The 111053-nt window shown below is 52.6% G+C and overlaps 5 protein-coding genes and 2 pseudogenes across 21 annotated transcripts in view; 4 read left to right on the top strand and 3 right to left on the bottom strand.

Moving 5' to 3' along the window:
• Nucleotides 1-11044, bottom strand: part of KNSTRN (kinetochore localized astrin (SPAG5) binding protein) — a 17335-nt gene extending 6291 nt beyond the window's left edge. For 2 of the 5 annotated variants that reach the window (XM_033190577.1, XM_033190575.1), the window contains exons 1-7: nt 10717-11043; nt 10441-10535; nt 7305-7437; nt 6584-6631; nt 4367-4472; nt 4049-4142; nt 1330-1404 (exon numbers count right to left, since the gene is read on the bottom strand). In XM_033190577.1, the coding sequence (XP_033046468.1) occupies nt 1364-1404; nt 4049-4142; nt 4367-4472; nt 6584-6631; nt 7305-7437; nt 10441-10535; nt 10717-10925 (726 nt within the window). In that variant the 5' untranslated portion in view covers nt 10926-11043 and the 3' untranslated portion in view covers nt 1330-1363. Of the gene's footprint in view, nt 1-1329; nt 1405-2123; nt 2186-4048; nt 4143-4366; nt 4473-6583; nt 6632-7304; nt 7438-10440; nt 10536-10716 lie in introns of all 5 variants that reach the window. The other 3 variants (XM_033190574.1, XM_033190573.1, XM_033190572.1) reach the window with 3 other exon arrangements.
• Nucleotides 11045-13994: 2950 nt separating this feature from the next.
• LOC117069287 lies at nt 13995-14449 on the top strand (annotated as a pseudogene). Its single transcript, XR_004431486.1, has one exon. The product of XR_004431486.1 is annotated as a 60S ribosomal protein L22-like (transcript).
• An 8462-nt stretch (nt 14450-22911) lies between these two features.
• On the bottom strand, nt 22912-36090 carry DISP2 (dispatched RND transporter family member 2). Its single transcript, XM_033190578.1, has 8 exons — nt 35855-36090; nt 30031-30360; nt 29731-29760; nt 29441-29564; nt 29032-29147; nt 28715-28842; nt 28257-28354; nt 22912-26907 (listed from the first exon to the last, which is right to left on the bottom strand). The coding sequence occupies exons 1-8, from the start codon at nt 35968-35970 to the stop codon at nt 23647-23649; spliced, it is 4203 nt and encodes a 1400-aa protein (XP_033046469.1). The 5' UTR covers nt 35971-36090; the 3' UTR covers nt 22912-23646.
• Nucleotides 26332-63530, top strand: CCDC9B (coiled-coil domain containing 9B). 4 transcript variants are annotated; one of them, XM_033190586.1, is made up of 12 exons: nt 26332-26496; nt 28758-28952; nt 54955-55065; nt 55359-55466; nt 56091-56246; nt 56334-56459; nt 57093-57262; nt 57563-57621; nt 58198-58251; nt 58343-58433; nt 59184-59226; nt 59310-63530. In XM_033190586.1, exons 2-12 carry the CDS (start codon nt 28863-28865, stop codon nt 59850-59852), a joined length of 1551 nt encoding a protein of 516 aa, XP_033046477.1. In that variant the 5' UTR covers nt 26332-26496; nt 28758-28862; the 3' UTR covers nt 59853-63530. The 4 variants fall into 4 exon arrangements, with proteins under 4 accessions (XP_033046477.1, XP_033046476.1, XP_033046479.1 ...); XM_033190585.1 differs by lacking the exons at nt 26332-26496; nt 28758-28952 and adding an exon at nt 53994-54159; XM_033190588.1 differs by lacking the exons at nt 26332-26496; nt 28758-28952 and adding an exon at nt 54047-54159 and having other exon boundaries at nt 55289-55466.
• Nucleotides 63531-68280: 4750 nt separating this feature from the next.
• INAFM2 (InaF motif containing 2) lies at nt 68281-71593 on the bottom strand. The gene has a single exon (XM_033190590.1). The coding sequence runs from the start codon at nt 70949-70951 to the stop codon at nt 70484-70486; it is 468 nt and encodes a 155-aa protein (XP_033046481.1). The 5' UTR covers nt 70952-71593; the 3' UTR covers nt 68281-70483.
• A 2393-nt stretch (nt 71594-73986) lies between these two features.
• Nucleotides 73987-82910, top strand: LOC117070873 (annotated as a pseudogene).
• Nucleotides 82911-87044: 4134 nt separating this feature from the next.
• PLCB2 (phospholipase C beta 2) lies at nt 87045-107754 on the top strand. 9 transcript variants are annotated; one of them, XM_033190579.1, is made up of 32 exons: nt 87045-87426; nt 90914-90991; nt 91605-91673; nt 92352-92492; nt 92612-92691; nt 92772-92825; nt 92925-93000; nt 96347-96447; nt 96611-96777; nt 96868-97014; nt 97194-97351; nt 97618-97700; nt 97972-98056; nt 98668-98830; nt 98941-99053; nt 99182-99278; nt 100345-100429; nt 100571-100695; nt 101185-101339; nt 101879-102043; nt 102577-102676; nt 103152-103256; nt 103436-103530; nt 103670-103745; nt 103982-104026; nt 104145-104367; nt 104449-104614; nt 104842-104918; nt 105007-105102; nt 105605-105662; nt 106298-106384; nt 106734-107754. In XM_033190579.1, exons 1-32 carry the CDS (start codon nt 87343-87345, stop codon nt 106935-106937), a joined length of 3558 nt encoding a protein of 1185 aa, XP_033046470.1. In that variant the 5' UTR covers nt 87045-87342; the 3' UTR covers nt 106938-107754. The 9 variants fall into 9 exon arrangements, 6 of the variants coding, with proteins under 6 accessions (XP_033046470.1, XP_033046471.1, XP_033046472.1 ...); XM_033190580.1 differs by having other exon boundaries at nt 103985-104026; XM_033190581.1 differs by having other exon boundaries at nt 98668-98818.
• Nucleotides 107755-111053: the final 3299 nt, after the last annotated feature.

Raw genomic sequence — 111053 nt, forward strand, 5'->3', positions numbered from 1 at the left:
AACATTTCTAAGAGGCCTCGCTAACAGAAAGAAAAAAAAATTGGTGGAAAAAACTGCTAAAAAATCCAAATGAAGACTTGGAATATAGTTAATAGTAATGTACTGATGTTGGTCTCTTTTTTAAAAAAATTTTTTCCTGCCAGGTGCAGTGGCTCACACCTGTAATCCCAGCATTTTGGGAGGCCAAGGCGGGTGGATCATCTGAGGTCAGGAGTTTGAGACCAGCCTGGCCAACACGGTGAAACCCCATCTCTACTAAAAATATAAAAATTAGCCGGGCGTGGTCGCAAACGCCTAAAATCCCAGCTACTCAGGAGGCTGAGGCAAGAGAATCTCTTGAACCCGGGAAGTGGAGGTTGCAGTGAGCCGATTATCATGCCACTGCACTCCAGCCTGGGGGTAAGAGCGAGACTTTATCTCAAAAAAAAAATTTTTTTTCTATTTTTAGAGACATAGTCTCACTGTCACCCAGGCTGGAGTGCAGCGGCATGATCACAGCTCATTGCAGCCTTGCCCTCCTGGGCCCAAGTGGTCTTCTTGCCTCAGCCTCCTGAGCAGCTGGGACTACAGGTATGCACCATCTCTCTCTCTCTCTCAAAAAAAGTATATACTGTGAGTACCTTTGCCAGGCACTGGGTTAGGTACTGGACATAATTCTCTTTTATAACCACCCAGCAAGACAGGTATTATTGGTATGAACTTAGTTTATTCATACTTTTTTTTTTTTGAGACGGAGTCTTGCTGTGTTGCCCAGGCTGGAGTGCAATGGCACCATCTCAACTCACCGCAACCTCTGCCTTCCACCACACCTGGCTATTTTCTAAATTTTATTTTGCAGAGATGGGATCTCGCTATGTTTCCCAGGCTGGTCTCAAACTCCTGGCTTCAAGTAATCCTTCCACCTCAGCCTCCCAAAGTGCTGGGATTATAGGCATGAGCCACCATGCCTGGCTGGTTTCTTAGTTTTGACAAATGTACCAGGATAATGTAAGATGTTACTGTTGGGGGTGGGGGGAGGGAGTGCATCAAGAAGAATAGCTAATGGATGCTGGGCTCAACACCTTGGTGATGGGATGATCTGTGCAGTAAACCACCATGGCACATGTTTACCTGTGTAACAAACCTGCACACCCTGTCCATGTACCCCTGAACTTAAAAGTTGGAAATTAAAAAAAAAAAAAAAAAAATCAGGGTAAATCTTCTGTATTATCTTTGTAACTTTCCTATAAATCTAAAATTATTTAGAAAGTTTATTAAAAAGAAAAGAAAAACAGGAAAGAAATCTACCTATCGTGGTAGGATATGGTCAGGGTGATGTCTGCCTCTCACCTGTAACTCCTCCATCTGCTTTTTGGCTGTTTCATTAAAAAGCTTCAGCTCCTCTTGCAAAGTTTCTAACAGCAACTAAGAGGAAAGTACAATGTAGGAAACAAATCTTCATATAAAACCAGACCTGCATTAGATGATGGCTAACATCCCTTCCACACAGTTCTCAACAAAGGAGTCAGGAGAGAAATTTGATACAGTATAGAACAGAGGAACCAGAAAGCTCTCTCTACAGGTTTACCTATCACGTGTTTTAAATTTTCTTTATTTTTTTATTTTTTTATTTTTTTGAGGCAGAGTCTCGCTCTGTCGCCCGGGCTGGAGTGCAGTGGCCGGATCTCGGCTCACTGCAAGCTCCGCCTCCCGGGTTCACGCCATTCTTCTGCCTCAGCCTCCCGAGTAGCTGGGACTACAGGCGCCCGCCACCTCGCCTGGCTAGTTTTTTGTGTTTTTTAGTAGAGACGGGTTTCACCGTGTTAGCCAGGATGGTCTCGATCTCCTGACCTCGTGATCCACCCGCCTCGGCCTCCCAAAGTGCTGGGATTACAGGCGTGAGCCACCGCGCCCGGCCCCACGTGTTTTAAATTTTCAATTCAGACTTACCTATATTTGTAAGCACAAAGCTACCTTTCAAGTAAAATATGCTATTTTGAGTGCATGTCCCATTTCTCTTTTCTACCATCGCAGATAATCAAAGGTTGTTTCTTGGGGTTTATGGAACACACAGCAGAGACCTTCTTAGATTTACAGAGCCCCAGTCACTCAGCCCTTGTGCCCTTTTGCACCCATTCCCTCACCATAGAGTCCATGTGGTTGGTAGTAGATTCTTGTCGTGATGCCAGGGTCTCACTGCCTAAAGCTGATGGATACAACAAAGTCAACTTCACTTAGGAAACTACACACTTTAAACAAAAGAAAATAAAAACCCTCCATGAACAAGTACAGAAATATTCATGAGGGAAATTTCTCTTAAGTGTCTAATCCTGGACTTTCTCCCAAGTTTTCACCTTGGCAGGGCCACCCACATCTGCCCTGCAGAACTGCATTTTATCTCCTTTCAATCTAGGTTTGGATACGGCCAAAAATTCTGTATACTTTCTCCTTAGGTCAGTGGACAATTTGTCCAAAGGAAATGTATAGGTTGGATTTTTTTGGTTTTGTTCACAATTTAAGAGCCTTTCAGACTTTAAAAATTATTACTTTTGGTAATATCACATGCATGTAACAAATTAAAATCATACAAAATATTTATGGTGTCAGGTGTGGTGGGGCATACCTGTAGTCCCAGCTACTCAGGAGGATTGCTTGAGCCCAGGAGTTGGAGGCCGGCCTAGGCAACACAGCGAGATCCCATTTCAAAAAAAAAAAAATTTTTTTTTAAATTTAAAAACATGTATTTTACAGTGACTATAAAGAATATCCCAGGTCGGGCATGGTGACTCATGTCTGTAATCCCAGTACTCTGGGAGGCTGAGGCAGGCAGATCACTTGAGGTCAGGAGTTTGAGACCAGCCTGGCCAACATGGCGAAACCTTGTCTCTACTAAAAATACAAAAATTAGCTGTGTGTGGTGGTACACGCCTGTAATCCCAGTTACTCATGAGGCTGAGGCAGGAGAATCGTTTGAACTGAGGAGGAGGAGGTTTCAGTGAGCTGAGATCACACCACTGTACTCCAGCCTGGGCAACGGAGTGAGACTCCATCTCAAAAAAAAAAAAAAAAGGCTGGGCGCGGTGGCTCAAGCCTGTAATCCCAGCACTTTGGGAGGCCGAGACGGGTGGATCATGAAGTCAGGAGATCGAGACCATCCTGGCTAACACCGTGAAACCCTGTCTCTACTAAAAAAAAAATACAAAAAACTAGCCGGGCGAGGTGGCAGGCACCTGTAGTCCCAGCTACTCGGGAGGCTGAGGCAGGAGAATGGCGTAAACCTGGGAGGTGGAGCTTGCAGTGAGCTGAGATCCGGCCACTGCACTCCAGCCTGGGCAATAGAGCGAGACTCCATCTCAAAAAAAAAAAAAAAAAAAAAAAAAAAAAGAAAAAAAAAGAATATCCTCACCTGTAACCTAAAGATTAACCAGTAACATTCAAAGTCAGTATTCCTTAATACAAAAAGGCCTGGGCCCCTTTCCTGGGCATTCTCTAGCTCTATGACTCAGTCTGAGGCCCTCTTACAGTCTTTGGACAATTCCTTCTTCTGCTCTCTTTGCTACAGATTCTGCTCTCTGGGGGACAGGGTCAGAACAGTAGTCATTTTTTAGTCACTGATATTCTGCTGATTAGCCAGGTTTAAGAATGCTTGAAGTAGTATTTTCTGTCTCTTCCCATTTGGGAAAGTTACTAGTATGCTTCCAAGGAAGAATATGTTCAAACAAAATGTACCTTTCAAGCACACTAGTAACTTTCCCAAATGAGAAGAGACAAAATATTCTCCCTTGAAAGGAACAAAATATTTCTCATCTACTTGCAAGGTCCTACCTGTTGGCATAAAGTGTTCAGGTAAGAAAGAGATAACCTTCTCTCTATATAATCCTCTGAAATTCTATTGGCCAGGCAAAAATCAACATCACATGAAAACAGAAGCCCTCCAAAATCTTTAGGGCTTTACTGAAGTAACCCCTGCACTTACTGGGCCAGCTGATGCCATGCTGCCAAGATCAACCCAGGAGGGGATACATGCACCGATCCCTTCAGAGGCAGCTAGCTGTGTGCTATCTCTTACCTGGATCGAGGCCCTTGCTCTCCAAAATTGCCAAACAGTTGTCCCGAAACTTCTCCAGCAGCTCTACCTTTTGGGTCAGGTCCTTCAGCTCTCCCTGTTGGAGCACCGCACAGACAGATCAGGAACTGTCCCAGTCCCTAGGAGTGGTCGCCCTTTCTTGCCCTTGCTCTTGGACAGCCATAGCAAAAGCCTGTTTTTTTTTTTCTGCCCTTGGGCATTTGTGCATTAACAAGCTTGCTCACCCAAGGGGCCACCCATCAGGATTCCATGTGCATCACCCAGTGACAGCTGGTAACAGAGCTCTGGTGGGTCTCTTACCTGAGTTTCAGTCAACTTCTGGTGCAACTGCTTGTTGACGGCTTCTAAGAGCTGGTTCTTGTCCTTGAGCTCTTCCTCTGATTTTTGCTTACTCAGTGGTTTGTAGCTGTAATAACAGTTGTACTTACATGAAAAGACAAAAGAGTGAAGAGCATGGCCTACACCAGGCACGGGGGCTCACGCCTGTCATCCCAGCACTTTGGGAGGCCGAGGTGGGCAGATCACCTGAGGTCGAGAGTTCAAGACCAGCCTGACCAACACGGAGAAACCCTGTCTCTACTACAAAGACAAAAATTAGCTGGGCGTGGTGGCGCATGCCTGTAATCCCAGTTATTTGGGAGGTTGAGGCAAGAGAATTGCTTGAACCTAGGAGGTGGAGGCTGTGGTGAGCTGAGATTGCGCCATTGCACTCCAGCCTGGGCAACAAGAACAAAACTCCATCTCAAAAAAAAAAAAAAGGCTGGGCGCGGTGGCTCAAGCCTGTAATCCCAGCACTTTGGGAGGCCGAGACGGGTGGATCACGAGGTCAGGAGATCGAGACCATCCTGGCTTACACGGTGAAACCCCGTCTCTACTAAAAAAAAATACAAAAAAACTAGCCGGGCGAGGTGGCGGGCACCTGTAGTCCCAGCTACTCGGGAGGCTGAGGCAGGAGAATGGCGTGAACCCGGGAGGCGGAGCTTGCAGTGAGCTGAGATCGCGCCACCGCACTCCAGCCCGGGCGACAGAGGGAGACTCTGTCTCAAGAAAAAAAAAAAAAAAAAAAAAAAAAAAAAAAAAAAGGCCTACAGAGTTACCCAAACACATCCCGTTCCTATCCTATTTACATAGTGGTATATGACCTTCAGTGAGTTGCATAACCTCCCTGAGGCCCTGTTTCCTCATTTTGGCAATTAGGACAATACCCACATCTCATAGTATTATTATTAACAATAAGAGAGAAAACACATGTGCATTTCTTAGTCCAGTGGCTGGGCTAATATGTAATAAAATAATCTAATGTTTATCATCTAATAAACTCTAATATCACCAATATTAGAGTTTTTTCTTTTCTCTTTTTCTTTTTTTTTGAGACGGAGTCTCGCTCTGTTGCCCAGGCTGGAGTGCAGTGGCGCTATCTGGGCTCACTGCAAGCTCCGCCTCCCGGGTTGCCATTCTCCTACCTCAGCCTCACAAGTAGCTGGGACTACAGGCAGCCATCACCACACTCGGCTAATTTTTTGTATTTTTAGTAGAGACGGGGTTTCACTATGTTAGCCAGGATGGTCTCAACCTCTTGACCTTGTGCTCCGCCTGCCTCAGCCTCCCAAAGTGCTGGGGTTACAGGCGTGAGCCACTGCGCCGGGCCTAGAGTTTTTTCTTAAAGTTCTCAGTCTTTATTGCTAGTATTTTGTCTTCAAAACTTTCTCATTTTTTTAAGTCAGAGTCTCGCTCTGTCACCTAGGCTGGAGTGCAATGACGTGATTTGGCTCACTGCAACCTCTGCCTCTGGGGATGAAGTGATTCTCCCGCCTCAGCCTCCTGAGTAGCTGGGATTATAGACATGCGCCACCACGCCCGGCTAATGTTTGTATTTTTAGTAGAGATGGGGTCTCATCATGTTTCCCAGGCTGGACTCGAACTCCTAACCTCAGGTTATCCACCAGCCTTGGCCTCCCAAAGTGTTGAGATTATAGGCATGAGCCACTGTGCCCTGCTATCTTCAAAACTCTTAAGATAAGCCCAAATAATAGATCTGGAACTAAAACCTATTTATACAGACTTTTCAGCGTATTATTTCTATTTCTGATAGTGCAAAACTTCGAAGCTAGCCTCAAAGATGAGAGATGAATCTTCTCTCCAGGATTTCACCACCACTACCACCACCAGAATCTTCATCTCGAGATCACTAACTACAGGCAGCCCTTCCTCTCCTGAAGGCTTCACCCTCCTGTTGATGGGCCATAGCTAAGTGTGATTTCCAATCAGCAGTGGTCCTGGCGTGGAGTCCAAAAAGCTCTTGCTTGAGACTTAAGATAGTAGCACCACTGATTCTTGCGCTGACAATGGTTCTTACACCTAGCTGTGCCTCACCCCTGAAAATTCCACTCACGTTCCTGAGGTGGAACCCAGACCCTAACCCAGTAAACAAGTCCCACGAGTGATTCTGATGCAGAACCAAGGATTGAGATCCACTACCCTAGAATAGTGGCCAAGTTGATTTACCCTGATGCTCACCCTTTTCTGACATTCCTTCTGGTGGTGGTATCAGTAGCTTTCATTTGCCTAGGAGGGCAGAAACAAAGAAATGAATCAGAGACTCATAGTACTGTTAAGTGTGCAGTGAACAGGCAGAACAAAGAACTTGAGTTGCTGAGGAAAGAACCAGGGATGACATACAAGGCAAATGGCACAAGCTTGAGAGCTCTGAGGGACTATGCATTATTGTTTCAGCACAGACTATTGAAAAGGCTTATTAGTAGCAAAGGAGCATGACCCCAACCACCCCAACATCCTGACAGAGCTGCTCCTCTCAAGATGGCGTAGATATCTCATGTCAATGTCACTCACCTGGGAACTGAATGCTGGCCGGGGAGACACACACACACCATGCTAGGGCTGGACTGTGGTCAGACCAGCAACCTAGGATAACAACTAGTCCCCACCCCACATGACTACCCCTCAGGGGTGGTGTATGACTACAGTGCTGCCATTTGTATGCTCCGAGCAAGCGATGAAAGAGGAAAGAACACCTCTTATAGCCCTGGCTGTGTCTCTTCAGAAAGATCAACACAGAGGGTTCTGGCAAAGAGCTCAGCAATGCTGCACAGCTCTGGGCCACTGACTGAAGGCCAGTTGTTCAGGAGCCTTGTATTCCCCAAAACCCTGTTTTCTAATTCTTTGTACTGATCAATTTCTAGGAAGATGTTCTAACTGGATACTAATGATCTGTTCTCACCCATTCTCTCGTCTCAGTTTGGTGATTTTTGTAACATCATTCTCTGGACCTCCTGAATGAAGCTGTTTGGAAACATCGACTTCTTTGGACCTAACAGGTAAGAGACTCTTAGAAGTGGCCCGAGTTTGTGTGTCTGCAAAGGAAAACGAGAGGTAAAACTTCTGGCATCATGAGCCAACAGCTGCAACCCTATAACAAACAGAGCCCCATTCTAAGCTGTCATAAATCTTTTTTTTTTTTTTTTGAGACGGAGTCTCGCTCTGCCGCCCAGGCTGGAGTACAGTGGCCGGATCTCAGCTCACTGCAAGCTCCGCCTCCCGGGTTCACGCCATTCTCCTGCCTCGGCCTCCCGAGTAGCTGGGACTACAGGCGCCCACCACGTCGCCCGGCTAGTTTTTTGTATTTTTAGTAGAGACGGGGTTTCACCGTGTTAGCCAGGATGGTCTCGATCTCCTGACCTCGTGATCCGCCCATCTCGGCCTCCCAAAGTGCTGGGATTACAGGCTTGAGCCACCGCGCCCGGCCCAGTTGTCATAAGTCTTTACTTTATTTTTAAAAATATTATTAATTTTTTGAGACAGAGTCTCGCTCTGTGGCCCAGGCTGGAGTACAGTGGTGTGATCTTGGCTCACTGCAACCTCTGCCTCTTGGGTTCAAGCGATTCTCCTACCTCAGCCTCCTGAGTAGTTGGACTACAGGCACCTAAAATACGTTTTAAAATAAAATTAACAAAATAGAGACAGGGTCTCACTATGTTGCCCAGCCTGGCCTCGAGCTCCTGGGTTCAAACAATCCTCCTGCCTTGGCCTCCCAGGCGTGAGCCACCATGCCTGGCCAAATCTTTATTTTCATTCTGGCAAATTTCAACATGTGATATTAATTCAAAAGAATAAAACTTCCAGGCTAATTGGCAATAAAAACCAAAATTCTTTAAATGTGACAGTACAGTGTGTTTGAGGGTAGCCAAAAGTTTCGTTGAACTGAAAGGTGGAGGCTGTAAAAGTGAACATGGAGATGGACACCAGCAGAGCGCAGGGTGGAAGTTAGCAGGTGAATCCTTGTACCATCTCGTTAAGCTCCTCCAAGCACGCTGCACACTTTCCTAAGGCATGACTGAGCTGCTCTGAGTTTTTTTAAATCACGACTTCATTCTTTTTCCCAGAATATCTTCCTAACCACTCTAAGACATCTTTGTGTCCCCATCACCTAGGAGAGTATTTGGCATATGAACAGGGTTCAATAACTGCTTGTTGAATAAATGAAACATTTCACAGTTGCATGAGTTGTTTCACAGACCATCTCTAAACCACCTGTCTGGTTCCTTCCCCTTCCACGCTGACTGCCTCTACCACCAGCTCTTTCGTTTACCCTTCGTTAAGTTTAGAGTTTCCCTATTAGGCATTCTAATCTGATCTTCTTGCCAGATAACCAGAGAAATGGCCCTGCCGTAACACTCTTCTTCTCCAAAGGAGAGAATTTTCCTTCATCCTTGTGCCAGCTCCCCAACCACACAGTCCATCATTCGTGTTCTACAGCAAATTCAAGTAACTTATCTGGAGTTAAGCAGCCCCCCTCCACACGCAGGCTTTTCTGGACTCACTCTCACTTTGTTCACTGTAAAATGGCCCCTTTAAGCTTGACCTAACTTAAGAGCCATTACAATCAAATCAAATTGAAGAAATGCCGTACAAATGAGGTATTAAAAGGGTTCTTTTGGAGGTGTCTGTCTGAAGTAAAAGGTAACCTTGGAGAAATATCATCTTCTCCTCTCTCAAGTATTAGCAAGTTATAAACAACAAATCTACTCCATGTAAAATGGAATTAACAGTCGATTGATCAACATTGACTAGAATTGGTTCCAATAATTCGTATTTGCTAAAACCTAAGGATTGCAATGTAGGAAAAATTTAGTAGGATTTCACAAAGCTGTCTCCCAAAAATGGGAGACACTGGGAGGGGAACTGGATGGCTGGTGTCAAGGAAGGGAAGGAAACTTGTTTATCATTGTATATGGTTTTCCAACTTTTTTTTTACATGTGCATATATTACTTATCCAGCCCATGCTCAAAATCAAAACAAAAAACCTGGGACGCAGCCTAAAAATTGGAAACTGTTCCAGTTACATATGATCATAAAGCTGGGACAGAGATGGAAATCAAAGAGATGAACACTTCTAGCTTGGCTGAGAGAGCTAGTCACTGCCCACTGACTGAGGGGCACTGCATCTAAGGGAAAGACACAGCAAGCAGCTGAGACCTGGCTCCAGTTCTTCTAGCAACTCCTAGTCCCCGCTGGTGCCAGGATTACCATTCAGGTGTTCTGTGGCAACACAAGACAACAAACAACCCAAAAGCCTATTTACTTCAGAGCTCAATCCTGCCAAGGTTTATGTACCAGCTGAGTGGAATCATCTGGGAAGGGATCATAAATAGCTACTCCACAATCTCCCACAACAGTTTTCTGATGTCTGAAGCTTATTCTGTACTATAATCTCTAGATTAGGCAGTTTCCCGACTGCAAACCCCATGAGATGACTTTGAACCACAAACAAAGCAACACAAAGCAGATGGCAAAGCAATTAAAAACTCTATTTTTAATCATGTCTGTCTCTTCGCCCAAGTTTCTCAAATACTTTGCTTAGGTCTAACCCCTCTCTCCCGTTTCACTCAACAAACGTATATTGAGAATGTGGTAATGAGAAACACGGCGCAGATATAAAGGTGACCAAAGAACCCTAAGCATTCCACTCCACTTCTCAAATGACTCTCTCCTTTCCTCCCTGAAAACAAACCCAATCCCTCAAGATGGCCCAAGTCTGGAAATAAGACGGATAACCGGTTAGAAGGGGATTCCTAGCTTAATGGGAATAACATTGTACAATAACCAACAACTTGAATCTAACTGATGAATACAGTACATACGCAGGCAGAAAAATGCAGAGCAGGTCTAAAACCCTACCACATGGCCCTTCCCCTAACTCCCATCATAAACCTACACACCCTGGTTATAGGGCGCTCGCAGGTTTTCAGGGCCGGCGGCACACCCTCCCAGTGCCCACGCCACCCACTGGATCTCCACACTCCCGGGACCATCCCCGGCCAGGCCGCAGTGCCCCGGGCGCGGCGTGGACACTCACCTGCGGGCTGGCCGCCGCTCAGCGCAGAGGCGGGCTGCAGGCTATACACTGTCTTAACCACACTGGTCATCGTAACGAGGCGGCACGGCTGAACTCTGGAAGGTACAGGATGAATGTTACCCAGCGCTGGACTACTGGGCCCGAGAGTGGTGGGCTTGGGGATAGCGCGACCCGACAGGCCCCGGCTCGGGGTTGGAAAAGAGAAAATCCTCCTTTCCCAGCTCTTTCCGTCCTTCCTCCCATCCAGCCCAGTCCCTCGCCCCGGGAGAGCCGAACCCAGGAGCCCGCCGGTCCTGCCCGCAGTCCTCGTCGCTCTCTTTCAAAAGATCCCCTGAAGCAACTGTCTCGCCTCCTGCCAAGTCGGCCGCCTCGGTTTCAAATGGAAACTTCCGGTAGCTGGGCGGAAGTGGGTGGGAATCGCACTCTGTAGAAAGCCATGTTGTACGGAACATTCTGTCCCGGGGCGGGGGTTCGGGAGCCGCCATGCTGTACGGAAGGTTCGCTCGGAGGCCAGAGGCAGACCTAGCGAAAGGTGTTGGAGCCCCCAGGTCTGGGCGGAGAGGGAGGGTGATGCAATTTGTAGGCTTGAATGGAGCTAATGAGCTACCAGCGTCATATTCCGGGATGGAGACGCAAACGTGGCCACATTAAGGATCCATGTCACAATCCTCTTTATTTAGTTTGGGATTGTTAGGGATATTGCCAGGAGCACGGGTTATTTGGAAGAAAACTACATGTTACAGGAGGAGAGTGGCAGGTGATGCTTGAAGAAAAGGACCTATGGGCTGACATACCTGAGGCACCTACCTGAGGTCCTAATTTTAATAGCACTTACCCAGATTTTAAGTAGCGATTCAAAGCTATTCCTAATAAACAGTGTAGTTTGCATCATTAAATGCACTAGTTCATTCATTTCATCCAGCATTTATTGAGCACCTCCTGATTACCCAGCAATGTTCTCAGTGGGTGGGAGGGACTGAGGGAGAGCAAATATCCAGATTGACCTTGGCTCTGCCCTCCTGGAGTTTACAACTTAGGAAACAGACAGTGAACAAATAATCACATGAATAAATATATATTTACAGATTGTGGTGAAATTGTGAAGAAGGCTAGTCGCAGTGGCTCATAGCTGTAATTTCAGCACTTTGGGAGGTGGAGGCGGGTGGACTGCTTGAGTCCAGGAGTTCAAGAACAGCCTGAGCCGGGCGCGGTGGCTCAAGCCTGTAATCCCAGCACTTTGGGAGGCCGAGACGGGCGGATCACGAGGTCAGGAGATCGAGACCCTCCTGGCTAATACAGTGAAACCCCGTCTCTACTAAAAATACAAAAACTAGCCGGCGAGGTGGCGGGCGCCTGTAGTCCCAGCTACTCGGGAGGCTGAGGCAGGAGAATGGCGTAAACCCGGGAGGCGGAGCTTGCAGTGAGCTGAGATCCGGCCACTGCACTCCAGCCTGGGCGACAGAGTGAGACTCCGCCTCAAAAAAAAAAAAAAAAAAAAAAAAAAAAAAAAGAACAGCCTGGGCAACATAGTGAAACCCCATCTCTACAAAAAATACAAAAATTAGCCGGGCGTCGTGGCATGTTCCTGTAGTCCCAGCTACCCTGGAGGCTGAGGTGGCGGGATTGTGTGACCTCCGGGGGGCAGAGGTTGCAGTGAGCCGAGATTGCACCACTGCACTCCACCCTGGGTGACAGAGCATGATCTTAAAAACCAAACCAAAACACACACACACACACACACAATGAAGAAAAAGTACAAAATCCTATAAGATAGAAAAGCAGGGAAACTTAGTTTATATTGGGGGCTCAGGGAAGACCTCTCTGAGATGATGTTTGATTAAGGAAGGAGGAGAGGGAGTTAATCTCATTGGGGAAAGGGGAAAATGCAAAGTCCCAAGGCAGAAACGGGTTCTTCCACAGGCACCGAAAGATAGGAATAGAGTGGTACAGATAAAACTGGAGAAATAAGAAGTCAAGAGACAAATTTTACGGGCTAAGGTATAGAGATTAGATTTTATCTAAAAATAATGGAAAGTCACTGAAGCATTATAGCAGGAGAGTGTCATACAATTTATATTTTATTTTATTTTATTTTTTTGAGACAGGGTCTCACTCTGTTGCCCAGGCTGGAGTGCAATCATAGTTCACTGCAACCTTGAACTCCTGGGTTCAGGAGATCCTCCCACCTCAGCCTCCTGAGTAGCTAACACTAAAGGTTAAAGGTGCATGCCACCAGGCCCAGCTAGTTTTGTACAGATGGGGTCCTGCTATGTTGCCCAGGCTGGTCTTAAACTCCTGGCCTCAAATGATCCTCCCACCTCAGCCTCCCAACAGGCATGAGCCACTGTAACTGGCTCAATTTATATATATATATATATATTCTTTTCTTTCTTTCTTTCTTTCTTTTTTTTTTTTTTGGAGACAAAGTCTCATTCGGTTGCCCAGGCTGGAGTGCAGTGGTGTGATCTCGGCTCGGCTCACTGCAACCTCCGCCTCCTGAGTTCAAGCGATTCTCCTGCCTCAGTCTCCCAAGTAGCTGGGATTACAGGCACTGCTACCATGCTTGGCTAATTTTTTGTATTTTTAGTAGAGACAGCGTTTCAACATGTTGGCCAGGCTGGTCTCAAACTCCTGACCTCAGGTGATCTGCCCGCCTCAGCCTCCCAAAGTGCTGGGGCAGGCGTGAGCCACTGCGCCCAGCCCTTTTTCTTTTCGAATAATTGGGCTTGAATAATTGTGTGGACAGAGTCACTATTTTCTGCTGGGGAAATTGAGAGTTCAGTTTTGAACGCGGAAAACCAGACATATCTTTGAGGCATTCCAGTGGGGTGGTCATGTAGGCAATTGGAATTACAGGCCTTGAGCCCGGAAGAGAGCCTGGATTGGAGATACACTCTTGGGAGTTACTGACATATGAATGTACTTAAAATCTTGATATTTAGGAGTTCGAGACCAGTCTGGCCAACACGATGAAACCCTGTCTCTGCTAAAAATACAAAACAATGGCCGGGCACAGTGACTCACGCTTGTAATCCCAGCACTTTGGGAGGCCGAGGTGGGATCACTTGAGGCCAGAAAATCGAAACCAGAGTGGTCAACATGGTGAAATCCGGTCTCTACTAAAAATAGAAAAATTAGCCAGGCGTGGTGGTGCATGCCTGTAATCCCAGCTACTCGGGAGGCTGAGGCAGGAGAATGACTTGAACCTGGGAGGTGGAGGTTGCAGTGAGCCGAGATGGTGCCACTGTACTCCAGCCTGGGTGACAGAGCGAGACTCTGTCTCAAACAAGATAAAATAAAAAATAAAATAAAACAAAACCTTGATATTTGATAAGATCAAGAGAAGAAGTGTGCAGAGAGCCTTTGGGCCAAGGACAGGACACCAGCATTTTGAAGTTGCAATGGTAATAAGGTGCTTGCCAAGAGACCTGACAAAGAGGTGCCAGAGAGGTGAGAAGAGAACAAAAGAAGGGTGGTGTTCCAAAATCTAAGGAGGAAGTGGCAAGCTGCTGAAGGAGGGAGTGGTGAACTATTGAAAATAGTTGACGTTCTAACTCCGCTGCCGCCATGGCTCCTGTGAAAAAGCTTGTGGCGAAGGGGGGCAAAAAAAAGAAGCAGGTTCTGAAGTTCACTCTTGATTGCATCCACCCTGTAGAAGACGGAATCATGGATGCTGCCAATTTTGAGCAGTTTTTGCAAGAAAGGATCAAAGTGAACGAAAAAGCTGGGAACCTTGGTGGAGGGGTGGTAACCATCGAAAGGAGCAAGAGAGAGATCACCGTGATATCTGTGGTGCCTTTCTCCAAAAGGGATTTGAAATATCTCACCAAAAAATATTTGAAGAAGAATAATCTATGTGACTGGTAGCGCGTAGTTACCAACAGCAAAGAGAGTTATGAATTACGTTACTTCCAGATTAACCAGGACGAGGAAGACGAGGAAAATGAGGATTAAATTTCATTTATCAAGAATATTTTGTATGAATTCTTGAATAAAACTTGGGAACAAACAAACAAACAAAAACACACACACACACACACACACACAAATAGCTGAAAGGGCAAGTAGAATGAGAATGAAAAGCATCCAGTGAATTTAGCAACAGAGAAGTCGTGATGAGTCTAGCAAGAGGAATGCTGGTGGAGCGTTTGGGGTGGCAGTCACATGGGCATGGGTTGAAGAGTACGTGGGAGATGAGGAAGCAGAGATGGCAGGTGTAACTCCAGGAGTCTGTTGCAAAAAAAGCAGAGCAACTGGGCAGTAACTGGAGATGGGTTATGGGGGTCAAAGAAAGCTTTCTCTAAAGCTGTGGACATGTGGGCCCGGCGGGATGGCTCAGCCTGTAATCCCAGCACTTTGGGAGGCTGAGGCGGGCGGATCACAAGGTCAGGAGATGGAGACCATCCTGGCTAACACGGTGAAACCCCGTCTCTACTAAAAATACAGAAAAACTAGCCGAGTGTGGTGACGGGTGCCTGCAGTCCCAAGCTACTCAGGAGGCTGAGGCAGGAGAATGGCGTCAACCTGGGAGGCGGAGCTTGCAGTGAGCCGAGATTGCGCCACTGCACTCCAGCCTGGGTGACACAGAGAGACTCCGTCTCAAAAAGAAAAAAAAAAAAAAAGCTGTGGATATGTGTGCCGATAGGTATGAGCCAGTAGAACGGAGGGAAAGGATGCTCAGGAGCAAGGAAGAAGGAAGATGGGATCCAGAGTAGCATCTTTAAATTCCTTTATTCATATGCCCCTACAAAAAAACAAAAAACAAAAAACAAACAAAACAAAACAAAACAAAAAACCCCAAAAAACCCTCTTGCCTGTTTTTACTTGATACTTAATATTTAAGTTTACTTTGATTTTTATTTTTTTAGAGGCAGGATCTTGCTATGTCATCCATGCTAGAGTGCAGTGGCTATTCATAGGTGTGATCATAGATAGCATACTGCAGCCTTGAACTTCTGGACTCAAGCCATCCTCCCACTTCAGCCTCCTGAGTAGCCAAGACTGTAGGCATGCACCATCTCACCTGGCTTAAATTTTTTTCGTAACTTTAAATAATTGTAAGGGACATACTTTCTGCCTGTTGTATATTGTTTACTTTTTTCTTTTTTTTTTGAGATAAGGTTTCGCTTGGTTGCCCAGGCTGGAGTGCAGTTGTGAGATCATAGTTCATTGCAGCCTTCAACTCCTGGGCTCGAGCGATCCTCCTGCCTCAGCCTCCCAACTAGTTGGGGCTATAGGCACATGCCACCATGCCTGGCTAATTAAAAAAATTTTTTTTTGTGCAAATGAGGTCTTGCTATATTGCCCAGGCTGGTCGGGAGCTCCTGGCCTCAACTGATTCTCCCACCTTGGCCTCCCAAAGTGCAGAGACTACAGGCATGAGCCACCCACCTGGTCATATTGTGTATACTTTGTATTCATTTCTTTTCTTTCTTTCTTTTTTTTTTTTTGAGATGGAGTCTTATTCTGTTGCCCAGGCTGGAGTGCAGTGGTGCCATCTCAGCTCATTGCAACCTGTGTCTCCCGTACTCAAGTGATTCTCCTGCCTCAGCCTCCCGAGTAGCTGGGATGACAGGTGTGCACCACCACGCCAGGTTAATTTTTGTATTTTTACCAGAGACAGGGTTTCACCATGTTAGCCAGGGAGGTCTCGAACTCCTGACCTCAGGTGATCCGCCTGCCTCAGCCTCCCAAAGTGTTGGGATTACAGGCATGAGCCACTGCGCCTAGCCCTTTGTATTCATTTCTAAAATTGTTTCTCATGGTGTTTTTTGGATAATTTATATTGTTATGTCTTCAAGTGCACTACTGTTTATTTTCCTGCAATGTCTAAACTGTTGTTATTCCATTCAGTGATTTTTCATCTCAGACTTTTTTTTTTTTAATTTTAAAAACACTTTTAAATTCTTTATTTTGGAATCGTTATAATTGACAGGAAGTTACAATGATAGTACAGGGAGGTCCTTTGGACTCTTTACCCAGTTTCCCCCAGTGGTTTTGTTTCAGTACAATTTTAAGTTTTATTGAGATATACTTAACATTCCATAAACCACATATTTTAAGTCTACAATTTGATAAGTTTAGAAATTACATATACCTGTGAAACCATCACCACAATTAAAATAATAAACACACCCGTCATACCCAAATCATTCCTCCTTCCCCTTGGTACTTCTTCCCATCCTCTTCTTTCTGCCTACCCCACCCACCCCATCATCTCCGACATTTTAGTTTTCGTCTCTAAAATTCAAAGTGGGTATTTAAAAATATCTTCCTAGTCTCTACTTAGTACGTATGGAATACAATTATAATTATTTTAATGTCCTTGTCCAATTCTCACATAGGTGTCAGCTGTGGTGGTTTCAATTGATTTTTCTCCTTATGATGGTTCATAGTTTGCTTGACTGGTAATTTTTTTTTTTTCGTGATGGAGTCTTGCTTTCTTGCCCAGGCTGGAGTGCAGTGGCACAATCTTGGCTCAGTGCAAGCTCCGCCTCCTGAGTTCACGCCATTCTCCCGCCTCAGCCTCCCGAGTAGCTGGGACTACAAGCGCCCGCCACCATGCCCGGCTAATTTTTTGTATTTTTTAGTAGAGATGGGGTTTCACCGTGTTAGCCAGGATGGTCTTGATCTCCTGACCTTGTGATCCACCCGCCTCGGCGTCCCAAAGTGCTGGGATTACAGGCGTGAGCCACCTCGCCCGACCACATGACTGGTAATTTTTTATTGGAGAATCAGGCACTGTGAATTTTACATTTTTGGGTGCTTGTTAATTTTGGATTTCTGTAAATGTTCTCGGGCTTTGTTCTGGGAGGCAGTTCAGTTACTTAGAAACAGCTTGATTCCTTCAGGTCTCACTTTTGAGATTTGTTAGGTAGGATCTAGCAATGTTTAAACTAGGGCTAATTAATCCCCACTACGAGGGCCCTTCTGAGAGCTCTGACCAATGCTCCATAAATTATGAGGTTTTCCGATCTGGCTGATGGGGACAGGCACTGTCCAGGCTCTGTGTGACTTCTGGCTACTGTTCCAGCCCATTGTTTTGCGTGGTTCTTTCCTTTGTCTCAAGTGGTTTCTTTACACTTATGTGATGAATCACGCTCTGTTGAACACTCAGTGGGGGCCCTTTGCAGATCCCCGGAATTCTCTATGTATCCACCTTTCTCCTCTCCAGTACCCTGTCCTGAGCACTCTAGCCAGTTTGCTGCTCCAAACTCTCAGCTATCCCCTCACCTCAGAGTCACTTGCTTTGCCTAGGTTCTCCCTCCATGAAATATATCCTCTCAAGCAGTAAGCTGGGCAACCGAGGGGTTCACCTTGTTTGTTTCTTGCCTCTGAGAGATCACTGTCTTTTGTTACCTTATGTCCAGTGTCTTGAAACTCATTATTTCATGTGTTTTCTGTTTGGTTGGTTGTTTCAGGCAGGAGGGTAAACTTGGCCCCTGCTCCTCCATCTTGGCTGGAAAGGGAAGTTGTATCTGTACTTTCAGTCTGTTTCTGTTCAAACTGTGGAGCTGCAGATTAAAGTTATTCCATTCTAGGGAAAATGTCCACCATACATCCTACTTGCAAAGACTATCCTCTCTGTCAAACCTGTGAGCCAAATCTGACCTTCTAACAGGAAAAGTCTGATTTTATTTTTCCATTCAAATCAATGTGGTTAATACATATCCTGTGTCAACCATCTCACTTTCAGTTTGATTTCTTCTTTATTTCTTTCTTTTTAGAGTTAAGGTCTCGCTCTGTTGCCAGGCTGGAGTGCCATAATGTGATTATGGCTCACTGTAACCTTGAACTCCAGAGTTTGAGTGATACTCTTGCCTCAGCATCTGGAGTAGCTGGGTCTACAGGCACATATTGCCATGCCCAGCTAATTTTTAAAATTATTTTTTGTAGATATGGAATCTTGCTATGTTGCCCAAGCTGGTCTCAAACTCCTGGCCTCAAGCCATGCTCCCACTTCAGTCTTTCAAAAGCACTGGGATTACAGGCATGACCCACTGTGTCTCACCTCAACTTGAATTATTTAAAAAATTTTTATTGTTTTTTTCTTTTTTAATGTATATATATTTTACAATATAACATGTTCAATGAATTTGAATTCTTTTTTTTTTTTTTTTGAGACGGAGTCTCGCTCCCTCACCCAGGCTGGAGTGCAGTGGCCGGATCTCGGCTCACTGCAAGCTCCGCCTCCCGGGTTTACGCCATTCTCCTGCCTCAGCCTCCCAAGTAGCTGGGACTACAGGCGCCCGCCACCTCGCCCGGCTAGTTTTTTGTATTTTTTAGTACAGACGGGGTTTCACCGTGTTAGCCAGGATGGTCTCGATCTCCTGACCTCGTGATCTGCCTGTCTTGGCCTCCCAAAGTGCTGGGATTACAGGCTTGAGCCACCGCGCCCGGCCGAAGGTGAAATTTCTATTTGAAGGCTTCAATTTTCTTCGTGAAGAATGTATTTTTTTTTTTTTTTTTTTTTGTCCACTGAGGGGTGGGGGAAGTTGAGGGCATCAGATATTTGAGAAGGTGGAGAAAATATAAAATAGTCGATACAAATAATCAAAACTAGTAACTAGAATGAATACTAGCTAGGCAGAGCTGAGGGTCCAGTTAAGATAGGTGGTCATGAATTCAAATCTACATCAATCTGCTCAGCTGTGTGATTTTCTTCAGCAGCATTAAAGCTCTTGTTTGTTTGATGGTTGTGGATTTGGTAAAATGCTGATCTTTCCCCTATATTGAGAGAAATGTGAGTAATCACAAAGAGGCCTGATAATAATTATGAGTAATTTATCAAGGCCCTTCCAGGGTTCCTCTGCATAGGGTGGTTTTGGATGGCTAGACATTTACATAGCACATAGTGGCTTTCTTTTGTTTCCCATCTTCCTGGTGAATTGAGCTACAATTTCTTCTCCTAAGCATAAATACCCATAGACCTTAGTTACAGTCATCCCTGTGAACAACGGTGAGGGTGGAAAGGGTGAGGAATGTCTGTGTTTCCTATCACCAGGTAAATGGGATCTTGATGCTTGGCATGGGGTCCCAAGAGCTTGTCAATACCCATGTGTATTATCAAAAAATGAGATAATGCCACCGTCAAAGAAAAGATCAGGGCCGGGTGTAGTGGCTCACACCTGTAATCCCAGCACTTTGGGAGGCTGAGGCGGGTGGATCACAAGGTCAGGAGATCAAGACCATCCTGGCTAAGATGGTGAAACCCTGCCTTTACTAAAGATACGAAAAATTACCCGAGCGTGGTGGCGGGCGCCTGTAGTCCCAGCTACTCGGGAGGCTGGGACAGGAGAATGGTGTGAACCTGGGAGACGGAGTTTGCAGTGAGCCGAGATTATGCCACTGCACTCCAGCCTGGGTGACAGAGCGAGACACTGTTTAAAAAAAAAAAAAAAGAAAAGAAAAGATCAGAAACTCTCTGGATAATAGGCAAAGGTTGTAAACCAATGTATCCTCTTTCTTAAAATCTGATTTAAAGCCTTTTTCCCTGTCCTGTCATGCATTGGGAGAAGGACGGAATGAGTTGGAGGGGGCTAGGAAAGTTTGGCTTATAACTCTCTTGAGAAATGCCTTTTTAAAAATTGTCTCAAGCTGTAATATTGCCTGAATATCATGGTATGGGATATGCTATATATCAGTAAAATCTAAGATTCAGCCAATAAAATCAATCTGTCTAACATTGTCACTCTAAAAGTCCCCAGATCACCATAGCCATGGAAGCCAAGTTTTCCTATGGTAACAGACTATATCAACTATATATATATATATATATATATATATATATTTTGAGATGGAGTCTTGCTCTGTCATCCAGGCTGGAGTGCAGTGGCATGATCTCGGCTCACTTCAACCTCTGCATCCTGGGTTCAAACGATTTTCCTGCCTCAGCCTCCTGGGTAGCTAGGACTACAGGCATCTCCCACCACACCCAGCTAATTTTTGTAGTTTTAGTAGAGACGGGGTTTCACCATGTTGGCTAGGCTAGTCTCAAACTCCTAACCTCTAGTGATCCACCTGCCTCGGCCTCCCAAAGTACCGGGATTACAGGCATGAGCCACCACGTCCGGCCTCAGGTTATATCTTAATCACATACAGGATACATACTCGTACTCAGAATGTGAGTTTAAGGATCAGTGGCACAAATAGGGGAAATGACCTCAAGTTCCAAATGACTATTAATGTAGTTCTATTAAAGCGTCTGAGTGCGGAGAAATCATTTCTTGAATTTTGCAGGGCAAGCATGACTGCTTTGACTCCTTTTCGTGTGCCTCACAGCATGCTTAATAAGCCATGTCTCCAGGGCCATACATTCATTGTAAAGTGCCCCTAATGATAATAAAGTGAAGGATCTGCTGCAACTCAAAGGAAATTGAAAGTGCTTTAAGTTCCACATTCCAAAGTCAGAGCTAGAGAGGCAGGCTGGATTTTCTGCTGATGTGGATTGCCTGCTGTTGGTTTGGGCCACTCTAGGTATGAGGTAATGTTTTAGATTACTCCTGGGTTCTTCTGGGCCTGGCAACATAAAGAACAAATCTAATCAATGCATCAGCTGCTATGGCTCATTCACCTTCCTGCAGTGTTGTGTGGCCACAGCCTGTAAGAATGTGACCCGGAAATCCCCAAGTAGGGCCCTCGGGTGTGCCCGAATCCCTCATGCCCATCCATCCACCCCTCTGCATTCTAACATTTCAGTGGTTGTGTTCAGGCAAAGTGTCTTCTGCTCATGCTGGGGAGGAAGAGTTCATTTGACCTCCCTGTGGCTCATTGCCCCTGAGGATACCACGGCTGTCTCAGCCTGGCTGCGTGACAACAGAGGGACACCATTATCAGAGAAACCAGGGCTGATGAGCAGCTCTAGGCCAGAGAGGCCAAATGCTACCTGGACACGAAGAAAGAGGTCCCAGCAGACCCCCAGGGGACAGATTTAAATCAGGTTCCAGCCTCCCCGTCCTGGTGTCCGGAGTTACTCATCTTGATTTACTTATCTTGCAAAGGAGCCAAGGTATCCTGCTGTAGCTGCTTACTGTCTTCTGTCTCTTCCACAACTCCCATGTCTCTTTTGGGTTTCTGCTCCACTTCTCATGGGTTACTTGGAGTAGGAAGTAGGTTTCAATAATAAAAAAACTAAATAAAACAAAAACATCATCTAATTTGCCTCCAGCTCTGCCACAGACTATTTGACCCTGGAAAAATCCCTTCCCTTTTCTGACACTCCTCTGTAAAATAGCCTGGATCAGTAGCTTTCATATTGCATTCTGTGAAGCTGCCAGGAGCCCGAGGGGTTCCCCAGGTCCCCGGAGAGGCTGCAGTGGAAAGAGAGGCTGAGCCGACTCCACCCCCAACACCCAGCACCCACCAGAGTAGCTGCTTTTTACCTGTTTTATATATTGTTTTTCCACACAGAGCTTCTTTGAAGAAAGAGTCCTGAGGCTACAAAGTTTGAAAACTGCTGGAATAAGTGATCACCAAGGCCCCTTCCAGTCTGAGATGCTTGCTCTTCTGAAGCCCAGCTCAAATTTTTCCTCCTCCAGAAAGCCTTTCTTGTTACCCAGTCCTGGGTACTTGAGCTCCAACAATAATGATGATGGCAGGCATATGATGCCGTTGGTGAGCCAGCCGATGCCTGTGTGTGCATATAAGCTGTCTCCCCACCTAGAAGGTGAGCTCTTTGAGGGTGGTGTTCAATTTTTCTTCCACACGTCTGTCCCCTTGTAGTTATCATATGCAAAGTAGGTGTTCAATAAACATGTTGATGCCACCTGGTGTCATGAGCTCTCACATGGGATAAAATTTCCCCACCAGACTGCTTTGAGAAGGAGGAGCCAGCCTTTGGTCTGCTTAACGCTCCACAGAGACTTGTCCTTAAAACACTGGGGACCCTGACCTGGGAATCAACTCACACACTCCCCAAAGGGCAGGTCTGAGTTCGTGCCTCGACTGGATTTGGTTTCACCTCTTCTGCTCCTCAGTATCTCTTCTGGTGGGGCCTCTTATACACTGTGGCCGTAGAAGAGGCATGGTCCTGAAGCCTGGGAATCAGGTCAGCCAGCACGCCCCAGGGCCAGCAGACATCTCAGCCAGATTCCAGAGGGAGGCACAGGGGAGATGGAGAGGAACTCCTGGGTTTGTCTGGAATACAGCTCTCTCAGGAAGTGGAGGCCCAAAGAGGGTGGCTGGGTTCAGTCAGAGACACCAGAGAAAGCAGATTGGAAGAGGGTGTTAGAGGTGAAAGATCAAGACAGCCATATGCCAATGTCCACAAGACAGGTAGGTAGCCAAGGGGAGACTGGAGGTTGTAGTGGTGGAATGAAACCGCTCTGCCGTGTAGTGGCTAAGTGACTTTGAGGTCAGTTCATCTTACTTAGCCTCAATGTCTTTACCTATAAATTGGGGGCAAAAGAACCTGACCCATGTCAGGCTACCCTGTAGTGAAGTAGTGAGATAGATTCCAAGGAGACTAAAATGTGCAGAGATGGAAAGGATTATTATCGTTTATTAACACAGGAGAGCACACGAACCTTCTTCCAACGAGGGACTGTCCCATAATTTAGAGATGCTCCGAGGCTGACCATCCTCCTCCTGCTGCATTCCCAGCAGCCATCTATGGCTGGATTTCGAGAATTTCTGGTCAAACCGGTGAGTATGAGGAGAGCAGGGCAGTTGGGGAGAGAGGCCCCAGCCCAATTCTGCCCAGAGAAGCTCCGAAAAGAGAGGGAAGTGTCCTGATGAAGAGCATATGAAAGGGGTGAGACTCAGGAGGCTGCGAAGATTCCTGCCGGCTCCTCTGGTCAGTAAGGAACCCTGACAAGATCCCTAGGATGGGGGTCCCTTAATCTCACTGAAGTTCTTGTAACTTGGGATGGAGGCCAGGTCAGCCTCCTCTGACACCTGAAGCTACGCATCCAGCCTCCCCCACTTCTAGAGGAGGGGTTTTAGATGGTGCTGTGGGGGCAGACAAGCCCTCAGCAGGTCACAAGCAGGTCCCCTCCAAAACCCCTCCTGCTGGAATCCTCCAGATGTGAGGAGTAAGAGCAGACAGATCAAGCCTGGGACATCTGGCAGGGTTTAACATCCACAGCTGGAGGGTGAGACCTCTCCCTGTGGATCTGGAGAAATACCTTCAGGCTCCAGCCTATTGCTGCCCTTGCCTTGTCATCCCTGACAGGGTTCCGTGCTCTGTCTGGCCTCCCCGGGTCCCCCTCAGCTGCTATAGCCTGACGTGTGGGTGCTGGGCCTGCGCAGCCAAACATCTGGCAGGTCTGGCTGGCTATTGGGCAGCACCACAGGGCTGCCATCCCCTGGCCCCCCCCGGCCCTTCCAGGACAAGCTGCTCTGGTGGGAGGCGGGCAATGATGGGTCATACACTGTCTCCCTCAGCGCCAGCCACAGGGTGTCCCGCTTCCCATTGAGCTGGCCCCGCTCAAGGACTGGCTGCCCAGTGTCATCCAGGTCATCTGGGGACACACCCATGGAATCTGGTACCCGAGCACTGGGCTCAGAAGTGCTTAGGCAGGTCTCATCAGAGACGCTGAGCCCCTCCAGGGTGCTGGCTGAGGAACAGAAGCCATCAGGAGGCTCTGCAGCCTTGGCCTTAGGGGAGTGGGCTGGGGCTTCTGGCGAGGCTGGCAGGGGCTCAGCCTCCTCCCCTTGGGAGTCCTGCCTGGCCCGGCTTTTGGGGCTGGAGCCAGCCTGCTTATAGGGGGAGGAGGTCTGCAGGGCAGGGCACTGGCTGAAGACTGCCTGGTGGTCCAGCAGCAGCTCCCTTGGGGAGGCAGGGGCTGGTGGGGGCCGGGAACAGCAGGGACCATCATGGAGCTGCAGATCCTCAGAGAGTACTGAGGGCCGGTGGGACAGCTTGCTGGTGGCTGTGCTGGTGTCAAAGCTGGGGCTCCGACGCCGTGCCAGGGGCTGTAGCTCATATTGCTCTGAGCAGGTCCCGGGCATCCCTCCAACTGATCCTGGTCGTGGGCGGCCTGCCTTCTCCCCACCAGGGTCCCCAGTACCAGCATCCCATGGCAGGTGAGCACAGGGCCAGAGGATCTGCCCACAGTTCTTCTCTGGCCCGAAGAAACAGCAGAGAGATTGGAAGAAGAAGCTGGCAAAGCCACAACTGACGCATTTGACCATCATGAGGATGATGCCCAGCTTGCGATAAAGCAGCACTGTGGCAGGCAGCATGAGCACGCCTGCCGCAAACAGGGCTGCAGCCCCCACTGCTGTGGCGCAGCTGGTCTGGCGCAGAGAGAAGGCCACACGGCTCAGGCGGTCAGGGTGTGGGCACAGGTGATAGGAGATGCAGTAGTTGACAGTGAAGTCCACTGAGAGGCCCACTGAGGCAGAGAGAAACAGGGCCTCGGCAGTGTTGAGCTGCCACTCGAGGAGAACCAGGAGCCCTACAGTGAGCAGCACGGTGCCTGCCACAGCTGCCACGGAGAACAGGCTGAGGGGAACATTCCAGGTGCCCAGCAGCAGTGTGGCAAAGGCCAGTGCCAAAGCCAGGCCCAGCACCACAGCAGGTTCAGTGCTCAGGCTGTGCTGCAGGCTGTACAGCTCTAGACGGCTAGTGAACCAACCACGGCGCAGGCCTGGAGGTGCCATGCCCAGCTCCGCTGCCAGCCAGTGGCTGACCTCATTGTAGAAGAGTTGGGTCTGGTTGTAGTCCGGACTATTCCGGAAGTTGGTCTGGAATTGCAGGACCAGGGCGGCCAGGCTGCCATGGGCATCAAAGCGGAGTCCCAGGTCCTGGGTGCCATCGGGGCCTTGCTCGAGAGCCATCATTTTCAGGCAGTGCAGGAAAAACTGGGGGGCCCAGGGGAAGTCCGAGTGGCCGCAGCAGAGGTCAGGTCCCAGGCGGGCGCAGCCGGGGCTCTCCATCCAGCGCTGGAGGTTCTCCATGAAACACAGCGTGGACCAGCCTTCCTGCAGGGTGTCGAAGAAGCTCTGATTCCGGGCCCGGTGGCAGAGAGCCAGCAGCCAGCGCTGGGCCTCAGGGCCACTGGCCGAGAAGGCAGGGTCCCTCACCAGGCTGCTGTTGCTCCGAGGGTCCAGAGGGTCGCCAGTGTCCACAGGCAGGACGCCCCACACCAAAACCACGGGCATGTGGCCACCCTCGCCCTGCGGCAGCTGCTCGAACAGGAACAGCTGGCGATACTCTGCGTCGAAGCGCTCGAAAGGGTGGCTGGGCCGGAAGACCTGGCCGCCGGGCGGCGGCAGCGTGGGCAGCCGCAGGCGGGGGCTGACGCCGGCGATGTAGGCGCCCCCTGCCGCCAGTGCCGCGAACCAGCAGATCCAGATGTAGCGGAACTTGATGACGCCGCAGGGCAGCAGGCGCTGGAAGAGCAGACGCGAGGTGCCGGCCGCCGCCCTCCGTAGGCCGCGGAGCCGCCGGTGCACCGCCAGCAGCAGCCGCCGAGGCGCGCTGCCCTCCCACCGGCCCCGCGCCCGGCGCACACAGCCGCGCGCCAGGTAGCGCTCGTGGAGCACGGCGGAGGCGGGCAGCCAGACCAGCGTGAGCGCCAGGTGCACCAGCACAGCCGTGCCCATGAAGAGGGCGAGGCAGCGCACGGCCGGCAGGCGGCTCAGATAGCTGGCGTAGAAGGCCGCGCTCGTGGTGAGGCCGGAGACCAGCAGCAGGTAGCCGAAGTGGTGCATGGTGCGGCCCACGCGCTGCGCCAGCCCCCCCGACGGCAGCTGGCTCTTGCTGAGGCGCCACAGGTCGAAGAAGATGAGCGTGTGGTTGGCGCAGACGCTGCTCAGCAGGAGGAGGGCTGCCAGATTGACGAAGGGAAAGTAGGCCATGCGGAAGGCCACCTGGTAAAGGAAAAAGGCCACCAGCAGTGAGCCCAGCACCCCCAGCAGCACCATGAGCGTGAGGAAGAGTGAGCGCAGGTACAGGGCGATGCCGAAGAAGATGGCAGCCAGAGCCAGCAAGGGGTACACTGTGTCCTGGACCAGGAAGTACCTCAGCAGCTCCTGCTTGAGGCCCAGGTCCATGCCAGTGACGGAGGTGTAGTTGTCAGCGAGCCCCCAGGGGGTGGCCAGCCGGTCCAGGTAGATGTCCATCAGGGAAGCACCCTTTGTGGTGGGCAGGAAGAGCAGGCTGTACTTGAGGGAGGGCACCTGGTAGTCAGTGGTCTGGGGACTCAGAAAGTCCCTGTCGAGCAGAAAGTGCAGGAGTTGGTAGATGGCACTACTCTGGGAGCACTTGGTGGGAACCTGGGCACAGCGTGGGGACTTGTTCTTCCCGGGTCCCAGACAAGAGGGCACCAGGGCACCACTGTGGTAGTAGAGGGCACAGGTCCGAAGCAGGGCCAGTGTGCGGGCTGCGTCAGCTTGGGTAGTGTCCAGGCAGGAGGAGCGGTTGGAGAGCACAGCCAGATAGTTGCCCAGGGACCAGCTGGGGCAGCACTGGTTGGCTGCTGTCCGCTGGCACAGAGCCCCGAAGCTGGTATGGGAGCGGATCTGTAGGGCACACGCAGGAGGAGAGAGCTCAGGGGCAGCCCAAGAGCCCAGGTTTTCCCAGGCCTATACAAGGCTCTCTCACCTCCTTTCACACTGCAGGGCAGGTGCAGAGGGATCTGGACAGCCTGGTGAGACTGGCTTGTCTCCCAGCTGCCTTTGGCTCCTGGCCCAGGTGCCAGCAGCTACATCTTGACTTCATCAAAGAGGAGCCTCAGGGATGCTGCCCGAGGCTTCAGCCTAAGAGACCCTCCTCTAAGGGTCCCTGTAGGTCATACACCCCAACTCCACGAGGCCTGAGCTAGGAGTAAAAGTGGAGGTAGCAGCCACAGACAGAACAGGGCCAAAGGTCCAAGGAGCTGAAGCAAGCAATGGGAAAAGTGGAGACCAAAACATTCCAGGTTCAGGGTCACTGCCAAACCCCAGCTCCTGTCTGTCCACTGCACCGCTTAAACCCTCTTAGGGCCAGGGCTGTTTCTTTTTCAAATCTCATGCCTCTTTTTTTCTCCTTTCCTGTTGTTGACATCACAACAGCTGATGTAGTACAGAGAGCACTGGCCTGGGAGTCAGAGGCCCTTGCTCTGCTACTAACTGGCTGCGTAACCTGGGGCCTAAGATCATGGTGACAACACAGTAACACTTATTGAGAGATTACTATTGCCAGTCGTTATGCTGCATTTTTTCAAATTCTATCTCATTTAACTGTCACAACATCCCTGTGAGGAAAGTATCTTTATGATCCCCATTTAACGCTGATGTAGCCTGAGGGACTGAGACGTTAAGAAACATGCCTGAAGTCACACAGCAGGACAACCTTAGAGCTGGCCTTGAATTCAGGCATCTGACTCTAGAACACATGTTCTTAACCAGTCTTTTGGTACTTAGAATATCCTCTTGTGAAGTGGGGGGCTGGGCTACTGTGTGGTTTTCACACCGTTTTTAGCAGCAAACCTTTCTTCAGATGTTATTGTGTATGATTCTCCAGTTAGCATAACTGGATTGGCACTGCTCAGGTTGATGGGGACTGAGGCCTTGAAGCCCACAGTCTCAGCTCCCTGGGCCAGGGCCGCCTCACCCGCTCTGGAGGGCCCTTTTAGGACCTTTTGGAAACTCCCAGTCCCTGCATGGGCTTGCTTCCAGCACTTCTATCTTGGCTCTTCTAAAAACAGCCGACTCTTCTTTTCCCACCCCAACCTGGAGCCTCTCAGCAGGGTTGGAATAATTTTCGAAGCAGGGAATGCTCTTCCCCAGTCCACCCCCTGGCAGTCCTGGCTCAGCTGTATTTCCTTGGGATCAGTTCCCTCATGTCCTTAGTTCCCCCCAAACCCCTGGCACCTCCCCAGTCAGCTCACCTGGTCCTGTTCCATGCGACACATGGAATGGATGGCATGCAGGTTCCATAGGCTGCCCGAGGAGGTGGACATGAACACCAGCTTTGCATAGCTCTTCTCTGCAAGCAACACACCCCCCCAACTCAGAGCTCAGTCCTTTGGCCCCAGGTCCTGGGTCCTCCAAAGGGAAGGTGCTTACTCAGGGCCACATGAAGTTCAGATTCTCAGGCATCTCAAGCCTGTGCATGAACTGCCTGATCCTGTCCCTGTGCCTCACCCCAACCCAGCTTGACCCTGTCTGGCTGGAGCATCTGAGAACTCCCTCATCCTCCCAGCTGTAACCCGGCTTCCTTGGCTTGACTGTGGCCAGCTGGCCACCTTCCCTTTCTGTCTGCCCAGATTTGTTCTGGGCCTGCCTGTCCTACTTGGTGGGGTGGGGACCACTATTAAAACCAGGAACTGGCCAGGCTGCAGCTTACCAGGGGGGCCACAGAAGAAGTTCTCTTGCCTTCTGTCCTCCAGGGGCTCCACCATTCTGCGAGGTCGGACAATGCTCTCCTGGGCACTGCCTCTGGGTGCAGGCCTCAGAGTGTTGTGGGAGCTCGAGCTGAAGTGGAGAGAGTATCTATGCCAGGCACCGTTAGGGTTGGAAGACTCAGAGGAGGCCAGAGACCACTCCCCAGGAAGTCCTGGCAAGCCCCTCTGACCTGCCTTGGGGTGAGTCACCCAATGTCCCCTTCCTGGAGATCTCATTCTTCCCTCTCCTACCCACAGTGAAAAGATGAGAGCCTGTTACCTGTTCAGCTCAAGGTCTGGGGAAAGGAAAAGCAGCTTCCTGGGGCCTGTGAGGGCTTGTAGTGCTCTCCAGACCACTAACTTGCTCCCAATGTCCGTGTCCCGTGGCTCAAAGCCCTGCAGGGAGGAGGGTGGAGAAGAACAGGTGGGCAGGGTAGGAGTTCTCCATCTGGGTGCTTCTCAGCTCTGCCCCTTTGACTCCTTAGAGCAGGGCAGGCCAGCCTACCTGCCTGAATTGTGGATGTGAGTCTGAACTTTATAGCATCTCCCCAACTCTCTCTGGAGGTCAAGAGCCTACCGTGGCTACCCTATCCCCAGGCCACCATGGCTACCCTACCTCCAACTTTCTGCCCCAGGCTGGGCTGAGGTGGCCAGGCCTGGGGATCCCGTCCCACCCCTTGGCTCCTCACCAGCAAAGGCTTGGAGAAGTCAGGCAGCCGGGCCCCCAGCAGTCCAGCCAGGGTGCAGAGGAAGATGGCAGCCAGACACAGCATCAGCACGGCCACTGGCCACTCAGCAATCAGCTGGGAATAGCTGGGAAAGAGGGAGGAGCCCACATGAGTTGGGTGTGGCAGCAACGGGTGCTGAGCTCAGGCTCCACCCTGAAGGGGTGCTAGATAGAGCAGAGAGCACGTGGAACAGGGCTAAACTGGGCACCAGCCTGGTCACCCCTAGAGGTCCAGGGAAGGCCCAGGCCTACCTCTTTGGCATCTGGAAGGCTCGTTCCTGCCTGTGGAAGAGAAGAAAAGATGCTTGCTTGCCAGAGTCTTCTTGCAGGGCGTGTTTCGGGGGTGGAGGTGGGGTGGGAGTGGGTGGGTGAGGGAAAACCGATGGTATTAACCCTTTTAGCGCTTTGCCACTCCCAAGTTCCAACCCTTACTTCCTACTGCATTGGGTTGCCTCCTAAGAAAGGAGTCTAGAGCCCGGGGGGGTCAGCCCCACTCTTAAGCCCCACCCCATTTTCCAGTGGCAGCTGGCAGGCTGCTGGACCCTTCCTTACCTGACACTGACCACATGGTGCTGCACAGCGGGTGGCTTCCAGGTCCCATCACGCTGTGAGGGGGCTGGGGAAGGGCTGAGGCTGGAGCCGTGGGAGCAGAGAGCTGCCCGATCCCCAAGTCCTGGCAGGGAACTGCCCCCCTGGTATTCCTGCAGTGCCCGGGGATAGGTGAAGTGGGCAGGGGCCAAGGGGCTGGAGGGACCCACAGGCTGGAGGGTGGAAGTTGTTGGTGGGGGTCCCGAAGAACTGGAAGGGTCCTCCAGGGGGCAGCTGTGGAGGGAGCAGCTTCTCTCTGGGCTTGCTTCAGGGGCCACAGCCTTGGTCTGGGTGCTAGGAAGAGAGGAGGCAGGGAAGATTGGGGTGGGGGATGGTGGTGGGCCACCCCATGCCCCAGCATTATTCAGTTCAGTAAGACAAGGGGACAGGGACTCAGGGTTGATTTATTAGTAGTCCTGGGGGAGAAGTGAGAGGTGAGGAGGCTGGGGGCTCGAAGTCTATGCCCTCAGCCTACCTCATGGAGACCATTCTCTCATTTACTCATTTTCCACACTGTCAAAAAACAATTGGCAGGCCGCTACATGCTAGGCCCTGTGCTAGACACTGAATGTGCTTTCACATATATGATTTTTTTTTTTGAGACGGAGTCTTGCTCTGTCGCCTAGGCTGGAGTGCAGTGCCGTGATCTTGGCTCACTGCAACCTCCGCCTCCTGGGTTCAAGCCATTCTCCTGCCTCAGCCTCCCGAGTAGCTGAGACTACAGGCACCCACCACCATGACTGGCTATTTTATTTTTGTTTTTATTTTTTTATTTTATTTTATTTTTTTTTGAGACGGAGTCTAGCTCTGTCGCCCAGGCTGGAGTGCAGTGGCCAGATCTCAGCTCACTGCAAGCTTCGCCTCCCGGGTTTACGCCATTCTCCTGCCTCAGCCTCCGGAATAGCTGGGACTACAGGCGCCCGCCACCTTGCCCGGCTAGGTTTTTTTGTATTTTTTAGTAGAGACGAGGGTTCACCGTGTTAGCCAGGATGGTCTCGATCTCCTGACCTTGTGATCCGCCCGTCTCAGCCTCCCAAAGTTCTGGGATTAAAGGCTTGAGCCACCGCACCCGGCCTTGTTTTTATTTTTAGTAGAGATGAGGTTTCACCATGTTAGCCAGGATGGTCTCGATCTCCTGACTTCATGATCCGCCCGCCTCGGCCTCCCAAAGTGCTGGGATTACAGACGTGAGCCACTGCGCCCGGCCGATCTTACTCACTCCTTACAAAAACCTCACAAAGGAGGTATTTTCTTCAACTGATAGATTTGAAATCAGGTTCAGTGACAGATGAGCTGATGCTCGAACCCAATTCTTCCGACTTACAGTCCTGTGCTCTTTGTGTGGCAGTCGTCTGCTCTTTCTCTTGCCAGACAGATTATTGAGCACGTGCTGCTGCACTCCTATTCCCATCTTAGAGCCTTGGAACTTTCTCTTCCCTCTGCCTGGTTTGCTCATCCCCCAGATAACTGCATGGCCCTCTTTTTTATTCTGGTCTTGTTTCAACTAGTACTTCCTCAGAGAAGCCTTTCCTGACTACTCTCTCTGAAATAATCACCCACCAGCTCTCAATCTCCCTACCTTGCTTTATGTTTTTTTCATAGCATTTGTTGCAATTGAATATTATATTATAGCATCATCATGTTTATTACCTGTCTTTCATGTGGAATGTGAGTGCTGGGAGAACAGAGGCCTGTTGCATTTGTTCATCACCATATCGCCAGTGCCCTGAGTAGTGCCTTGCACACAGAAGGCGTCCTGGAAATGTTTGTTGAATGAGTGCTAGGCTGGCTGCTAATAGTGGTGCTAGGATGATGAAGACCCGGTCCTTGCCCTGTAGGCACTCACAGTAGTTGGGAGATGTGAACAGACCAACATGTTGAATGCTGTGAGTGGGGAAGTCACAGAGGGCAGAGGGAGCTCAGAGAGGGCCCAACTTTGACAGGGGGTGGGGTGGTCGGGGAAAGTTTGTGGAAGCAACTGCTATCCTTCCACCTACCCTGTCATGGGCCATGCACGGAGCAGAAGATTTGCTTTGTAAGGATGTGCATGGTTGGGAGAGGGAGTTGGGACACCCCCTCACCCCAAGGAACTTGCCAGAAAACAGCCATAGCGTCTTCTACCAGAATTACTCATCAGGGCAATACTCTGTGCGTGTGCGCAACCCCACTCCTTGGGTATAGGCAGAGGTGGAGTCTCAACCCCAGTGGCAGGATTGCAGACCCAGATTAGGAAAAGATGGCCACAGAACAGAGTGCCTAGGGCCATGGGGGGTTCCCAGAGGGATTCTGGGCTGGTTAGCCTTGCAGAGCCCTGTCTCCTTCTCCCCTGCCTCTGCCTGGCTCACCCAGCCTGCTCGCCAGAGTTTGCGTAGCTCCCAAGGAGAGCTAGATCTATGCGGGGCCAACCCTGGCTTCCAGTCCTGGCTGCTGCACTGCTGAAGGGGCTATGAGCTGTAGTCCCAGCCTCAGGGCAGATGGGCGTTGCCCACAGGGGCTGAGTTCAGCCCAGAGACCGAGAAGAGGAACTAGGAAGGAAAAACATGCTCTTTCTTTCTTTCCCAGAAGGATGGCAGGCTGGCCCAGCAGTCCAGGAGAGAATGACCCTCATGCTGAGGGTGAAATGGGGGAGCAGTGGAGGTGGGCTCCTGACTCGATCACCTTTTGGCTCTGGGGACTTGGGAAAGACACACAATTCTTGGAGCATTGGCATCCTTGTCTGTTGAAGATATGAGATAATGCCCACCTCTTGGGTTTGGTGTGGGAATTAACTGATGTAACATATGTGAGGTTCTTGGCACAGAGTCTGTCATGTAGAAGACACGTTTGCTTTCCTGCCCCTTCCCACGGTCAGTGCAGCAGGGAGCATATACTTTTAGAAGTGTGTTTGTATTTACAATGAGTCCTCTTTTGGCACCTCAGATAATATATCTCCATTTTAGAACTTCCCACACCTTGAGAATCTTACTACATATATAAATACTTTCCTTTTTGTTATCCAAAAGCTGTATCAAAATTTGATCTCATGATTTTAATCACTGATACTTATTTTTTACAAACTCAACATCTAGGAAAATAGGAATTTGACCAAAGTTGTTCTAAAGCAAGACCTCAGATGACTCCATAAAGTTAATAACGTAAGCAGCCAGTGTCCTGGCAGATCCCTGTGGGCCAGTGAGAAGGTGGATAAATGGCCTAGGTTGTGTGTGTAAGTGTGGACATTGACTTCTTTAAGATGTTAAATTCTGCAGGTTTTTCTCGAGCGCCTGTCCTGTGCTTTAGCATTGTCCTTGCTCTGGGTTGGGTCCTAAAGACCTAAAGATGACCCATCAGCCTTGGTCTCCCTCTTCAGAGCAGAGCTTGCCTTCTAGGGGTCAGGAGAGTGGGGGCAGCCTGGGTGAAAGTGGGGGGCCTGTTCCAGCTGCCCATGGCCTTAGATAACTGATCACTGGGCTTGTCTTAGGAGTCAGGGCCCCACTTGGAGTGTCGGTTTCTTTTGCATTAGGGGAAGCCAGCATTCCAGAGGATACTGGAGAAGAGTGGGTGCACTCTTGGTTACCCAGTTTGCTAAAACCTCCTAAGTCCACCCTTTTCCTTAGCTGGCTCTTGTTCAAGGGGAATGTTAGCCTCCACCACTGGTTTGCTTCTGCTGGAGTTTCCCTGGCCCCAGCTCCTTCTCTTTAACTCCTACTATTCCTCTTTAGGGACCTAGGATCAGCTGCCCCCAGTCTCACCCTTCCTGACTGTGCCCACCATTATCAATGTGGCAGAATTTGAAACCTTCCATATTCTGACTGCTGTAGAGCCAGGCCTTTTCTTCAAACCTCCCAGTGAGAAAAGCCAACCTCCACTCTTCTCAGAATCAAAGCTTTCTCCTGTCACCTCCTGCTGCCCTCTGCCCTTAGGAGGCTCAGTAGTAATAGGAGTTAAACACCCCAGGGCTACACAGGGTTTTTTTATTCTCACTCCCTCAGTTCCATGACCCTCACTGGGATAAGTAACTTTCTAGGCTGCCTGCCTGGGCCTGCAGGCCTGTACGTCAAGTGAGTAGGGCAGGCAGGGGCATGGAAAGTGGGGATGCTGGCCTCACTTAAGAGGCCAACATCCCAGCAATCAGGGCCTGGCTGACAGGGTCCCAGACACAGAGACCCAACCTGGAAGCCCCATAAGGGGCAAATGTATATTGTATTAACTATGTCCCCAACCCCACAGACACACAGCCATCTCAACCTCAATGTGATCCCACAGAGTGGCCAGGACAGATGGGGGAGCAGCTCATATCACTAGGAAAATAAAAAGGTAATTTTAAAAAAACAGTGTAAACTGTTTCAAATTCCTCTCTAGCCAGTGTGTTGGTAAGGATGTGCGCGCATGTGCATGTTGTGTGCGTGAGTTATTCACTGTGTATCTATCCCCAGAGTGCTACTCAGCAGGAGCATTTTTGTGTTTCTTGAATGACATAAGCAAGTCCCTATGCCCAATTAGTGTCCATGGTCTCTGGAGAAGTCCAGAGAGGGGCCAGAGGCCCTAGGGAGTTTCTGAAAGAGCAAGTGGATCCTATGCCCAGGGGAAATGAGACTGGACACAGCTGATCCTTGGCAAGATATCCAAGACAGCAAATGACTCTCCTGCCCCTTCTAAGGATGTTTCTGGCCCCAGGCCCCCGCTCTGTCCTGTCACTGCTCCATCCCTGGTCTCTTTGATCAGGCCATAGTCCCAGGCAGGTCCCTGGTCTGGTGAATACAGCCATCCTGTGTCTCACCCTCTTGAAGTCTTTGTGACTTTCAGACTGAAGAGTGCCTAAATCTATCCAGGCTAATGTGTTAACAATAAAGGGAAGAAAACATTTCTCTCTACTTGTGGGGCTTTCTCTTCCTCTGGGGTACAGAATGTACATTTTAGCTGGGGTAGTCTGGAGACGATGTGTCCACCTCTGCTATTGCTATCAAGGAATTCCTTTTATTTCAGTCCAGGCAGGAAAGAGGCAGTGTCATGTCAGAGGAGGGATTCTGGGGGCGGCAGAGCCAGGCAGGGCACAGAAATTGCGCCATATTGCTACCTAGCTGGGCTGTTCCCTCACACATATGGTGGAGGAACGGAGAGGAGAGGTACTGAGATCTGGGTCCTCAGCAGGAAGGTGTCCCTCCTGTCCCACCAGTCTGGGGCTCCTCCAGGGGTAGTACAGGCCAGCGGCCTGAGCACCAAAGCCTTCACATCTTAGTGGCTCCAGCCAGTGTGGCTGCCACATGCAGGGACTGGAACCCACACGTGCACAGCTGGGGGCCATGCAGGGCAGGCAAGCGACTGATGGTGACAAAGACAGTCCCTAACGTGTCTGCCGAATGTCTGCCTTCCCCAAGACACCCGCCTTGGCGAGCCTTCCATCCACAATTCACGCACACCTTCATGCACACTGGCACGCTGAAACCCGGACTGAGGTTACTGCGGGCTTGGGGCTTCCGGAGAAGACGCAGGGGCAGGGCCTAGAAGGAGAGGCCGGAGGAGCCAGGGAGTCTTGGCCTTAGAGGAGGGGTAGAAGCCGTGGGTGGGGCAGGTTCCTTAAGCGGGGAGGGCAGTGGGGACTGACACTAGGGGGTGTCAGGGAACGAGGAAATTGACCCGGCAGGATGAGGGCGTGGCGAGGGGGGCCTGGAGCTTGGCGACCCCGGGAAGGGGCTCCGGGAGGGTCTGGGGAATTAATGGGGCAACATATGGCGGCTACTGGGGATACCTGGGGCGGGGAGGGTCTGGGAGGGTCTGTGATCTGGGTCTGCGGAGCGGTCCGCCCTACCTGTCCGGGGAGCCGCCGTCTGGGGCCAAGGGCTCCCCCTCGGGCCGTTGCTCCCCTTCCGGACCCGAGCCGGGAGCCGGACCGCTGCCGCCGCTGCTGCTGCTGTCACCGTCCATGCCCGTGGGCGGCACCGCTGTCCGGGCGCTGGTGCTGAAGCCGCGGCGGCGGCGGCGGCGGCGGCGGCGGCGGCTGCGGCGGCGGCGGGCTCGTGCGCATGCGTCGGCTCCGAGCGGGCCGGTCGCTGGGCGGGGCGAGGAGGAGCCCAGCCAATGGGCGCGGCGCCGCGGCGGGAGCGGAGCGCGCTGTGTCTAAGATCGCGGGGCTGCGGTGTGAGCGCCCATCTGCTCCCGCCAGGCCTGAGAGCCGCTGTTAGGAGTCCGGCCGTCCAACGCTTCCTAGCGGCCTCGGCCTTCCCGTAAGGAACCAGGGAGCGCGACTCATGCAGAGATCCTCACAAATCGAATCGCAGACCCTTCCAGCCGGATAGAGGGCGAGCTCTACGCCCGCACTTCACGCTGGACGCCCCGGGTCGAAAGGCGGGCGGCTTCAGGCCTGCGAGGTTCCCGGCTCGCTCAGCGCTCTCCTCCCCTCCCCAGTGGGGCGAGGCATCCGCTTGGGTCTTTCTTTCCATTCTTCTGGACCTCGACTTGGACCTGGGTGTGCACCCCTCAGATGTGGAGCGCTGACTCCGTTATTCAAGTGCGGAGTCTGGTGGGGCGGGAGTGGGGGGAAGAAGAGAGGCGCTCAGATCATCCCCAGCTCCTTCTCTTTCTTTTTTAAGATTTAAAAGGTTTATAAAGCAAACAAATCACAGTAAGCTAAGGTTAATTTTTGATTCAGGGGGTACATGTGCAGGTTTATTATAAGGGTATATTGAGTGATCCCGGATCCTTTTTTATAGTCACCCCTGTCCCCCCACTTCAGCCTGGCAGGTGCCAATAGCCACCAACTCCAGGGCACTGGGAAGTGCCCAATAGCCACTGACTCCAGTGCCACCTCCCCCACCAGGGAGTAGCTGTGAGTAGAGCACATTTGGGTATGATGGACTGTGGACAGGCCTGGCTAAGGGGTCTAGAACTAGAATAGACATTGGCAGTGTGAGAAGCCTGGGGGGGGGGGGTGGCGGGGAGTGGAAAGGATCCCGGATGTGGGATTTGACTAGGCAGAAAGGGTTTTATGGCAAGCAGGCTGTTTAGGGTCTGGTTACTTGTGCAGTGAGAGGCCTTGGTTGAAGACATGGAGCTGAGCGGAGTCAGGAACACTTGGACTATAGATATCCCTAAAATGTGTACCAATGCCAATCTGTGTAAGACACAGGTCATAAGGAATGGGGTGGAAGAATCTAGAGGTGTAGAAGTGTTGGGTCTGCCCTGAATAGCTTATACTTGGTTGGAGAGATAAAGGGCCAGGCCATAAATTGGTGCCAATAGGCAAGATATGATCAAGCCCATGAAGTGACTGATACCATCTCTTTTCTGCAGCTTGCTGCAGAGAAGGGGACAGTATGCAAAGAGGAAGGACCTCTTTCTTCCTAATAGGCCTTAGAGAAGGCTTCTTGGAGATGGTGGACTTCAGCTGGCTTGGAAGAAAGGCTAGGCTTTGAAATGTGGAGGTAGGAGAGAGGGAAGGCATTCCTGACCTGGGGTAGGGGCATTCTTCCTTATCTGTGCAAACAAAGGTAAGGAGGCTGGAAAGTTCAGTGTATTTTCAGGGAATGGTGAGAAACCCATCTGGATTGGAGGGAGGCCTCTGGTCTGTAGAGTGAGGCATGCAAGTTGCAACCTTGGAAGGCCCGCCAGATCTGGATGTACAGGATGGCACAGGGGTAATGAGGCCACACTTGAGGTCCCTCGATGGGAGGGGACAGGAGTGAAAAGGAAAGGAGAGGTGACCTTACACAGCCATTTATAGTGAGCAACATGGCGTTGAGCTTCTGAGAAAGCCAGGATGGTTGCCCCATCTTCACAACTAGGGATCTTGGAGACAACTGGGTCGTCTGACAGCCAGGTTGGATATGAAGGAAGACAGGCTCTTTGAATAATAGAACGTGACCTCTAGGAGGCTGTTTATTAGGAAAAGAAGATTGTGGTTCAGGCCTCATTCCAGGTCAGCTAGGCAATTCTCTCAGGCTTGCCATCTTGTGTCCTGTTTTCTTCTCCTTCCTCAGTGATGTGGACCAGGGTGTGGGTGCCCTGGGCCATGGCCAGGGGGAGGCCCACAGGGCCCTGGGCCATGGCCGGGGGGAGGCCCGCAGGGCCCTGGGCCATGGCCGGGGGGTGGCCCGTGGGGTCCTGGGCCATGGCCGGGGGGTGGCCCGCAGGGCCCTGGGCCATGGCCGGGGGGTGGCCCGCAGTGACCTGGAGGATGGCCATGCCCCCCACAGTGGCAGTGCCCCTGTGGAAAGTCAAATGAACAGTGTCAGAGTCTGAGGTCAGGGCTAAGCTTACCTGAGATAAACTCTACCTCACTCCACTTCTCTGGGGGACTCAGGACTCCTAGGCACCCAAGGAGTTGCGGTGGAGGGCTGGGGACATGGGTAGCATGTCCCATGCCTTTTGTCTTGGTGAGGCCAGAACACTGAGCAGATAAAAGGGGAGCAACCTAGATTTATTGGTTTCTATTCTTTGAGCCGAGATATGACTCCCACTCCTTGGACCTCGATTTACTTTATTTGCAACTAAGAAGCAGAATTATTTCTTTTTTTTTTTTTTTTTTTTTTTTTTTTGAGACGGAGTCTTGCTCTTTCGCCCGGGCTGGAGTGCAGTGGCTGGATCTCAGCTCACTGCAAGCTCTGCCTCCCGGGTTTACGCCATTCTCCTGCCTCAGCCTCCCGAGTAGCTGGGACTACAGGCGCCCGCCACCTCGCCCGGCTAGTTTTTTGTATTTTTAGTAGAGACGGGGTTTCACCGTGTTAGCCAGGATGGTCTCGATCTCCTGACCTCGTGATCCGCCCGTCTCGGCCTCCCAAAGTGCTGGGATTACAGGCTTGAGCCACCGCGCCCGGCCAGAAGCAGAATTATTTCATCTCCTTTCTCTCACCCAGGAACCCTGGCAGAGTGATTAGAGGTTTTGCCATGCTAGGAACTGCAGGCTCATTGTACTTAGGAGCAAGGGTGAGGCTGGAGGAGGCTACAGAAGTGCTCTTTGAAGGCCAGGGGCAGGGGGAGACAGGAGGCTGGGTCAGGCGAGATGAAAGAGCTGAGGAGGAGAAGAAGGAGGACGGTTGGAGGATGAGAGGACACGGAGGGTAGGAGGTGGCAAGGTGAGGATGTATGTATTATTTTTATGGGTTGTGTGTGTGTGTGTGTGTACAGGGTGTGTGCCATATTTATATAAAATAGCTATGTTTGTGTACGTGTGTGGGTGGGTTCATATTCAGGCTTGCTATGTACACAGATATGTGCATGGAGTGCATGGTTCTGTGTACATGAGTATGTGTGAGCTCATACCTGTTCCTGAGCGGATGCCAGACCCAAGAAATCAGAAAGAATAGAAAGTAAAGTAAAAGCTTTTCTGCCTCAGCCAGAAGAGGCCTGGAAAAAGTGTGGTTTAACCTTCCATCTTGGCTGGAATCATTCCTGAAGCCCCAAGGCCAGAGGAGTTTGTTTGTTTGTTTGTTTTTCCTCTTGCCACAAGCCCAGGGGGCAGGCAAGAGACACCACCCTGCTTCTGTGGTAGGGGACTGGGGGTCTGCGGCACTGTGGAGCAGAGTGAGGCTATGCTCCCACTGTCCAGGCTGGATACCTCCCCAGTCTCCTTCTGCCTCCTAGGGCTTGATTAGGGCTTGGTACCAGTGGGGAAGAGGCAGGCTCCAGGGCTGGGCGCTTTCCTGTGACCATGGTAGAGCAGCCCCTGCCCCATCCAGGCTCAGTGGTGCCTGGAAACAGCCACTTCCCACCCCACCTGCCTCTCCGCTTATGGCTCTTTTGTTTGGGGGTTGGCACACAGTCCCAGGCCGAAGAACTGAGTCTGCTGGTGGTAGCCAGTGGGAGAGAAGAGGTGGAGGAGAGGCAGTCTCCTTTCTCTGGCAGGAGTAGGTCCTAGGGGCCCCGTAGTGTGGTTGGGGTTTGGGAGCAAGCCAGCCATCCAGCGAGGCTGTAGGGGTAGCCAGGAAAGCAGAAAAGCATAGAACAGGCGGGGAAGCAGCAGGAGAGAGGATGGGCTGCTGGGGCAGGGAGGGGACGTGAGGAAAGGAGAGAGACAGATGGGAAAACAGAGGAGAGAACGCCAAGAAGGCTGCAGCCAGCAGAGGGTGGAGGAGTGCAGCGCTGCCCCCTCCCCCACAGGGCTGATGCCTGAGCCTGCTCCCTTCTTTTCATTTGGGAGAAGTGGTGGCTGCTCCCTGAGGGTCTAGGAAGGAGGCTGGGGGTCTGGAGGACATTACAGTGGGGAGGAAAAAGGGGAGAACGTTGGGGAAACTTTTGTACCTTCGGACCTGTGGGAAAGAAAGGGAAAAAAAGAAGCAGGTTTGGTCATTTGGTTCTGCAGTAAAAAAAAAAACCTATCTTCTCCCTGGCGCTAAGGATTTTGTGCCCACACCCCTACCCCAAGAGGGCCTCTCAGACGTGGTCACTTGCCTGTCACTTGTCTGACAATCATTCATTCATTCTCTCAGCAAAGATACATATTGGAAGTCAATGTAAGATTCAGCGGTGTGTCCCTGTGTGCTCAAGGGCTGGCGGAGTCCTCCTGGGTGGAACGGCGCCTATCAGGAGGTATGGGTCCCAACTTTGTCAGCCTGGAGCTGCTCCATAGTGGCCAACTCTGTCATTCACCTGATTCTTGCTTCTACCTCCATGCCAGCCGCCCTGCCAACCTCCCCATCTGTCCTCTGCCCCTGTCACGCCCCACGTATCTCGGGCCAATCTCTGCTCAGTCTCCCAGAGCTGTTTTTTGTCTCCTGTTTATGAACTTCTGTTCTCAGCTCTTGGCCTTTGCTCATGCCTCCTGCACTTGGAAATCTCCCTGGTGTAGCTGTGTGTTGCCCTCCTGCAGGAAATCCACATGCGGGCCATCCAGGCTGCCCAGCTGTGGGTCCGGTGGGCTCCTTCTGCAGCACCCGCCTGAGTGGTCCTGCGTGTTCTGAAGTGCCCCATTGGTGGGGATCACCTGCTACTTCTTAAAGGCTAGGACAGTCTTTTGTTCATTTCAAGGGAAGCCAATGGCACAGCTCCCAAGAGCTGGATTCTGGATTCCGACCCAGCCGCACCTCCATGGCCTTGCCCTGAGCATAACCCCTGGCTCCCTTGGGCCTCGAGTGTGCCTTGGGCCTCGAGTGTGCAGTGGGAGAAGCTCCTGCCCTGTTAAGAAACATGAGTAAGCATGCTTCTTAAACTGGAACATGTTCTACAGAATATAAGGGCTTGTCTTCATTGTGGATCCCTACTACCGCCTTCATACAAACACACACGCACATACATTTTTGGCATGCACTAGTTATGGCTGACTGGTAGTCCCTGCCTTTACTGCTGTCCCCCTTCTTCCAATTCCCAGCCTCCCAGCCACAGTGCTTACCTGGGTGCATCTTTTTGGAGTAAGAGCAGGGAATGACACAAGGAATACCTGTGTTCAAAAGGTAACTTTTAGTTTCCTGTCATCTAAATTGTAGTCGGTCCTTTCTCCCTCCCAGGGATGCACACACACATGCGCACACACACACACACACACCCTTCAAAGGATGAAAGGGAAAAAAAACTGCTCTCTCTGGCTTAGCTTGGCACCAATATAGAGCTGGCACTGTAGGTTCCAGGCATGGGGTTTAAATGGACACAGCAGGTTCACCTACATGGTGGGTAGATGGAGACACAACAGCACCATGTACCAGCCCCTACACCCCATGCTCTTACACTTGCCCCACCTAGACTCACAATTATGTGTTAATCCGATTCCACTTGGGAAGATTTCAATATCCATTCATTTGCTAATTATTCATGTTGTGTGCCTGCCCTGTGCCATGTCATGGTACCCCTGTCCCTACAGACTCTTGTCTTGTGTAAACACCTGGCATGGTGTGGGAGCAGGAAGCTTGGAGCGATCAGTGTGCCCAGAGCAGGGAAGGGGAGGAGGGGTTGCTAGGACAGGAATGGGGTTGGTGGCCTCTGAGGGCACAAGTGAATGGATTTTTGCCCTGGGGCACAAGTGAATGGAAAGCCTTCCATGGGGTCCTAGCTGCTTATACCTGTCTCCTCCCACCAGGATTGGAACGGGGTGGGAGCTTGGAGTCTGAGCCAACTTGTCATTCACCAACAAGCCGTGCTGTCATGAGATGGAGCTGCTGAGGCACCCTGGTGCCAAGGCTGGCGATGTCTTGCTTGGGGCTGGCAAGTCACAATGGCCAACCCCAGAATGGACCCAGTGAACATACAGTACATTCATTTTTTTTCAGCCATTACATGGGAGTGTAGTATGTGATGCCAGGAGCAAACACTTGACATCAGGGCTTTCTGGTACTTACAGGGTTGCTGAGCATACAAAAATAAACAGTGCCCCCAATGCAACAACCCTAGCCTCTTGCAAGACATGGCCCCCTAAACCTCTTTTTCTTCTAGGGAACCTTAGTGCCTCTTAAACATTTTTTTTTTGGGACAGAGTCTTGCTTTGTCATTGAGGCTGGAGTGCAGTGGCGTGATCACAACTCACTGCAGCCTCGACCTCCAGGGTTCAAGCAATCCTCCCACCTTAGCCTCCCAAGCAGCTGGGACTATAGGTATGTGCCACCACACCCAGCTAATTTTAAAAAATTTTGTTGGCTGGGCATGGCGGCTCACGCCTGTAATCCTAGCACTTTGGGAGGCCTAGGTGGGTGGATCATTTGAGGTCAGGAGTTCGAGACCAGCCTGTCCAATATGGTGAAACTCCATCTCTACTAAAAATACAAAAATTAGCTGGGCGTGGTGGCGGGTACCTGTAGTCCCAGCTACTCGGGAGGCTGAGGCAGGAGAATCGCTTGAACCCGGGAGGCAGAGGCTGCAGTGAGCCGAGATCACAGCACTGCACTCCAGCCTGGGTGACAGAGCAAGACTCTGTCTCAAAAACAAAAATTGTTTTGTAGAGACAAGGTCTCACTATGTTGCCTAGGCTCAAGTGATTCTCTCACCTTAGCCTCCCAAAGTGCTGGATTACAGGCATGAGCCACTGCACCCAGCCTCCTGCACCTCTTGAGCTACCCATTTTCCCGTTTTCATTGACTTCTACTTGTACTGAAATGTTCAGCTGAGGTCAGCCTGTGTTCTATACCCATGGTCCTTCCTGCTCCCTTATCCTTTCCCTTAGTGAGTGATTAGACTGGAAGAGACCATGGGGCTGGGCTTTGCGGGGAGGAGAGGTAAAGAAAACCTTAGGGCCGGGAGCGGTGGCTCACGCCTGTAATCCCAGCACTTTGGGAGGCCGAGACGGGCGGATCACGAGGTCAGGAGATCGAGACCATCCTGGCCAACACGGTGAAACCCCCATCTCTACTAAAAATACAAAAAATTAGCCGGGCGTGGTGGCAGGCGCCTGTAGTCCCAGCTACTTGGGAGGCTGAGGCAGGAGAATGGCGTGAACCCGGGAGGCGGAGCTTACAGTGAGCTGAGATCCGGCCACTGCACTCCAGCCTGGGTGACACAGCCAGACCCCGTCTCAAAAAAAAAAAAAAAGAAAAAGAAAACCTTAGGGCCAGTCAGGATCTGGGTAAGATAGAAAAGACAATCCTCAGAATGTATCTCCCCAATTCAGGCCCAGGTGTTTGAGGGACAGGAGTTGGCAGCTCTGGAAGGGACCTCATGCAGTTTCTTCCACTCTCAGCCAAGCCCTGCTGCCTGGCATGGCAAAGGTTGTAAATAATCATAACTGAAGAAGAAAGTGGAAGTGCAGGGGCCCAGACCGGGAGTGGGGACAGGGCAAATGCACAGACAGACACTCCCACGCAGAGACACCGAAGCACAGATACCAATTCAATGCACATACACACCCAAAGAGACCCTGACCACATTGACACACCACATACCCCACAGACACCCTCCTGTCCCCAGCCAACAGCAAGCAGAGCCAGGTCCCTACCTGAGAGTTCAGAGCAGAGGCAGGAAGTCTGGGGCACTGTCTGTCCTCAGGTGTATTTGTACAGGTCAGGGAGGGGCTGGGATTGACCAGGTGCACTGGGAGGGCCAGGTGCAGAAGGCTAGAGGGAATGAAGAAGGATGGGCTAATCCTTATCTGGGCAAAGGACAGTTGAAAGCAGGATGTGTGTGTGTATGTGTGTGTGTGTGTGTGTGTGTGTGTGTGTGTGTGATGGGGAGGCTGGGGAACAAGCCGTTACCACACTGGTGTGGTAATGAGATGCCACAGAATCCAGGCAGAAGTCCCCAGTGCTGGCAAGGCTGTTTCCACCAGGGACTGGCTCTGAACATGTGTAGAGCTCCTGCTGAATGCCAGGCCAGGCCTGTGGTGCTTCACATGCATTAGTAACCCAGTGGCTCCTACAAGATAGACAGGATGATCACCTCCTTTCAGCAGGTGGAGGAAGAAATAGTGACCCTAGTGGAGGACCTGGTGGAATCTTTGCCTTGGGCGCCAAGCCCCAGGCATGAATTGTCAGATGTGCTGCCCAGCCCAGGGAGCTAGCCTGAGAATGGAAATTAGACACAGAACAGGGAACTTTTGGGATGGATCTAGGTAGGCGGAGAGGGAGCCCAGGCTGCCAGCTTGCTCTGCACTCCGAAAGCCCCTTGTAGTCTGGTCCCCACTGACCCCTGTGGCCTCTGATGCCTGCCATAACCTCTTGCTTGGCGTGCTCTAGCCATGGTGGCCTTCCTTAGTCTCCTGCAGGCAGACCCGGTGCCCTTGCTCAGCTCTCCTGTCTCCCTGGATCCTTGCTTTTAATGTCTCTTGCTCCCAGTGGGGATTCGGCTCCTCAGAGGCAGGGGCTGTGGTGACTTCCTTCCTTCCCTCCTTCCCTCCTCCTCCTCTACTACCTCCTCCTCCTCCACCACCTCCTCCTCCCTTTCTCTTTCTTTCTGTCTTTTCTTTCTGAGACAGAGTCTGGCTGTGTCACCCAGGCTGGAGTACAGTTGTACGATCTCAGCTGTGTCCTGGGTTCAGGCGATTCTCCTGCCTCAGCCATCCGAGGAGCTGGAATTACAGGCGCCCACCACCACTTCCGGCTAACTTTTGTATTTTTAGTAGAGACGGAGTTTCACCATGTTAGCCCAGGTAGTCTCAAACTCCTGACCTCAGGTGATCCACCCACCTTGACCTCCCAAAGTGTTGGGATTACAGGTGTGAGCCACCACACCCGGCCTGTGGTGGCTTTCTTAGTCATCGTTTTATCTCCTCAATTAGAGCAGTAACAGAACCACCATCAGGATACAATTTGGAAAATGGAGAGGAGGAAAAGAGTGATCCTCCTTTATCTCCATGGTGGGCAGGAAAGTGTTTGTGTGCCAGGTTCTCTTACAGTATCAGTTATCTCAGCTCTTGGAGGTAACAGTTATGATCTTCCCCTCTTTTATAGATTAAAGCATGCCAGGGTTCAGAGACATTAAGAAATCTGCTTGAGGTCGCCCACCAAGTGTGTAGTTAGTCCCAACTGCAGACTATTTGAGTCTAGAGCCCGGGCCCTTTCTTCACCTTAGGTAATCTCTCCTTTTAGGAATGCTCTTCTGAAAAATTCCAGCCTGCTCTGCTAACATTGTTGGTCAAAGGACTTTGGTTTATGACTAGGTGGAAGGTTATTAGTCCCTTTTGCACATATTTGCTGTGGGTCTGTGGGCAATCAGGACAGGGTGGGCTACTGGGGAAGGGCAGAAGTCCCAGGGGAGGTTTACAAAGGTGTGGTCCCTGCCAGGCTCCGACCCACACTGTGTGAATGTTACCAACTGCATCCACCACTCACCGCGCTCTCTGCCCGCACCAGCCCTCTAAGCCCTACTCTGCCTCCTTTTCCCCTTCAGGTACCTTGACACCGCAACCTCTCCACCTCTGCCCTCAGCCTTTGGCAGGAAGCTGAGAGACCTGTGTCTTCACAAACCCCCAGGAGGAAAGCAGGGGCTGAGAGGAATGCATGGGGGCCCAGGGCTGTGGGTTCCAGGCTTGAGGCCTAAGTTCTCCATCTCAGGGATCAGGGTCTGAGCTCCAGTGGGTGCTAATCACAGAACCCACTACAGCAGCAGGCGGGCAGGGTAGTGAGGCCTTGGGTGGTGGCAGCAGGCCCGGCCTTGATGGGGTGGACCGAGAAGACAGGGCAGCCCCAGAAGCCCGAGTGGGCCCGGAGGTCTTTGGGAAGTGAGGAGGGCACCCACAGCAGTGGTGGCCTGTGGGAGATGATCTGTAGCAGGGTGAATGTGTTCCTGAACTCTTCTCCTACCCAGTCCTAAGATTTTGAGGGCAAGCAGGGCCTCCTCCGTGTGTGTGGCCTGCTGCCCCTCAGCAGGCACTGTGCCTTACGGATAGTCACCGCTCACCAAGTGCTCGGGCTTATCGCCTGTCTGAGAGTGCTGGCACTTCCCTACTAGAAAGTCACAGGGTGGAGAAGGGAGCTCTGTGGAGCCAGAGGAGATACTTCTGGGTGAGGGGCTGGGATCTGGAAGAGGACATGGGAGATCAGGGTGAAGGGCATCTCCTGGGGCAGTGGAGGCCATGAGGGGGCTCTGGGAGGGTGAGGACACACAGTGAAGGCCCTCTCTGGAACCCCCAATGCCTGTCAGCAGAACCAGGAAGGCCCCTCTGCCTCCTGGGCTGCCCTGCAGGGTGGGGAGGGAGGCAGGACAGCCAGGCGCCGCTTCTTGGGTGGACAGGTTTTCCACGGTATGAGGTCAAAGGTATGTGCTGGAGGGAGTGCTGCAGGGATGGGCCAGCAGCCACGGTGATTCAGAGGCGGTTGGGAGGGCCCCGCCCTAGAGACTCCTGGGCAGGTCTCTGACCTTCATCTTCAAAGAGAAGCTAATAGCACCTGCCCTGGCTAATTCACAGGTTGCAGAGCCTGAAGAGATCTAATGGCATCACCTGTGAGGCTCTGGCCGTGTTAGATGTTGGAGTGCAGGTTGTTACTGTTATCAGTGGTGACATCTATGCCTCATCAGAGGCTCCCTTGCCCAGCCCTGGGGACCTGCCTGCGGAACACTTCCCTTGCACTCTTGGCCTTTGGTCCCTCAGAGCATTTCACTGACAGGCCCCCAAGAGGCCCCCTCCCTGCCCCAGCCTCCTGCAGCCCCTCTTACCCCGGGCGCCGAGCGTCCAGGTGTTCTGAGGACCGAGGCATGTTCCAGACTCAGAACTTTCAGTGTTAAAACTGAGAGCGTTCCAGGCAAATGGGGACAATTGGTCACAGTGCTGCCCACCCACAGGTGTCCAGGTCTGGCCTTTCAGCGTGCTCTCTCACCCTGGTTGCCCTTTCCTGCCTAGCCACCTCTGGGCTGGGTGAAGGCCCCTGAGCCACACCGCCTAAAGCCACTCCAGAGGCTCATGCTCTCTCCTCAGTGGCCTGGGCTCTCACCCTTCCCTCAGCCTCCTAGTTAGCCTTCTCTCCATGCCTCAAAGCCACACTGGACCTTTTCCCTGCCCCAGAGATGCCGCCTCAGACCCATGTGACAAGCCTAGAGAAGGGGTAGAGACCGTCCCACCCAGAATTTCCAGCCTCTGCTGCCCAGCGGACACCCTTCCTGGAGACATCAGGCCAGGCTGTTCCGTGCCTGACTCTGTGAGGGCCCCCAGGCCTGAGCGTTTAATGCTGCCTCGGCCGTTTCTCTCTCCACTGTGTCAACCAGCCATGCCAAGACTCTGAGTCCTCCTGAAGGCTCTCCCGCTCACCTTTTCCCTGGACACCCCTTGCCCTGCCGGGTCCAGATGCCTCCCTCCAGTATCTGGACACAGCCTCCTAACTGCCCCCAACCCTACCCCTGCCCTGTGCGACCCGTCTAGACCACTCTGGCTTCAGCTTCCTAAACCACGAGGTGGCCTCAGCAGCAGCTGCTGTAAAACTTTCAGCCCCTCTGGATGACTCCAGCTCCTCAGTCTGCCTTCCAGTACCTCCCTCGTCTGGTCTCTACCTTCCTAACCTCATGTCCTCTTGCAGGTAAAAGCCACTGCCACTCCCCTGCCTCCTGCAATCCTGCTATCTCCCGTGCATTCATGGAATGCCCTCTCCTCCCATCCCCCTGCCTGAATCTTGCTCATCCCCTTGAAGCTCATCTCCTTCTGGAAAACGCCCTGGTGGGCCTGAGCCCTGTGCTGGCTGGGCCTCAGGCCAATGCAGCCTGGTGTTGGCAGGTGCCTCTGAGGTCTTTCCCTGCTGGTTCCTACATCGCCTTGGCCAGGTGAAGCACGCAGCAGGTACTCTGTTCATGGCATGGTATGGGCAAGCCCCAACAGGGCAGCACTCAGCCTCTGCTCGTGGACAGCGCTGGGCTGGGGGTCAAGATGGGGCTTCTGGGAAAACACAATGAGTCCCCTTTGCACCATGAACAGATCCAATGTTGGTGCATGGGAACAGAGCACCAACAAACAAGGGAGACCTCAGGGGCTCAGGTCCACGCCAGCGTTCACCTCCTATTGCTGGGTCTGACGCTGGAAGGTTCGGGATGCCCCAGCCCTGGTTATGTCCTGGAGAGCAGAATGGAGGAATGTGTCCTTGGTCCAGCTTTCCTTCTGCTTCTAATGCCTCAAAAGGACTTCAGCCTGGGCCCCGCCCTGCTCTAGCATATGTGTTCCTTCGAAAGGTGTGGCCCAGACTTTGTCCCTGGCAACTGAGCCTGCCCAAGGCTGGTCCCTCCAGCCCCACTTCATGCAGTCTTGAGTTCTCCCCACCCAGGACCAGCCCTGGCCTGACCATACCTCAAGTCCTAGGAGCCAGGACAGCAGTTTCTTGAGACAAGAATCGCCATGGTGGGGCAGGGAGGGAGGATGGGTTTGCAGGAAAGTAATGCTGTGGTTTAAGCCACTCTCTGACCCCTTTCTATCTGGAGGTTCCCCCTGCCTTCTAGCTGGGCTCTCATGCAGTCCAGCCTGGCTCACTGTCTTCCTCAATACCCACCCACACCCCCAGGGCTGGCTAGTGGCACCAGTGACCTCTCAGGGCTCGGCCCTCCACCAAGAAGAATGGTTCCTGAACACTGGGGTATGATCCTAGAACTGGGCCTAGGGGGATCCAGAGGCAGGTAAAGTGCAGGGACTGCTTCCAGAAGCACCAGTGCTGGTTGGGGACAGATGGCAACCAGGGCCTGGGACTTCACAGGGGACAAAGAGGGACAGGGAGGACTCCCTGGAGAGGGTGTGCTGGGCAGGAGACCTGAAGGGAGGTGGCTGAGGGAGTGCCTCAGGGTCTGCCCCACCAGATCACAGATGGTCTCCATAACCCAGAAGTCTTAATGTATTCAGGCACCAGCAGGCTAGTAGCAGGCAGCCTTTGGGCCCCTCAAAGGCTGCTGGAGAGGTAGCATCCAGAAGGTGGCCATCAGGAAGTTACCTGAGGCAAGAAAGCTGTTTTGAGCCTTACTCTGGGCACACTTTGTTCCAGATATGGATGGTTACCCATGTTATTTCATTTCCTCTCCAGATGATCCTGTGAAGCAGGCACACCTGATTTTATAGATGAGGGCCAGAGAGAGAAGGGACACAGCCAGTAAGGGGTGAAGTTCACGTGGAATCCACCCACTACTCATCCCATCTTCTGACAAAGCTGAGGGGAAGGGCAGGGGCCGGCATGCTTATGTTTCGTTGGTCCAGGTGCAGGGGCAGCATTCCGGAAACAGAATGAGGTCTGAGCAGTGCGGCTCTCGTGGGTGCAGCCTCTGCCAGGTCTGTGCTCCCAGGGGCGCAGTGTCTCCGTGTGTCGTTCAGAGGGTCTTGCCTCCCCTGCAGCCCCCTTCCCTCTTTCTCCTCAGTGAGAATCCCAGCTTGCAGCCATCTCGTCCTCAGGGCTGGCCCCAGGTCTGTGCTCTGAGGACCACGAATAGGGTCCAGGTACATCGCTTCTGGACCTCAGGGGTATCCCCTGAGCCAGCAGGTGGCCTGGGAGGGTGGGGGACCACAGGGAAGAGCCTGTGCCCGAGGTGCTGGGACACCCAGCCCAACCCCAGGTGGAGAGAGGGAGGGCACAGAGGGAAGGATCAGCAGAACGGCGTTGGCGGGGCAGCTGGTGAAGGCGGCCTGGGCAGGAGGCAGCGCTCAGGTGTGTGGCCTCAGTGGCGTCAGAAAGGCTGTGCCACCTGGGCAGAGGGCAACACCTCTTTGGGCTTCAGCTTCCTCATCAATAAAATAAGTCTTCTACAACTGGATGGTTTCTCTAGTCTGATGGAGTTGGGAGGTGGAGGTTACAGGGACTTGGGGGAGGACCTGCCCAACAACAGAGAAAGGGAACTGCCTCCCACACCCAGAAACAGGCTGTTGTCACTCTGCTGCCCCTTAGTGGCGACACAGAAAAACAGACACACAGTCTCATGGGGATGGCAAGCTGATCCTTCTCCATCTCTTCTGCTTCCTGTGGGCTTCTCCCCAGGACAGAGGGGGGCACTCTTAGGGCGTCTTTACCACCCACCGGCTCCCTGAGGGCTGCGTACGTTCTAGGTGGACAGAAAGGCAGTCACAGCCTATGCACAGGATACCCACAGCTATGCACAGGATGGCAAGCACAATTCACGCATGTCTTCATTCTGCAAGCCTGCAAGCGCTGATGGAGGTTCTTTAGTATGCAGGGGCACCGTGCCAGGGACTGGGGATCCAGAGGCACTTGGCATGTCATTGCTGCCCTCAGAGAGCCTCTGTGTAATGGAGGGCAGACAGGTCAACCACAGACTCTGGGGAAAGTGGGAGACTGTGGGGGCTGCTCAGAGGTATGACGTCTTGTGTGAATAACACTGGGAAACACACAGCCAGCAGCTGCTGGTACCCCCCGTATGACTGTTGGTTTGTCTTGGGCACATACCCCTCCAGCCTGATGGACCAGAAGGCCTTTGCCCTGGCTGAGGGGACTGTGTTCCTGCAGGCCCTTCCAGAAGAGCTGAGTGGCCATCCCATAGGTGATGAGCCTGTGCCCATACCTTTACTCCCCTGCTGCTCTCTTGCCCCTGCTTTGTCTGGAAATGGGGGAGGTGGGTACACAGACCTTGCCTTATCTCTGTAGCTTCCTCCATCTACACATCTCCTCCCCAGACCTGGTCTGGGCCTGAGTTCTGAAGAGGCTGGAGAGCATTAGGTCTCCCTCCCCAGCAAGTGCTCCGCAGGCCTCCCACCTCCAACACAGTGCAGGGCACGTGAAGGGAAGTTTGAGGCCTCTGGAGGCTTCTGAAGCCTCCTGAGGCTGCCCTGGAACTCAGTCCACTGTGTGGGGCAGGACGCAGAGCGGGTGGGAGAAGAAGAGAGAGAGTGTGTATATGTGTGTGAGAGAGGCACAGGGCACAGAGCCTGGGTGCGTCATGGTTGCTGGGAGAGGTTGACGAGTCTGACTCAGTGGGGACATCCGGCAGGAAAGGAAGGGAGAGCGCAGTGGCATTTGCAAGCAGGATGGGAACTCTGGGGTGGTGGAGATGGGGTGTGGGGCCGGGGTGCTGTGCGAAGGCCTGGACAGGAAGGGGGCTAAGCCTGGTGGAGCTGGGGGAGGGAGTGGGGAGGAAAGGGCAGTTCTGGAGGGGTGGAGGTTGGACCTCCGGCTGCCTGGGTGGGTCTGGGAAGAGAAAGAAGGCAGCAGGGTTTCTGCTCTGGAGACAGAGGGGACAAGTTGTGGCGTCTGGGAAACTGGCCTGGTCAATCAGGGATGTGGGGAATGCCGGGGCTTCTGATTCTCACCTGAGGGCCTGGAGGTCAGGGCCTTGTAGCTGAGGAAACAGACTCCACGAATTCCTAGTCCAGAAAGACCACCCTCCTCTCAGCACCCCCAAGCCTTGAGTCCCAGAGGCTCTAGGGTGGCACTGCCAGGCAGACCCTCCCCCTCATACCAGCCTCAGCTGTATGAGGAAGATATGGGGGAGGAGCTTTCCTGAGAAGGGCTGATTCCTTTGCTGGGTTCAGAGAGGCTGAAAAAGCCAGTCTTGGAGAGCAAGGCCAGGAAGGGCCCAGACATAGGGCCCGAGGGAGGAAGGCTGTTGACCAGCTCTGAGCTGCCATGGCAAGGCCCCTGGAGGAAGGCCTGGCTTGCCATACCAGAGGGCTAGAGACCCAAACAACAGAGCCTCCTGGGAGTGGCTGTGCTTTAAAACATAGTCAGGCGTCTCCTAATGACAGGGCTATGTTCTGAGAAATATGTTGTTAGGTGGTTTTGTCATTGTGTGAATACCACAGAGAGCACTTACACAAACCTAGATGGTACAGCCTACTACACACCCAGGCTGCATGGTGTAGCTATTGCTCCTAGACTACAAATCTGTACAGCAGGTTACTGTACTGCATACTGTAGGCAGCTGTAACACAATGCTAAGTGTTTACGTATCTAAACATAGAAAAGATAGAGTAAAAATATGGTGTACAAGGTTTAAAATGGCACACCTGTATAAGGCACTTACCATGAGTGAAGCCTACAGGACTAGAAGTTGCTCTGATGAGTCACCGAGTGAGTGGTGAGTGAATCTGAAGGCCTAGGACATTACCATCTGCTATGATAGATTTTATAAACACTGTACACTTAGACTAAATTTATAAGAATGATTTTTTGGTCAGGCATGGTGGCTCACGCCTGTCATCCTAGTACTTTGGGAGGCCAAGGCAGGAGGATCACTTGAGTCTAGGTGTTCAAGACCAGCCTGTGCAACATAGCAAGACCCTCTCTCTACAAAAAATTTGAAAATTAGCTGGACATGGTGGCATGTGCCTGTTGTCCAAGCTACTCAGGAGGCTGAGGCAGGGGGATCCCTTGAGCCCAGGAGGTTGAGGCTGCAGTGAGCCATGATCATGTCACTGACCTCTGGCTTGGGTGACAGAGTGAGACCCTGTCTCAAAAAATGAAAAATTAAAAAAATATATTTTTCTTTCTTCAGTAATAAATTAACCTTAGCTTACTGTAACTTGTTTTACTTTATAAACTTTTTAATTAAAAAAATGTTTTTGACTGTCTTGGTAATAACACATAGCTTAAAACACAAACACATTGTACAGCTATACAGAAATATTTTCTCTTTATATCCTTATTCTATAAGTTTTTTGGCTATTTTGAAACTTTTTCTTTTTTTAACTTTTTAAACTTTTTTCTGAAAAACTAACACACACACATTAGCCTAGGCCTACACAGGGTCAAAATAATCAACATCACTGTCTTCCACCCTACATCTTGTCCCACTGGAAGGTCTTCAGGGGCATTAACAGGCCTGCAGCTGTCATCTCCTATGATAACAATGCCTTCTGGAATTCCTCCTGAAGGACCTGCCTGAGGTGGTTTTACAGTACACTTTTTTTTGTGGTTGTAAGTAGAAGAAATACACTCTAAAATAATGATAAAAACTGTAGTATAGTAAATACATAAGCTGGTAACATAATTGTTAATTATCATTATCAGGTATTCTGTACTGCGCATACTTGTATGTGCCATACTTTTGTACGACTGGCATGCCGTAGGTCTGTTTACACCAGCATCGCCATAAGCACATGAGTAGTGCCCTGTGCTATTATGGTATGATGGCTACAATATCACTAAGCCATAGGAATTTTTAGCTCCATTATAATCTTATGGGACCACCATTATATATGTGATCCAATGTTGAGTGAAATGTCGCTATATGGTGCATGACTGCACAGAGAAGACAATGTCCAACCTAAAAGAATGAATGACTAGTGTTGTCATTTTAGGGATGTGGTAGTACTTGGTGGTCTAGGGGAGGTAAGCTTCTTGATCCCTTTGAATTACTTAAACCAAGGTTGATGAGGAGAAGGAGCAGGAGAGGGGAGGTGCGTTTGTGTGCTGTAGGCCTTTTCTACTCATGGGAGGCACAGAGGCCTACGCTGGCTGCCCATCTTGTCTGCAGGCAGGCCCAGGCTAGGGTCCTGCTGGGGCCCAGGCAGCCAGGCCTCCTGTGTGCGCTTGGCCCACCAGGGAGAAGTCCCTACCAATCTGTCTGGGGACGCTGGGGTGGGGCAGGGAGAGGTGCTAGACAGGACCAGCCAGCTGCCAGTGCCCTGGTCCTCGCCCTCTGAGAGTGGAAGGGTGGGGGTGGCGGCCCGACGTTCCTGGCGGGGAGCCCAGAGGAGTCTTTTGTAATCACAACATGATCTCGTGTGCTGAGCAGCGAAGCCGGCAGGGAGAGGCCGGCAGAGGCCCGGCTCCGGTGGCTCCAGCTTTCCTCCCACTCTGGCTCCCCAGGGGCTGCTCTGGAATTCTGTCGGTGCCCGCCGTTGCCATGCACTCGGCTGTGAGTGGCAGTCTGCCTTTGGCAGGGGGCTTCTTGGGACTGGGAGGGGGCTGGGATACCAGGCAGCCACCCTTTGGGGGCAGCTGGGGACAGCTGGGGCTGGGAGAAAGAGGGCTGTGACTAGATGGGTCACAACAGAGACCCTGCAGCCAGACAGGGAGGAACCTGGAATCTTGATGCAGAGACATGGATTGCCCAGGGTGACTCCCGGGCTGGGGCCGCCAGGGGAGCTGGCTCTCTCCGCCCCGACTACCAGCAGCTTTCGGCCTGGAGAGGCTGGGCCCGTGGGAGCGGCTCTTTCCTCCAGGCCGGGCACAGGCCTGGGTGTGGGGTCCAGGGCCTGAGAGCCCAGGACGGAGCCAGGGCCTCTCCTTTTTCTCTGGTTGTGGATCTGGGAGTCAAAGAGCTCCCCCCTCGACCTCCCGAATCCCCTGGCAGCTTCCCAGTCACGGCAGGTTCCGCTGCCAGAGCCATTTATAACTCCCATTCCAGGCTCTGCTCAGCAGTGAAGCTCCCTGGAGAGCTGGGGGAGGGGCAGCCCAGTGCTGGGAGCTGTGGCTTGGGGTATGAGGCCCTGACCTGAGCCCCCTGAGGAGGTAGGGACAGGCAGACAGGCCTAGCTGGAATGGGGGCTTGGGGCCTTCTTTGGGCCATCTCCCCGAGCAATCCCCTTCCTTCCTGGGTGACCTTAGCTGTGGGTCTGGGATCTGTTCCTTGGGTGGTAAAAATGTGAAAGCTGGGGACTGGTGAGAGGGGGACCCGGAAGTCAGGGGCTTGGGTTCCCTGCCTCTGCAGGGGCCTGCCAGAGCTGAGTCCCCCATGAGCAGGCAGGAGAAGGACGCAGAGCTGGATCGGAGGATAGTTGCCCTGCGCAAGAAGAACCAGGCCTTGCTCCGCAGGTACCAGGTGAGTGGGCTGCCACAGGGCCGGGAGGACCCGCTTGGCTGCCACTCCCTGGTTGCCGCACACACACGTGATGGTCTCTCCCTGCAGGCTCAGGAATGCGCCTCTGGGGCTGGGGCCAGGGGTAGGGTGGGTATGGTCCCTCTTAGAGGCTTGGTCAGGGTCCTGGGGATGTGTGATGTGGCGCCTCTGCCCCCTGGTGTCCCACTGGTGTCTCTCCGTGTAGGCCTGTCAGCATCTGTGTCTCTGTGCACCTGGGGGGCCATGGCGTGTGCTGACCCCGGGCCCTCCCACAGGAGATCCAGGAGGACCGTCGGCAGGCAGAGCAGGGGGGCATGGCTGTGACCACACCAGCACTCCTCCGTCCCGATGGCCTCACCGTTACCATCAGCCAAGTTCCTGGTGTAAGCCTCACCCTGGGAGACAGGGCTCGTAGCAAGCAGGTGGAGGCCCAGCCCACGTCAGGGGAAGACAGCTGCCTCTGTTCCCCTCTTCTACTAACTGTTTCGGGGTGCATCCGTCAGCTCCCAACCTCCTGCAGTAGAGCCACTGCTGTCCCCACCAAAGGGCCACAGCTGAAAGCTCCCCTACCCCCAGTAGAAGCCTCCTTATACCCTTTTCCCGTCCACAGCCCTGCGCCTACGCCACAAAGCGCAGGCCACTCAGCACACGTCACTCCTAAACCTCAAGCCCCAGGGGCTAAAACCCTGCAGGAAGTGGGGGACAGAGAAGTTGGGGCTGAATGCCAGGAGCAGTGTCTGAGGGACAGAGACCCATTGTCTGAGTGCTCTGGGTTTCCCAGCTCAGAGATGACGGGGGCCACTGTGGCATCTTGGGCCTCTGGGTGGCCCTGGGCCCTGGATAACCTCATGCCATTGGCATGTGAACAGCCTGTGGGAGTCAGCTCCTCTGTGGGGAATGCAGGGAGGGCTGGGGTTAGAACCCAGGCCTGGGGAACCACCGAGAGGACCCAGTACCCAGGTCCTGCCCAGCACTGCTCATGTGGCCTGAGGGTCTTCGTTCTGCAGGAAAAGCGGGTGGTTAGCAGGAACTGGGCAACGGGCACATGTGGACCCGGAGTGACCAACGAGATGCTTGAAGATGAGGATGCTGAGGACCACGGGGGTACTTTCTGCTTAGGGGAGCTGGTGGAGCTGGCTGTGACCATGGAGAACAAAGCAGAGGTGAGCAGGGTGGGTGGGGAGTGCAGGCATCGGCGGGCAGCCTCTTCTTCCCTGACTCTGCTGCACTGCCCATCTTCATCCTCCCAGGCCAAACGGATTGTAAGTGAAAAGCCCATCAGAGCAAGGAACCAAGGCACAGAGGGGTCACCTGGAGGGCGTGTGACCCGGAGCCCCCCCATGCAGGTGGCCATCACCTTGGATTCTGCACGGAAGGTGCGTCTTCAAGAGGGGATGGGGACATGGATCTGAAGGTCCTCACTTAGGGGAGACAGAGAAGCTGAGTCAGATATGTCCCTCATCTGCAGGGACGTGATTGAGGGAGCACCTGCAGGAGTTCCTGCTCCTCCTTCCTTTCTGCGGCCAGTCTCTACTTTGGGTGGGCCTTGAAGTGGGAGACAGTTTAAGCCAGAGATGTGATCCAGCCCCCTCCTCTATCTAGCCCTGCTGGTGGCACGGGAGTGGAGGAGGGGCCGGAGGGTGGAGTTGACTGGCCAAGTGCCAGGTGTGACCTCTAGGTGGCAGCAGCCCCTAGTCCTTGCCCTTGCTCACAGCCTCCAGAGCCCCTCCCACTCCGGCTCATCTACATATCCCTGCAACAACCCTGTGGGTTGGTGCTATGGAGATCCCCATTTTACAGATGAGGAAATGAGACACAGAGAGGTTAAATTACTTGCCTAAAACACACAACTAACAAGTGGATGGAAGCCATTTCCATGGGAGAGCTGGAACACATCTAATTTTTAGCTGGAGATGTGGAAACCTTGAGAGAGGCAGCACCTGAGTCTCCAGACCCCACCCCAAGCCTCTTCCTGCTTCTCCCTTTCGCTGAGTGTCTTCTCCCTGCAGGGTGCTTGGGAGCCCCGGAGCCGGCCGGTGGGGGAGCCCCCGGAGGCGGGCTGGGACTACGCCCAGTGGAAGCAGGAGCGGGAGCAGATCGACCTAGCCCGCCTCGCCCGGCACAGAGACGCACAGGGTGACTGGCGCCGCCCGTGGGACCTGGACAAGGCCAAGCCCACGTGGGTGGCTGGGTTGGGCAGCTTGCTGGGCTGGTGATCCTGTGGTGTGGGGTGGAGCTGGCTGCGGGCACTGCTGGGAGGGCTGCAGGGACTCTCCTCCGGGTGGAGAGGACCTTGCTGGGCTCTCTGGTCGGGCCCAGAGTTCAAGGCTCTGTGTGCACACTGGGTGTCCCATCTTTCTTGGGCCACCATCTCCCTGCTGCCTTCAATTCTGGGCCTGGGCTTGGGGGAGAGGGGTGTCAGGGTGGGGCCCACAGCAGCTTCTGTGCACCAGCAACCTGACTCCATCTGTCGACACAGGCTACAGGACTGCAGCCAGCTGACCGGAGAAGGCCCAGCCAGGGCAGGCAGCAGAAGGGGTGAGCTCACACCTACCTCATCCCTCCCCTCCTTGGCTTTGTTTATCTTTCACCCCCTTGTCCTCTCTTTCCTCTGTCTCTTAGTTTCTTACTTATTTTCAGAGCTGAAAGGAAGCATTGGAGAACATCTTCCTTCCTCTCCCTCACTATCAGAGGAGGGCACCAAGATCTCCCATCCTCCCCTCTGAGCCCACAGCCCTTGTCCAGGTTCTGACCAGGAGGCCCCAGAAGGAGGCTCAGTGGAAGCCTGCCCAGGGGTCTCTTCGAGGCGCTGGTCCCTAATGGGTGAAAGTCCTGGTGGTCCTTCCCCAGACACACTGTAGAAACAACTGTGGATTTCTGGTCCCCTTGTTTTGTATATAAAGAAGCTGTGGCCTGAGAGTTGGGGCCAGACACCTAGCCACAGAGTGGCAAAGCTAGCACAGGACCCGACTCTCCTGACCCCCAGGCAAGGGCGCTTTTGGGGAGGCAAAACCCATGACTGGCCCCGAGGACTGACAGCTTCCTGAGGAAGGACCAGTGTTCCTGTTTTGGATCCTTTGTCACCCCTTTTCCCCACTTTTTTGTCCCTGTCAGGTCCCAGGAGCCACCGGAAACTACAGCCCCCACCATTGCTCCCTGATGGAAAAGGTGAGTTGGGGAGGAGGAGGGGCCGGGTCTCAAGATGCAGCTGGCTGCTATGGGCCTCTTCTCTCCTTGGCTTGTGAACCATCTCTTGCAGGTCGGGGCAGGCAAGCCAGCAGACCCTCTGTGGCACCAGCCACAGGCAGCAAAGCCTGGGGCAAGGAGAGGCTGACTGGCAGGGCCCGCAGGTAACAGGTGGCAGGGACAAAATCAAAACGGGCATCTGGCTGTCCCAATTTCCTGGACCAGTACAGGCCCAGGTGCCAGCTCCATCCCTGGGGCCCCTGCCTCCTGGCTGACTGCTGCCTGGCGAGAGGTTAATGAGATGCTGGGAGAGGCCATTAGCAGAGGCTGCAGCGAGAGCCTGGTGCCTGGGGAGGCTGGTGGTAATTACAGCAGCTCCCTTCCCCTGGGAAGTGAGGTATGCCTTTCCCAGGCATTGCAGGCAGAGACACGCCTGGAGTCCCCACAGAACTCAAGGTGCTGCAAGCTTGGCCATAAACAGCAGCTGGGGACCCAGGATAGGCCCAGAGTGCATGGCATTCAGAGGAAATAGTTGGATTTAGGGAACAAGGTCAGGCTTGGGAGGGAGAAGCATCCTGGAGCTACATTCTGGCTCTGATCCCAGTCTGAGACCCTTGGGCTTTGGCTTCTCCCAGGGATTTCTTTGGCAAGGAGATGGAGGCCCAGAGGAGGTGGAGGCCCCTCCTCTCTGGTCCTGCCATGGCTGCTCCTCTCTGCTGAGAGCTGTGGGGCTCTAGGGAGAGTCTGGATCACCCCTGGGATTTCTCCACTGCTCAATGTGAGGCCTAAACCGTGAGGTCCCAGCTCAGCCTTCCTCGCTGGCTCTCAACTCCACCCCACCCCTATATTCAGGCAGGGGGACATGGCTCTGGAGTGAAGTGGGGTGGGGCGTGCCATGAGCTGTGTTTCTACAGGTGGGATATGAAGGAAGACAAGGAGGAGCTGGAGAGTCAGGAGGTAGGTACTTGGGTATAGGATGGGGCAGGCTGGGGACGCGAGCTGTGGATTCATCAGCCACTGGGGCTGTTCTCTTGTTTCAGGGAAGCCAAAGCACCAGAGAGACTCCCAGTGAGGAGGAGCAAGCACAGAAGCAGAGCAGGATGGAGCAGGGCCAACTGGGGAGCGCCCCTGCAGCCAGCCCAGCCCTGGCATCGCCAGAGGGGCCAAAGCGGGAGTCAGTGGCTTCCACAGCCAGCTCAGTCCCCTGCTCTCCACAGGAGCCTGACTTGGCTCCTCTTGACCTCTCTGTAGGAGGGGCTGGCATCCCTGGGCCTAGGGAGAGCACGTGTGTGCTCAGTCTGAGGCCTGGGGCCCAGGAGAGCCTTGTATCTTGGCCAGAGGGCTCTGAGCAGCAGCCCCTGGGGTGGAACGATCACCATACTGAGCTGGAAGTCCAGACTTGCCCTGAGCCACAGAGAGGAGCAGGGCTCCCAGAGCCCAGAGAAGACAGGTCTGGCAAGGCTGGGGCCCAGCAAGGCCCGGCCCTGAGAAGCCGGCCCCCCAGAGGAGGCAGCCAAGGGCCAAGAGGCACAGCAGGTATGAGGCGCAGGACAGGGCGCCCTGGCCCTGCAGGAAGATGCTGAACACAGCTCCTGGGAGCTGCGGAGCCCTGGGGGAGAGGAAGAGGGAAGCACTCCGTTAAGGGCCCTCCGCATGGCGGCCATGTGATTGCTGGCGGCTTGCGCCATTGTCACTGAGCAGTGTGGCAAAGTCTCCAGCACGGCGACCATGTGAGGGCAAGGAGTGGCCTCCCTGCACCTCACATGCTCATCCCCATGCACATGTGGGTTTTCACACACGGGCACAGCCCCTGGTGTATTCCCCTGGCATCTGAGGCTGGTGCACCCTGACCTGGGCCTACCGCTGCCCAGGCCACAAGCCCTCTCCACTATGACGAGAGAACAAGGCTTGGTGGCACCCAGCACCTGGCTCCCCTGGCTCCCTGTCGTCACCCCAGGGCCTGGCCTCCCTCTCCAGCTGCAGGCTTTCACCTCTTGCCCGGGCTGGATTCCCCCAGTCCCAGATTCCCAGGATGCCCAACCAGGGGAATCCCAGTAGCCACGTGCTAGTCTCCTGCCTCTCCTGAGTGGTGGCTGAGGCCTGGAGGAGGGGAGGCCACACAGCTGGCAGGGTCTGGCCTGGGCAAAAAGAGTAGAGCTCACGTATTCTCAGTGAAAAGGAGGATCTCTGGAAAATCCTCTCTGAAATGGGGTGGGATGGGGAGGGACAACCTCCTCTCCCACTGCAGGATGGGAGAAATTACTCCCAGGCCCCCACACCCAGGTCAGACGTCACGTGCACTCTGAATGGAGGCAAGGGCCTGGCCCTGCAGCTCAGGGTCATTTCCTGCCCTTTCCACTTCCTCTTTCCCCACCACCCTGCACTAGCACCAGGACCAGGCCAAGGCAAGAATCAGACAGGGACTCCACAGACAGAGAAACAACTTCCAGCTAGTATGACATCAGGACGTGTCTTTCCTACAAAGCCTCCATCCCCACCCCTCCCCTGAGGCCCACGTCTGCTGAATTATCCGGACTCCGCACAAGCTGTGGCTTCCTCTCAGTTCAACAAACATTTCCTGAGCACCCACTACCAGTAATCCAGCCGGTAGGCGACGGAGACTGCCAGCAGGAGGGAGGGAAGAAAGCCAGTCATCCGGCAGATCTGGGCTGTTCTGGGCGGGAGCTGTTCTGGGCCATAGGTGCCCTACAGGGCTGGGGGCAGGATGGCAGTAGGAGCTCCAAGGGACCCTCCCACCTCTGCTTGGCACAAGCAGGTGCCCTTCTTTCTTGTTATGTGTGCCTTCTGCTCCTGAGCCCTGGTGTGGACCTCACCAGGTCCCCTTTGCTCCTCCTCTCTGGTCCTGCCATGACTGCTGTTCTCTGCTGAAGGCTGTGGGGCTCTAGGGAGAGTCTGGACCACCCTGGGATTTCTCCACTGCCCAATGTGAGGACTAAACTGTGGGGTCCCAGCTCAGCCTTCCTCACTAGCTCTCAACTCTACCTCACCCCTCTATTCAGGAAGGTGAGGGGTGTCTCTTTAGCAGACCAGACTGTTTTGAGAAGTGTCTCTCATATTTTAACTGAAGAGTCATGCAGATTCTGATGGTCTGGGGAGGGTCTGAGAGTTTGTCTTTTTTTTTTTTTTAAGTTAGGGTCTTGCTGTATCACCTACGCCAGAGTGCAGTGGTGCAATCAGGGCTCACTGCAGCCTCGAACCCTGCAGGCTCAGGCGATCTTCTCACCTCAGCCTCCTGAGTAGCTGGGACTACAGGCGTGCCACAATGCCTGGCTAATTTTTGTATTTTTTGTAGAGGCAGGGTTTCACCATGTTGCCCAGGCTGGTCTCCAACTCCTCGGCTCTAGCGATCTGCTCGCCTTGGCCTCCTAAACTGCTGGGATTACAGGCCAAGAATTCATATTTCTAAGAGGCTTCAGGTGAAGCCCATGCTGGCTCCTGGACCATGCTTTTGAGTAGAATATATGTGTAGACCATATGCTTTTGACTAGAATATATGAAGGGCTGGGAGTGAAGACAGACTCTAGACTCTAAAGGTTGGTGGCTGGCTATGTAGGGGATGGGAGAGTGCTACCCCTGTCAGGTGGTGGGGGCTTCCTGGCTTCAGAGTTGGGTGGGAGACTTGGGGAAGATGCTTTGGAAGGCAGTGAGTGGGTGCTGTCAACTTCTGGTAGTGCAGTGGGAGAGCTGGTCAGGGATGGGATGGGATGGAGTGAAGGGGGCAGAGGCATTTGGTATGGGGTTACTCAGAGGAATTTTGGAAAGGCTTGGAAACATTCCTATATACGTGAGACACACCTATGCCAAGGCGAAGACTCCAAGCTCAAGTTTTTCTCTTGCCTTCTGGTCACAAGAACATGGCTTTGGAGTGTGACACTGGCCTAGGAATCCATGACTCCCAAAGGATGGGGCCAGGGGTAGAGGAGGTTCAGACAAAGACCTTGGATTTTGGAGACATCAGGCAGATGTCTCCAAAAACGATTGTGATCAAGAATCTGAATTATAAGATTCACAATCTGCTCCCCAACCCAGTGCTGCCAAGTGTACAGCTGCACCTCCACGAAGGGGCATACGCCAGGCTTGTCTGACCCTGGGATGAGGACGTAGGAAGCAGGCAGAGCTCCGGTTCAGTCCTCACAATGGGACTGAAGCAGGAGAGAAGGCTGGGCAGAAGGGCTGTGGGGAAGTAGGGCTTGTCTCCGTGGAGTGACATCCAGAAGGACGTCAGGAGGAGGGATGTCACAGGAGTTATAGGCATTGGAGGGAACAGAGACTGGCACAGGACCTCTTCATTGCAGGAAGATGGTAATGCAGGCAGGTAACATTGAGCTCTTCTCAAAAAAGGAGAGCTCTTCTTCAAGATAAGGGAAGTGGTAGTTATGGTGGTAACCAACCCCCAGCTATCTGTCCAGATGGTTGCCACCCCTCCTGCTCTAGGATGGAAGCAGCCATGGAGTGGGAGGGAGGCGCAATAAGACACCCCTCCACAGACCTTGTCATCATGGGAAGCTGGTTCTACCTCTTCCTGGCTCCTTTGTTTAAAGGCCTGGCTGGGAGCCTTCGTTTTGGGTGCCTTTCTCTTCTCCAACGAACAGACAAGACTACTCTTCAAAGGTGGCGAAAACACAGCTGCCAGGAACCCAGGCATAGGGCTGGGGGCCCGGAAAAAGGAGGGCACACAGGAGGAGGGGAGGAGCCAGTAGGGAGATGCTGGCTTTACCTAAGGTCTCGAAACAAGCAGGGCAGAATAGGCAGAGGCCTCTCCATCCCAGGCCCATTCTTGACAGATGGCGGGAGGGAAATGCAATAGACCAGCCTGCAAGAAAGACATGTGTTTTGATGACAGGCAGCGTGGCCTGGTGGAACAAGCACAGGCCTTGGAAGCTGATGGACTGAATCAGAACCCTAGGTCTGCCATCTGTCAGCCGGGTGACCTGGGTCAATTTTAGCCTCTAAAAGCCTCAGTCTCCTTATCTGCAAAATGAGGCTTGTGATACCTACATTGAAGGGTTGCTGAGAAAATTAAAGATAAGAGTATCCAAAACAGTCTACGGCCATACCACCCTGAATGCGCCCGATCTCGTAAGCTAAGCAGGGTCGGGCCTGGTTAGTACTTGGATGGGAAGAGTATGGAAAATACACCTGCCTGCAGTTGGAGTTGGATTCTCTCTTAACAGTAGCCTGGCACACAGAAGGCACTCAGTGAATATTTGTTGAATAAATGAAGTAGCGATTTGGTGTGATCTCTGTGTTCTTTGTTTTCTACCTTTTCTTTACGTTCTCTTCTAGCCTCATCTTTGCTGGGGGTGGGGGTGGGGGGCGGTCAATGCACTTTCAGGGAAACAAGGAATGGTCTGTAAAGTTTATCCGGCCCACCAGGCGAGCTTCCTTCAGTCCCATGGGGGGGTCCAGTGGAGTCGCAGCCTCGAACAGTGCCCCTGCTTTACCAATGAGTGTTCTTTGACCTCCCTCACTGGCTCCATCACACTTACCCCCCTTCACCCTGCACGCTGTGCTGCGCTGGAGGCTCACAGGGGTTCCTCCTCTCTTCTGTCTACCTCAGTAGCAACCTCACACACTCACGCCACCGTTTCTTGCTTATTTTCCCCAGAAACAAACCCCCTTGAGGAGTTTGCTCTGTGTGTCCCAGAGTTGTTTTGTCACCCAAAGGAGCAGCATGACTAGAGTTTGCTATGGTCAAGGGACAAGAACTGGGGATCCTTGGAAGCAGGAGAGCCTAGCTATCCAACAAGGCACAAGTTCGGAATGTTGGACCACCAGTCACCTCCAGCCCCAACCCTGTCAGGGACAAGAACAACAGGAAAAGATCGCGCTAACCCCCCAAAAGAACAAGGAACTGTCAAAAATCCTAATACAGCTGTATTTTCTTATTTTAGGGACTAAATCAAGGGGAGGGGCCGAGGGAATAGGAGAACTAAAGACACCACGTCACTTTTGTTGCAAGTCACTTATCCATGTCCACACACCCCACACACATCTCTTTCTGAGCAAGGGTTATCGGCTCATGAGGAAGGGCTGACAGCAGTTGACTACAACCCCACCAAAAGGGGAGAACTCAAGGCTGGGAGAGGGAATGAAAGCAGCCAGCAGAAAGCATGGACTGCAGCTGCTTTCTCTCAAGTCTGCTGGGCCTTACGTCACAGCTGCTCATTAAGCACCCACTTGACGCCGGGGAAGTGAAATAGCACAGACCTGGCACCAGAGAGAACAAATGTGGCACCCAGTGCTCCTTTTAAGGACTGGCTCAAGAAGCAGCAGACCTCAGGGCAGGAGGTGAGGCAAACACAGCAGTACCTTCGCGGGAGAGGGACGGGACTCGCTCAGGGCTGCCTTTTTAACAAGCTCTCCAGGGCAAGTTCTGCGGCAACTGTCAAAAATAATGGACAATGCAGCCTTTTTCCCTTTTCTTACAAGCACTAGGGACACTGTTTCCTCTTCCCCCAGCAGGGCAGCTGGCTTTCACCAAGAGAAAGGGTCAAAAGGCACCTCGATGACCATCTGTCAAAACAGAAATACCCTACCCCTAAGTTACAGCATCAGAGGAAAAGGCTGGGCCAGTGGTTCCGACTTCAGTGTGTATCAGCATCACCTGGAAGGCTGGTTAAAACAGAATGCTGGGCTTCGCTTTCCGAATTTCTTCTTCAGTTGGTCTGGGATGTGGCCTAAGCTGTCATTATTCTAACACATTCCTGGGTGACGCTGATGCTGCTAGTCTGGGCACACTGGTGTAATGTTTACCACCTACCCCCTTCATATTTCTTTCTGTGCAGCATCCTATTGCCCAAGGGACAGACATCCCCTTGAAAATATATTACTTCATGTATACACATTGTACTTTTATTCCCAAGATCTCAAAGCCCTTTCAGATCTATAACCTCCATTTGCTCTCAGGAATTCCCATTTATTTAGCAGAAAAGAGAGAGGTCAAAGGCCTTAACTAACGCCATTGTTGAGTCCCCAGGCTTCCCATCTTCCAGTTCAGGGGTCCCTCCCAAGAACACACAGTCTCCCTGCCCAGGGCCTTGTGATGCTGTGAGCTGTCTACACCTCTAAGCCTGGCTGCCGTGACTCTACACCACCCAGGCTACCAGCAGGGAGCTGAGGGAGCAGGTGGGCCTCCAGGACACCAGTGTGGGGAGACCTCAGCTAACGACTCTGAACACTGAGGTAGCAGAGAAAGGTGTATGTATTTCAAAGGAAATCCTTGGTAATCAATGCAATTGCTTTTTTTTTTGGGACAAGTTGGTTTTTGGAGTTTTGAGGTTCACTTAGAACACTGTAGACACCAAATAAAGATCTAAACTAAACTAAAATTCTTGAATTAAAGGTAATGGTTCGTGGAAAACATCCCTGCGGATATTAGCTAAAATCTTACTGCCATTTAACTGATCAGCTATTGCAAAAACAGAATACTGAAGAAAACAGGGTAGTTTGACAAGGGGAGACTTGCGGGCATGACTGTAAACTCCTTGCGGATAATTTTCTGGTCCTTTAGTGGTAGCTTAACAAATGTTTATAGAATTGAATGGGGCACAGGATCCAGTGAGGAGCGGTGACCAGGTGGCTCCCACGCAGGGTGTTTCTGCACTTAGGGTGGAAAGCCTGGTAGAGTCTAGGTGAGTGGGAAAGAGAAGTTTGTTTGTTTGCTTTTTCAATTAGCTACTGGAGGGGACAAAAAGCATAACACAGGCTTTCTGGCAGCAGAAAACCACAGGCTATGTCAGCAAGTAAAACAGAGGTAACCAAAAAACTGTCGACAGAGCAGGCATGTTTATAGCTTAACATTAGGCTGCAGGGCTGGCACCCAGGAGACAACGAACAGGCCACATATCCTACGGCATGTCCATTAAGCACCAAATGGAATACCACCGCGGACTTCCGGCACCCGGAAAGAACAGGAAAGCCAAGGCTGAGTCCTTCGACTTGGAAATAAAAAAACTGAGGCCAGAGAGATCAGTGCAGCTACAATTTGCAGGGGTTTTCTTTAGCAACCCACCTTCTTGAACCAGATTACGGGCTGTGGATACGGGCATGCAAGCAGATTACGACAGGGACACCCCAGTGATACTAAGGTTGATTCCATCAGCACCCAGCACCCACTGGGTGCTGATCAACCCAGAGATCAACAAATTCTGAGTACCCACTGCCAGGCACTAAGTGAGTTTTGGTCATGAGAAACAGGCAAAGCCACTGCAGTTTCTCCTTCCACTGAGGGAGATGGAAAACAAAAAGTACAGCTGTGGCCCTTTTGTTACTGAATTGCAATTCCAGAAATACCTCCATTCTCTGTAGACAGGAAAGAGAGGACAACTATTACCCCTTTTAAATAGCTGTGGTAGCCCTAAAGCTTGTGACCTGACCTTTCAGCTCTCCTTAAAGAAACATGTAGAAACAAGTAGATGCTATGCATTCAGCATTTCAAGACAGGATATAAATACTCCACGAAAGAACACGCTATCTCAGAATTCCCCAGTGAAAACTGAAAAACAAGGTAGACAGAAAAGCTTCCAAAACATGGTCTCATACCATGTGGAAATCTAGGGCTGTCAGGAACAGAAATATTTCTTATGCTTAAAACCTCAGAGAAACACTTCACCGTACCTTAACATTAATGGGGAAAGTGAAGATACCCTCACAAACTCAGCCTAATGAATTCCTTCCCTGATCTTCCACCCCTAAAACCTTCACTTTCAAAACAGGTTTATCTCTCTTCAAGTTCAGGCTGTCAGGGAATAAATGAATGCACACCGTAACTTCCAATATAAGCAAACACCTAGAAATGGTCCTGGTAGTCCCGGTGCAAAGCCATGGAAGGAAAGTAACCCCGTTTGCACAGATCTCTCCTTCCCGGCTTAAAACTTGATGGACAATTGTGCAGCCGATTTCTAACCCTTGGAAATAAAGCTATTCAGACCACTGCTCCTCGGCCAACCAGGCTGTCTCGTCCGCTAGCAGGCTCCCACTGTACATATTGCTGTATGTGCCCAACATGTGAAGCCACCGTGGGCAGCTGTAGAAGCCACATGTCACTGTCTGCAAAAAGGAGGGGCCGACCAAAAGAGCCTTGGAAACTCTTTCACTCCCCTTCTGCTCTGCCTTACCAAGCCCTCTCTCAGAAAGTCATTGTGTAGGCTGAAGAGGGAAATAGAAGAAGGGCGGGCTTTTTCCATGCCTCCCCGCAGACTACAAGGTAATGTAAAAGAACAGTAGCTACCCCCCAACAGCTCTGCTGAAGTGCAGGCCTCAGGGAGCCCCACCGACACTGGCTTCTCACTCCGGATTTGTACCGGGCAGCATTGTCTAATAATGAGCTGAGCTCAATCGCTTACCGTGTATTTTGCAGCATAACCAATCCCTTATATTTGTGCTTTTCACCCACATCTTTTTTATTTGCTTGAAGGGAAGAAAAAAGCCTCACCTTTGAAGCAACCTCCACCTCTCAGCCATTTGGCTCTCTTACCTCCTCCACGGCAGACAAAGCTCTGACCATGCACCACAGAGGCACACTTGCCTTTCAGGTGTTAGCACTTCTTGAGTTATCTAGAGGCCAATGGTTGAAAGGTGAGGACAGTGATGCTATCAGGCAGCTTATCCTCACCTCAGTGCTTAGCCAGCTAAATGTTTGCAGTAAATCTTAATATTCATGCTTACCGGGCCCTTAGCTTTGTCAGCGAGGCATCCACTCCTGTAAAGCGGAACTTTTTCTCAGCCTGTTTAAGGTTGGCAAAAGGTGGCTGAGCTAGAGATCACTGTTCTTCCCACCCCAGGATTGCTTCCCAACTAAGATGGATTCTGCCATCCTTCACTAATCAATGCATTCCAGCCATCAGGCACCGAGAACAGCAGGGCAATTGTTTCTTCCTCCTCAACCTATTCATCACCATCCATCCATCACATCTCAGACCAGTTACTCTTCCACCTCCACTCCGTCCTCTTGAAGCACAGTAAGAGAAATGATCAACTTACACAGGCTTAGGCAGAGTTCTTAGGATGTATTTTTGTTCACCTGAAAAATAAAACTTTTAAAAAATATACAGGACTTTTTGAGTACAGGTATATCTTAAATGGCTGAATTATAAATAATGTCTCTGGTCGTGTTCACAGCTAGGGCTGGAGCAAATGTCCCAATTCCAGTGAAGGCTTTGGAGAGTCAGGAGGCCAGCAGCTGGAACTATGAGTGGCCTCTCTGGACTCTCTGATCCATCCCAAAGAGGATTTAAACAGTCAAGAAAGCAGGGATCAGGAAGAGGACAGGGAAGTGGATTCCCAGATGTTCTACAAGTTCAAAGGAGTCTTGGAATAAAGATCAATTTACAAATTATTAAAATATAGGACTAAAAATTCACACAGTAAATATAAATTACAGGCTATTATTGAAGTTATAAAGTGGCATTTTATGTTTCTTCCCCGTCTCACACCAAAAATGTAAAGGCCTCACAGGCTTCCCAATGACTGAAGTCCTAGTCAGCTGCTAGGAAATCTGCTATAGCCAAGAGACCCTGGAGGTGTTACCAGCCTGCTGGTAGGCTGTGACAGCTCAGTTGCTATTATCGTGCCCACAACAGGACATGGCTTAAAGCAAGGCTGTTGTCCTGTAAACTTGGATCAGAGCTAACCAGAGTATAGGCCAGAAAACTGGAGAGACAAACTGTTTCAGGACTCAGGTGGGTAAGTTGTCTTTTTTTTTAAAAAAATAGTGCCTCATTTCCCAAAAAGGAAACACTAAGGGGTTTGATATCTCATCACTACCCACACTCAATTGCCTAAAAGCAAGTGGCAGAAGGAAATGGAATCCAAATTGACGAAGTCTAGTTCTTGCTACCCCAGAGCTACACACATGTCCACATATTTCTCTTGATGTTTCTCATCTCCTTTATACAATTACAGACTGCATTTAAGTAGGGCTTATCAGGAAAGGTAAAGACAGCCAATTCAACCTTCCCTTGGCTAGTCTATTAGCTGGCTCTCAAAGCACAATCCTGAGTGTGAAGCCCACCTTCCAGCCTTTCTGATTCTGTAGCATTACTCAAAACCAGAGGATGTGTGTGTGATCAAAGCTCTGGGGTCACAACAGATTTCATCCCAAATCGCAGGGCTTTGTCACTACAGGCTCAGGAAAGGGGGGGGGGGGGGGCAAAAGTGATTGCCGGAACAAGACAACATTTTGAGGAGCAGGAAAAAAAAAAGATAAAAACACTTGCCAGTCACTCTACTTACAAAAGCTTGCTCTTCCTAAAAGAATTCTGTGAGGGGAAGGCCAGGATTGAAGCACAGCAGCATTGCTCTTTCCCTTCCTTCCTCCCTGGCCCATATCCAGATACTGAGGGCTGCAACAAGCCTCTTTGGTGGGGGCACTATGATGGAAAGGGGATGAGTACATTCCCCACCCTCCCTAAATTGCTTCTACTTCTCCTAAGGCTTTCCACAGCCATGTCAACAGTCTAAGAATGATTATACTCTTTTGTGAAAGAACGTCATAAACTTATATTTCAGAAATAGAGGAACAGGAGAAAGTGAGTGATTTAAGAAGCCGTGTTTGTGCCCTTCCGGCCAGGTGTACTTTGGGGGACAGCAAATAGCCCTTGCTTGACCCCTTCAGTCAGTAGCTACCCAGGGTGTGGGAGGATATACATAGAATTCTATGTGATTATAGCTTCTAGTGCATATGTCAACAACTATATACAGGGATCTAGAAATTTAATGCATCTCTGGCCACTGCAACTAGGTTGACGTACCTGAGCTCCACTACTTTTGGTGCCCTCCTCCTTTCGAGAGCTTCAGCTTACTTAAAAAGAGCCCCTACAGCTCCATCCTTCCCCTGAGTCTTGGGGGAAAGCCCCAGTCATCCCTGCATGTAGGATACACCAGAGCGAGCAGCGCAGAAGGGTTTGGTGCCGGGATCTCCCCACCCCTCCCCCCATCCCCCTACGGCTCAGGGCCCTGGTGCAGCACGCTCCTGGGCAGCAAATCCCCAGCCCCCTGGCGAATCGTGGTCCCTTGGCTGAAGATCTGGCTGCGGGCCTCCCGCTCCGGGGCCAGCCGGCGATGGTGGGAGTGTGGGGGGTGTTCACTCCCGTGGGGGTCACTCCCGCGGGCTCTCCACCCCATGCTGCTGCGAAGTCCTGCCTCTGGGCTTGGGGAGGATGGTTCCCGGCTGCCCCCTGCGCGGAGGGCTTCAACGACTCCCGGGCGCCGCCACCGCTTCCTCCTCGTCCTCGTCCGGCCCCCGAGGCCGCTCGAGCGGCCCGGCCAGGGAGCTGTCCGCAGGGGGCTCCGGAGGCGCCGGCCGCGCCGCCTGCAGTGGGGGAGCGTCGCGCGGCGCCTCGCGGCGGGACGACCCGGTGGTGTTGGGCCCCGCCGCCGCCGCCCCCGCGCCCGAAGTCCCAGACGGGCCGGTGGCGTTGGAGCCGCCGGGGGGCGGGCCGGCGGCTCCCGCCGAGGTCCCGGCGCCCACCGGCTGCCAGATGAGGCTGTAGTAGACGGCGAGCACGATGGCGGCCAGCGACACGGAGAGCACGTAGGCGAACACGGTGGCGAGCCGGACCCACTTCTTGTTGGTCTTGGCCGCCATCTTCGCCTTCTTGTCCCCGGTGTAGGTGGCCGGCTTGCCCCGCTCGGCCGGGGCCGCGTCGCGCTCCTTCATGGGGGGGCCCCGGCCTTTGCCCCGGTGCTCCACGGCCCCGGCTGGAGGGGGCCTGGCGGCCTGCAAGGACTGGGCAGGGGGCGGCCCGGCGCCCTCGGTTCCCGGCGGCCCCGCGTTCCGCCGCCGCTCCTCACGCTGCCCGCCCGCAGCCCGCCACCGCGTCGCTGCAGCCGCCGCCGGGGCCTGGACCAGTCACCGCCGCCAGCGCCGCCGCCGCCGCCGGCCCGTCAGCTGCTTCCCCGCCGCCGCCACAGCCACAGCCGCCACAGCCGCCCGGCTCCGCGTCCCCATCCGCCGCCACGCCGCCGCGCGCTCCGCCGCCGCCTGCCCGGCCGCCGGCCGCCTGGTCTCCAGTGGCCGCGCGGACCGCGCGCTCGGCTCCAGCCCGGCTCCCCCGCCTCGCGCGCCGGCAACAGGGGGCGGGGAGAGCGCTGCTGGGGGCTGCCTCTTAAAAGGGCGACGCCGGGGTCCGGAAGTGCCGCGAGGGGAGGTGGCTGCTGCCGGGAGCCAAGAGCCCCGCCGGGAAGCCCCGTTAAGAGAGAGTTAAGGGAGGCTGGCTCTTAAACGGGCGACGTCGCCGCGGACCCTTGCGGGCTGGCGCGGCGTAGACTGGAGCTCCGGGCACTTCTTTAAAAGGGGGAACGGCGTTGTGTTAGGCGGAGTGCGGAGCTAGAAGGGGGCGGTCGGAGCGCGAGCTGTCAACTCTGGCGCCTCCCGGTTCCGCCCCGAGGCTCCGAAGTGACAGGTGGAATAGCAGTCCGGGCTTCGGACCCCAGGCCTCAGTTTATTCTCCGGGAGGGGACGGTAAGAGGGAGAGGGAGGATACCACGCTCTAGCTCCCAGCTCGCGCCCTGCTCCACGTACCCCCTGGGCGGGTCCCCCAGGCCCATTCACAGCTAAAGAACCTGGTTGACGCAAGGGTCGGCAGGCGGTCCTGGCACCTGGAGCGCCCACTGGGGCCGCAGCTGGTTGTGTTCCTTCTACCTGGTCCATGCTGGGCTTCGGAACTCTACTGAAGTCTTCCCAATTTCGTACCCCAGCCCGCCTCACCCCCCAACCCTGAGCCTCCGGGACAGAGCCACGGGACTGAGTTCTCCAGACTTGCCTAACACCTTAGTCCCGAAGTTGGCAGCAGGTCGCAGGTCCCGCTTTTTGGGTCTTCCAGTTCCTGGATTTGGCCTGGATTTGGACCCAAGGGGCTGCACTGAACCTTGAGGAGTTTAACTCTCAGGGGTCCTACTGCGTTTTCACTCTCAGATCCCCTCCAGACCCCAAGGCTTGGGTGGTTGTCTCATCCCCACTTTCCCATGTGAGGTTTGTCTTCTTTGGCTCCAGGCCAGGGGCCAGGCAATGGGCTCTGTGCCTGGTCTTGGGACCCCCTATTTACTAACAACCCTTCCTGCTCAGACTCTCCCTTGCGGCTTTACTTGTGTCCTCCCCCTCCTACCGCTCTCCTGCTCTCCCTGCCTTCTTTCCTCTCCGTTCCCTCTCTATAAGCCTTTCCAGAATTCTGGTTCCCTCCTCCTTGGATGCTACTTCCTGTGTTCCCAGAACTGGGCATGTGGACTGCCTGGGTGTCTGAATGAGTGAGGGAGACTTGCCTGGGCGTATGTTGGGGAAGAGGACTGTGGTTCTGATGGGGTTCTGTGGGTGAACCCTCTCTCAAGCCCCTGCAAATGTGAGCCTGACCTGGCTTCTACCCTGTAGGGCAGGATCCCCTCTACCCTTCTCACTTCCCCCCCTCCTCCAGGAATCTTTGGCTTCCCGAGGACCCCCCTCCACACACACACACACACACACACACACACACACACACAAACACACGAGGAAGCCCTCCCAACACTGCTGCCTTGCCACCTCAGTAGCACGGAAGTGGCTACCAGAACTGAGTGTGCTAGTGGACTGCTGGAATCACAGGCCTTTAACCCAGTCGCAGTCTCAGTCCTGATCCAGGCGCAGGTGTGGGGCTGCCACTACTAATGGCTAGTCAGATGCTATTTAAAGGAAAAAGCTGCTTTTTTTTTACTTTTCTGAGAAATTTCAAGGATATTGGAAGTGTGGAGTGTTTATGGCCTTTTGTGGGCTGATGGGGAAGAAACAACTCACTCCTCCACCCTGCTCCGAGGTCAGCCAGGGCAGCCTGTTGACTTAAAATTCTTGAATTGTCTCTGGAAGTTGTCTCTCTTCTCTCCCCTGCTCTAGGGCTTTCCTGGCAGGACACATCATACAACTATTCCATGGTGAATTATTCTTAACTATTCCAGGTGAGGCCAATACAAAGCTTCCTTCACTCCCCTTTCCTGAATGCACTCCATATTGCTTCGCCATATTTCTGTTGCAAATTAAATGCCTTTCTTCTTGCTTGGTTCCCAGTGGAGTGGGAAAACAGCATGTCACTCTTCTGTACCAAAGAATAATATACTTGGAGCCTTTATTCAATTCCTCTCACTCTATCTTCTCTAAACGAAACAGTGCCAGATTCTTTAACCTGTCATCAATAATGTCTATTTATTATCTGGATTTACATAGTGTCTTTTACCCCAGAAACTAAGAATGCTTTCAGATATAATTGAGCCTGATCTCCCTGGTGCCTGAGCCATTAAGAAACCATTAGTGTTCTCCTGTTGCAGAAAACTAAATGGCCCCCTAGTGGCCTGAAAGTGAATATGCCTCCCCCCGCTAAGAACAGGCAGGGATCAGAGAAATCAGAGAATCCAGGCAGCTTGGGGACAGAATGGGCCCAGAAGGTCATCTTTTGTGAATACCCCTGTGGACCCTAGAGCCTCCTCCACAAAATCCCTGGGGAGCACTCAGCAGCGTCAGTCCAAAGACCATCTGGGATGGTGGCATACTTATTTGCTCCCTGAGGCAGCCCTTTTTGGCTTTGCAAAGTTCTGACCAATTATGACAATAACAGTGCCCTTAGAATGTGCTATAGGCATTAGACCAAGCCCTTACATTCCTTGTCTTATCTGTCTCCCAATGACCTATCAAGTAGTACTGTTTATCTTCATTTCATAGATGAAGTCCCTGCCTCCGAAAGGGCCAAGAACCTGCTCAAGGTCACATAGCCCTAATGCCTTGGAATTCAAAAGCCCTAATGGAATTCAGACCCCTGACTCTAGGGCATTAGGCTCTTGATGCCGGCTCTGCTCTGCCTCATAGGCAAAGCTAGACTTTATCTCTTCTCTGAGACTTGCCTTCTGACACCAAAGGAAGCTGCCTGTCTCTCCTGGCCTACGAGCCCAATACATAGAGCCAGATCACAATAAAGCCCAGTCAGAGATGTGCAGGGGCCCACTAGGGAAGAAGGCTAGACCATGAAGTCCTGGTGGAAGTAGCCAGTATATACTGGCAGGATCCAGGAGCAAATGTATAGGCTAGATCAAGGTGGGGTGTGGTGCCAAACATTAAGTTGAACAAGGGAGACGTTGTTGTTGTAGGAGTATTCTCCTGTGAATCAGGATGTGAATCAGGATGTGATATCCCAACAAGGATCCTGGGAGACAGGAGAAAGGCAGTGGCTACCAGAGTGTAATGGAAATGCCAGCACTACCACAGCAGAATGTGGAAGAAGGGTTCAAAAGCTCACAGAAGTGGGTATATTCTGTGTAAGGCCAGAAACCACTTAAGTTCTGCAGGAAGGCCCAGAGGATACTCTGGTCATCAAAGCAACAAGGAACGCACTGTTGAGAGGGGTACCAGTATCCCTGAGAAGGTGAGTTTGCACCGTCCTCTGTAAGCCATGCCTGACAGCAAGAGGCCATTCTGGAACTGGCTCCAGATAGCAGTGGGGATGATAGGATGGTGAAATCATAGAAGCTAGACAGCACAACTGTTGTAATAAGCAGCAAGTTGGAGTGGCAGTGGGGGCAGTCCTGGCCAGTAGAGGACCGTGGTTGAAGATGGTTGATAGCATAGCATCCCTGGAGCAAGCTAGCTAGGCAGCCAGTAACAGTACTGCTCAGTCTATACCAGTGATTCTCAAATGTTTTAGTTTCAGGATCCCTTTACACTCTTAAATATTGAGGTCTCTAAGCCTGATGTGATGGCTAACACCTGTAATCCCAGCTACTTGGAAGGCTGAGGCAGAAGGATCACTTGACCCCAAGAGTTCAAGATCAGCCTGGGCAAAATAGTGAGACCTCATCTCTACAAAAAAAAAAAAAAAAAAAGTTGAAAATTAGCTAGGCAGGTTGGCATATACCTGTAGTCCCAAAGACTCGAGGGCTGAGGCAGGAGGCTCGCTTGACCTCAGGAGTTTGAGACTGCACTAAGCCATGATCATGCTACTGCACTCCAGTCTGGGTGACAGAGTGAAACCTAGTCTCTAAATATATATTATATATGTATGTATATATGAGAGAGAGAGGTATCTAAAGGGATTTTATTTATGTGGGTTTTAGCTATTTTAATTTGACATATTAGAAATAAGACCAAGGGTTTTGCAAAATATTTATTAATTTATCTAAAGAATAATAAGCCCCACTACATGTTAACATAGATAATATATATATATATATATTATTTATTTATTTATTTATTTTCCAAGATGGAGTCTCTGTTGCCCAGGCTGGAGTGCAGTGGCACGATCTTGGCTCAGTGCAACCTCCGCCTCCCAGGTTCAAGCAGTTCTCCTGCCTCAGCCTCCTGAGTAGCTGGGATTACAGGCGCATGTCACCACACCCGGTTAATTTTCGTATTTTTAGTAGAGACAGGGTTTCACCATGTTGGGCAGGCTGGTCTCGAACTCCTGACCTTGTGATCCACCTGCCGCGGCCTCCCAAAATGCTGACATTACAGGCGTGAGCCACTGCACCTGGCCAGATAATATATTTTTATGACAAAAAATAGTGAAAAGAGTGGCTTTGCTTTGTAAATTTGCAGATTTCTGGAATGTGGCTTTATACTGTAGAAGACAACTGGATCCTCATATCCACTTTTTTTTTTTTTTTGAGACAGACTCTCACTTTGTCACCAGGCTGGAGTATAAGTGGCATGATCTCAGTTCACTGCAACCTCCACTTCCCAGGTTCAAGTAGTTCTCCCACCTCTGCCTCCCAAGTAGCTTGGGACTTAAGGTGCGCACCACCATGCCTGGCTAATTTTTGTGTTTTTTTGTAGAGACAGGGTTTTGCCATTTTGCCCAGACTGGTCTCAAACTCCTGAGCTCAAGTGATCCACCTGCCTTGGCCTCCCAAAATGCTGGGATTATAGGCATGAGCCAACATGCCTGGCATCTCATACCTGCATCTACATTTAATCTGCTGGCAATTTGTTGTTATGGTTAAAATATATGAAGAAAATCCAGCCTCATGTAGACGTGTAGTTGGAAAAGAGAGGAGCATTTTAACAGCCTTTTCAGATAATTGTGGCTGTTTTTCTTTGATACTACACCAAAACCCAACAAGCAGTATTTTCTTAAATGGTAGTTGAAATGTAGACTATAAAACTATATCAGTGAACTTTTTTTGTATTCAATTACCTTAAAGTCCATTGATCTAACTTGCCCTTTGAATGGCACTTTTACCCATGCATGATTTTATAAATCCCACTTTGGTCATTTGGAAAATATTGGTTCACTGAATTAAACATATCTTTGCAATATTGATACATTTCATTATATAATAGAAAAAAATCACATTTGATAATATTACAAAAAGTTTAAGTATTAGGAATCTAGGAAGCTCATGATAGTACATACATGCTTTCTAAAATTCTAGTTTTTACTTGAAAACTCAAATTTTATAATTGGTAACAAACACTATCAGTTATTTTTCTCAAAGTGACAGGCTCACTTGGTTCAAATGTGAGAAAACACCTGCCAAATAGCCAAGTCTGCATAGCCATGGTTTTTCAGTTCTTCTTTCAAGTAAAACTGGTGTTCCATGAAAAAAGTCGCTAGTTGAGCTCACAACTCAATCGCAAAAGTGCTTTTCCCCAAGAAAACCATTATACTTCCATATGCAGTAGAGTGCTTTTCATTTAATCACATGGAATATTAAAAAGACATCTATTTAAGGGTCATAACTTCATACAATTTAACAATTGTTATTGTTTTGTTAAAGATATTCTAAAGTAAAATGACTTTCTCTCTTCCTTTTTTGTTCCTTTTCTTTCCTCTTTCTTTCTGCAATGAACTACTAGTTCAGTTTGGTGTCACTGCCTTGGTTGTTAAGATGCCAGAGGTAGGCCGGGCGCGGTGGCTCAAGCCTGTAATCCCAGCACTTTGGGAGGCCGAGACGGGCGGATCATGAGGTCAGGAGATCAAGACCATCCTGGCTAACACGGTGAAACCCCGTCTCTACTAAAAAATACAAAAAACTAGCCAGGCGAGGTGGCGGTCGCCTGTAGTCCCAGCTACTCGGGAGGCTGAGGCAGGAGAATGGCGTCAACTTGGGAGGCGGAGCTTGCAGTGAGCTGAGATCCGGCCACTGCACCCCAGCCTGGGCGACAGAGCGAGACTCCATCTCAAAAAAAAAAAAAGATGCCAGAGGTTTTACCCACCATTGCTTTAGCACCTTCAGTGCAAATGTCAACACAGTTAAAAAGGTAAATAACATGTTAGTATTATTATGAAAGGAATTTTGACCTTGTGAAACTGCTGAAGTGATCTCAGGGACCCCAAGGGGTCTGGAGAGCACACACTGAGAATCGCTGAACTATACAATTAAAATAAATCAAGGATGAAAGACCAGGAGGTTGATGGCAGCTGCTCCAATAAAAAGTCACAATATCTTGTTTGGTTTCCAGTCCTGATTCACTTTTCAGTTCAGGTTCTCAGGAGAAAGGTTTCTGCAATACTATAGCAATACAGTAATGATTTCCCCACTACTTCCCCAAAGGGAACTATGCCGTTTACCTGGGTAACTGTACACCGGGGAGAGTAGGATAGTCAAACACTTTAAGGTCTGCTGGATGCAGTGTCTGCATTGACATTGATACCTGACTGGGAACTGAATCATCAGCATGGCCCCTGGTAGAGCAGCCTGAGGTGAAAATGTCTGTAGGCTCATGAGCTGTAGGCAAATGGCTTGACTAGTTGGTTAGAGGGCTAGAAAGAGAAATACTGGAAGATTGGGAAGAAGAAGGTCTTGGGAAGAGACATGTGGCTATATCTATTTGAGGGAGCACCAAGTGTGAATATCTTTATTTTTTATTTTTATTTTTATTTTTATTTATTTATTTATTTTGAGACGGAGTCTAGCTCTGTCGCCCAGGCTGGAGTGCAGTGGCGCGATCTCGGCTCACTGCAAGCTCCGCCTCCTGGGTTTACGCCATTCTCCTGCCTCAGCCTCCCGAGTAGCTGGGACTACAGGCGCCCGCCACCTCGCCCGGCTAGTTTTTTGTATTTTTTAGTAGAGACAGGGTTTCACCGTGTAGACCAGGATGGTCTCGATCTCCTGACCTCGTGATCCACCCGTCTCGGCCTCCCAAAGTGCTGGGATTACAGGCTTGAGCCACCGCGCCCAGCCTATTTTTTATTTTTTGAGACAGGGTCTTGCTCTGTTGCCCAGGCTGGAGTGCAGTGGTGCGATCATGGCTCACTGCAGCCTCGACCTCTGGGGCTCAAGCAATCTCCTACCTCAGCCCCTGGAGTAGCTGGGACCACAGGCATACATCACCACATCAGGCTAATTTTTGTGTGTGTGTAGAGATAGGTCTCACTATTGAAGATCTTTATATTGCATGTTAATACTCATCAGAGACCACCTGCCACAGGCTAGACTGCATAACCAAGTAGATAGAATGATGTGGAATTGATATTAGCTTGCCTCTGTCATTGACCACCCCATGCTGGCACAATGGGCACATGAATAAAGTGGCCATGGTGGCATAGATGGAGGTGACACGTGTCACCTGTGTGTGGTAGCAGGGGTGGCTCAACAGAATGGGCTCCCACTCACCAAGGCCAATCTAGCTATTGTCACTGCTAAAAGTCCAACCTGCCAGCAACTGATACCAGCCACGCAGTACCAAGCTGGCTACCTTGGATCTGTTCCACTCCAGAAGGGTGAGGGACTGATCTTGACCTGAATTGCCATATATTCTGGATATAGATTTGTCTTTTCTGCTCAAAGGCCACTCTCTGGGGACTAAAAGAGTGTTTGATTCACTGACATGGGATCTCATATACCATAGCAGAAGACCAAGAGTCCTACTTTAAGGACAGAATGGGCACATCATCATGGGATGTTTTAGGCCTATTACATACTTCACCATCCAGAAGCTGAATAGAGCTGACAGAGTGATAGAACAGCCTTTACCAGCGCAGCTGAAATACCGTGTTAGAGATGATGGGACACCGTGCTCCAGGATGAGGTATGTATCCTAATCAATAACTATCATATATGGTGCTATGTCTTAACGTGTAGAATAGAGGTTTAGGAAACTAGGGGTAGAAGTAGGAATGACTCCATTTACCATCACTCCCAGTGACCTTTCTGGAGGAATTTGTGGTTCCCGTTCCTGCAGTTCCAAGCTCTCTGGGTTCAGAGAATCTGGTTCCCAGAATGGGAACACTTCCACCAAGGACAGAACAAGAACCCCATAAACTTAAATATGGCTGCTTTCTGTTCGTCAGGCTCTTTGTGCCAAGAAACCAGCAGGAAAGAAGAGGAGTCTCTTCCTGGAAGGGGCAATTGACCCCGATCCTTTGGAAGAGATAGGGCTGCTATTACATAAGGGGGTCAGGAAAGAATATGTTTGGTGCCCGTGATCCACTGGGGTGTCTGTTGGTATGCCCAATTTTGGTGGAAGGTGGGCACATCAGCAGCATGGTCTGAAGGCCATGGTGATTGGTTATTGGTTACCCCAACAGGCAAGCCACCTAGACCAGCAGAGGTGCAAGTTGAAGGTAAAAAGAATCTAGAATGAGTGACAGAGGAGGGGAATGATGAATATCAGTTGTGTCACCAAGACTAGTTGCAGTAGTGGGGGCTATACTTTCTCCATTTAATGCTTGTAAACTTACAAATCCTCCCAGAATCCTGGAGGAGCTATTCCCAGGTAGAGTGAACTTACCACATAAATCAGTTAGGTCTGGGCTATGCATGGGGGTACTGTCTAGGTTGCTGTGGTGCACCTCCCAGATACTGCCTTTAGGACCAAGGAGCTTATCCCCGAAGTTGCCAGAAGTGTTGGCTGCCAATGGCTCACACATGAGTCTCTCCCTTGGCCTTTCCTTCAGCTGCCAAAGGGAGCTGTCTTGCTGGACTTCACAACCCTTCCCTAGGGGTCGTCTGCCAAGTCAATGTGGAATTCAAAGGTACAGCCCTCTTATCCGAGTTGGGGCTAACTCTAAAGGGCCAGCTCAACCCCAGGGCTTCCTGTGGAAGCATTCTGTGTTGTGACTGCATTGTTCACCAATTTCTTCCTCTGGCTTGATTCTGATTCTTTCACTACTCCAGAGATGTTATCTCTGCAAGCACCCCCAATAAACTTCCTACAAGCAAATCTCTATCTCGGCATGTTTCCTGAGAAACCTGACCTAAGACAGTCTCCCAAGATTCTAACTTTAAAAAAAAAAAAAATATATATATATATATATATACTTAAAATTTTTTTTTTTTCAGACAGAGTCTCACTTTGTCACTCAGGCTGAAGTGCAGTGGCATGATCTCGGCTCACTGCAACCTCTGCCTCCCGGGTTCAAGCAATTCTTCTGCCTCAGCCTCCTGAGTAGCTGGGATTACAGGCATGTGCCACTGCACCTGGCTAATTTTTGTATTTTTAGTAGAGATGGGGTTTCGCCATGTTGGCCAGGTGAGTCTTGAGCTCCTGGCAAATGATCTGCCCACCTCAGCCTCCCAAAGTGCTGAGATTACAGGCGTGAGCCACTGCACCTGACCTAGAGTCTAACTTTTGGGACCCCAGAGGACAAGTCTCATCCATGTGAAGTTGGGCCTCCTGGCCACCTGTGTCTTCTATAAAGTGGTTCCCTTCAGAGTGTTGCCTGCATCCTGCAGCCTGGCTGCTTTCCACCAAATAGCCTTCAGCTTATGACCTTCCCTGCAACAAAGCAACCTAAACTGAATTCCTCAAGTATTTTGGGTGTGGTCTGTTGTGCTGAGAATGAGAATGGGCCTGAGTGTTCCTTGGTTCAAAAGCCCTGGGTGCATCTTGGAACAAGGGGGGATACTCTTTAGAGACAAACAGCAGTGACTCATGCCTATAATCCCAACACTTTGGGAGGCCAAGGCATGAGGATTGCTTGAGCCCATGGGCTTGAGACCAGCCTGGGTAAAAGAGTGAAACCCATCTCTAAAAAAAAAAGAAAAAATGCAAACTCCTCACCTTCCTTTCCCTCTCTCAACTCATCCCAGATCATGATTCAGAGGGTCTTGGTACAGCAAGGAATATGCAGTGTTACCGGAGCTTTGCAGGTGGTTCTGGTGTGATATCAAGATGGAGAACCACAGGGCTCAGTACCCGACCTCAGTTCAGCAGCCTGAGTCTGTCCGTTTTTATTGGCAGCTCTGTCATTTTACTGAGATGGAGCTGGCTGTCAGCGAAAACCCTCAGTTTTATTCACACATGCTTCTGCTAAGCTGCCACTTCCCCACCCTGTCCTTGTACAGTCAGTGTCTTGGCAACAAGCCCAGATCTCTCAGTTAAGCCCTGTTCATTTCACCTTGTGAGGTTTAGGCCATCGCTGCAGAAGGTTAGGATGTTTTTGGATCCTGAGTCTGTCTCCCAACATATTCCTGTCCTCACTGACTGCTTGCTAGTCACAAAGTTGAGGGGCTTGTTCTCTGTGGCTTTGCCCAGGTCTTGATAAAAAGGTGGATCAGATGCCAAGTTTAGTGGTACATGCCTGTAATCCCAGCTACTGGAGAGGGTGAGGTGGGAGGATTGCTTGAGCCCAGGAGTTCAAGACCAGCCTGGGCGACAGGGTGAGATCCTATCTTATATATATATATATATATATATATTTTTTTTTTTAAAGCTCTCTCTTTGCGTCCTTGTGAAAATGATCTTGTCTTTAAACCCTGCGTGGCAATCCTTGATGCACCGCCGTGATGCCCAGGGAAGACAGGGCAACCTGGAAGTCCAACTACTTCTTTAAGATCATCCAGCTTTTGGATGATTATCCGAAATGTTTCATTGAGGAAACAGCAATGTGGGCTCCAAGCAGATGCAGCAGATCCGCATGTCCCTCTGAGAGAAGGCCGTGGTGCTGATGGACAAGAACACCCTGATGCGCACGGCCATCTGAGGGCACCTGGAAAATAACCCAGCTCTGGAGAAACTGTTGCCTCATATCTGGGGGAATGTGGGCTTTGTGTTTACCAAGGAGGACCTCACTGAAATCAGGGATATGTTGCTGGCTAGTAAGGTGCCAGCTGCCACCTGTGCTTGTTCCATTGCCCCATGTGAAGTCACTGTGCCAGCCCAGAACACTGGTCTGGGGCCCGAGAAGACCTCCTTTTTCCAGGCTTTAGGACTCACCACTGAAATCTCCAAGGGGCACCATTGGAATCCTGAGTGATGTGCAGCCGATCAAGACTGGAGAGAAAGTGGGAACCACGCTGCTGAACACGCCAAGCATCCCTCCCTTCTCCTTTGGGCTGGTCAACCAGCAGGTGTCTGACAATGGCAGCATCTACAACCCTGAAGTGCTTGACATCACAGAGGAAACTGCATTCTTGCTTCCTGGAGGGCGTCCGTGATGTTGCCAGTGTCTGTCTGCAGATTGGCTACCCACCTGTTGCATCAGTGCCCCATTCTATCATCAGTGGGTACAAATGAGTCCTGGCTCTGTCTGTGGAGACTGATTACACCTTCCTACTTGCTGGAAAGGTCAAGGCCTTCTTGGCTGATCCATCTGCTTTTGTGGCTATTGCCTCTGTGGCTGCCGCCACCACAGCTGCTCCTGCTGCTGTGCCCCACTGAGGTTGAAGCCAAGGAAGAGTTGGAGGAGCTGGATGAGGATGTGGGATTTGGTCTCTTTGACTGATCATCAAAAAGCAACCAACTCAGCCAGCTTTATTTGCAAAACAAGGAAATAAAGGCTTAACTTCTTAAAAAAAAAAGAAAGAAAGAAAGAAAGAAAGGTTGGACCAGGACAGGAGTAAGAACAGAGGCAATTGGTCAATACTGATGACATTCCCTATATGCAATGCACCGTGCCCACCCAGAGAAGGATATCACACTTATTAAAACTGGCCCATTTCACAGACGGACTGACAGAGGCAGAGAAGTGATTGTGCCCAAGAATCTTACACTGGGGTGAGAGCTAAGCCTCTCCTGCCACCTACAGCTCTCATCTCTAGGTTTGTCATCTCTCAGAGGAAAGGCAGGAGAGAAAACTGACAAGATTGGACCTTCTGAGTGGAAAGAGATTTTTAGAGCTGGAAGGAATCTTAGAAATGATCAAAAGTTTGACAGATTCAAGAGCTCAGGTAACTTGCTAAGATCACAGAACAAATCTTTGCTCCAGTGGGGACTAAGCTTTGGGTGTCTTGAAGATGGACACAGGTAAATTTGATCCAAAATGGCACTTCAAAGAGAAACATACATGGACTGATGGTTTTCCACCTTTATTTATTTATTTTTTTTGAGATGGAGTCTCGTTCTGTTTCCCAGGCTGGAGGCAATAGCGTGAACTCAGCTTACTGCAACCTCCACCTCCCGGTTCAAGCAATTCTCATGCCTTAGCCACCTGAGTAGTTGGGATTACAGGCATGTGCCGCCGTGCCTGGCTAATATTTGTGTTTTTAGTAGAGACAGGGTTTCACCATGATGGTCAGGCTGATCTCAAACTCCTGACCTCGTGATCTGCCTGCTTCGGCCTCCCAAAGTGCTGGGATTACAGGCGTGAGCCACTACACTACACCCAGTTTGTTTTCCACTTCTAAGTCCCAGATGGTTCCTCCTGGGGTTCTAGAGGGGCTTGGAATGGGAGGACAAGCAACATCTTCCTCCCGAGCATCTACAGGAGCCTTGATTGCCTCTCTCCTCCCCGAGGGATCAGTGTTGGCCACACAACCTTGCCCATGCCTCCACTTCTGCTTAGCTCTCAGTACGCAGAGGGTGGCTGGAGCTGGGGCCACAGATGGTCGTACAGCTGGGCAGCTCAGCACTCTCACCTGTGCCTCATCAGCTGGGGGGCTGTGGTGGCATGAAGCTGGTGGGAGGCTGGCACTTGCCCAGGATTCTCGGAGCCCTTGTGCTCATCACTTCATGAGTTCAGGCGGTGTGGGGACAGCTTGCTTCAAGTCCACAGTCAGGCGCAACCCTAACTCAGTCTGCCCTGCAAAGGTGGGCCCAGCCCCTGATCCACATGAACTGCCGGAAGACAAATCCAAAGGGAAAGTCAGTGAAGACATTTGTGGAAAGAACTGTGGAAGAAGGAATAAGAACCTACCATTTTCCTGCCAGTGTCTGCTAATAAGCAATAATAAAATAACAATGATAACTCATAATGATAGTGATAGTATTATTGAGCTCTTGCATAGGCACTGTATTAAGTACCATTCATTATATTATTTAATCCTTGCAACATCCCCATGAGGCATTATTATCCCCATTTTACAGGTGAGAAGGTTGAGGCCCAGGAAAGTTAAGTATCACAAGATAAACCAGCTAGTAAGTGGCTGGGTTCCTAGAGTGGTGAGTGTGACTCCCTTTGCCAGACTGGGAAACAGATACCAGAAGAGCCATCTTCCCTCCAAAAGACAGCCAGCCCTTGGCCAAGATGGACAACAGGGTTCCATGCTCCTGAAACCCCTGCACACATCCTGACCTCCTGCAAAGCTAGCTCCAAAAATGCAGAAAATCCAGGCAGTCAGGAGAGCTGCTAGCTTTGCAGGACTGCTTCAACAGCCATGGCATCAGATAAGAAACCGACCTAGTCTGATTCTCTCATTTGGCTGGTAGCTGTGGTACCTGAAGGTCTGAGTTCAACTTCTGCCACTAAACTTCTCTGATGAGCAAACTGGGAAACCAATGCATGGAGTTCCCACATAGCACTGGCAAGTAAACAAATGAACTTGGGACATGTGTGCTGGGGTCCAGGTCACAAGCATGCCCCTTGTGGGAGGGAGCACCTGATTGAATATAAGTTCTTACCACGTTCTATGGCCCAAGGTTCCCACCTGCCAATCTCTCCGGCATAGGTGTTCCCGTGGGTCACAAATGAGAGACCCACCAGCAACTTCCAGGACATGCATACTTTGAGTGCACCCAGCAGGGGGCATCCTTGCCCTTCCACTGCCCGCCCTGGGGGTAAGACTGGCCCACTGCAGGGGGTGCCCTCTACCCAGCTCAGCTCAGGAGCCCAAGGCCACATTTCCCAAATGGGGCATTCATGTAACTTCCCTGATTTTCTCTACTAATATTTACATAACATTTTCTTTGTCAACACGCATTTTACAACCTAAATGTATTTTTAAAAGAAAAAAGCCCTCTTTGATGAAGATTTTCGGCTCTCCTGACTGCCTGGATTTTCTGCATTTTTGGAGCTAGCTTTGCAGGAGGTCAGAAAGTGTGTGGGAGAGTACAGGCCCCACTGAAGCTACAACTGGGGTCCCAAGAACAGTGCAGGCAGGTGTCATCACTGAGTAAAGATGTCCAAGGCTTTTTGTTCTGTGGATTTGGAGCTGGAGATGGAAAGGAAAAGAGTGAGGAGCCCTGAAATCCTGCAATGAGGAGAGAAGCCTGTCCCTTTCCTCCTCAGGCTGGGGGAGGAATGGATGGGTCTCTCCAGGCCCAAAGTGGAGAGGGGGCTGATGGCTACAGGACAGATGAAAGGGAGGGGCTTCGGAGCCGGGACCAGGGTAGCGGCAGGTGACAGGTGCAGGGGCTTTGGGAAGGGACAGGGATTTGCCTTGCAAAATCCATTCAAACAGACATCCAGGGAACCTGACCCCAGGGAGGGACCCAGAACAGCATGGGCTACCAGATGGCCCCCAGAGGGGGCCCCAGACTGGAGGGAGGGAGAGAGAAGAGATGACTCTGAGGGGTTGGGGAAAGGGAGGAGGAAGAGTCCTCCAAGTTGTTACCATTTCCACGAGGCTTGGTCAGGCCCTGTTCCAGCTCCATCCCTCTGGCCCTAGAATTGCTCTTCTGCAGATGATTTCTGTGCTGGGAATTCCCTTAGCTCCAGCCTCCACTTGGCAGTTTATTGTCTAAATTCCTCAAGAAGAGTGTCCTCCCTCACCCTCCATCCTGCCCTGGACCAGTCTTCCAGCCGAGACAATTCTAGGGCCTGGGTGAGGGTCTCCACCGTTGTTGGGGATATGCAAAGCCCCATGGCGGGGGACCCAGGGCAGAAAACCAGGCCCCAGAGGGGAAGGAAGTCATGGGTAGAGCTCCCTACCTCCCCAGTTGGGCTAAGAAGGGCGATAAGAGGAGCAGATTAGGCAAGAGGAAGTGGGCTGAGTTGAGCTGGGCTGGTACTGAACTCCCTGGGCCTGGGGCAGACTGTGGGTCAGGCACCGGGGCTGACCCTTGCCAACCAGAGCAGCCATCCCTCCACCCCAGTCCCGCTGCAGGCCGGGGTGCAAAGCAGAGGCGGGCACCCGGAGGAGAGCGCGGTGGAGGCAGGGGCAGGGGCTGCTCGGTGGGGGTCCAGGCCCCGGGCAGTCCCAGAGGCCCAGAGGTGGGAGTCTGGTGAGGAGGGTGAGGGGTGATTGCCTTGCCTCATGTGCACCTCATTTTCATGGAGAGGAAGCATTGAGAAAGAGGAGCCGTGTGTTCAGCAAACTTTGCTTATTCAAAACACTCCATTCCAGCTGGGTCCTGTCCCCACCTGACCCCTCCCTCTGTGGTGGTCCCAGCTTTTGGGGTCAGACCCCCATGCTCTGGCCCCTGCCCAAGGAAGTCCTTTCTCGTAGTAAGCTCCCTGCGCCTTTCCTCTGTCCAGGCCTGGGCAGCCGTCTCCCCAGCTGATTTCCATGTCGTCCTTCTCCAGCCCTCCTGGGCCAGATCTGACCGGGGCCCACCGCAGGGACTGAGAGGCCCTGGCTCCAAGGCGGCTGGGCCTCATGACCACCTCTCCGCCTTGAGCAGCGCAGAGGAGGAAGCCCAGAGCAGGAAGTGCTGAGAGGCACAGGGTGGGGGTGGGGGTGGGGGCGGGGGCTTCCAGAAGAGGCGGGGGCTTCCTGCTTCTGCCTCCTTGGGCAGAAGCAGTGACCACAGGCCCCCATGGCAGGCAGGGCGAGTGGGAGGAGGGTGATTTACAAGGCAGATGGGTCTCTGGCTAGAGCTCAGCCCTGCACTCAGCCAGGGCCACCCCAGGGGCTATAAGAGCACCTAGATTTCTGGAGCAGCTCAGGGACGGGTGCCATGTGAGCCCAGCTTGGCTCCCCCTCCGGCTGGCCTCCTTCCTGCCCTTCTTCTGCTCGCCTGTGTCTGCCCAGACTCTCCAAAGAGGAACACTTGGCACCATGTCTCTGCTCAACCCTGTGCTGCTGCCCCCCAGGGTGAAGGCCTATCTGAGCCAAGGGGAGCGCTTCATCAAATGGGATGATGTAAGTGGGGCAGGGGCCTTGACTTCTGGGGCACCTGGTCGTGGGGGCCAGGCTGCTCGGGGGCTTTGCCGGGGCAGGAGGATTGGTTTATGTCTCCTAGGACCCAGGTGCCTGTGTGGTTTGGCCAGGCAGCTGACACCGCTGCCTGGATAAACAAACCTGTGGTTAAGGGTGTATGTCCCCAGCTGCAGGGCTAAGTCTCAGTGTCTAGGTGTGAGAAGTTGGTAAGCTGCCTGGTTGGTCACTGGAGGTTGTTTATTTGGGTCTGCATCTCTTCTCCTTCAAACCCCCAAGAGAACAGGAGGAAAGTACAGCCCAGAGCTGAGGGAGACCAGGAGGAGAGGTGAGCTCGTCCCTGCTCCCAGCACAGATGCTTTGCCCTTGCTCTGGCAGGGCGCTTAGACCCAGCTCCTTCACCCCTCCATCGGGCATTGTCCCATCCAGGGAAGCCTTGTTCTCCCCTGCGCTGCTGTGGGGGCAGCCACGAAAGGCCCCTGGACCTAAGTGAGAACTAGAGGCTTCTGCTTCCAGGGAAGGAACTGATTTGACTTCTGCTACCCCTTGCTGGATTCAGCATTGCTCCCCGATGCGTGTCTGCAGGGAAAGGAAAGGCACTACTGCACCCTGCAGCCCTCTCTCTGCTGTGCCTGTTCCTTCCTACATGGGGCTGCTCCCAGCCTCTGGTTCTCCTGGCCCCTGAAAATGTTCCCTTAGGCCAGGGATTGTCTTAGGCTGGGGAGAACAATATGGAGATCCTCCTTCAGGGAGGGGAGGCTGCTGGGCTGGCCCAGTCTGAGAGTTAGAGTGCTGGGCTGGTCCCAGGAAGGGAAATGAAGACTGGGTGGGGGAGGGAAGACGGCCCTTAGTGCTAGCGTGGAGGGAGGTGGGATGAGGGGGTCTGGGTCTAGGCCCTTTGGGGCTGGGCTAGGGGATCTCACTGCTCAAGACTACGGGTTGGGGCCCTGTGGTGAGATGCTTCCTGCTTCCCTAGGAGTGATATGGGGTTGGTGTAGCATGGTGGTGGTGGCATGGAGGTGACATGCCCCAGGAGCCTGTGGAATGAGGGAAGTGGCTCAGAATGAAAAGCGAAGTGGCCTGTCTCAGTTCCTCTGGGCAGTGTGTGTAACTTGACTGGGCAGAGGGTCACAGGGTGGCAGTGGAGGGGGGGGTTGGCGGCTAGTGGCACCTTCTTCCTAAGCTGGCACCTGTGTACCTGGCTGTTCCCTTCCCCTCTCCAAGGTAGGGCATTGGATGTTCCCTGGATCCTGACTTGCACAAGCAAGAATGTCCCAGGCCTGGCCACGGGGCCCATGCCGCTGTGGGACAGGGCTCTGCTTTCAGGCTGCTTTCGGCACAGTTAGTGGATGACATGGGTACGCTGTGCCATGTTGAATAGGCAGAATACATAGGATGTAACCAAATCCCAACTTTATTGCATCCCCATGGCCTCTTTACAGTAGATTTGGTAGGAGAAGCTCTCCTCCTGGCCGTGGAAAGAGACTCTGCAAGGCCACAAGATATTACATTTACTCTCAGGTAACACAGTCCAGTGGTCACTTCTCATCACAAAACCCAGTCGGATGTCAGAAACTGGCTATAATCAAAACTCCAACCTTTATTTACATTAATGTCTTCTACCCTCCTCCTTCTAGGAATGGTTTCAGGTAGGCTGGAGGCCCCATGAAAAGGGCCTTGGTGGGATTCCCTGCTGGTCCTGCTCAAGGCCCCTCTAGGCATGAGCTGTAGGGAGGGGGGTGGGAAAGGGGCAACCAAGTTCTATTTAAATAGGGGCTGTCATAAATTGGCTCATGCTTTCTGAGCCTGGCAGAAGTTTAAAGCTTATTCTTTCTCTGAAGGACATTTTTGAGGATTCTTGGGGGACCCTCCCCTTCGAATGGGGATCTCTTGCTTGAAGTCACCCCAGCATTTCCATTTTAGAGATCACTCACAACTATGTCTTCAGCCCCTTGTTACTACCTTCAGCTTCCTGTGGCTTTAGGCCCTTTGCCCCCACTCTCCCATGGGCCCACCCTGGACCCCAGCAAATACCCACGCATCTGCTGTCCCAAGGGTGCAGGTTCGTCTGACAGGCCAGCACCCCCGCTCTGCCTCGCATAGTTAGCCCACTGTAGCCCACTAGGTCTCCTGGGCAGAAGTCCGACCTCTGTTATGCCCACAACTTCAAGGATCACAGGGGCCTGTTGTGGGGTTGGGGGCAAGGGAAGGAAGAGTATGAGGATAAATACCTAATGCATGTGGGGCTTAAAACCTAGATGACGACAGGTTGATACGTGCAGCGAACCACCATGGCACATGTATACCTATGTAACAAACCTGCACATTCTGCACATGTATCCCAGAACTTAAAGTACAATAATAATAATAAAAAGAGATCACAAAAGCTCTCCAAGTAGAGTTGAAACTCCTCACTAGGCTTAAGGTGGGGGATCAGGCACTCCAGCTCTCCCTTGGGGAGGTAAGGGAATGGAGCTCCCAACACAGCTTTCTCAAAATTGGCTTCCCCACAAAAATTTTCTCTTTCCCCTGTACTCTAACCACCCCTGATCTGAGAACATTTTTTGGATCATTTACTTTGTAAATGCTGCATTTGGTCTGTTTTAGTGTGTGGCAACTATTGTGCCTTGCTGGAAACCTTAATTTTAATGTCTTGTTATATACACATACAAAGACCATTAAACTAAAAGGTAGCCTATGTGCTCTGTGAGTGAGTGGAACAGGACTTTAGAAGGTGAGTTCATTCATTCATTCATTCATTCATTTACTCATTCAGCAAACACCACATTCAAGCGCCAAGCACCAAGCACCAAGCTCAAGGTCTAGCACAGGCTTGTTGTCCTGGAGTCCATGAGTCCCTGGTGATTTTCTAGGTGGGCTTCTAGGTCTGTGACCCACATCTCCCTGGTTACTATAGCACATTTCAGGAAGCGTTTTCGGAAGCTGGGGGGCTCAGGTTGTCCTTGAAGTTATATCAAGCAGAGGAGATTTGGGCACTTAGGTTTGGAGGTGGGAAGGCTTGGTGTCTTTATGGGACAGTTGAATGGATGGAGTAGGAGGTGTTCATGGAGGGAAGAAGGGGCATATGGAAAGTTAGGTGGCATTTGGATTGTGCAGGACCTTAGATGCCGGTGCAGGAGTTTGGACTCTTGGCTCTTGCTGTGTCAATCTCTCCTGGGTGGCAGTAGGGAGTCTCCCTCTATGAGGTGAGATAGGTGCCAAGATCCTGTTTAGGTTCTAGAGGGAGAAAGTCTATTTGGGCTTTAGAAGGGAAAATTCTTCTCTTCCAGAAATGGCATCCCCAAATCCTCTGTCCCTCCCGGTGCTTAGCTCTAGACAACAAAAGGAAATGCCTTCAGATTTCTGGGATGGGCACCTCCTGGGAAGATAATGAGCTCTGAAACCCCTGGCCTGGACCAGGGAGGCTTGGCCCGAGGTCTCGGAACAGAGTGCTGGCTCCTTCTCTCTGCAGGAAACTACAATTGCCTCTCCAGTTATCCTCCGTGTGGATCCTAAGGGCTACTATTTATATTGGACATATCAAAGTAAGGTGAGAAAACCCTTGTGTGCCATGGCCCTGGACTCCCGCTTATCCACTGAGGCATGGATGATGGGGAGTACAGAATGGCCTGGAAGGATGGCTCCAGGGGCTCCCCTGTGGGTAGGGGCTGTTTGCTCTGGAAAGGAGGATGCAGTCACTCCAACCTGTGGCTACCCAAATGTTCCATCCTTAGCATCCCTTGGGGAGAGACAGAGACAGGCAAAAGCACTGCTGCTGAAGGCTGATGCTCTGCCTGTGGCTGTGGGTTGACTTGGGGCTCTGGGAGATGAGAGATAGGCCTCAGCCGCTGGGCAGGAGGACGGGAAGGGGAAGCCGAAGAGGGTCCAGGATGGTGGAGGAGACACTGCAGGCTTCAGCTCCCTGCCAGGGAGGAAGGGACAGAGGGGAAGGGAGGAAAATCCGCATGAATAGAGAGAACCTGGGCCATAGGAAGGGAAGGTGGGGTCCAGGTGGAACTGGGCAGCCCTGGCATCTAGAGAGAGGTGTTGGCCAAGATTTGAAGGGCGTGGAAACTCCCTTCTCCCTGGTGCTCGTTCTTGACCTGGACTTTTTGTCCCACATCCCTTCTTTGCTCCCACTGGGATCCCCCCCTTACCCCCAGGAGATGGAGTTTCTGGATATCACCAGCATCCGGGACACTCGCTTTGGGAAGTTTGCCAAGATGCCCAAGGTAGGTGTGTCCAGTAGCAGCCCAGGTTCAAGCACAGCTACTAGCTCCATGGGGCAAGGGCAGGGGGTCCCTGTGGGGGCGGGAAGCCTGACTTCTGGCGCACAGGGAATGGTTCCTGGGCTGGGCAGCAAGGACCGTGGCCGGAAGCCAAGGAAGGGGAGCGGCTGCTCCTGGGCTCGCCTAGGCTCTGAGCTTCAGAACTGGGCACAGTGAGCTGCGATGGCAGGGATCTGGGAGGAAGGGTCAGCTCCTGCCCCTAAAGCACCCCAGCCTGTCTGGGAGGGGTGGCTTACACCCCCAGCCCTGGACTAGTTTGCCTATATTTGTCTAATGCTGGTAGGAAAATTGGAGGAAGGGATTGGTGGGAAGCGGGTTTTCTGAGACTGGGAGCTAAGAATCCATCTTCAAACAAAAGTGGCAACCAGCACACACAGGACTCCCAGGGCTGCTCCCCCGCCCGCCTGCCACCTTGGCTAACCTTTTCCTCAGGGCTTCTCTTTTCCATCCCAGCCACTAGAGTCAGGGACAGGAAGATGCTAAGGCGTGTGGTTCCTGGGATGGGGATGGGATTCTGCCCAGTGGGCCACAGCCCAGGTGGCTGAGGGGAGGGCCAGAGAGAGCCACGCTGGGCAGGGAGGGAGCATACCTCCATCCTAACCACGCCACCACGTGCTGCAGAGCCAGAAGCTCCGGGACGTCTTCAACATGGACTTTCCTGACAACAGCTTCCTGCTGAAGACACTCACAGTGGTGTCTGGCCCGGACATGGTGGACCTCACCTTCCACAACTTCGTCTCCTACAAGGAGAACGTGGGCAAGGTGTGCCAGGGAACACTGGGCCTGGGTCTGGGCCCCTGGGAGAGCCTGGACTTCCTGAGAGACACAGGCCTGGGCTGGGGGACTCAGGAGCCTGACGGCTGCTCTCTGTGGTCCTGCAGGTCTGGGCTGAGGACATACTGGCCCTAGTCAAGCATCCGCTGACGGCCAACGCCTCCCGCAGCACCTTCCTGGACAAGATGTAAGCGCCCCCTACCTGGCCTGAGCCCTGGTGCTAGTGTGCCAGCCCTGGGCCTTGACAGGCTGCTTTCTGCCCCCCAGCCTTGTGAAGCTCAAGATGCAGCTCAACTCTGAAGGGAAGATTCCGGTGAAGAAGTGAGACCCCCAACCCCTCCCCAGGCTTCCAGGGGCTCCCCAAAGCTTTTCTTTTCTAGTCCTGACTCCTCTACCTGGTGCCTTTCTCTGTCCCTTCAGCTTTTTCCAGATGTTTCCTGCTGACCGCAAGCGGGTGGAAGCTGCTCTCAGTGCCTGCCACCTCCCTAAAGGCAAGGTGAGTGGATCCGCACTCCCCCATCCCCCAGTATCCTTGTCCCCACCAGAAAGCAACTTGGCCAGGAATAGTGGGTCGGGGAGCAGAGATGACATCACACCCCCAGCCAAGAGCCTGGAGAGCCAATCAACCCTGGAGCTGCTGGTTACTGACACTAGGCACGGGGGTGGAGCCAGGGTAAGGGGGTAAGACACTGGGCTCCAAGCAGGTTTGTCTGTATCCCCTACCCTGGGTGGTCGGGGTGCTGGGGCTGTGGTTGACGGACTGTGTTCAGGGCAGGCAGCAGAAATGGCGTGCATTCCCAGTCTAGTGTTGAGAATGGGAGCTGAGCGTGAATGTTTTCAGCCTGGAGGAGCGAGATAAGGTCTGTGGTGGCAGGCGGCAGTCTGCAGGGATCTGGAAGTCTGCAGGGTATAGGGGAGAGGAACTGAACCAAAGGCGGAAGCTGCCAAGATGCAGACTTCTGCTCTGTACAGAAAAGCATTTTTTTCCCTGTCTTTTTAGTTAAATAATTAAATTTTAATTACAAGTTGTAAGCAGGGTCACCCCATGAGGCACCTTATGTGAATTACAAAAAGGAGTCCTCTGGGCTGATACGGCCCTGAGCCAGGGTTCAAGCCTGGCTAGCAGAAAGGACCTCAGCCCATGTCCCTGCTTGGCCAGTCCTCTTGTGTGGGTCCCAACCTGTGCCCCATGGAGCATTTTCTCCTGGTAAGAATTTGGAACATTATAAATAAATAAAACTAAGATCCCCATTGATTACCTACCCACATGAATCCTAGGACCAGCCTTTACCCCACAGCCACAGCTCTGTGGAGCTGGTGACTCCTTGATGCAGTCAGTCACAGGGATCCAAATGTGTCATTGGGGAGAGGTAGGAATGGGCTCCTGCTGCTCCCCTACAGCCAGCGCCACTTACCCATGGTCAGCACACATCCACCTTCCCTCTCTCCTGCCGCCTGAGCTCCTCACTTGGCTCAGTCCTCCTTATCTATCTGCTTTCCTTGTGTCTCAGTAGAGGATACTGACCCAACTTTGCTTGGAGCTGAAGCTCCAGAGGCAGGGATGGGTCTGGGGAGATCCAGTTAGACTCTCCTGCTCAGACCCTCTGCTCCAAACTAAGACTGATGTTGGCCTTCCAGTGTGATTCTGAAAGACATTTAATGTTTTTTTGGGGGGAGGGAAGGAATGCAAAGGCGCAGAATCCATGAATACCACAAATGTACTTTTTGTTTCTATTTCTGTAGATTTGCCTATTCTGGTGGTAAAGTAAATGAAATCATAAATATGTGCTCTTCAATGTCATAATTCATTTGTCATAATGTTTTCAAGGTTTGTCCGTGTTGTAGCATGCATGAGTACTTCATTCCTCTTTATGGCCTAATAATATTCCATTGTATGGATATACCACATTTTGTTCATCTGTTTATCAGTTGGTAGATGTTTGGGTTTTTCGTACTTTTCGGTTATGAATATTTGTGTACATGATTTTGTGTGAACATGTTTTCAATTCTCTCGAGTATATACTTTCAATTCTCTCGGGTATATACTCAGTGGTGGAATTGTTGGGTCATGTGGTCACTCTATATTTAGCATTTTGAGAAACCGCCGAACTGTTTTCTTTTTTTTTTTTTTTTTAATTGAGACGGAGTCTCGCTCTGTCGCCCAGGCTGGAGTGCAGTGGCCGGATCTCAGCTCACTGCAAGCTCCGCCTCCTGGGTTTATGCCATTCTCCTGCCTCAGCCTCCCCAGTAGCTGGGACTACAGGCGCCTGCCACCTCGCCCGGCTAGTTTTTTTTTTTGTATTTTTAGTAGAGACGGGGTTTCACCGTGTTAGCCAGGATGGTCTCGATCTCCTGACCTCGTGACCCGCCCGTCTCGGCCTCCCAAAGTGCTGGGATTACAGGCTTGAGCCACCGCGCCCGGCCTATTTATTTATTTTTGAGACAGAGTCTCACTTTGTGGCCAAGGCTGGAGTGCAGTGGTGCGATCTCGGCTCACTGCAACCTCTGTCTACCAGGTTCAAGCAATTCTCCTGCCTCAGCCTCCCAAGTAGCTGGGATTACAAGCATGTACCACCATGCTGGGCTAATTTTTGTATTTTTAGTAGAGATGGGGTTTCACCATGTTGGCCAGGCTGGTCTTGAACTCCTGACCTCAGGTGATCCACCCTCCTTGGCCTCCCAAAGTGCTGTGTGGGGTTTTAGTTTCGTCACATCCCACTAACACTTGTGATTGTCTTTTATTTTAGCCATCCTAGTGGGAGTGGTATCTCATTGTGGTTTTGATTTGCATTTCTCTAACAACAAATGATATTGAGCACCTTTTTGTGTGTTTATTGGTCACTTATATATCTTCTTTGGAGAAATACCTATTCAAATTCATTGTTCATCTTTCTTTTTTTTTTTTTGAGACGGAGTCTTGCTCTTTCGCCCGGGCTGGAGTGCAGTGGCCGGATCTCAGCTCACTGCAAGCTCCGCCTCCCGGGTTTTACGCCATTCTCCTGCCTCAGCCTCCGGAGTAGCTGGGACTACAGGCGCCCGCCACCTCGCCCGGCTAGTTTTTTGTATTTTTAATAGAGACGGGGTTTCACCGTGTTAGCCAGGATGGTCTCGATCTCCTGACCTCGTGATCCGCCTGTCTCGGCCTCCCAAAGTGCTGGGATTACAGGCTTGAGCCACCGCGCCCGGCCCATTGTTCATCTTTCAATTGGGTTGTCTTTTCATTGACTTATCTCTTATCCGATGTCTGGTTTGCAAATATTTTATCCCATTCTGTGGGTTACCTTTTCACTTTCTTGATGGTGGCCTTTGAAGCACAAAAGTTTTTAATTTTGATGAAGTTCAATTTATCTTTCTTTGTCCCCGTGCTTTTGGTGTCTCCAAATATTATTGTTGAATTGTCCTCCTTTCAATTCTATCAGTTTTTGTTTCTTATATTATGGGGCTCTGTAGTTAGGTGCATATATGTTTGTATGTAAATTGCTTCTTTTTGAATATTTTTGAATATTTTTTGAATATTTAAAAAAGACAGCCTACTACCCTGACAAGCAGCACCATTTCTTCTGACCTCTTTTCTACCTCATTGTGGTCATTCTTAGTTCTGATCCTGCCCCAGCCGATGGAATAGCCACTGTACAAAATCAGGGTCAGAGCAAACCAGCTAAGCATGCTCTCTGCTAGGCAACCAGGGCCTTGAGAAGTGGGTGCTTGGGTGTCCTTGAAGTTCTTCTGTCTGCCTTGAGCCTGCCTTCTGACCAGGTCCCCTTGACCAGGGCTGGGCCGAGTTTGTGGTTCTTAGCTCTGAGAAGGTGAGGGCAGGGGCAATAAGGTGACTATGCCCCCAGAATGATGCCATCAATCCTGAGGACTTCCCAGAACCTGTCTACAAGAGTTTCCTCATGAGCCTCTGTCCTCGGCCAGAAATAGATGAGATCTTCACTTCTTAGTGAGTTTCTTGGGTTGTGCTTGTCATGGGAAAAGGGTGGTGGCCAACAATCCCCTCCTCCCACCTGCCATGCCGGGAATCAGGAGGCTTCACTGGACAAGGGGGATGTCTAAGCCTCCAGGCCCAAGGGATGTGGACCTGCACTCTTCTCTCTGGCCTGCAGCCATGCTAAGGCCAAACCCTACATGACGAAGGAGCACCTGACCAAATTCATCAACCAGAAACAGCGGGACTCCCGGCTTAACTCCCTGCTGTTCCCGCCAGCACGGCCTGACCAGGTGCAGGGCCTCATCGACAAGTATGAGCCCAGTGGCATCAATGTGCAGAGGGGTGAGAACTAAGGGAACCCCTTGTCCCCTGTGGTCCTGTCCTGCCTTGGCAGTGGGGCTGCAGCCCTGACAGCTATCTCCTGTCCCCCAGGCCAGCTGTCACCTGAGGGCATGGTCTGGTTTCTCTGTGGGCCGGAGAACAGTGTGCTGGCCCAGGACAAGCTGCTGCTCAACCATGACATGACACAGCCACTCAATCATTACTTCATCAACTCGTCCCACAACACCTACCTGACAGGTGGGCTCTGATAACCTCGGTGCCAACCTCTGCTCTCACAGGGGTTCTCTGCATCCTCCGCAGGGGTTGCCCACATGCTGCTGGCCCTGAGAATAACACAGACCATGATGGAGTGGGGTGGGGGAGAGCTGGGCTGCCTTTGGGTGATGCTCTCACCTCCTCCCCATCCTCTGGCTCAGCCGGCCAGTTCTCAGGCCTCTCCTCGGCTGAGATGTACCGCCAGGTGCTGCTGTCCGGCTGCCGTTGCGTGGAGCTAGACTGCTGGAAGGGGAAACCCCCTGACGAAGAGCCCATTATCACCCACGGCTTCACCATGACCACAGACATCTTCTTCAAAGTGAGACCCAGGGCGCAGAGGCTGGTGGTAGTGACAGTAGGGAAGGGCTCTGGGCCAGAAGCTTTGAGGGGTTGGAGGGCTGAAGCTAGAAAGGAGGAATGGCTGGAAGGCCTCAGACCAGTGGGGACCAGAGGGGACTGGGGGCCAATGGCGGCTATCCAGTTATATATATGTGTGTATTGAAACTAGGCAGGGGGGAAAGTGCCATCATGGGACAGGCAGTCAGAATGCTGACTTTCTGTTCATGGAGTCTCCTTCTCCTCCAGGAAGCAATTGAGGCTATTGCAGAAAGCGCCTTTAAGACCTCCCCCTATCCTATCATCCTGTCATTTGAGAACCATGTGGACTCGTGCGTATCCAGGCCCATTTAGCCACATTCGCACCCAGTCTCCAGTCTCCTGCCTGCAACTGTCCTCCCCGCAACTGCCCCAGCCTCTAGCCATCGCCTGGAGCTTCTCCCATGTCTCAATATTATCTCCCTAAGGCCCCATGTTCTCCTTCTCGAGTCCCTCCCTCCCTGACCTCCTGGCCCCTGATCTGGGTCATCAAGGGCACAAAAGGATACATAATAGGGTCGGTGCTGAGTGACTGAACCCCACCCCCACTCTTGCTCCCTGCAGACCCCGCCAGCAGGCTAAGATGGCTGAGTATTGTCGGACGACCTTCGGGGATATGCTGCTCACAGAGCCCCTGGAAAAGTTCCCAGTGAGTGGGCTTTGCTGTGGGACATTTGGGCCTTGGACCTGGGAACCTGGGGCAGGGTGAGGACCAGGTTAGGGAGGGAGACACTCCTAAGGATGCTAGGGTTCACTTGGTTAGATGTGAGTCTGGGATCCTGTCACCTACCACGTGTCAGGCTCTGTGCTGGGCTTCAGGGTATGCTAGTGACAAAGACACAGTCCCTGCCTTCAGGTGTATTACCCTCTGGTGAGGAGACAGACAAGTAACCAGGCCATTACAACTCAGTGGTTGTTATGGGAGCACCTGGGGAGTTCTGATCTGGTCTTGGGGGATCCGGGAAGGCTTCCTGGAGGAAGTGATGGACAGGGCTCCTAGATTAGCCTGTTAGGTCCTCCTGGTGCAGATGGCCTTGGGCCAGGGTCCTATACTTAGGGACAGCTACAACAAGCGCCAGATGAGCCGCATTTACTCCAAGGGATAAGCTGGATTTATCTCGGTGAGAATGGAATGAGGAGCAGTAGTGAGAGGTGGATCAAGAGGAGTGGTGGACACCAAGGGACCATGCTTGGTATTAAGGAGCTCAGGCTATGCCATGAAGGTGAGAAGATGGTGCTGACCTGCTCTCCACTCCATAGCTGAAACCAGGTGTCCCCCTGCCCAGCCCTGAGGATCTCAAGGGCAAGATCCTCATCAAGAACAAGAAGAACCAGTTTTCCAGCCCCACCTCCTCCAGTAAGGATCCTGGTGGGGAGGCTGAGGGCAGCAGCCCACGCAGTGCCCCTGCAGGTGAGGGCACAGATGAGTCAGGGAAGACTATGGTGGGGGTATTAGGAGCAGCTGGAACAGGAGAGGGGCTGGACCTGGAGGAGCCATGCAGGAGCCAGTACCGACAGAGCTGTGTGTGGCAGTGTGGGCTGGCGAGGAAGGGACTGAGCTGGAGGACGACCAGGTGGAAGAGGAAGAGGAGGAGGAGTCAGGAAACCTGGACGAAGAAGAGATTAAGAAGATGCAGTCGGATGAGGTGTGTGGGGGTAGCCCTGGGACCCCCTGTGTCATCCTTCACTGCTGAGCCCCTGGGTGGGGGCCTTGGGCCACATTCCTGGGCTCTACACCGTCCTCCTCTTCTTTGCCCTCCCCTCTCCTCCTTAGGGCACAGCGGGCCTGGAAGTGACAGCTTATGAGGAGATGTCCAGCCTAGTCAATTACATTCAGCCCACCAAGTTCATCTCCTTTGAGTTCTCTGCTCGTAAGTTAGCATGAGTGGTGTTGGCGGGTGGTCAGGCTAGCCTCAGGAGAAGCCTGTTCCGAGACCAAGCAGCTTGACCAGTGGGTAAGAGGAAGGGGGATCTCCCCCTTCCTTGGACTTGGGGCCCTGCCTATAAATACCCAGCCAGGGAGTCAGGCAAAGGGCTTGCTTAAGTGGCAGTGGCTCCCAGTTTCTCTAGTGAGGAACTTGGCACCAAACGGAATGCTCTGGAGTGTGTCAGTGACAGGCTGGGCGTTATGACAGGCCACCTTGGCTGGGGTGGCCTGGGGCTCCTGCAGCTGCCTGCAGGCTCTGTGATTCCCAGGGCTGAACTGTGCTGTGGGCTGGCCCAAGTCCAGAAGCCCTGGCCCTGGGATGTGAGACTTCCTGAGAGGGAGTGGAGGCAGATAGAGCCACCAGAGCATACTGCGCCATCGCACTCTTCCCCTTTCGTGCTCACCCCGGCTGTTTACCTTTATCTTCTCTGGACACAAGCACAGTACATTCCTCTCACTCTCTGTGCATGTCCCGCACACGAGCACCTCTTTCTGTCTCCTCCTATGCACAGTTGGACTTCTGTAGCACCGACTTCTCATTCCTGAACCCACAGCCTGCATCCCCGCCTGTGCACACTCATGATATGTACTACACTTAATGTGCCCCTCTCCCCAGTGACATTCAGCCATAGCTTACACACCTCACTCCCTGTGCACATCAAAGCACGTGTTCACATTTCATGTGTGCACAGCATGTTACTAACCCCCTAGGCTCAGCCTGGCATGTTCCCCATGCCCTCTATGTCCATCTATGGCATGTGGGCCTCACTCTCCACATCCACGGCACACACCCCACCCCTGTGCATACACACTGAGAACACCTCTCACTCCAGCAGGCACTGTGATCCATACACTTCTCCCAGAGGTTGGTCCCTAAACCTCAGGGCTCAGTGGAAATGTGGGTTGGAGGCATTTCCATAGGCTAGACGGAGCTGCCCCAAAGGCGAGGCCAAGACTGAGGGAGGGGACAGCCCGATAAGACTCCTCCCCTCCCTTTCTCCCCTATATAGAAAAGAACCGAAGTTATGTCATCTCGTCCTTCACAGAACTCAAGGCATATGACCTGCTTTCCAAGGCCGCGGTGCAGTTTGTGGAGTATCCTTGAGGCTTCAGTGGCCAGGGTCCCTGGCTGGGGTGGGGAGCTAGAGGAGGGCCTGGGGACAGGGCCCCCAGGGTAAGCTGTTAGGTCCTCCTGGTGCAGATGGCCTTGGGCCAGGGTCCTATACTCTGGGACAGCTACAACAAGCGCCAGATGAGCCGCATTTACCCCAAGGGAACCCGCATGGACTCCTCCAACTACATGCCCCAGATGTTCTGGAATGCTGGATGCCAGATGGTTGCCCTCAACTTCCAGACGATGGGTGAGGGCATTCCCAGGCCCCTAAGAATCCTTCCCTGGTCCCTGTGCCCCCTACCTTTATATCCCTGAGGGGTCTTTGGAACAGCCTGGGGAGTCCTGCTGTTTGTGTACTCTGAGAACATGCCCAGGTATGTGAGAATTTGGGGGTAGAAATGCATTAGCCTGTGTGCCTGCGCATACATGATGGATGTGAAGATGCCAGGCTGGCCGCTCCACCCAGGTGTGTCTGTGGGCCACCTGCCCCAGCTGCCCCAGCTCCCACCACAGGTGCTCGGCCTGGCTGTGGCTTTGCTCCTTGCTGCCTCCAGGCTATGGACCCTGCCTAAGAGAGGAGACACCCCAAGGAACCAGACTGGGACAGAAGCCCTCATCCTCATGGTCCACCCAACCTCCCCATTCACCAGACAGCAAAGGCTGGGAATGGAGGAAATGGAGACTGGGCACAGCTACAGAGCTGGGCCTTCCTCACTGAGTGTCCTTGTCCCTCCAGACTTGCCCATGCAGCAGAACATGGCAGTGTTTGAGTTCAATGGGCAGAGCGGCTACCTCCTCAAGCACGAGTTCATGCGCCGGCCGGACAAGCAGTTCAACCCCTTCTCAGTGGACCGCATCGACGTGGTGGTGGCCACCACCCTTTCTATCACGGCAAGGCCCTGGGACAGACAAGTGGCCGGGAGGCTGAGGTCTTGAGTAGAAGGGCACAGGAGCCCACCCCTCAATCAACTCCCAACCCCCTCCCCTGATACCCTGGAAACTTCAGCCCCAGCCAGTTCCTGCAGTAGCGAGTTGCCTTGGAAACTGCCTCCTCCTCAGCACTGGAGGCTGCCACTTGGTCCCCATGGAAACCAACGGGAAGGGCTGAGGCTGGGGTGGGGGAGGGGAGGAAGAGTGGGCAGAGTGGGGCAGCCAGAGCCCCAGGTCCTGGGGGAAGGCGTTGTTCCCTCTTTGACTGGGGAGGGAGGTGGGAGGCCCGCCTCTTCCCTTCATGCTAGAAGCACCCTGGTCCTCAGAGCTTAGCTGTAACCCGTGGGCTACACAGCCTCTACTCGTGGCCAGAGCTGAATGAGGTTCTTCATAACACCCAAGAACGAATGCTTCAGCTCTAGGGAGCCAGGGGCCCCAGATGCTTGGGGAAGAGCCTGGGTGGGGATTTGATGCTGGTTTCCCTGGGCCTCTGCCCCCAGGTGATCTCTGGGCAGTTCCTGTCAGAACGCAGTGTGCGCACCTATGTGGAAGTGGAGCTGTTTGGCCTTCCTGGGGACCCCAAGAGGCGCTATCGAACTAAGCTGTCACCCAGTACCAATTCCATTAATCCTGTCTGGAAGGAGGAGCCCTTTGTCTTTGAGAAGGTGGGGGCCAGGGCATGGCAGGGCAGAGTCTGTCTACTTCTTGGCCTCTACTTACAGACAAAAGGAAGTAAATAAGGCAGCTCCTTGACCTTCCTCCTCCTCTTTCTACCCCTCACCCTGGTGCAAAACCCAAGTTTACAGAAGTTTACTTGGTAGGCAGAGTGTGTGTGTGTGTGTGTGTGTGTGTGTGTGTGTAGATTAGAGGCAGAAATGTGAACTCAGGGTTGAGGGTCCCATGGGGGTCTTTTGCCCCACTGGATACCCACTAGGAAAGCTGCCAAGTGCTGTCTGCACCAGGTCCCCTCAGCCCTGGGCTGCACATCTCGCCCTCCTCCCCTGTGTGGAACCAGCCACGGCATGAGCTGTGGGGATGTCTTTGTATATGGCCTAGAGTGTGCTCTCTGTCTGTCCTCACCAAATCTGGTGACACTCACCATGTTCTCACAGTGATGCTGAGACTTCTGGAGCCAGGGAGGGGGGCAGCTTGGCTCCTTTCTCCCCTCCCAGCCTGTCATGTCCCCAACTCTCCCCAGATCTTGATGCCTGAGCTGGCCTCTCTCAGGGTGGCTGTGATGGAGGAAGGCAACAAGTTTCTTGGACACCGCATCATCCCCATCAATGCCCTAAATTCTGGTAAGGAGCGGGGTCCTTCTTCACTGTTCCAAGATCAGCAGCAGGAGCCTGTGCACAGGGTGGGGCAACTTCTGGAAGGGCGCCTGGAGTGAGGTCTTACCTAAGCCTCCACATTTCAAGGAGTAGGGCAGGAACAGTACCTCTCCAGGAACCTGACAGAGGCGGGAACTCTGCCCACCTAACAGAACTGCTGTAATTTTCTGAAACGGCTGGGGCAGTTTCTCAAGTAGCTGACACTTATGGGCATTTAAAATGTGCTAAGGGCTTATAATACATTCTCACAATAACCACATGAGTAGACACTCATCCCCTCTTCACAGATGAGGAAAGTCTCAGAGAGTTAAAGGAACCTGGCTGAAGTCACACAGCCAGGATGGTGCAGTGCCAGACTCAGACCCTTGGGTCCTGGGCTGTGTGTGCACAGTGCTGGCAGGAATGGGCTCTGGCTCACTGCCAACCCCGTCCTGTCTGACAGGGTACCACCACCTGTGCCTACACAGTGAGAGCAACATGCCCCTCACCATGCCTGCGCTCTTCGTCTTCCTGGAGATGAAGGACTATGTACCTGGTGCCTGGGCAGGTAGGAGCCCATGGCATGCCAGGAGCCCCAGGGTGTCTGTTCCCCTTTCCTTCCCATCCAGCCAGCCTCCAGAGTGGGGTGAGATCCAGATGGGGCATCCTGGAGTGGGTGAGGACAGGGGAGACTTCCAGGCACATCTCCATATACACCAGGTTGTAATGTCCTGTGCACCCACCCAGATCTCACTGTGGCCCTCGCCAACCCCATCAAGTTCTTCAATGCCCATGACAAGAGGTCTGAGAAGCTCAAGGAGGCCATGGGAGGGCTGCCTGAGGTCTGTGTTGCCTGCACTGCTGCCAGGGGCTCACCAGAGCTTGGCCCTGTTTGTGGGAGAGGATGGGGGGAGGGCCTAGTCCCAGGCTCGGGGAGAGAGGGCTGTCAAGCCCCCTTCCTAACCTGCTCTCCCTACACAGAAGCCCTTCCCACTGGCGAGTCCAGTTGCCAGCCAGGTCAATGGTGCGTTGGCCCCAAGGAGCAATGACTCACCAGGTATGAGCTTCGGTCTGCACACCTACTGGGGGCACCTCCACCTCTGCACCCACAGACACTTCCCTTTAAAAAATTTCACCTGGGAAGGAAGGGCTGTGTCTGAAACCTCAGTGCCAGGAAAGTGCGGGGCAGGGGGCACATACTGCGACTCCCAAGGGGCGGGGTGGGGGAGGCGAATGGAGCCAAGGGGCCCCCCGGAGCACCTGCCAGCCTAGCCCAGCCCATGGCTCTTGCAGCAGCCAGGGCCTGGGCCAGGGAAGAGGCTATGAAAGAAGTTTCGGGTAAGGCGTGCTGAGCCCGGTGATCTCGGGGATGAGCCTGGGGCGGGTCCGGGGCTCCTTGGGGGTTGGACAGGCAGGGCGGCCTGGCTGGTGGTGTGCCTCATCCGGGCCTCCGCAGAGCCACGGACCGCCAGCCTGGAGGAGCTCCGGGAGCTAAAGGGCGTCGTGAAGCTGCAGCGGCGGCACGAGAAGGAGCTGCGGGAGTTGGAGCGGCGCGGAGTGCGGCGCTGGGAGGAGCTGCTGCAGCGGGGCGCGGCGCAGCTGGCCGAGCTCGGGCCACGGGGCGCGGGGGGTGGCGGGGCCGGCAAGCTCGGCCCGGGCAAAGGCTCTCGCAAGAAGAGGTAAGGCCCGTGGCGGTGCCCTGCCCTCTGCAGCGCGGGCGGCGGAGGATCTCAGGGCCTGTCCCCACGTGGCCTCCCCAGGAGCCTGCCTTGCGAGGAGAGCGCCGGAGCCGCGCCGGGCGAGGGCCCTGAGGGCATGGACGCGCGCGTGCGGGAGCTGAAGGACAGGCTGGAGCTGGAGCTGCTGCGGCAGGGCGAGGAGCAGTACGAGTGCGTTCTGAAGCGCAAGGAGCAGCACGCGGCCGAGGTGGCCGGGAGGGGAGGGGAGGGGAGGGGAGGGGAGGGGCGGGGCGACAACCCCACCAGCCCCACCGACCCCACCCCCACCCCCCCATCCACTCCTCTCACCGACCCCACCTCCCTACCGACTCCCCCGCCACCGACCCATCCCACCCTCCCACCGACACCCCCCTACCCTGAACTCCCTTTGCACAACAAAGGGCTTCTCGCCAAACCTGCTTCCTCTCCCTGCAGCAAATCTCCAAAATGATGGAGCTGGCCAGAGAGAAACAGGCGGCAGAGCTGAAGGCCCTGAAGGAGATGGCGGAGATGTACGACTGCCTCCCTCCCACACCTGCCTCACCTCCCAGCAAGGGCTCGGCCGCCCAAAACAGCTCCTTCATGCCTGTCTCTCTGCAGCGATACCAAAGAGATGAAGAAAAAGCTGGAGACCAAGAGACTGGAGCAGATCCAGGGCATGACCAAAGTCACCACAGATAAGATGGCCCAGGAGAGGTGAGCCCTGGAGGGGAGGCCCAGGGCTGGGCAGACCCCACTTCAGGTGGAAAGGGGCCTCTCTACAAGTGGATCCTGACTCACTTCCCAAAGATGCACCTGTCCCCTGGCTCTCCAAAAAGTGGATCCCACCTGTCACCTTTGATCAGAGTGTCCTCCTCAGACAAAACACGGAGGCTGTCACTACAGGGGCAGAGCCCTGGAGGCAGCCGAGCCTGCAGGGAGGGAGCTGAGGCCTTGGGACCGCAGCCTGTCCACTGTGGTGTCACTGGTTCCCACGGAAGCCTTAAAGGACAGCGGGTTTTGGTGGGGAAATGGTTCCCTCAGAGGGCCCCATGACTCCCAGTGGCCCCTACATACTCCTTGGGTCCCCACGCCTGCCCCCAGCTGCTTCCTGCCCTATGTTGGATTTCTCATTTGCCTGCACCCTGCATAGACTGCATGTTACCCTACTCTCCCTAGGGCTTTTCTCCCTTTTCTAAAACTCCAATTACACCAACAGGTTGAAGAGAGAGATTAACAACTCCCACATCCAGGAAGTGGTGCAGGTGATCAAGCAGGTGTGTAAGGGCTGTGTTCTTCCTAAACACACACACACACACACACACACAATCTCTCTCTTCACGAGTGGGAAGGGGTGGCCCCAGGCCCTGACTTTGCCCTTAGGAGATGCACTGTCCAGCACTGTCCATGCAGCTGGGGTGGAAGGGGACATCCTGGGGTTCTGGCCTGTGTATGGAGGTTGGGGTACCAGCCTGAAGGGGTCTGTCTCTGGCCAGTTCTCATGTGTGGAAATGGTATGGGCTAACGCCCGTATCAGGGCCGGGGAGGCTGGGACTGGCAAGGGTCGGGGGATGAAGAGGGAGTGAGGAGGCTTCCTGAGGTGCCAAGGAGTTAGAAGAGAGAACGGACCTGAAGCTCCCCTGGGGATTAACCACAGAACAGAGCTGCCACCTACTGGGTCCTGACCTGTGCCAGGCACTCTGCCAGGTGCCTCACATGAGCTGTCTTGTATAATCTTTTACAGTCCAGTGAGACAGGTGCTGCTATCCTTATCTTACAAATTTAAAAAACTACCTAAATGTTAAGGAATTTGCCCAAGGTCTTACAACTTGTTAGCTGGGATTACAGCTGGATTCTGACCCAGCTTGCCCATCTGTGCTGTTCTGATTCTCTGCCATCCACTCCCACCCAGATGACAGAGAACTTGGAGAAGCACCAGGAGAAGCTGGAAGAGAAGCAGGCTGCTTGCCTGGAACAGATACGGGAGATGGAAAAGCAGGTAACAGGTTCACTACTGGGGCCCCCAGCAGAACTGAATGGGTTCTGGGGTGTAAAGGGGCCCTGCCCCAGGGAGTTGCCGGTCAGAGGGCAGGGAAGGGGCCATCAGCCTTCACTGTGGGGTCCCGAGGCCCTTTCAAATGAGGCAGCTCTGCAGATCTCTGCCTGGCTGGGATCCCTTTCTTGACAGGCTCCTGATGGGCTCCACCACTCCCCCACCCCGCCTCTCACCCCAGTCTCCTAGGAGCTCCGAACATGGATATTGGGCATCTCCTTTTCCCACTGTCCAGGGAGCGAGGGTGGACAGGGGGCCCTCCTGAGCCAGGCAGGGGTCCTTGCTGTCTCCACAGTTCCAGAAGGAGGCGCTGGCAGAGTATGAGGCCAGGATGAAGGGTCTGGAGGCAGAGGTGAAGGAGTCCGTGAGGGCCTGCTTCAGGACCTGCTTTCCCTCTGAGACCAAGGACAAGCCTGAGAGGGACTGCGAGTGCCCCTCAGAGCTCTGTGAGCGGGACCCAGTCATAGCAAAGGCAGATGCCCAGGAGAGCCGCCTTTGATGCCCCCCATCCCAGTGGGATATTTAGCAAGGATGTTCAGCCCCTTCTCTGGGATGTGGCTCTATTCCCCCAGGAAAAAGGAGCCCCAGCCTTCTGAGGCTGTGGGAAGCTATGGCTGCCTTGGACGCTGCAGCCCCCTCCTCAACGGCCAGGCCAGAGGCCGAGACAGGACCTAGGCACCCTCACAGCAGGGCCTCTCTGGGGCCTAGAAGTCTTCTCAAGCTGACTTCCTACCCCCACATCTCTAGATAAGTGTCATATATTTGTTGAAGGCAAAAGACTATGGACTGGGAGGCAGAAAGTGGGGTCCTGGTCCCGCTCTGCCTTTTCTATTGAGCAACCAGTGGTACCCCACTCTGGGCTCAGTTTCCTCACCTGGAGGGTTGGACCCACCCACCTGGAACCTCCATTCTAGCCCCAAACCCTCCTGCCCCAATGTTAGCAGCTCTGCCAGGCTTCCAGGCCCCATCAGGCCTGCCCTGAGTTGGCCTTGTCCACTCCTTGAGGCAGAGCCTGGCACTACCTCACAGCTCCCTGGGCCCTCCCCTCCCCTCTGCCTGTCCAGAACCGGAGGCTGAAATGGAAAAGCTGCCTCCGCCCTGCTTGGCTGAGTCACGAGGGGCAGTGGCCTCTCGGGTGCTCTTCTACCCTGAACCTGGCTCGCCCCTCTTCCTAGGCCTGGGGGCAGACTCTTCCTAGCATGTACCCCTCTCAGGCTGCCTGCCTGACAACGTCGGCATCATTTGCGCTCCTGAATTTATGAGGTTTATTTATTTTTCTCCTTCCTGCTCCTATTAAAGAACCTCATCCCAGTGTTTCCTGCTTAAGCCTGGTCTCTATTCTACAGGTAGGAAATGGGGAGCAGGGTAGTGGAGTGCCCCTGAAATGAAACAGGCTGGGGAAAAAAAATTCTCTTGGGAGCTGAACCCAGGGTGGGGTCCTGTCCAGAGTCCAGTGAAACGGCCCTGCCTCTGCGCTTGAAGAGGATTCATTTCCCCTTCTGCTGGCCCTGATGCCACGATCACTGGAAAATTATGTCACCCCCTCTTTGCCCCCACACAGATGTGGCCCTTCATTGTTTCCACTCTCAGGGTTGGAGCAGAAGAGCTGAGTACAAAGATGTCCCCTATTTTGGGAGAACTCCAAACTTTTAGGCAATCTAGGCCCCTTTAGGAAGACAGTGGTTGGATGCTCAGGCCCTTAGGGCAGCTTTGGTTGACCTCAAAACTTGCTGTAGAGGGGCTGGTGGGCAGCCACTCACTGCACCGATGACATGATCCCATATCCCAAATAGGGACAGGCACTGTCTTAGGAGAGGCAGAGGGGGTTGATTCTGGGAAGAAGTTGTTTTCTTATTAGAGTTACAGCAGATGCCATTAGCTGTGAGCACCTGTTCCTCTGGAAGGTAAACAGGTCCTCCTGCCCCCACCCTGCCATCCCATCCCTCTGGGAGTCTGACCTGGGATTCTACCAGGCCCTGGCTGTAGGGTGAGGTGAGGGGGCCTGATCATTTACTGGGCTAAGGCCTAGCATTGATCAGCCTGCTCGCTACATCACTACAGACTGGATACACTGGGGCAGACCACCTGCACCCCAGGGCAGTGCCCTATGTTCAACCTTTCTGCCGGGCACTGGGCTGTAAAGGTGAGGATTCAGGCCTAGAGGAACTCACTGGCCCAGGCATGTACACGTAGGCCAGAGCCAGAGCTCAGTGGAGCCCACTGGGCAGCCCCCAGATTTTGCTGATGACTGTTCAGGAGAAGGAAAAGCTGCCTTCCCCTCGCCTCTGGGCCAGGTCATGCAGAGTCTCTGGGCTCCCAGTTTGGAGCTGGGTAGCCCAGGAATGGGGAAGGCGATGTAATTCTGCCCCTGGAGACGCCTCTGCAGAGCAGACTGGGGCCTTCCCATGTGGCCAGGCCTGGATACCCGCCTCCCTGCTTTCCTCCCAAAAAGGCAAGGTGCCCCTTGGGCAAATGCCATCTCTGGGCCTTGGAGATGAATTAGTCTCTTGCTGCAGGGGATGTACAGAGGAAGAGCTGATGCCCTCCCTTGGGGTACTGGGGCAGGTGAAGGACACCTGGGTTCCATCACTGCTATGTATCTATGGGACTGGGGCAAGGCTCCCTTTCACCCCTCATGCCTCAGTTTCATCTTTTGCACAAAGAGAAGGGTCTCTACCCTTTTCCCAATCCCATTGCTGACTCAGACTCAAGTCCCCTGCTGACTCACCCCGCCCCCTGCATCCCCTGAGCAGCCCTCGGGATCTCCCAGACACGTGCACCAGGCCCAACCCTGCCAAGCTGGTGCAACGTGACAGCGTGAGGGGGCTGGTGACACTTGAGGAAAGAAGGGGCCCAGAGAGGAGGCAGTTGCAGACATAGTGACAGACCACACTGAGGCATCTTGGGGAGGGAGCCCTTTTGCCAGCCTGGGGCCTGCTGGGGGGACAGGCCCAGCCGGTGGGATGGGAGGGGAGAAGAGGGGAGGTGAGTATGACGTGTCTGCCTGCCCCCTGCCTGCCTGGGCTCCATCTCCTGTCAGCCTTCAGCTCCCTAAGCGACAGCTTCTAATTCCGGCTGTTGGTGCCTCTGTGCTCTGCAGCAAAGTCTCAGCTTTTTTTCAGCTTTGCTGTTTCTTTTCTGTTCAGAACATACTGAGCCCACAGGGAAGTCAGAGCAAAGGCTCCAGGGCTCGAGACCTGGCACCACCACCCCCTTCCTGCCATGGGAACCAACTGCTCCTTCCAAAGGGTACCCAGCACAGCACTTTCTGCCCCAACTCTTCTTCCCTGGAACTGTCTCAATCTGCCACGGGGAACAGGGACAGAAATGAAGCTCAGTTGTCTCAGGGAGGGGGGGCTCTTCAGGACCAAGAAAGTGCCCATTCGGGGTTTCTACTGTTTCTCTCCTCCACCTGGGGGTGCGAGTCATGGCTTGTCAGGCTGGCGGGCCACATGCAGGTCCCAGGGTTGCTCCCTCCTCTGACCTTGGAAATACAAGGGAAGAAAGCAATTTCCCTCACACTGCTGAAAAGAGAAGTTGAGTCATAAAGGGAAGAAAAGCCTTTCTTCTGCTGAGTAAAGAAGGAGAGCATTCCTGCCCAGTTATCGGGGGTGGAGAGTCTGTACCCATTCCTGGGGACCACCCCAGAAGGGGGCCCTAGCTCTGGGGGCGGGAGCAGCTTTGAGGGCTGCACTCTAAATAACTATGCAGTTCTAGAAAAAACAAAACAAAACAAACAAAATTGAAATAACTATGCAGCTCTTTCCCTGACACTCTCTAACTTGTTCTTGTGTAAAGCAGGCAGGGCTGGTATTTATCAGTCTCATTTTGCAGCTGAGAATATGCAGGCTTGGAGCCACAATGCTAGTAAATGCCTTCAAGCTGGGACTTAACGCTGATGTCAGATCTGTGGCCTTTCTATGACACCAGGAAAGAAAACTGGCGGAGCCCTGACCAAAGGCTTAACAAACGCAAAAAGAGAAAAGGGGGGCTTCATAGTGGGTGCAGGTACACATCACATGCTCCTCACATGACAGAGGGGAGTGGGAGCCTCTGCTCCACGGCCTGGGCGCCAAATTCAAGATAGACATCACTGGAGCCTGGGAGCTGGAGAGAGGCAAGGGGCTCAGGGTGCAGGGCCATGAGCCCACTTGCCACGCCCATCTATGCCCAGTACCTTTCCCCAGGCATCTCCTACTGCAAAGCATCTGCTCAGGCTGAGAACACCATCATTCTTTCCTTATTTCCCGTCTCTGATAGGAAGGGACCCCTTAAAGCAGCCCTCAATAGTGTCCCCTGAAGGTTTATCCTGCTTCCAAGTCTTTGCCTCCATAACCCGTTTGGAATTACTTCCTTTTTTTTTTTGAGACAGAGTCTCGCTGTGTCACCCAGGCTGGAGTGCAGTAGTGTGATCTTGGCTCACTGCAACCTTCGCCTCCCAGGTTCAAGCGATTCTCCTGCCTCAGCCTCCCAAGTAGCTGGGACTGCAGGCGCGTGCCACCACGCCCAGGTAATTTTTGTATTTTTAGTAGAGACGGGGTTTCACCATGTTGGCCAGGATGGTCTCGATCCCTTGAACTCGTGATCCGCCCGTCTCGGCCTCCCAAAGTGTTGG

Source organism: Trachypithecus francoisi, unplaced genomic scaffold, assembly GCF_009764315.1.
Source record: "Trachypithecus francoisi isolate TF-2019V2 unplaced genomic scaffold, Tfra_2.0 Lachesis_group3, whole genome shotgun sequence".
Lineage (NCBI taxonomy): Eukaryota > Metazoa > Chordata > Mammalia > Primates > Cercopithecidae > Trachypithecus > Trachypithecus francoisi.

Excerpts from the sequence above, each read along its gene's own strand:
- INAFM2 (XM_033190590.1), bottom strand. The coding sequence starts at position 70,951 with ATGAAGGAGCGCGACGCGGCCCCGGCCGAGCGGGGCAAGCCGGCCACC.
- PLCB2 (XM_033190579.1), top strand. The coding sequence starts at position 87,343 with ATGTCTCTGCTCAACCCTGTGCTGCTGCCCCCCAGGGTGAAGGCCTAT. Across the intron at positions 98,831-98,940 it reads CCCTGCAGGTGAGGGCACAG|TGTGGGCTGGCGAGGAAGGG; the intron begins ATGAGTCAGGGA and ends TGTGTGTGGCAG. Across the intron at positions 104,919-105,006 it reads CTGAAGGAGATGGCGGAGAT|CGATACCAAAGAGATGAAGA; the intron begins GTACGACTGCCT and ends GTCTCTCTGCAG.
- CCDC9B (XM_033190585.1), top strand. The coding sequence starts at position 54,016 with ATGATCTCGTGTGCTGAGCAGCGAAGCCGGCAGGGAGAGGCCGGCAGA. Across the intron at positions 55,066-55,358 it reads CCTTGCTCCGCAGGTACCAG|GAGATCCAGGAGGACCGTCG; the intron begins GTGAGTGGGCTG and ends GCCCTCCCACAG. Across the intron at positions 57,622-58,197 it reads CAGGGCAGGCAGCAGAAGGG|GTCCCAGGAGCCACCGGAAA; the intron begins GTGAGCTCACAC and ends TGTCCCTGTCAG.
- DISP2 (XM_033190578.1), bottom strand. The coding sequence starts at position 35,970 with ATGGACGGTGACAGCAGCAGCAGCGGCGGCAGCGGTCCGGCTCCCGGC. Across the intron at positions 30,361-35,854 it reads GACGGCGGCTCCCCGGACAG|CACCCAGACCAAGGCTGTGG; the intron begins GTAGGGCGGACC and ends CTCTCTTCCTAG. Across the intron at positions 29,761-30,030 it reads CACCATGTGGTCAGTGTCAG|GCAGGAACGAGCCTTCCAGA; the intron begins GTAAGGAAGGGT and ends TCTCTTCCACAG.